The sequence below is a fragment of the Oncorhynchus mykiss genome, chromosome 5, assembly GCF_057628025.1.
Source record: "Oncorhynchus mykiss isolate SJ-2025 chromosome 5, ASM5762802v1, whole genome shotgun sequence".
Classification (NCBI taxonomy): domain Eukaryota; kingdom Metazoa; phylum Chordata; class Actinopteri; order Salmoniformes; family Salmonidae; genus Oncorhynchus; species Oncorhynchus mykiss.
This window is the reverse complement of record NC_143026.1, coordinates 45,446,890-45,591,068: the sequence shown is the minus strand read 5'-3', so window position 1 is coordinate 45,591,068 and position 144,179 is coordinate 45,446,890. Positions and strand designations below refer to the sequence as shown.

The 144,179-nt window shown below is 43.4% G+C and overlaps 3 protein-coding genes across 19 annotated transcripts in view; 1 reads left to right on the top strand and 2 right to left on the bottom strand.

Moving 5' to 3' along the window:
- Positions 1–48,386, bottom strand: part of LOC110523933 (rab GTPase-activating protein 1) — a 136,649-nt gene extending 88,263 nt beyond the window's left edge. For 2 of the 11 annotated variants that reach the window (XR_016496079.1, XM_090234998.1), the window contains exons 1-12: positions 21,640–21,747; positions 20,480–20,688; positions 18,297–18,326; positions 17,003–17,279; positions 16,551–16,764; positions 15,366–15,540; positions 8,991–9,148; positions 6,811–6,921; positions 6,083–6,252; positions 5,434–5,603; positions 2,684–2,843; positions 1,631–1,724 (exon numbers count right to left, since the gene is read on the bottom strand). Coding sequence is in view for 8 of the 11 variants with exons in the window: in XM_090234998.1 (XP_090091124.1) it covers positions 1,631–1,724; positions 2,684–2,843; positions 5,434–5,603; positions 6,083–6,252; positions 6,811–6,921; positions 8,991–9,148; positions 15,366–15,540; positions 16,551–16,764; positions 17,003–17,279; positions 18,297–18,326; positions 20,480–20,635 (1,715 nt within the window). In the remaining 3 variants the exon portion in view is untranslated. Of the gene's footprint in view, positions 1–1,630; positions 1,725–2,683; positions 2,844–5,433; positions 5,604–6,082; positions 6,253–6,810; positions 6,922–8,990; positions 9,149–15,365; positions 15,541–16,550; positions 16,765–17,002; positions 17,280–18,296; positions 18,327–20,479; positions 20,689–21,377; positions 21,748–48,228 lie in introns of those variants that run through there. The other 9 variants (XR_016496080.1, XM_090235002.1, XR_016496078.1 and 6 more) reach the window with 8 other exon arrangements.
- A 5,320-nt stretch (positions 48,387–53,706) lies between these two features.
- Positions 53,707–135,694, bottom strand: rc3h2 (ring finger and CCCH-type domains 2). Of its 6 annotated transcripts, none has more exons than XM_090234994.1 (19): positions 135,358–135,694; positions 69,916–70,238; positions 69,623–69,740; positions 68,202–68,435; positions 67,558–67,733; positions 65,687–65,887; positions 65,206–65,338; positions 64,747–64,865; positions 64,465–64,577; positions 63,872–64,156; positions 62,984–63,204; positions 62,265–62,671; positions 61,719–61,856; positions 61,061–61,219; positions 59,959–60,175; positions 59,243–59,327; positions 57,896–58,094; positions 57,516–57,640; positions 53,707–57,179 (listed from the first exon to the last, which is right to left on the bottom strand). In XM_090234994.1, the coding sequence occupies exons 2-19, from the start codon at positions 70,144–70,146 to the stop codon at positions 57,041–57,043; spliced, it is 3,300 nt and encodes a 1,099-aa protein (XP_090091120.1). In that variant the 5' UTR covers positions 70,147–70,238; positions 135,358–135,694; the 3' UTR covers positions 53,707–57,040. The 6 variants fall into 6 exon arrangements, with proteins under 6 accessions (XP_090091120.1, XP_090091122.1, XP_036833550.2 ...); XM_090234996.1 differs by having other exon boundaries at positions 63,872–64,150; XM_036977655.2 differs by lacking the exon at positions 135,358–135,694 and adding an exon at positions 75,423–75,888.
- LOC110523931 (keratin, type I cytoskeletal 18) lies at positions 102,924–113,610 on the top strand. 2 transcript variants are annotated; one of them, XR_016496077.1, is made up of 12 exons: positions 102,924–103,032; positions 104,804–105,077; positions 105,297–105,422; positions 105,903–105,985; positions 106,455–106,611; positions 107,959–108,126; positions 108,417–108,542; positions 109,034–109,156; positions 109,268–109,362; positions 109,452–109,981; positions 110,162–110,187; positions 113,005–113,610. XR_016496077.1 is itself a non-coding variant. In XM_021603086.3 (11 exons), the coding sequence occupies exons 2-11, from the start codon at positions 104,811–104,813 to the stop codon at positions 113,124–113,126; spliced, it is 1,293 nt and encodes a 430-aa protein (XP_021458761.3). In that variant the 5' UTR covers positions 102,924–103,032; positions 104,804–104,810; the 3' UTR covers positions 113,127–113,610. The 2 variants fall into 2 exon arrangements, 1 of the variants encoding a protein (XP_021458761.3); XM_021603086.3 differs by lacking the exon at positions 109,452–109,981.
- Positions 135,695–144,179: the final 8,485 nt, after the last annotated feature.

Below are 144,179 nucleotides of genomic sequence, written 5' to 3'. Positions count from 1 at the left end.
CATATATTCAGCATGACAGTCAGGCAAGCATTCTAATATATCTACAACCGAAAAGTAATGTGGAATCCACTCATAACTTATGATAAGCAATATATTTAGACTAAGCTTTGTCTGGGCTTGATAGCCAGCTAGCTAAGATAACTGTAGGCTAACTAGGCAGAGTATTGCATTATGGGAGACAAAATGTACTCTGGGAATCATAGTATGCTGTAGACGAGGGCAATACAGCATCTTTAAAATGGAATTGTGCAGCATGATTAACAAACCTATAAAACATCAGAATGTGTATAAAATCTTACATTGCTGCATATATACTAACAGCATAATAATTGGTTATAAAGTGGCGCAATTGTCCTTTAACGGCAAAGCATTAAAGGATTTGTGAGGCAAAAAAAAACACCTTGTTTGTGCTGTATTAGACATAGAAGAAAGCTAAATGTGCTCCCTCTCTCTTCCCTCCCTCCGGTCTGAAGTCTGGGTTGAAGGGAACAGAGCGAATGGGGAACTACAGATGTGACCGTCACAGCAGAAGACAGAGGATACTGAGCGTCTCTAATTCAATTTCTGGACTTGTTAATTCAATTCATCACAAGGTTTTGATTGAGAACAATAAAGAGTAAAGGGAACGGGAAATAATCTTAATTAGCTGGTTATCTGGATGTGACAACACACACATACACCTCTTTCTTTTCCTTGCCACTTCCAGAGATTAAAATATCAACATAATTTCCCACCACCCATGAATGCGTTTTCAAATTAGGAGTGTGTGTGTGTGTGTGAGGATATGAGTGTGTGTGGATTTGAGTGTGTGTATGTGGGTGTGCATGTGTCCATTCTTAGTATAAACTATAGCAACTCCGTATGTATGAAGGATAAGTCTATATTTTACAAGCACTAGGTGTTAGTTTGCTTTTCTTATCATCATGATTACCAGAGATAAATGTGAATTTCCCACACAAAAAAATTCTGTCAAAGAAAGATTATGAAGAATCAGACCACGGTATATTATAAAAGACTCCTGACCTACAAGGAACATTGTAAAGAAGGCCGTAATTTGGGTTGTAACTCAGCTAGAGGGCCACTCTATCACTGTGCCAGCAGTAAGTCCCCTCATCTCTCTCCCTGACATGCCTCCCTCCATGCCTACGCTGACTGGTCAACGGGAAAATCAAAAGCCCACCACCACATCAATCTTTCTCCTGGCAGCCTGGCCAGCCAGGCAGGGAGCTCAGCTCTGAAGGCTCACCGGCATCTTCAGGCACACTAACTAAACGGCAGCTCAGTGGTAGCTGCTTTCTCAGCACAGATCGTCCACTGAGCAAAGAGCCTGCTGCCTGGTGATGCCAGACTGGTACAGCTGGTGGTAAGGTCTTGTAAGGTAAAATAAAGTTCAAAATCACCTCATCTTTTACCTTCGTTTGTTTATGGTTTCAATTTTCTATAACACCACTGAATGTTGAGCTAAATTAAGATGAGAAGTACAAAATACATTGGATGATCTACACAAAGGCAAGGTATGATATTCCTGATACAAACTGATCAACCTGCAGTAAAGTGGGTATGTAAGGTTGAGGGGGAGCAGAGTAATGTAAAGTATGATCTGTGAGATGAGATCTCCTCCCTGACTCACCATTTGGACAGCAGGTCTCCCCAGGTCTCCAGGATCTTCTCAGCACACTCCTTTGACACGTCTCCCGAGCCACTCAGCAACGGCTCGTCATTGTCTGACAGAAGAGAATTTAAAACCACTTTATTGTCCACCTTGCAAAAATAAACATGAGCTCTGCGACAGAGGGCGTGTCCCAAATGGCACCCTGTTCCCAGGACAGTGCACTACTTCTGATCAGGGCTGTGGTCAAACGTAGTGCACTTTATAGGGAATAGGGTGGCATTTGGGATCCATTCAGAGACTTGAAGGGTTGACATATCAAAGTAGTTGACCTGGGCTAAAGTACATAAACATAATGTATGTATAGCGACTTACTAGACTGGTAAACACACAATCAGCCATGCCGAGAGACTAAACTATGGCACATAACAGGCTGGCTAGACAGCAGACAAACACAGCGGAGGGGGGGGGGCATTGAGACAGACAAATAGACCTAGCTGTCACACATCAAGAATGGCATAATACATACTGTACAGGGAGAGGAATAAGGAACAAACAGACAGGGAGAGACTACGACCCAATCCCAAACCGACCATTTCCTGTTCACTAGGGCACATTGTAGCAAAACTATTTTGTAACCAAAAAATGGTGCTGTTTTTGTTTTTGTTTGGGGGGGGTTCAGTTGTGTGGATATGAGAGGATTGGATACACCTGTCTAATCCTCTCAGAACTCGACAAGTGTCTAGAGGGTAGAGGAATTGAACAGTACATAGGTCGGGGGTAGAGGCTAGGGGTTCATTTAGGATGGAACTATAGAGACAGGAAGGCAACAACAAACTATCCTTTATTCTTACTACCACAGATTTAGCAGATTTAGCAGCTTTTTTTAAGGACACACTTGCAATGATGTGTGGTTGTTTTACCTACTTTAGTAAGTCACTCTCGTGAATAAGAGCGTCTACTAAATGACTCAAATGTAAATGTAGGGGAAGAGAGCTCTTCTGACCTCAATCGGACTTCCTGGTTAAATTACGGTTGAATACAATGTAAAATTTGGGTTTCTCAGACAGTCACCTTCCTCCTCATCATCCTCGGGAGGCGATGGCACCATGGAGCCGTGGGAGGAAGACTGCAGGATGTTGGGGCTGGCTGTGGTTTTCTTCCTCTCCCTCTCTGACTCACTCTCCAGGCTCAGCACCTCGTACAGGGTATCGTTGTTACTCTTACGCTCCATCTGGAGGAAGTAGGGTATAGAGTCACATACACACTTCCTGTCATGGATCAAAAAGCATTGGATTTGTGTCATTGATACTGTTACGCTACATCTGGGAAGGGAGGAAAGGAATGGTGTTACATACAGGGTCAAGACAATAGGTGACCACATTGACTAGCAGTTACATTGTTCAAGAAACTAAAAAAGAGCCCTCTCACAATTCATGTTGGGTTAACACAAATTAAGTCTAGACTAAAAAGTATGTTCAGTGTTGGTTCTCCATTGAGATTTTCAGGGAAACCGGGAGATGCCCATAATGTTTAAGTGTTTGGTCTTCCATGGTGTCTGTCTCACCTGTCTGAGTTTCAGCTAGAAGGTCTCACCTGTCTGAGTTCAGGTAGAATGTCTGTCTCACCTGTCTGAGATTCAGCTAGACGCTCTCACATGTGCTCTCACACATTCTACTTGAGTGTCAAGTAGAATGTCTGTCTCACATGTCTGAGTTGCAGCTAGAAGGTCTGTCTCACCTGTCTGAGTTGCAGCTAGAAGGTCTGTCTCACCTGTCTGAGTTGCAGCTAGAAGGTCTGTCTCACCTGTCTGAGTTGCAGCTAGAAGGTCTGTCTCACCTGTCTGAGTTGCAGCTAGACGCTCTCACATGTCTGAGTTTCAGCTACAATGTCTGTCTCACATGTCTGAGTTTCAGCTAGAATGTCTGTCTCACATGTCTGAGTTTCAAGTAGAATGTCTGTCTCACATGTCTGAGTTTCAAGTAGAAGGTATGTCTCACCTGTCTGGGTTGCAGCTAGAAACTCTCACCTGTCTGAGTTTCAGCTAGAAACTCTCACCTGTCTGAGTTGCAGCTAGAAGGTCTGTCTCACCTGTCTGAGTTGCAGCTAGAAGGTCTGTCTCACCTGTCTGAGTTGCAGCTAGACGCTCTCACATGTCTGAGTTTCAGCTAGAATGTCTGTCTCACATGTCTGAGTTTCAAGTAGAATGTCTGTCTCACATGTCTGTGTTTCAAGTAGAAGGTATGTCTCACCTGTCTGAGTTGCAGCTAGAAGGTCTGTCTCACCTGTCTGAGAATCAGCTAGACACTCACCTGTCTGAGTTTCAGCTAGAAGGTCTCACCTGTCTGAGTATCAGCTAGAAGGTCTGTCTCACCTGTCGGAGTTTCAGCTAGAAACTCTCACCTGTCTGAGTTTCAGCTAGAAGGTCTGTCTCACATGTCTGAGTTTCAAGTAGAATGTCTGTCTCACCTGTCTGAGTTTCAGCTAGAAGGTCTCACCTGTCTGAGTATCAGCTAGAAGGTCTGTCTCACCTGTCGGAGTTTCAGCTAGAAACTCTCACCTGTCTGAGTTTCAGCTAGAAGGTCTGTCTCACATGTCTGAGTTTCAAGTAGAATGTCTGTCTCACCTGTCTGAGTTTCAGCTAGAAACTCTCACCTGTCTGAGTTGCAGCTAGAAGGTCTGTTTCACCTGTCTGAGTTGCAGCTAGAAGGTCTGTCTCACCTGTCTGAGTTGCAGCTAGATGCTCTCACATGTCTGAGTTTCAGCTAGAATGTCTGTCTCATATGTCTGAGTTTCAAGTAGAATGTCTGTCTCACCTGTCTGAGTTTCAGCTAGAAGGTCTGTCTCACCTGTCTGAGTTTCAGCTAGACACTCTCACCTGTCTGAGTTTCAGCTAGAAGGTCTCATCTGTCTGAGTATCAGCTAGAAGGTCTCACCTGTCTGAGTATCAGCTAGAAGGTCTCACCTGTCTGAGTATCAGCTAGAAGGTCTGTCTCACCTGTCGGAGTTTCAGCTAGAAGGTCTGTCTCACCTGTCGGAGTTTCAGCTAGAAGGTCTCACCTGTCTGAGTTTCAGCTAGAAGGTCTGTCTCACCTGTCGGAGTTTCAGCTAGAATGTCTGTCTCACCTGTCGGAGTTTCAGCTAGACACTCTCACCTGTCTGAGTTGCAGCTATAAGGTCTGTCTCACCTGTCTGAGTTGCAGCTAGACGCTCTCACATGTCTGAGTTTCAGCTAGAATGTCTGTCTCATATGTCTGAGTTTCAAGTAGAATGTCTGTCTCACCTGTCTGAGTTTCAGCTAGAAGGTCTGTCTCACCTGTCTGAGTGTCAGCTAGACACTCTCACCTGTCTGAGTTTCAGCTAGAAGGTCTGTCTCACCTGTCTGAGTTTCAGCTAGAAGGTCTGTCTCACCTGTCAGAGTTTCAGCTAGAAGGTCTGTCTCACCTGTCGGAGTTTCAGCTAGAAACTCTCACCTGTCTGAGTTTCAGCTAGAAGGTCTGTCTCACCTGTCGGAGTTTCAGCTAGACACTCTCACCTGTCTGAGTTTCAGCTAGAAGGTCTGTCTCACCTGTCTGAGTTTCAGCTAGAAGGTCTGTCTCACCTGTCTGAATATCAGCTAGAAGGTCTGTCTCACCTGTCAGAGTTTCAGCTAGAAGGTCTGTCTCACCTGTCGGAGTTTCAGCTAGAAACTCTCACCTGTCTGAGTTTCAGCTAGAAGGTCTGTCTCACCTGTCGGAGTTTCAGCTAGACACTCTCACCTGTCTGAGTTTCAGCTAGAAGGTCTGTCTCACCTGTCTGAGTTTCAGCTAGAAGGTCTGTCTCACCTGTCTGAGTTTCAGGTAGTAGGTCTCGGTGTAGTTGCGTTTGCTGAAGGGCCAGAATAGCCTCTCGTTGGGAGAGCAGACTCTGACCCTGGTCTCCAGAAGGAAACGAACCGGCTCCTCCACCTCAGTGATCACCAGGTCCACCGCCGTCGTCATGTACATGAACTTATCTGTTGGACATGACCCATAACCGCCATTACTATATCTGTGGACGTGTACATTTACAGGAAAAATATAAGCACCCACCTAATTAGTGTTATACATTAACTTATATGTTGAACAATAACCCATAACTGCCATTAATAGAAGCCTTACCAGAAACCTTACAGCTGTGGTCATGTAAATTGACACAACACTCATCGATTTAACCGTTAAAGTCGTGGACCTGTACAATAACTTAACCTGGAACACAACCATCCTCAATATAACCCATATACAGTTGCTGTGGTCATAGATATGAATTTGTAACAGGAACAGTGGTTAGCTATGTAAATGACATCAGCCAGACAGCCACGGTCGGCTATGAACCATCTGGGGGGCATCATCCTTAGAGTCCTGATCATACACAGACAGGAAGAATACCATGTTAACGTGGCACCACATAACCTGTGGACATATCATTGCGTGTTGGCCGTCTGGCCTGCTGTACCTTTGGGTGTCTCCTCGTTAACAGCCTGGAACTGAGGTGTGTTGGGATTCCAGCTCCCTGTGATGATGTAGGACTTCCCATCAGAGGACTTCCCCATCGACTCCAGGTCAAGCAGGTGCATGTCACTGTTCTTCACGTTCTTTCCTGGACTCAGCAGGAGGCCGAAGCACCTGGAACACACACACACAGAAAACACATACACCGAGCAGGCGTTCACAGCCACACAAAGACACAAGTCATAAGAGTGGAACCAGGTGGAAGGCATCAGACAAGTCACCCCCCCCCAAAGTATCAGGCTAGATATATCCTTGACATACCAGAGCATGGAATAACAGAGGATAACAGAGCTCTCCAATCCGGGCCCAGTATAGGAACAGTGAAATAACAAAAAGCAATGGAACTGAGGTTCAAGTGAAGGTGACGGCAAGTCAAAACAACATTATTAACCGTAGAGAAATAGCAGGCTCAGAACAGAAACATCCATCTCGTTCTCATGGCCCGACTGGGACACTTAAGCTCGGAAACAGACGGACATTAAACAGTGGTTGTTTATCAATTAGAACTGAATTACAGCTTGTTATGAATAGCTGAGAGACGTCCTGACTGAGAAGTCTCTCGTGGTGGTGGGACTAAGACTCCCAGTCCGATACAGTCTGTGCACCGTACACTGTGTCACGTCTGCGCAGCCTCTCTACCCGTGTGTGTGTGTTTGCGTGCGTGCACGTTACCTCTCTATGGCCAGCTCCTTATTAGACGTCTGTTGAACGTAGATGACGATCTTCTTGTCCATTCCCGGACGCAGCTTGAAGCTGTTCTTGTCTTTGTCTTTCGCCACAGCACTGGAAAAATAGAAACATAGAAAAAGCTCTTACTCTAAAAAATTTTTGGCTGGGATTTCAGTCAATGTGAAAGTGTGGCTCGGGAGACCGCTTGCCCTGAGAACTTATACAGTAATGCCATATCGATGGAGATAATAAACCACTCTTTGCATTTGTTTACGCAGTTCATTGATCTAATGGGATTATGCAAGCACTGAGAATGTTTCTGTTCTGAATAGTGAAATAGCAGTCAACCTGATCAAAGCATACTCTTTTTTCCCCCCAAACACAAATCCTCCTCCCAAAAATATTTCACAAATTACAAATAATTTATACATAGCATGCACTCAAGGCACTTCGAGCATGCTGTTAGAGCTACCACACTGGAATTATGAGCTACTGAGATCATAAATAAATGCAGAATAAAAACTGTGGCATGCGGCTAGAGCATGGCACTTGCAATGCCAGGGTTGTGGGTTCAATTCCCACGGGGGACCAGTACGGAGAAAGAAAAAAAAGTATGAAATGTATGCTTTAGGCGCTCTGGATAAAAACATGTACAAAATGAAAACAATTATAATAAATTATAATATAAGGGAAATACACGCCTAACGAAAACCGAAATGAGGTAATAAACACCATATAAGGGGAGGGAGACTTAACTTAACAGTACGACGGTCCAAGTTTCAATTTTTTTTTAATTAAAAATTAAATAAAAGTTTCTAAAGTCATTTTCAAGACTTCGCAACCACGACACTACTCTGATCTTTACAATATTTGCTGTGTACTGTAGATTACACCAGTCTGTTCTGGAATTCCTGGAGAAAACATCCTAAGGACTTGCCTATTTGGCCCTGCTAGCGTGTGAATGCTGCGCTTAGATCTCAACATTCCATAAATAAGCAGCCCATGGCTTAATGAGGAGGAAATATGCCCATCTAAAAATAAGCAATGGCTTTTAATGTTTTTTTAAACAACGAGTGTAGTATCTGGCCATTTAGGAGCTACGGGAAGTTACTTGTTTGGTGGGAATTGGAAACCATCCCTATTAAAGTCTGAGGATCTGTTCTTTCCTTGCCTCCTCTCCTTAAATCACCCGGATCAGAAAGAACTGATGAGCTTCCACCGGTTACGTCTTTTCCAATAATTGCACATGAAGGGGAGGACACAAGAACAGGACAGATGTTTATGCAGTTGAGACTAAGCCTTAGGGGAACAGCCACGAGTGAGACGCTAAAGTTCTCTCTCTCATCTAAAATGAAACGCAACACAGAGCTGATGATAACGGGTCCTCTCTGCCTCTGCTGAAGCGCATGATCGCTCGCTTGGTTTCCATGCGGACATGTCCAGAGTCACCGACTAATCTGAGGACCCCAACGTCCTCTCTGTGAGCAGAAAAGGGCTGTCTAATCTCCGACACTGTGACGGATTCCTAGGAGGACGTGTCTGCCTGTCGGCGTCGGCCCGGGCCAGTGGCAGTCCGCTTGTGAATAAGCTTCTGTGGAGGAGGAGAACAGGCTGTTCTGCAGCTCTGGATGATAAATTAGAGGAAGCATGTGTCGACAATTCAAATAAATGCTCAAAAATAAAAAGACACCTGTAGCTATTTCTGCTCTTCCCTTCTGCACTGAAGGGGCATCGTTCTTTCTGAGAGTGAGATTGAATGCCATAGATTGAAGTGGAGCGAATTCAGTTCATGTGTGTTTCGAGACGGGGAAAAGAGGCCTTTCAAATAGGCAACAAATAGACTTGAGGATGAGGCCGGGTGATGTTCGAACATGTACCATACCGTGAGAGCGGTAAAGAGATCATCTGCATATATAACACATTCAGAGAGAGGACATTAATAAACACACAGTAGAGAAAGCATGTCCGAACAAGGCTGCAATGAACTATGTATAAACGTGCAACAAATAGACAATGCAGATGATAGCGCCGGTGTAGTTGGATAACACTGATGTTCTAACATGGTTATAACATACCATGCCGTTCATGACGGACCCCTGACCCCTACCACACCTAGAGATGGAGGAAGGTGGCTGTGGTGTACAGATCGGCAACGTGAATCGCGCGTTTGCAACGCACCGTACCTAAAGGTCCCTTTGCCATCATCCTCCTTGATCTCCAGGCTGACGGTGAAGGTGAAGACGTCGCTGTCTGGAGTCAGGGGCGGAGCCAAGCCCGAGAGGAGCGTCTTCTTGGTGGACCGCCTAAAGGCCGTGGCGAAGCTGTACAGTATCCTGCTGACCTGTGGCGTTTAAACACACACACACACACACCAGAGCATAAACAAGAGCATGCACACACAGAGAGAGACAGACACACACACACCAAGGGATTGAAAATCAGTGACATACACATACAGCTTTAGAGTCCTAGAAAGCTTTTCAGTTATTGGGCGACATGAAACAGTATAATTCTAGATATGGCTCTGTTTACAGCGTGTGAGCTGAGCCGAATTCTCTCTCTCGTTAGGTGATCCCCTAGGCCTTAGCCCATCACTGCACTGTAGATAAAATGAATGACTGATAAAACAAATGACTGTTACACTGGTTGAGTCATCTGCATCCACACAGTTTGGCTTCTCTTCTTACAATACGCATCATCTCCAAACTCAGCTCATAGTCGAGCGGTGAAAACACTTCTAGGAGATCGCAGTGTCACACACACACACGTACGTACGTACACACACACACTTCTAGGAGGCCGATGTGTGTCACACACAAACCCCTGTGTCCCTTACGGAGAGCCACGTCACAGTGGGGTGTGTGTGGAGGGCTATAAAGCGTGAATAAATAATTTATATTACAGTTTGGCCAGTTATATTTTGAGAGCAGAGTGCACATGGGAAATAAATCTCCCAGATCATGTGTACACACACACACACACGCGCACAGTCAAAAGTTCTAGAACACCTACTCATTCAATGTTTTTTCTTTAAAAAAATTCTACATTGCAGAATAATGTAGAATAACAATCAAAACATTGAAATAACACATATGAAATCATGTAACCAAAAAAGTGTTTGAGATTCATATTTGAGATTCTTCAAAATAATCACCCTTTGCCTTGATGACAGCTTTGCACACCATTGGCCTTCTCTCAACCAGCTTCATGAGGTAGTCACCTGGAATGCTTTTCAATTAACAGGTGCGCCATGTTAACCTGTTAGAGCTCTAGGGGCGCTATTTCATTTTTGGATAAAAAACGTTCCCGTTTTAAGCGCGATATTTTGTCACGAAAAGATGCTCGACTATGCATATTCTTGACAGTTTTGGAAAGAAAACACTCTGAAGTTTCAGAATCTGCAAAGATTTTGTCTGTAAGTGCCCCAGAACTCATTCTACAGGCGAAACCAAGATGATGCATCACCCAGGAATTAGCAGAATTTCTGAAGCTCTGTTTTCCATTCTCTCCTTATATGGCTGTGATTGCGCAACGAATGAGCCTACACTTTCTGTCGTTCGCCCAAGGTCTTAGCAGCATTGTGACGTATTTGTAGGCATATCATTGGAAGATTGACCATAAGAGACTACATTTTCCAAGTGTCCGCCTGGTGTCCTGCGTCGAATTCGGTGCGCAATTGCCAGCTGCTTCTACTTTACCATTTGATTCAGGGGAGAAAGCATGTGTCCAAGAACGATGTATCAATGAAGAGATATGTGAAAAACACCTTGATGATTGATTCTAAACAACGTTTGCCATGTTTTCAGTCGATATTATGGGAGTTAATTTGGAAAAAAGTTCGCGTTTTGAGGACTGAATTTTCGGATTTTTTTTGGTAGCCAAATGTGATGTATAAAACGGAGCTATTTCTAATACACAAGGAATCTTTTTGGAAAAACTGAGCATCTGCTATCTAACTGAGAGTATCCTCATTGAAAACATCAGAAGTTCTTCAAAGGTAAATGATTTTATTTGAAGGCTTTTATGTTTTTGTTAATGTTGCGTGCTGGATGCTAACGCTAATGCTAACGCTAAATGCTAACGCGAAATGCTAACGCTAGCTAGCTACTTTTACACAAATGATTGTTTTCCTATGGTTGAGAAGCATATTTTGAAAATCTGAGATGACAGTGTTGTTTACAAAATGCTAAGCTTGAGAGATGGCATATTTATTTCATTTCATTTGCGATTTTCATAAATAGTTAACGTTGTGTTATGCTAATGAGCTTGCTGATAGATTTACACAATCCTGGATACAGGGGTTTTTTCATAGCTAAACGTGACGCAGAAAACGGAGCGATTTGTCCTAAACAAATAATCTTTCAGGAAAAACTGAACATTTGCTATCTGAGAGTCTCCTCAATGAAAACATCTGAAGTTCTTCAAAGGTAAATGATTTTATTTGAATGCTTTTCTGTTTTTTTGTGTAAATGTTGCCAGCTGAATGCTAATGCTAAATGCTACGTTAGCCATCAATACTGTTACACAAATGCTTGTTTTGCAATGGTTGAGAAGCATATTTTGAAAATCTGAGATGACAGTGTTGTTAACAAAAGGCTAAGCTTGAGAGCTAGCATATTTATTTCATTTCATTTGCGATTTTCATGAATAGTTAACGTTGCGTTATGGTAATGAGCTTGAGTCTGTATTCACGATCCCGGATCCGGGATGGGGAGATCAGAAAGGTTAAAAGTTCATTTGTGGAATTTCTTTCCTCCTTAATGAGTTTGAGTTGTGACTTGTCACAATTTGACCTGGCCTCCATAATCACCAGTCTTCAACCCAATTGAGATGGTTTGGGATAATTTAGACCACAGAGTGAAAGAAAAGCAGCCAACAAGTGCTCAGCATGTGTGGGAACTCCTTCAAGACTGTTGGAAAAGCATTCCAGGTGAAGCTGGTTGAGAGAATGCCAAGAGTGTGCAAAGCTGTCATCAAGGCAAAGGGTGGCTACTTTGAAGAATCTAAAATATATTTTGATTTGTTTAACAATTTTTTTGGTTACTACATGATTCCATTTGAGTTATTTCCTAATTTTGATGTCTTCACTATTATTCTACAATGTAGAAAAGATTGGTACTGTATGTTTTTTCCCTTCATTATTTCCCCCAAACTCTACCTCTCCTCCTCATTGGAGTAAAATAATGAACAATAATACCTATACATACTACATTTTACATTAGTTCTCTTTTTCTTTTACCCTTCAGCTATACTCAACCTCTCCCATCCATCTCTAAAAACCATCCAGTCTTGACTTCTACTTGCCATATATTTTTCAACTGTGCGGTATCACAGATTCTAAATGAAAGATGAACCTTTACTTAAGACCTTTACTAAAAATACTACTATATTATTGATCGACTGACCATGGTTTTTCAAGTCACCCAGCAGTGCTATTTGCAAAGATAGCTTTAAGTACATTTCTGAACCTGTGACCAAAAACAAGCTACATACAAGTGAGCTAATGGTTCGGTCTGTTCGCAGCAAAATCTGCAGAGCTGGGATGGTTGAATCCCCCATATACCTAACATTCTATTGGTTGCAAGAATTTTGTATAATAATTTAAATTAAAAAGCTCTACGTTTTCAATCCAGTGTTTTGTGTATCAGTTCATAAACCCTGTGCCATGGAATCGGCACATCAAAAATCTCAACTATTTTGCAAACTGTCCATTTTTTGGTCCTTAAATGCAACTGATATACTTTTTTTTATTTATCACATATTTATCTTTTACCAATTATGGTCTTTAATACAGGGCCGACAAACAAGTTCCTTACCATCTCCCCATTCTCCCCATAGAGCAAATATTTCTATATATTTTTGTTACCTGCATGTGTGGCATAACTTCCTCAGTTCTGTTTATGATATCATTAACAAAGATTATACCGTTCTGTTTTTTTTTTATCAATTAGTAGTATATTTGAGATTAAACATAATATTTGTTGTAATATTTGTTCTGTCTTTTCTTGTGGAATAAAACTGACATTTTTTGAATGATATTTTGGAGATAATTTCATTTTCAAATAACCGAAAGTGAGTGGTCGTAATCTGAAAAAATGGAAAAGCGCAATTGTTTAACATAGTCATTCTTATTAATCTGTTGGAGAACCCGTTTGGATATACAGTGCATTCGGAAAGTTTTCAGATAGCTTAACATTTTGTTACGTTACAGCCTAATTCTACAATTTATAAAATCTTTTTTTTCCCTCATCAATCTACACACAATACCCCACAATGACAAAGCAAAAACAGATTTTTAGAAACGTTTTTACATAAGTATTCAGACCCTTTACTCAGTACTTTGTTCAAGCATCTTAGGCAGTGATTACAGCCTTGAGTCATCTTGAGACTTGAGAGTCCCGAAGCCACTCCTGGAGTTGTCTTGGCCCTTGTGCTTATGGTCGTTGTCCTGTTGGAAGGTGAACCTTCACCCCAGTCTGAGGTCCTGAGTACTCCGGAGCTGGTTTTCTAGGATCTCTCTTGTACTTTGCTCTGTTCATCTTTCCCTCGATCCTGACTAGTCTCTTCAGTCCCTGCTGCTGAAAAACATCCCCACAGCATGATGCTGCCATCACCATGCTTCACCGTAGGGATGGTGCCAGGTTTCCTCCAGACGTGACGCTTGGCATTCAGGCCAAAGAGTTCAATCTTGGTTTCATCAGACCAGAGAATCTTGTTTCTCATGGTCTGAGAGTCGTTTAGGTGCCTTTTCGCAAACTCCAAGCGGGCTGTCATGTGCCTTTTACTGAGGAGTGGCTTCCATCTGGCCACTCTACCATAAAGTCCTGATTGGTGGAGTGCTGCAGAGATGGTTGTCCTAGAAAGTTCTCCCATGGCCACAGAAGAACTCTGGAGCTCTGTCAGAGTGACCATATGGTTCTAGGTCACCTCCCTGACCAAGGCCCTTCTCCCCCGATTGCTCAGTTTGGCCAGCTCTATCTAGGAAGAGGCCACTGTGTTCTTGGGGACATGCAATGCTGCAGAAACGTTTTTGGTACCCTTCGCCAGAACTGTGCCTCAACACAATCCTGTCTCTTCCTATAGCGCCTCAAATTCAGCTCTGGACCGTGAAGTCAAGTTTCATTGCATTGTTTCATTGTTCGCCTTCTAATCGGGGACTGATTTAGACCTGGGACACGAGGTGGGTGCAATGAATTATCAGGTAGAACAGAAAACCAGCAGGCTCCAGGCTTGGAGGGTAAGAGACCCCTGCTATGTCGGACCGCCGGGAATGCATTTTACATCCATAAACCACGGCGTGGGCCGTTCTACTTGCGCATCCTTAACCATTTGTTTACACTTTGTTCAGTCATGTTACCTCATTGCCTAGCTGGCCAACAACCTGGTAACTTTACCTGTATATCCAAATATTTGGGAGGCCCAGAAAAAAAATGGATAGCCTCTTCAGGAGACCAATGATCATAGCAATGAATGAATGACGGACCTCGTGCATGTCATCATCACAAACCTGCCGTTTTTAAAGAGAAAATAGTGCCTTTACACAATGCAGAAACCTACTCCACAAATGACTTAGTAATTCCAATGATAGGTATTCATATGACCGCTAACCTTTTAAATAAACTAATGGTCTTTAAATCGTTACATATTCGTTTCTAGTCACAGAACATGAGCCTCAAAAGTAGTCAATACAGGCTGTAACTCAAACAATAAAAACAATTGTGCTTTCTAAATTTCATGGGGCGCTCCTAACGTTGGGAGCACCAGTGGTAGCAATGAAAAATGTTCCTGTAGAGCCGTGTGCACGCGCGTTTGTGTGTGTGTGTGTCATGGGAGGGAGGAGGTCCAGCCACCAGGCAGACATGGGGTGGTCTGTGTTCTGGGCTGTCTGGAAGATAGCAAGAGACATCTTTCTCCAAAGAAGGAAAAGGGGAAAATCAGGTCACTGCACACTGAGGAAGACTAAGGAGAGTAAGGAAGACCAGCTCTCTGTCTGGTTGTGTCCCAAACAGCACCCTATTCCATATAGTGCCCTACTTTTAATAGGCTGCCATTTGGAATGCAAACTCTGTTATACACTATTATATAGGCCGAGGCCCGTTCAGGCAGAGCAGAGTACAGCAGAACAGCAGGCTAAGGCTGACTGACTAACTGCAGGCTAGACATGAGATATAAACACATGGGCATTGAGTACATCAGTGTCTGTACAGAGAGTGCAGCCCAGAGGGCCTGGATAGCGGGGTAAACAGCTCACACAGAGAGAGATATTTCACCTCAACATGAATGTTTGGGCATTGTGTGTGGGCAGCACGGAAGAGTTCTGCTGTACTGTCAGAGTATAAGGGAGGCTCTGGTACTGTGTGATAAATGGAAGGAGCGCTGGCTCTCACCATCTGCACTGCTGTCAAATGTGGATGGAACTGTAGTGCGGTGATTGAAGACCCAGGCAGCAGGGAGCTAAACAAAAGTCACAGGAATTGAAGGAGTGTGTGTGTGTGTGTGTGTGTGTGTGTGTGTGTGTGTGTGTGTGTGTGTGTGTGTGTGTGTGCCCGCGTCCTCACCGCCTCTTGGATCTCACAACGGAAGACATGGATGCGGAAGATCTCTGCGTTGTAATGGCTCTCCGTGAAGGCGAAGCAGTCACTCTCTGGCGTGCTGTCGTGACCACGCACACAGAACAGGATCTTGTAGATGGGGTAGCTGGCTATCTCTGTGCTTGTCTGGGGGTCCAGCAACCTGCAGAAAAAGAGTCAGGTCATATTATGGTTAAAGGGTAGCAAAGAAAACAATAACAAGATAGAGACATAATGGAGGTATTCAAAAGCACTAATGGAGGTATTCAAAAGGGGGGGTGGGGAAGGGTCGTTTAAAACTCTGACAAGTTTGATGATAAAGTTACTGGTCCCCTAACCCATGCCAAACACGTGGATTCAGGAGGCGGGATTATTAAGGGGATAGGGTGACATCCCCATCTCATTTTAATACACCAATGGTAACACTCTTACCTAATTGAAATAGGTGCCGCCTGGTAACCAACATCGGAGAAAGTGTGTTTGCAGAGGGGAATGTTTTACATAGCTGACCTACTAGCGCCAACATTTTACTGTAGGGTGTCAGCGAGTTTACACTCTGTCTCTATGGAAAAGGTACTTCTATGTCTCCCCTTTCATCGGTGTCTGGTGTTAGCTAGTTACCGGCTAGCCAGGTCTTTCGGCCAGCATGGAACAAAAGGGGGGGGGGGGGGGGGGGTCGTTTAAAACTCTGACGCAGATGTCATGTCAACAAATCCGTCGGTGCTGCTGTGAACTGCATCACAACAGACATGGCAGATGGGAGATTTTTTGTGCATTTTTTGTGCATCAGTGTTGTTGGAGTTGCTTTGTGCATCACCAAATGAGCTTGATCTGATTTTACTGCAACACTGCTTACTAAATACATTCAGGTTTTTTGACATGGGCGTTTCAAAGAGCTGTCAGTCAAGGTGAGCTCATGAATTGTAAGCTCCCCGCCCACACAGCCTGTACTCTCAAACTTCCTGGTTGCGAGCGAAAAATGACTTTTTCATTTAACATTTCTACCCCCCCCCCCCCCCCCCCCCCCCATATATATTATGGGTGACATTTTAGTCACTCAAAATACTATTTTACATGGGAGTCAGAATAACTACTCGGGAGCTTTATGAGCCACAAACACGCACACAAATCTCTTTGGTTGGTTTGTCAGTTTGTTTGTTAAGCAGTCCTGACCTGACGGTGCCCTCTGAGACTCCAGGCACAGACAGGGTGACGTCCAGGGGTAGCTGGCACTGCCCTCTGAGGATGGTCATCATACGGAGCGCTTCCACCTCACTGCGGGGAGCGTTGACCGAGGCACAGCCCAGGTAGGTCAGCTTATTAAAGACCACACTGTCCTCGTCTGGGATGGGCGTACTGGGGCTGCACTCCGATGACGACTCATCCCCTGTGGATGTCAAAGGTCATACAGAGAGGGTCTAGTGAGGGGGAGAGACAGCAGATCAAAGCGTAGCCCCTACCCCATAGGACATTGGATATACGGAAGTGACATTTCTGCTCAGCCAATCAGAAGACAAGATTAAGCTATAACCATAGTTCTTACATCTGCTAACCCTTTCAGATCTAGAGAAGTTCCTAAGGTGTAGGGTCCCAGAAGTTGATTTGGTATTCTTGCTTTGACTCACCACGGTAAGATCGTTCATTCAGCTCACTCTCCTGCGCTGCAGATTGGACGGGTAGCACCATCTCAACTTTGGGCGGGGTGCCGAGGGGGTCAGGGCACGGTTGGGGCTCGGGTGGTGCTGCCATGGCGGGGGACAAAACATGGTCTACCCCGCCTGCCTGGTCCACGCCGCCACCACTGGGGACGCCACCACCCAGCGCCTGCTCAGCTACAGAGGGGTCCATCAGAACATCCTCCAGCTCCTTCTGCAACTGCTGCTCACTGCCGTTCCCCACAATCTGTTGTCACACACACACACACACACAGACGGACGGACGGATAGGCACACACACAGACGGACGGATAGGCACACACACAGACGGACGGACGGATAGGCACCCACACACACGCACACACACACGAACGTATGGATAGGCACATACACACAAACCGACGGTCGGACAAGCACATCAACACACACACAGTCGGACACACAGGCATTCACACACAGACACAAGGAATCCCAAAGCCCACACACACACACACACAGACGAGCATACGGTCAAAATACAAGGTTCATTATTCAGGCTACCTAAGAAACAGTTCATCAGTCAATCTCAGTAACTTTTTCCTCGCCAACTTCAGGAATGGCTAGGTTGAAAATGTTATACTGATCTTAAGATTCTCTCCAAGTGATTAACAAGGGAATTGAGAGTGAAAAGCGACGTCTTCAACAGAGATAGCACTTGAAGTACGAAGTGATTAGATTAGTATGTGAATTTACGATTGGGAATGAATTAGATCACCACAGGAGGGTTTACAAGTTTCTAGAAACCAAACACTGGTCTGTTTGCTTACAAATTGTAGCCTATCTTTCTAAGAGAAAGCACATTCGCCAAGTTCATTGAGCTGACAGATGCTAAGCAAAGGCGGACCATACAGGGGGAGGCAATATACTGCAAAGCAAACTAGTGAAGACTGCAAAGCACTGTTCCTCAGCCTCCAGCAGTAGCCTAACACTACACCACAACATACAGTGGCAAACAAGGGGCGTATTGAGCTGAGGAGGGGTGGCAGACTGGGAGTCTGGCCGTAAAGCCTCAAAAAACAGAACTAGGACAAGAACTTGCACCAAAACAACTGAGCTAGCTACCTCATCACAAGACAAGCTAGGTGGGCATCAAATCATTCAACAGCCAACCCGAAAACACTTAATAAGAGCACCACAGAACAGATAGTGTCACCACAGAATCACAGCACAGAGGGGGAGAGGACGAGAGAGAGAGAGAGAGAGAGAGAGTGAGAGAGAAACTGACCTTAAAGCTGACCCCTTCCTCAGAAATCACCTGCGTAATAAACAACACATTTAGACAGCCTGCGCTACTCCCCTCTTCAACTACCTTGTGTGGGCTTGGGGGAGAAGTACGTGTAAGAATAGCCAAGGGAGTTATTTCATTTTTCTAATCAATTCTAATTACGGTTGTTAATGTACATGGGAGTGAGGTGTACAGTTTCCGTGAGGCTAGTCTAAATATTGTCTTGTACCTCAACTGAAGGCAATTGAGTGGCTTAACTTGTTGGGTAAAGTCATTTCAGCAGTCCACTATCACCACCTGCTGGTGTCTTTTGAGCACTACCTCATCAGGAGGAAGTACAGTGTGGGGGTGTCCAAAAGCACCAAATAAAGTACAACATGGACGGGTAAACTAACATGTTATTTATATATCTTGTTTTTTTTGTTGTTAATGTTTCATTTTCACATTAGCGGGAACAAATACACAGAAGGGTGACAGAATGACTTGAGACTGAAGGAACATACAATCGACAGTCTAATAACCTGTACAGCGAGAGTGTTTGTTAGCATGGAGAGAGAGGGAGATCAAAAGAGGGGGAGAGAAAAAAAAATGGGGGAAAAGAGAGAGGGGGGGGTGAAATACTTAAATGGACAATAATTCACCCAGCCAGCCAGCCAGCCCACAGGCAGCTGAGCACCACAGGGTGAATGGTACAGATGGGAATGTGCCAGGGAACTCACTATACGATATTATCACAATAATTTAGGTGTCGATACAATATGTATTGCGATTCCCACAATTCTATACGTATTGCGATTCCCACAATTCTATATGTATTGCAATTCCCACAATTCTATATGTATTGCGATTCCCACAATTATATACGTATTGCAATTCCCACAATTCTATATGTATTGCGATTCCCACAATTCTATACGTATTGCGATTCCCACAATTCTATATGTATTGCGATTCCCACAATTCTATACGTATTGCGATTCCCACAATTCTATATGTATTGCGATTCCCACAATTCTATATGTATTGCGATTCCCACAATTCTATATGTATTGCGATTCCCACAATTCTATATATATTGCGATTCCCACAATTCTATATGTATTGCGATTCCCACAATTCTATATGTATTGCGATTCCCACAATTCTATATGTATTGCGATTCCCACAATTCTATATGTATTGCGATTCGATAGTATGATTTTATTGCGATTCAATGTTCCAAACATGTTGCTCACCAATATGTACAGCAGAGGGACAAGAGAGAGCCATGAGAAAACGAGTCCTGATCAGTCATGGAAATAAAATAAAAAGTGCTGAAAACAAATCGTCTCCCTAGTTATTAAAAAGAAGACGGAGACAACAAGCTATGAAGTCAAAAAAATAACTGCCGTTTTGGTGCAGGTACAGCCAACTAGTGCAAAAATAATACTGCGATATTGTCAAAACGATACATCGTCAAAAGTAATACCCTGATATGTAACCGGATCGATCGATCGATCACAACCCCCCCATTACTAGTGAATGGCCCAGATAGAGGAGAGTGAGAGCCTGACTGTCTTGCCCGTGTAACCTGACCCCATACAAGAGACACAGCTCAATCCTCCTGACAGCATATTCGTGATTATTTACAGTAACAAATTGAAAAAGAGCATGGAATGGGTTTCTTAATCAGATGATTCGTTGCAGTATGTGAGTGATTGCCTTGGAAGGGGGATGACACGAGATGGACTCCCTGGTCACTTAACATCAGTGGTGGGAGAAGGCAGGCGTGTCTGCTGCTAGTATGAGGATTCTCCACTGATGTGGTTACCTTCCAATGACCCACCGACTGAGGCCGTGGTATTCAGGTGAGTTGACTACGAAGAAATCAAGCCGATCGAGAGTTTCACACACCTGTCCCGATTCGCTCCCTATTCCTTCCCCTTGGCTTGAACCCTCTCTTTGTTTGCACTTTGCCGATCTGCAAGGGGCAGGACTAGCCTAAGCAATATGGTGGAAGGAACCACCATCACAACATTGCTTACAATCTTAAACCTACCCAAGCACTTTAGATCTGCCATGCAAACATCATATGGTTAGGGGCTTAGGGCCCAGGTGAAGGGGAAGGGAGAGAGTGAATTGGGGAACTCAACCAGATGTCAGAGTTCTGTTTACTCTGCCAGGCACTCTTTATTTCGTCTTACCTTCAGTCCGGTCTTTTCGTCATCGCTACCGTTATTAGTGGAGGAGCCAGGGGTGTCGTCCCCCAGCCGCGACACCAGCACAAAGTCCTCACTGTTCAGGGTGGACACGGAGTCGGACGACACGCTAATTTTCCCCACCGAGGCCTTGTCATCCATGACAGCTAAACCAAGCCAGGCTCATGAATGGAGTTGGAAATGAGTAAAATCACCTAGAAAAGGAAAAACAAAAATAAAAAAGGTCATGATGAAATGAGGCCGTGCTTTTTTTAATTTAACGCGTAGTCGTCTCAAAAAGAAATGATAGGGGCATTATCTGGGAAAGTATCAAGGACTCCTACAGGGAGGCTAGGTTGAGCGTCTGCAGTTACAACTAACCACCAGAGGGAGGAAACACTGAGCTAGTTCTGTTGACAGAGAAAAGGGGAAAGAGTTTTTTGAGAGAGAGCAGAGTGAGAATAGAATGGAATGAGAATAGAAGAGAGTGAGAATGGGAATAGAATTGAGTGAGAATAGAATAGAGTGAAAATAGAATAGAGTGACAATGGGAATAGAATAGAATGAGAATAGAGAAGAGAGATGTAAAATAATCCCATCCATATTTTGCATTGTAAATTGTGTCTTATTCATTTCAGTAAACAGAGAATCTAAAACGTATCATCAGCAAAGTAAGAGAATGCAAGGTAAAGCCACAGTGATGCCAAAATCAAATGTCATACAATACAAAGTCCTTTAGATGTGTGGATGGATATGAGGGAGCTGAGCAGTCAGAAACATCCCCACCATCACTCTAGTGTATTTCATGGAGAATACACCTCCAGTAGGTAGCCTCCATCATCTCCATGGCAATATGCAAACAAGAAACTAAAATCACGCCTATTATTAGGCCTACAGTACACACACTGACTGTTGTTCGCCTCCATCTCAACGCAGCTCTGCTCCACATCCTTGTCATATGCATCCCCTGAAGCAGTTCACATGATCCCACAAGATTCCGCTGACTCCCATCACAACTGGGCTGCACGACTAGGCTAAGTGACTGTAATGTAGTTTAACCAATACAAATCTTCACTTTGCTGAGCAGTAGGAAATGATTTACCCAAATCATGTTCAAAACCCGGGCTCATTTACAGTCTAATTTTCGAAGAAGAAAAAAAAAGAACCTGGCAGTTTCTCTTCCCAGCTCCCCAGTGAACTGAACCACCATTTTGATTCCTCGGAGTCAAGGAGCTAACAACATTTACAGGAAGAGAACAGAGGGAAACAGAGCAGAGAAAGAGAAGGGAGGTGACAATGTGTGTAACAGGAAGAAAAGTGCAACACAAGGTTTTGGCAGAGGATCAAGAAGCGTACAGGAGGCTATTTTTGGATCCTTCCCCTTCCCAACAACGGAGTACTAAGAGGAACAGAAATGGGAGCAGTTCACACAATGGCAATGGCTCGGTGCTTTACAGTATGTCAATAACACACACTTCAAGAGTGATTACTCACGAAACCAGGACGAAAAAATACCATGATTTGGGCGATTTTTACATAATTTAATCCATAGAATAGTATTTTGGAGGAAGGATTGTTGACATATATTTGACATTTGTATCAAAGTATAAGAAATAAGAAATCATCAATAAAAGTTAGCATATTTATTACATTGAGGCCATACACAGGCCTCCTTAAAGACTTAAAGACTACATTATGTTTAATCTGTAGGTGCTACAAAGCAAAAATGGGTGTTATTTGAAGCTTTACTGCTTGCTCTGTTGATTTCAATTTAATAAAAAAATACATTCATTAAATGAATATTGGCAAAAATACACACTAATATTGAAAATACACCATTTTTAATTTGGCTACTTTTTCAATATATTGTTGAACATAATATACTCTTAGGGGCATATCAAAGATCCATAGTGGGATCTCAGCTTGTTTTAAAATTATGGCAATTTTTCCCAGAGAAATTGGTATATATTAGGCAACGTAACCAATCACAGCCCTACTTTACTTGCATCATTGCACATCCTGAAAATCACCAGCAGAGGTCGACCATTTTGAATCCATTTTCACATTCACACTGTTGGTAGTGCTTACAAATTGGATCATAACGCTAAAAGTAGCAGATACCACTCTGGAACTTTGATATGCCCATATAGTAAATGGTGGTCCTATAAAATCCGCACTGCGGAGAACGCAAACGGAATCCTGGAATCCAGACATCAAAACAGAGTTCAACAATATTTTTTTATTGAACTTATTAGAACATTCATTAATTTGCCGAAGATTATTATGAGACATGAACAAAATCAGTGATTAGTATTTTCCTTTAACTTCTCTGTCGAGGCAACAGCACATGAACGTTAGAACTTTGTGTAGCCGTTAGCAATGAAGCTAATGTAATGACAACCGCCTTCTGGGAAAAGGGATCCCCCCCCCCCCCCAAAAAAACCTGCCTATGACTGCCTGGCAGAATGATATCATGATATTATTCACATCAATCCAGTGGCCATTTGTTTTGAAAACTGCAATCACATGAGCGCTACAGAAACATTAATAGCCAATGGTCAATTGCTGGTGCACACTTGAATTAAAGGGTACCTACACCCAAAAAAAATCCAAGACCTCAAAAGTGGTTTCCTGATGTGGTTGAAGCTCTGTGGACTTACAACATAAAAAAAAAAAATCTATTTAGAAAAATTGGGATTTTGAGAGTGAAAGACCTAAAAAATAAAAACTGGGAAAAGCAGAAACCTGGAAAAACATAAGAGGAACATTTATTTGAGAAAAAAACTGAATCAGGCAAAAAAATAAAACATTTTATAAAACAGATATAAATGTTCAACAATATATTTAAACATTAGCCAAATAAAAAAATATATACATTATCAGTCAAACGTTTGGACACACCTACTCATTCAAGGGTTTATCTTTATTTTTACTATTTTCTACATTGTAGAATAATAGTGAAGACATCAAAACTTTGAAATAACACAAAAAAGTGTTAAACAAAACAAAATAGATTTGAGATTTGAGATTCTTCTAAGTAGCCACCCTTTGCCTTGATGACAGCTTTGCACATTCTTGGCATTCTCTCAACCAGCTTCATGAGGTAGTCACCTGGAATGCAATTCAATTAACAGGTTAAAAGTTGTTAAAAGTTCATTTGTGGAATTTCTTTCCTTCTTAAAGTGTTTGAGCCAATCAGTTGTGTTGTGACATGGTAGGGGTGGTATACAGAAGATAGCCCTATTTCGTAAAAGACCAAGCCCATATTATGGCAAGAACAGCTCATATAAGCAAAGAGAAACGACAGTTCATAATTACATTAAGACACAAAGGTCAGTCAATGCGGGTAAATAAGAACTTTAAAAATGTCTTCAAGTGCAGTCACAAAATCCATCAAGCGCAATGATGAAACTGGCTCCGTCAAAGGAAAGGTAGACAGAGTTACCTCTGCTGCAGAGGCTAAGTTCATCAGAGTTACCAGCCTCAGAAATTGCAGCCCAAATAAATACTTCAGAGTTCAAGTAACAGACACATTTCAACATCAACTGTTCATAGGAGACTGCGTGAATCAGGCCTTCAAGATAAAATTGCTGTAAATAAACAAAGAAACACAAGCAATGAACATTACACCGGTGGAAATCTGTCCTTTGTTCTGATGAGTTCCAACGAACTGTCTTTGTGAGACCCAGAGTAGGTGAACAGATGATCTCCGCATGTGTGGTTCCCACCGTGAGGCATGGAGGAGGAGGTGTGATGGTGCTTTACTGGGAACACAGTCTGATTTATTTAGAATTCAAGGCCCACTTAGCCAGCATGGCTACCACAGCATTCTGCAGCGATATGCCATGCCATCTGGTTTGCGCTTAGTGGGACTGTCATTTGTTTTTCAACAGGGCAATGACCCAACGCACAGCCAGCCTGTGTAAGGGCTATTTGACCAAGAAGGAGAGTGATGAGTGCTGCATCAGGTGACCTGGCCTCCACAATCACCTGACCTCAACCTAAATGAGACGGTTTGCAATGAAAAGCAGCCAACAAGTGTTCAGGAACTCCTTCAAGACTGTTGGAAAAGCATTCCAGGAGAAGCTGGTTGTGAGAATGTCAAGAGTGTGCAAAATTGTCATCAAGACAAAGGGTGGCTACTTAGAAAAATCTCAAACATATATTTTTTGGGGGGTTACTACATGATTCCATGTGTGTTATTTCATAGTTTTGATGTCTTCACTATACATTTTTATATTTTAAATAGTTATGTTAAAAACATTATTCTTTTAAATATATTATAGAAAAAGCAGTAAAGCTTCAAATGACCATTTTTTTGTAGCACCTACAAATAAATAAAACATGTGTCTTAGAGAGTCTTAAAGGGAGGCCTGGATGAGGCCAAAATGTCATAAAAATGCAAATTTTGATGAATTATTTCTCAATTACGATTTTAGATACAAATGTCAAATATATGTCAACAATCATTCCTCTAAATGACCATTCTATAGATCAAATGTCATGAAAATCCTCAAAATCATTACATTTTTCCCCCCCGGGTTTTGTGGGGCATCTCAATTCAATTCCAATTCAATTTAAGGGGCTTTATTGAAATGGGAAACATATGTTTACATTGCCAAAGCAAGTGAAATAGATAATGAACAACAGTGGGCCACCACTGTTTCCACCTCATTTTGTGGGCACATAGCCTTTGGCAGCCTTTCTCAATAGCATGGCTATGCTCACTGAGTCTGTACATAGTGCAAGATTACATTTTGGGTCAGTCACAGTGGTCAGGTTTTCTGCCACTGTGTACTCTCTGTTTAGGGCCAAATAGCATTCTAGTTTGCTCTGTTTTTTTGTAAATTCTTTGCAATGTGTCAAGAAATTACCTTTTGTTTTCTCATGATTTGGTTGGGTCCAATTGTGTTGCTGTACTGGGGCTCTGTGGGGTCTGTTTGTGTACAGAGCCCCAGGACCAGCTTGCTTAGGGGGCTCTTCTCCAGGTTCATCTCTCTGTAGGTCATGGCTTTGTTATTTATGGAAGGTTTGGGAATCGCTTCCTTTTAGGTGGTTGTAGAATTTAACAGCTCCTTTCTGGATTTTGATCATTAGCAGGTATCGGCCTAATTCTTCTCTGCATGCATTATTAGGTGTTTTAGGTTGTACAAGGAGGATATGTTTGCAGAATTCTGCATGCAGAGTCTCAATTTGGTGTTTGTCCCATTTTGTGAATTCTTGGTTGGTGAGCGAACCCCGAACCTCACAACCAAGAAGGGCAATGGGTTCTATAACTGATTTAAGTACAATTCAGGCCATTCACCCTGCAAACTGCAGACTCACACATTCAAAATCAACACAAAATGTGAACATTGGGTTAAAGAAAATGGACCTATTTAGTCTCAGACATTTCAATACACTTCTCAATTTCCGTGGGCTTCTGGGCTATGAGAAACAGAAAAGCAGTGATGATGCCATCCTCCATGGTGTCATTTTTCAGCTTTTGTTGCAGAAACAGCTGAGTAGAGTGAGACAGGTTTTGTGTCTGTGAAGGATGACACTGATCAAAGAGCTTTTTTACCCATAAGAGAAATGCAGTAATCGTGTGGGTCTAATTACTATCTGACCTGGGGGCGGGTGGTTGGATATGGCGGCTAGGGAGCTGTGTTGCCTGCCATATACTGCTGTTAAACTGCTGTTATGCAGACTCTAACTAAAAACCTTGGTCTAAATTCCAGGGAAGGACATGATTGAACTCATTGGATTCAGCGGGTGACTACTAATAAAATGCATGTAAGGGCATTTTAAAATACATTTACCTTTTTGCCTACTTCCGTTTATTTTTTTTCCCAAATCCCATTTTCTCCGTTTTGTTTTTCCACGTTTCAGACTTTTCTTCTGTTTTTTTTAGGCTCTCTCAAAATCACACTTTTTTTTTTTATAGAAAAATACAACAAAATTGGAGGGTCTTAAATTCCCAACAATGCTTAAACCACATCAGGAGACTACTTTTGAGGTCTGGGAAAAATGTTAGAAATACCCTTTATGTTTTAGGGAAAGCCTTTCCATCTCCCATAATGTATACACTGGATTCTTGACAGCTTACTCTAAAACATATACTGCTAGACGTATCATTCTTAGATGATCTTGTGGAAACTCTCCCAGTGTACATACTGTTTGTACAGATTACATTTGATTAATGCAACAGTACTATTTGGATTGTTAATCAGATCCAATGTTCTTGATTTCATGTATTTTTGGTCCCCCCCCCCCCCTTATATTTGAAATAGTTTGACATTTGAATGCATTGTTAGGAGCTAGTATCATAATCATTTTGCTGCACCTGCTATAAGGAAAATACTTATGCATTTTGTTACTGTCTTATCATACTCTTGAGCAAATAATACATTTTTGATTATTGTTGAATTCTGTTTTAATGTCTGGATTCCTTGATTCTGTCCATATCGCGGATTCTATAGGGCTCTACATGAGAGCAGAGCAGGGTTCTCCCCAAAGAATGTGGACTGGCTGCGCCACTATGTAATGAAAGTAAAAAAGTACTTTTTCACTTAAGTTTTCATGAACTGAATAAAAATGTAAAGTTCAATGCGTTTCCATCGCATTTTCAACTCGATAGTTAGGTCAAAAAAATGTTTGCGTTAAATAGCAAATGTTCCTACTCTGATTTTAGCAGGTGTGCTCTAGCCAATAACAGCTCAAAGATAGAGTGTGGGATTTTTAAAGGATTTACTCGCCAAATAGCAGTCAAGCATCGACCATCAAGTCACCAGAATAAGATCATCAATATTTTTTGGAAGTGAGCATCAAGTTCATCACTGAGCACTTTCAAAACCCTGTGAAATTCATCATAACTTATTTCATCTGGAGTCTAATAAACTGCATGGTTTCCCGAGCTGTAGGGTGAGGACCACACAACATATCGTGCGATTCCAGGTTTACACTGGATCTTACCCTTTCAACACGATTTGATGCAGATACAGTGCCTTCAGAAATAATTTACACCCCTCAACTTTTTCCACATTTTGTTGTGTTACAAAGTCGTATTAAAATGGATTTAATCGTCTTTTTGTTTGTCAACAATCTACACAAAATACTCTGTCAAAAAATAAATGAAAAATAAAACAAATAAATCTTGATTAGATAAGTATTCAAACTCAATACGTTAGAATTGCCTTAGGCTGCGATTACAGCTGTGAGTCTTTCTGGGTAAGTCTCTAAGAGTTGTCTACACCTGGATTGTGCAACATTTGCCCATTATTCTTTTCAAAATCTGGTCTTTCAGGTCTTGCATAGATTTTCAAGCAGATTTAAGTTAAAACTGTAACTCCGCCACTCAGGAACACAATCATCTTGGTAAGCAACTCCAGTGTAGATTGGACCATGATTTAAGTTATTGACCTGCTGAAAGGTGAATTCATCTCCCCGTGTCTGGTGGAAAGCAGACTGAACCAGGTTTTCCTCTACGATTGTACCTGTGCTTAGCTCCATTCCATTTATTTTTTTATCCTGAAAATCTTCCTAGTCCTTAAAGACTACAAGCATACCCATAACATGATGCAGCCACTACTATGCTTAAAAATATGGTGTGGTACTCAGTAATGTGCTGTATTGAATTTGCCCCAAACATAACACTTTGTCTTCAGGAGAAAAAGTGAATTGCTTTGCCACAATTTTTGCAGTATTACTTTAGTGGCTTGTTGCAAACAGGGTCCATGTTTTGGAATATTTGTATTCTATACAGGCTTCCTTCTTTTCACTCTGTCAATAAGGTTAGTATTGTGGAATAACTACAATGTTGTTGATCCATCCTCAGTTGTCTCCTACTCACAGCCATTAAACTATGTAACTGTTTTAAAGTCACCATTGGCCTCATGATGAATTCTCTGAGCAGTTTCCTTCTCCAGCTACTGAGTTAGGAAGGACGCCCGTTTCTTCGTAGTGACTGGTTGTATTGATACACCATCCAAAGTGTAATTAATAACTTCACCATGCTCAAAGGGATTTCGATGTCCCCCCCCGCCCTCCTCTTAGCGAGGCATTGGAAATTCTCCCTGGTCTTTGTGGTTGAATCTGTGTTTGAAATTCCCTGCTTGACTGAGGGACTTGCATGGACCACATACAATGTGCAATAATTGAGTTTAACATATAATTGTATGTGTGGGGTATAGAGATGAGGTAGTCATTAAAAAATAATGTTAAACACTATTATAGCACACAGAGTGAGTCCATGCAACTGATTGTGACTTGTTACGCACATTTTTACTCATTAACTTATTTAGGCTTGCCATAACAAAGAGGTTAATATACTTATTGACTCAAGACATTCAGCTTTTCATTTTTTATTCATTTGTAAACATTATTCCACTTTGACATAATGGGAGGGTTTCAATTTGATCCATTATAAAGTCAGGCTCTAACACAACAAAATGTGGGAAAAGTCAAGGGGTGTGAATACTTCCTGAAGGCACTGGGCTCCAATACGATACCGGAAAGATACATTTAGTTTGAAACTATTGCGATTCAGTTTGATTGAGAAATCTACCGGATCCATATGCATTGGGTGCATATAACCCATTAGGGTGTCCTCCCCACTGGGCTCAGAATGACAGAAATAAGACTTCGATTATGGTAATGCGTCTTAGCAGAACATGCAACTCATGCAATGAAGCAGCCAATAAAACGTTGTTTTGAAACATTTGCTAAAAAATGCAATTAGAGAGGAAAACACCATTCTAAACAGCGCACCTGATAGCGGTTCCATTAAAATCTCTGTTAGAAACACAGAAATAGGGGGAATCTAAAGATCCAAAAACTAGGATGGGGTTGATAATTTGACTAGGATTGTGCCTTTGGCTTCTGGACAACAAAATAAAGTTGATATGAAAACCAATAGAACAGGCGAGAAATGGGTCCAATCGGGAAGTAAATGGAAAATACATTTACATAAATTGTCCAAATTTCTCCTGTCGATACAGAACTAAATGGAATCGCTCAAAACACTTCACCAGAAAGCATGACTTAAACCACAGAGGAATCGAGGATCATTATCTCCTTGAAAGACAAGAAGCCAGCAATTTGGGCAGCGCGGGTGGCAATGGGCCTAGTTGATTATTGTGTTGCGGCTGTCAACGAAAGCATCTCAATTACGTGCGAAGATAATGTGCCTTGAGTATAGTTTAAAGTGTTGAGACAAGAAGAAGGGGAGGGGTGTGTGGTGAAGATATAGGCGAGCCTCTCTCCAGAAAGGCTCAACTGTCTCCCGCAAAATGCTTGCACATGCATTGTCTCATTGTGTGAATTGTTTTGTCATTTTTATTTTTGTTCCCCATTACATATGTCGGTCAGGTTTTCATCAAGGAACCCTCTGTACTTTGCTACGTTCATCTTACCCTCAATCTTGACTAGGGATGCACAATATATTGGTGAACATATCGGAATGTCTAGTTTATCGCCCCGATGTTTCCAAACAGATGTCAAAGCGGACGTGAATACCTATATAATTAGGTACATGACGTAATGACGCCGCGTAAAATGTAGCGCGACACGTGAAACACAGCATTCCTAACCTAGCACACAACGTCTGCTGTGTGGATCGAGCAGTCAACAAGTCGAGCAGTCATTTGAAAGAGTAAGAAAATTTCAGAGACAACTCGAAGGCGAAATCTATTAAAGCCAAGATAATGGAATTCATTGCCCATGACAATCAACCGTTCTCTGTCGTGGGTGATGTTGACTTTTGCCGACTGGTCGAGCACCGGTACACACTACCAAGTGCGCTATTTTTCAGATGTTGCCCTAACGGAGTTACACAGTAATATCGTCACTGCTATTAGCTTCACGGCTGACATTTGGACCAGCGATATCATACAGAGTCTGACAGCACAGCGGTTCTTTAAGGATTTTGTACTGAGGAAAGTTGTTTTGCATGCTCATGAATGTGCTGGTTCTCATACCGCTGCTGCCATTTCAATGGCATTTGAGAACATGTTTGAAACATGGAAACATGAACACACTAGCAAGCTCAATTCAAACAACTGACTCAAGAAAAAAGCTCATCAACTGTGCCTGCAGCAGACGTGATACCCTCTGTCATGGAATTGAAACGCCTGCTCAACAAAACTGCCGACACAAACGAGTCGTGGCATTACTTTACTGTGTCGACACCGTGCTCGATGCTAGGTTCAAGGAACCACTACTTCGATGCAGACAAGAAACAGGGTTTACATGAAATGTTACATACACAGCTGGACAAGGTGGAAACGGACACAGTGACAGTGTGCACCGAGGAAGAGAGGCCACGGACAGACAGAGGTGAAACTTCACTACTTGACATGTATGATGAAATCCTGGTTGAGAATGAAACGACTGAACAAATAAACATAGAAACAGCACAGCAAGTAAGTGAAAGAAATAGGTTTCAATTATGTTTTACTGGTAATGGGAACATACGTAAAGGTCAAAAAAATAACTGTTTGGTTAGTGTGGTGTGTGTGTGTGTAACCTTAATTTAAGTAGGCAAGTCAGTTAAGAACAAATTCTTATTTACAATGACGGCCAACCCCGGCAATACCCGGACGACGCTGGGCCAATTGTGCACCAGACTATGGGACTCCCAGACTCATAGCCTGGATTCGAACCAGGGACTGTAGTGACGCCTCTTGCACTGAGATGCAGTGCAGTGCAGTGTGTGAGTTAACTATTTAACTGTACTCAAATGCTTAAATATTGGATATCAGTATCGGCCAAAAATGTCATATTGGTGCATCACTATTTACTACACTCAAATCAAAATCAAATTTGTCACATGCACCGAATACAACAGGTGTTGTTCACCTTACGGTGAAATGCTTATTTACAAGCCCTTAACCAACAATGCAGTTAAGAAAAATACCTACAAATAAATCAAATTAATTAAAGTAACAAATAATTCAAGAGCAGAAAAATAACAATAGCGAGGATATATACAGGGGGTACCGGTACAGAGTCAATGTGCGGGGGCACCGGTTATTCGAAGTAAGTGGTAATATGTACATATGTCGGTAGAGTTACTAAAGTGACTATGCATAGATAATAAACAGAGAGTAGCTGCAGTGTAAGGGGGAGGGGCAATGCAAATAGTCTGGGTAGCCATTTGATTAGATGTTCAGGAGTCTTATGGCTTGGGCGCCCCAGTACTGCTTGCCGTGTGGTAGCAGAGAGAACAGTCTATGACTAGGGTGGCTGGAGTCTTTGACCATTTTTAGGGTCTTCCTCTGACACTGCCTAGTATAGAGGTCCTGGATGGCAGGAAGCTTGGACCCAGTGATGTACTGGGCGGTGCACACTACCCTCTGTAGTGCCTTGCGGTCGGAGGCCGAGCAGTTGCCATACCAGGCAGTGATGCAACCAGCAACCATGCTCTCGACGGTGCAGCTGAAGAACCTTTTGAGGATCTGAGGACCCATTGCCAAATCTTTTCAGTCTCCTGAGGGGGTAAGGTTTTGTCGTGCCCACTAACGACTGTCTTGGTGTGCTTGGACCATGTTAGTTTGTTGGTGATGTGGACACCAATAACTCTCAACCTACAGCCCCGTCGATGAGAATGGGGGCGTGCTCGGTCCTCCATTTCCTGTAGTCCACAATCATCTCCTTTGTATTGATCATGTTGAGGGAGAGGTTGTTGTCCTGGCACCACACGGCCAGGTCTCTGACCTCCTCCCTATAGACTGTCTCGTCGATGTTGGTGATCAGGCCTACCACTATTGTGTCATCAGCAAACTTAATGATGGTGTTGGAGTTGTGCCTGGCCATGCAGACATGAGTGAACAGGGAGTACAGGAGAGGACTGAGCACGCACCCCTGATGGCCCCCTGTGTTGAGGATCAGCGTGGCGGATGTGTTGTTACCTACCCTTACCACCTGGGGGCGGCCCGTCAGGAAGTCCAGGATCCAGTTGCAGAGGGAGGTGTTTAGTTCCAGGGTCTTTAGCTTATTGATGAGCTTTGAGGGCACTATGGCGTTGAACGCTGAGCTGTAGTCAATGAATAGCATTCTCACATAGGTGTTCCTTTTGTCCAAGTGGGAAAGGGCAATGTGGAGTGCAATAGAGATTGCATCATCTGTGGATCTGTTGGGGCGGTATGCAGATTAGAGTGGGTCTAGGGTTTCTGGGATAATGGTACTTATGTGAACCATGACCAGCCTTTCAAAGCACTTCAGGGCTACAGACGTGAGTGCTACGGGTTGGTAGTGATTTAGGCAGTTTACCTTAGTGTTCTTGGGCACAGGGACTATGGTGCTCTGCTTGAAACATGTTGGTATTAGAGACTCAGACAGGTTGAAAAGGGCAGTGAAGACACTTGCTAGTTGGTCAGCACATGCTTGGGGGAAAACGTCCTGGTAATCAGTCTGGCCCTGCGGCCTTGTGAAAGTTGACCTGTTTAAAGGTTTTGCTCACATCGGCTACGGAGAGCGTGATCACGGTCTTCTGGAACAGCTGGTGCTCTCATGCATGTTTCAGTGTTACTCGCCTTGAAGCAAGCATAGAAGAAATGTAGCTCTTCTGGTAGGCTTGTGTCACTGGGAAGCTTGCAGCTGTGCTTCCTTTGTAGTCCGTCTGTAATGGTTTGCAAGCCCTGCCACATCCGACGAACGTTGGAGCCGGTGTAGTACGATTTGATCTTAGTCCTGTATTGACACTGCCTTTTTGATGGTTCGTCAGACGGCATAGCGGGATTTCTTCAGGGTTAGAGTCCCGCTCCTTGAAGGAGGAAACTCTACCCTTTAGCTCAGTGTGGACGTTGCCTGTAATTAATGGCTTCTGGTTGGGGTATGTACATACAGTCACGTCATTGATGCACTTATTGATGAAGCCAGTGACTGATGTGGTGTACTCCTCAATGCCATCGGAAGAATCACGGAACATGTTCCAGTCTGTGATAGCAAAACAGTCCTGTAGCTTAGCATCTGCTTCATCTGACCACTTTTTTATTGACTGAGTCACTGGTGCTTCCTGCTTTAGTTTTTGCTTGTAAGCAGCAATCAAGAGGATAGAATTATGGTCAGATTTGCCAAATGGTGGGCGAGGGAGAGCTTTGTATGCATCTCTGTGTGTGGAGTAAAGGTGGTCTGGAGTTTTTTTTCCCTCTGGTTGTACATTTAACATGCTGGTAGAAATTAGGTCAAACGGATTTACGTTTCCCTGCATTAAAGTCCCCGGCCAATAGGAGTGCAGCCTCTGGATGTGCGTTTTCCTGTTAGCTTATGGCCGTATACAGCTCATTGAGTGCGGTCTTAGTGCCAGCATCGGTTTGTGGTGGTAAAGACAGCTACGAAGAAGATAGATGAAAACTCTCTTGGTAGATAGCGTGATCTACAGCTTATCATGAGATCCTCTACCTCAGGCGAGCAAAACCTTGAGACGTCCTTAGATATCGTGCACCAGCTGCTGTTTACAAATATACATTGACACCCACCCCTTGTCTTACCAGAGGCTGCTGTTCTATCCTGCCGATACAGTGTATAACCCGCCAGCTGTATGTTATTCATGTCGTCGTTCAGCCACGACTCTGTGAAACATAAGATATTAGTTTCTAATGTCCCGTTGGTGGGATATACGTGATTGTAGTTCGTCCACTTTATTATTCAGCGATTGAACGTTGGCCAATAGTACCGATGGCAAAGGCAGATTAGCCATTAACGTCAAATGCTGTGTATTATATACCCTTTTGTAGCTCTGAGTCTTTACTTTTATCCAATGTAAAAAATTAAATAAAAAAAATATATCATATTTTGCTACATAAGACAGATTTGAGCCGGTCGGTCACATATCCTCACTGGCATTTTCATTAATTGTCATGTCAAACACTGTATTCAAAGTGCCCACTTGGAAAACTAATGATTATTCTAATTCTAACAGTTCACCCAAGTGTTTTGATTACATGAGGACAAAGATCGTACTTTTTGGAGAAATGTCCTCTGGTCTGATGAAACCAAAATAGAACTGTTTGGCCATAATGACCATCGTTAAGTTTGGATGAAAAGGGGGAGGCTTGCAAGCCGAAGAACACCATCACAACCATGAAGCACAGGGGTGGCAGCATCATGTTGTGGGGGTGCTTTGCTGCAGGAGGGACTGGTGCACTTCACAAAATAGATGGCGACATGAGGGAGGAAAATTATGTGGATATATTGAAGCAACATCAAGACATAAGTCAGGAAGTTAAAGCTTGGTCTCAAATGGGTCTTCCAAATGGACAATGACCCCAAGCATACTTCCAAAGTTGTGGCAAAATGGTTTAACCTCTTAGAGCTCTAGGGGCGCTATTTCATTTTTGGATAAAAAACGTTCCCGTTTTAAGCGCGATATTTTGTCACGAAAAGATGCTCGACTATGCATATTCTTGACAGTTTTGGAAAGAAAACACTCTGAAGTTTCAGAATCTGCAAAGATTTTGTCTGTAAGTGCCCCAGAACTCATTCTACAGGCGAAACCAAGATGATGCATCACCCAGGAATTAGCAGAATTTCTGAAGCTCTGTTTTCCATTCTCTCCTTATATGGCTGTGATTGCGCAAGGAATGAGCCTACACTTTCTGTCGTTCGCCCAAGGTCTTAGCAGCATTGTGACGTATTTGTAGGCATATCATTGGAAGATTGGCCATAAGAGACTACATTTTCCAGAGGTCCGCCCGGTGTCCTTTGTCTAAATTTGTGCGTAATCTTCAGGTGCAGGCATTTTCTCCTGGGATTCAGGAGAGAAAGCATGTTTCCAAGAACGATGTATCAATGAAGAGATGTGAAAAACACCTTGAGGATTGATTCTAAACAACGTTTGCCATGTTTTCAGTCGATATTATGGAGTTAATTTGGAAAAAAGTTTGCGTTTTGAGGACTGAATTTATGGATTTTTTTTGGTAGCCAAATGTGATGTATAAAACGGAGCTATTTCTAATACACAAGGAATCTTTTTGGAAAAACTGAGCATCTGCTATCTAACTGAGAGTATCCTCATTGAAAACATCAGAAGTTCTTCAAAGGTAAATGATTTTATTTGAAGGCTTTTATGTTTTTGTTAATGTTGCGTGCTGGATGCTAACGCTAATGCTAACGCTAAATGCTAACGCGAAATGCTAACTCTAGCTAGCTACTTTTACACAAATGATTGTTTTCCTATGGTTGAGAAGCATATTTTGAAAATCTGAGATGACAGTGTTGTTTACAAAAGGCTAAGCTTGAGAGATGGCATATTTATTTCATTTCATTTGCGATTTTCATAAATAGTTAACGTTGTGTTATGCTAATGAGCTTGCTGATAGATTTACACAATCCTGGATACAGGGGTTTTTTCATAGCTAAACGTGACGCAGAAAACGGAGCGATTTGTCCTAAACAAATAATCTTTCAGGAAAAACTGAACATTTGCTATCTGAGAGTCTCCTCAATGAAAACATCTGAAGTTCTTCGAAGGTAAATGATTTTTTTGAATGCTTTTCTGTTTTTTTGTGTAAATGTTGCCAGCTGAATGCTAATGCTAAATGCTACGTTAGCCATCAATACTGTTACACAAATGATTGTTTTGCAATGGTTGAGAAGCATATTTTGAAAATCTGAGATGACAGTGTTGTTAACAAAAGGCTAAGCTTGAGAGCTAGCATATTTATTTCATTTCATTTGCGATTTTCATGAATAGTTAACGTTGCGTTATGGTAATGAGCTTGAGTCTGTATTCACGAACCCGGATCCGGGATGGGGAGATCAGAAAGGTTAAGGACAACAAAGTCAAGGTATTGGAGAAGCCAACACAAAGCCCTGACCTGATTCCTATAGAAAATGTGGGCCGAACTAAAAAAAAATGTGTGCGAGCAAGGAGGCCTACAAACCTGACTCAGTTACACCAGCTCTGTCAGGAGGAATGGGCCAAAATTCCTCCAACTTATTGTGGGAAGCTTGTGAAAGGCTACCCAGAACGTTTGACCCAAGTTAAACCAATGCTACCAAATGCTAATTGAGTGTATGTAAACTTCTGACCCACTGGGAATGTGATGAAATAAAAGCTGAAATAAATCAATCATTCTCTCTACTATTATTCTGACATTTCACATTCTTAAAATAAAGTGGTGATCCTAACTGACCTAAGAGAGGGAATTTTTACTAGGACTAAATGTCAGGAATTGTGAGAAACTGAGTTTAAATGTATTTGGCTAAGGTGTATGTACACTTCTGACTTCAACTGTAGCTGTTGCCACCCTACAGAAATAAAGCAAATGTATCATTCAAAAACATAAATCAATTTGAAAAATACATAAATCGGCCAGCTCTACTATAGACCGATAAGCATGACGATCAAATGTAGTTAAATTGGGGTGGCAGGGTAGCCTAGTGGTTAGAGCGTTGGACTAGTAACCGGAAGGTTGCAAGTTCAAATCCCCGAGCTGTCGTTCTGCCCCTGAACAGGCAGTTAACCCTAGGCCATCATTGAAAATAAGAATTTGTTCTTAACTGACTTGCCTAGTTAAATAAAACAATATCTAAAGCCCCATTCCTATAGCCAGATGACAGTCGTGTTTCCGGTAGCTTACTTTAATTCTGGTAAAACACCATTTTCAACAGTGCATAGATAACAATAACAGGTAGATCAGCGCGCGCAGTTTGACTAGGCTACTGATATTTCCTGGGGACAGCATGCTAAATGACTATTAACACAGCTACATGCTTAGTTCCACACTGGAGATGATGCACCAGATGTCACTAAAAGATGAGGTATTTTCAGAAGTGAATATAATCAACAAAGTAATATGATATGATCAACAAACATTTTCAGCGATACATTTTCTGATGGATTTCAATCGGTTTTGGGTTCGCTGACTGATGGAGTCCTCTCTTAAACAGTTTAATCGAAATGTCCCACTTCTATCACGGCTGTCTCGATTTTATTTTAATACGGTATGACTTTACTCACATAAAATCTGTGGATGGCCATTTTCTGCTATAGACTGCAGGAAATGGCAGTTACAGGTGTTCAAAATTGCACCTTGTTAAAAAAAAATAGACACTGAGCGGCATTGCCTTCACGTGCACAATGAACAGACTCAGTGAGATGTGTGCATCATTATTTTCAAGTCACACAGACACACACACACACACAACACAGATGCACACAGGCAGAACTTCAAAACATACACATGGGATGGTTAGACAGTCACATGCATGAACGTACAACCAGACAAAAACACACAGAATACACTGACTGAAACTGAAAACAACGTGCACTGACTCACTCATACAAGATGCTATTTCCAGTGGCGACACGTCATTCAGGGCAGGTGGTGCAGAGCCCTACCTGTTTTGAGATCCACATTTCTTTTTTTACATATTATTTTGGCATTAATACGTGTCACATATCAGTTTGCAAACAACGTAAAGATTATTATTATTTTTTTATCATTGCGTTAATAAACTCATGTCTCCCTCACTAGCTTTAAGCACCAGCTCACAGATCACCGCACCTGTACATAGGCCATCAGTAAATAGCCCATCCAACTACCTCATCACCATATTGTTATTTATTTTGCTCCTTTGCACCCCAGTACCGCTACTTGCACACTCATCTTCTGCACATCTGTCAACCCAGTGTTTAATTTGCCATACTGTAATAATTTTGCCACTATGGCCTATTTATTGCCTCACCCCCCTTATCCTACCTCATTTGCACTACATAGGCTTTCTCTATTGTGTATTTGACTGTATGTTTGTTTATTCCATGTGTAACTCTGTGTTGTTGTTTGTGTCGCACTGCTTTGCTTTATCTTAGCCAGGTCGCAGTTGTAAATGAGAACTTGTTCTCAACTGGCCTACCTGGTAAAATAAAGGTGAAATATATATATATATTTTTTAATAAAACCGCATACAAACATGGTCTCTTTTTTACTTTCTTGACTAAGGCAGCTCCAAAATGTCAGAAAGTCGGGGGCGTGCTGGTCTCCATTTAGCTGTAATGTCCTGAGGCAGTGAGTGAGAGAGGGGTAAGGAGAGAGAGAGAGAGAGATCGGCTTTGGGATTTTGTTTTGTTTTTCCAATGTTGTAAATATGAGTCCTTTGATTGGTTCATGATTTTGTTTATTGGAATTCTTTCTTTTGAAGCAATGCTGGTGTCAGCTTGGTTGGTTCGGTCCAACGCCAGCTGACAGAGGGCTCGTTTCTGGGCTCAGCTCTTGGGTTTGAAGTGCTTTAAATTGCAGACTTGAATTTGGACATGAATTTAGATTTAGCCGAAAATGTCATGATCTTTTCTGTATTTTCATTACCGCTGGAAAGCGGACCAATTCTGCCCTACATGCATTAGTTGGTGTATTCCTCTGGCATGTAGGGTGTCCCACATTTTAAAGTCCAGTTTATTGAGTGGCTCCCAAACCTCACGTCCGTAAAGAGCTATTGGTAGGATTACACTATCAAATATTTTGGTCCAAATTCTAATTTCATTTTTTATTGCATACAATACAGGCTTCTGCAGGCTTTTTCTTTGAGTGCATTCACTGCCATTTTAAAGTTCCCCGACGCAGATATGGTCAGACCAAGGTAGGTGTCATTTCAGTGTGTTCAATTATGTTGTTGTTCAGGGTGAATTTATATTTATGTTTCTGACATCTGCTTTTTTTGTTATTATTTACTGCCAGGGTCCAATTATGGCAATATTGCTCTAGAATACTAATGTTCTGTTGAAGACCTTCTTTGGTTGGTGATAGAAGTACCGAATCATCAGCATAGAGCAGGTATTTTACCTCTGTGTCAAATAGTGTGAGTCCTGGGGCTGGAGAATGGTCCAACATGTCTGCTAATTCATTGACATAAATGTTGAAAAGATTTGGACTCAAACTGCAGCCTTGTCTCACACCTCAACGTTGTGAAAATAATTATTTTCTTTGGATTTTGATTTGTATTGCACACTTATTTTTAGTGTACATACATTTTATTAAGTCATACACCTGACCACCAAGCCAACTTTGTAGAATAGCCCTTCGTGCCAAAAAGCATTAAATGCTTTTTTTAAAGTCAATAAAGCAAGCAAAGATTCCTCTTTCTTTTAGTGGACGTGTTTATTAATTAGTGTGTGTAAGGTGTGTATATATGGTCTCTCTCTCTCTCTGTGGCTCTCTCCCTCCCTCTTTGGTGCACTCGCTCTCTCGCTCTGGGGCACTCGCTCTCTCTCCCTATCTGGCTCTCCCTCCCCCTATCTGGGGCTCTCTCTCAGGAGCACTCTGGAGCTCGCTCTCTCTCTGGAGCACACTGGATATCGCTCTCTCCTGCGCTCACTCTCTCTCTGGAGCACTCTGGAGCTCGCTCTCTCCTGCTCTCTCGAGCGCTCACTCTCTCGAGCACTCACTCTCTCGAGCGTTCACTCTCTGGAGGACGCTCTCTCTCTCTCTGGAGGACGCACTCTCTCTCTCTGGAGGACGCTCTCTCTGGAGCACTCTGGAGCTCTCTCCCTCTCTGGAGCACTCTGGAGCTCTCTCCCTATCTGGCTCTCTGGAGCCCTCTCCCTATCTGGAGCTCTGAAACCCTCTCTCAGGAGCACTCTGGAGCTCGCGCTCTCTCTGGAGCACACTGGATCTCGCTCTCTCCTGCTCTCTGGAGCGCTCACTCTCTCTCTCTGGAGCTCGCGCTCACTCTCTGGAGGACGCTCTCTCTCTCTCTGGAGGATGCTCCCTCTCTCTCTGGAGCACTCTGGAGCTCGCGCTCTCTCTGGAGCACACTGGATCTCGCTCTCTCCTGCTCTCTGGAGCGCTCGCTCACTCTCTGGAGGATGCTCTCTCTCTCTCTGGAAGACGCTCTCTCTCTCTCTGGAGGATGCTCCCTCTCTCTCTGGAGCACTCTGGAGGACGCTCCCTCTCTCTGGAGCACTCTGGAGGACGCTCCCCCTCTCTGGAGCACTCTGGAGGACGCTCCCTCTCTCTGGAGCACTCTGGAGGACGCTCCCTCTCTCTGGAGCACTCTGGAGGACGCTCCCTCTCTCTGGAGCACTCTGGAGCTCTCTCCCTCTCTGGCTCCCTCTCCCTATCTGGAGCTCTGGAACCCTCTCTCAGGAGCACTCTGGAGCTCGCTCTCTCTCTGGAGCACACTGGATATCGCTCTCTCCTGCTCTCTGGAGCGCTCACTCTCTCTCTCTGGAGCTCTCGCTCTTTCTCTCTCTGGAGCACGCTCTCTCCTGCTCTCTGGAGTGCTCACTCTCTCTCTCTGGAGCTCGCTCTCTCTCTCTCTGGAGCACGCTCTCTCCCTCTCTATGGAGCGCTCTTTCCCGCGCTCTCTCTCTCTCTCTGGAGCGCACTCTCTAGCGCTCTCTGGAGCTCTCGCTCTTTCTCTCTCTGGAGCAAGCTCTCTCCTGCTCTCTGGAGCGCTCACTCTCTCTCTCTCTCTCTCTGGAGCTCGCTCTCTCTCTGGAGCTCTCGCTCTTTTTCTCTCTGGAGCACGCTCTCTCCCTCTCTATGGAGCGCTCTCTCCCGCGCTCTCTCTCTCTCTCTCTCTCTCTCTCTCTGGAGCGCACTCTCTAGCGCTCTCTGGAGCTCTCTCTAAAACTTTCTCTCTCTGGAGCACTCTCTAAAACTTTCTCTCTCTGGAGCGCACTCTCTAAAACTCTCTCCCTCTGCAGCTCTCTCTCTCTCCCTCCCTCCCTCCCTCCCTCCCCTGCTCTCCCTCCCTCCCTCCCTCCGCTGCTGCTCTCCCTCCCTCACTCTGCTGCTCTCCCTCCCTCCGTAGCTCTGTCTCTGTAGATCTCCCCCTCTTTGTGCAGCTCCCTCTCTCGCTCTGTAGCTCCCTCTCTCTCTCTCTGTAGATCTCCCCCTCTTTGTGCAGCTCCCTCTCTCTTTCTCTCTGTAGATCTCTCTCTCTGTAGCTCTCTGTCTGTAACTCCCTCTCTCTCCCTCTCGTTACCCCTCTCTCGCACCCCTCTCTCGCTCTCTCTCGTTACCCCTCTCTCTCTCTCGTTACCCCTCTCTCTCTCTCTCTCTCTCTCGTTACCCCTCTCTCTCTCTCGTTACCCCTCTCTCTCTCTCTCGTTACCCCTCTTTCTCTCGCTACCCCTCTCTCTCTCTCGTTACCCCTCTCTCGTTACCCCTCTCTCTCTCTCGCTACCCCTCTCTCACTACCCCTCTCTCACTCTCTCGTTACCCCTCTCTCACTCTCTCGCTACCCCTCTCTCGCTACCCCTCTCTCACTCTCTCGTTACCCCTCTCTCACTCTCTCGTTACCACTCTCTCACTCTCTCGTTACCCCTCTCTCACTCTCTCGTTACCCCTCTCTCACTCTCTCGTTACCCCTCTCTCACTCTCTCGTTACCCCCCTCTCACTCTCTCGTTACCCCCCTCTCACTCTCTCGTTACCCCCCTCTCACTCTCTCGTTAGCCCCCTCTCACTCTCTCGTTAGCCCCCTCTCTCGCTACCCCCCTCTCTCGCTAGCCCCCTCTCTCGCTAGCCCCCTCTCTCGCTAGCCCCCTCTCTCGCTAGCCCCCTCTCTCGCTAGCCCCCTCTCGCTCCCTCTTTCTGTCTGTGTAGCTCCCCCTCTCCCTGTGTAGCTCCCTCTGTCTGTGTAGCTCCCTCTGTCTGTGTAGCTCCCTCTCTCGTTACCCCTCTCTCTCTGTCTGTGTAGCTCCCTCTCTCGTTACCTCTCTCTCTCTCTCTCCTTACCCCTCTCTCACTCACTGCCTCAGGACATTACAGCTAAATGGAGACCAGAACAACAAACTGGACAAACAAGAAAGACTGAAATACAAGCTGCTGATGTTTCCCCCCTCCCTCCCTCCCCTCCATCTCTCTCTAACGCATGTATAGGAAGAAAGCAAATGGGGGTGATGCTAAGTCTGACTGCTGAGCTAACGCTATGACTGCTGAGCTAACGCTATGACTGCTGAGCTAACGCTATGACTGCTGAGCTAACGCTATGACCCCAGCTTCTGTCCTGCCTAGCTAGCTGTCATGTCAGCTAGGTGTCGCCATGACAACACCACCTATTTATCCCTTCAGAGAGACCATCTTGACATTTCGAGATGTTCCACATCTTGACAAAAATGTGGTACGGTTAATGTAGCCGATTTTCTACAGTTGGCTGGGCTGTTAATAAAGCCTCTCATACAAATGGTCATCAGTCAGACTACTAGAGGAGTTAGGCTAGGGTTTACTCGATACAACTGCCAGACGAGGTTGGTTACTTGGGTCCGGCTCGTTACTCAGCTGCCACAGCCTTTCAGTGGCGGTCAGCTATGTCTTCTGTCCTGGCACTGCAGGGGGACTCTTAAAGCCTTCGATCACACCGATAGTGTCATTACGCAAAATAGTACGCAGCATGATCTGGATGTTTGTGCAACAAAAGTTCAACATGCTACCATTTCTGTCAAGCCGTCTACACACACAGTCTGATGCATACATTCGATAAATCCAACGTATACGCCACGCAGAACGCACTGCAACTGTCTCTGCAACGCAATGCTGCAAGGCAAACGCAGCGCTCCATCGGAAATTAATGTACTTCTTTCGGGTGTACCAAAATGCAATGTCGGTGTGATCGAGGAGTTGACTCTCTTCCCTCTTTCACTCTCACTCCCTCTCCAGCTGAACTGGCTGCTTTAAAGGCCTGCCAGGCCAAGCCAGGCCAGCTGAGCTCTCCCTCTTCTCTCAGTGCATCTCATTTCAGGGAGAGGAAGACCGACCGTGAGAGTGAATACTCAGGCTTGCAACACATAGGCTAGCTTCAACCAAATTCGCTGCAGTGATTTATAAAAGGCAGAGACGGGGTGGGGGTGTTACAGAGTTGAGCTTGGGACAGTCGAATCACGAGTGGCGATGCACAAAAGAGGAGAGAGAGAGAGAGAGAGAGAGACAGAGAGAGAGACGGGAAAGGAAAGCGAGAAACGGTGACAGTCACTGAATCACATTGTACGGTTGATGATAACCATCTTATTCAGAAGAAGGCACTCCGTCACAAGCTTACAGTGGCTCGGGGTGGTTAACAGATATTCACGAAGAGATCTTACACAGTTTCCTATCATAACCTACTAAAACAGTATTATGTGGAAGATAAACGGTATCCTGCCCTTTTACTACGCTGAACAAAATTATAAAAACGCAACATGTAGTGTTTGTCCCATGTTTCATTTGCTGAAATAAAAAGACCCCAGAATTTTTCCATGGGCACAAAAAACGTATTACTCTCAAATTTTGATGGAGCACGCAATAGGCATGCTGAGTGCAGGAATGTCCACACGAGCTGTTGCTAGAGAATTGATTGTTCATTTTCTACCATAAACCACTTCCAACGTCGTGCACTTGCCCAGTCATGTGAAATCCATAAGGGCCTAATTTATTTATTTAAATTGACCAATTTCCTTATATGAACTGTAACTGCATGTTGCGTTCATATTTTTGTTCAGTGCATTCGGAAAGTATTCAGACCCCTTGACCTTTTCCACATTTACAGCCTTATTCTAAAATGTACACAATTATTTTTGTTCCTCAATCTACACACAATACCCCATAATGTCAAAACACAAACAGGTTCCTATATTTTTACGAATGTATTAAAAATGAAAAAAATTCTATATCATATTTACTTTGTTGAAGCACCTTTGGCAGTGATTATAACCTTGGGTATTACGCTACAAGTTTGGCACACCTGTATTTGGGGACTTTCTCCCATTCTTCTCTGCAGATCCTCTCAAGCTCTGGCAGGTTGGATGGGGAGCGTGGCTGCACATCTATTTTCAGGTCTCTCCAAATATGTTCAATCAGGTTCAAGTCCGGGCTCTGGCTGGGCCACTCAAGGACATTCAGAGACTTGTCCTGAAGCCACTCCTGGGCTGTCTTGGCTGTGTGCTTAGGGTCGTTGTCCGGTTGGAAGGTGAACCTTCACCCCAGTCTCAGGTCCTGACCGATCTGGAGCAAGTTTCAATAAGGATTTGTCTGTACTTTGCTCCATTCATCTTTCCCTCGATCCTGACTAGTCTCCCAGTCCCTGCTGCTGAAAAACATCCCCACAGCATGATGCTGCCACCACCATGCTTCACTGTAGGGATGGTGCCAGGTTTCCTCCAGAAGTGACACTTGGCATTCAGGCCAAAGAGTTCAATCTTGGTTTCATCAGACCAGAGAAACTTGATTCTCTGAGAGTCTTCAGGTGCCTTTTGGCAAACTCCAAGGGGGCTGTCATGTGCCTTTTACTGAGGAGAGGCTTCCATCTGGCCACACTACCATAAAGTCCTGATTGGTGGAGTGCTGCAGAGATGATTGTCCGTCAGGAAGTTTCTCCCATCTCCACAGAGAAACTCTGGAGCTCTGTCAGAGTAACCGTCGGGTTCTTGATCTCCTCCCTGACCAAGGCCCCTCTCCCCTGATTGCTCAATTTGGCGAGGCGGCCAGCTTCTGAAGAGTCTTGGTAGTTCCAAATGTTCCATTTAAGAATGATGAAGGCCACTGTGTTCTTGGGGACCTTGGGGGTCCACTGGGAAACACTGACCAACACTTTGGTTCTTACTCTGTCACAATAACCCCTTCCTGGCTTTTTTGGAAGGTACCCTTCCCCAGATCTGTGCATTGACACAATCCTGTCTCGGAGCTCAAAGGACAATTCCTTCAACCTCATGGCTTGGTTTTTGTTCTGACATGCACTGTCAACTGCGGGACCTTATAAAGACAGGTGTGTGCCTTTCCAAATCATGTCCAATCAATTTAATTTACCACAGGTGGACTCCAATCAAGTTGTAGAAACATCTAAAGGTTGATCAGCGGTAACAGGATGCATCTGAGCTCAATTTCGAGTCTCATAGCAAAGGGTCTGAATACTCAAGGGGTGGTACCTAGTCAGTTATACAACTGAATGACTTCAAATTAAATGTGCCTTCCGCATTTAACCCAACAACTCTGAAACAGAGAGGTAGGGGGGGCTGCCTTAATCGACATCCACGTCTTCAGCGCCCGGGGAGTGAAAGGGTCTGAATACTTTCTGCATGCAACGTATGTATATGTGACCGACTACCTCGATTCGGTTTTATGTAGCAAAAAAAATACACTTTATCTAATCCTTGGCCTATATTCCAATCGGACTTTGGTGCAGGTCATGTTGTTCTTCACATTACCATCTCTGGTAAACACACACTATATCAAATTAAATCAAAGTGTATTTGTCACATGCACAGGATACAGAAGGTGTAAACGGTACAGTGAAATGGTTACTTGCATGTGCATAGTAGCAATATCAAAAATAGAAAGTACACAGAAAAATATTTTATAAATATTTTATCATTATTAGATGATGCTTACCCAGACACACTTGTCTAAATTGATGGGTCATGTGAAAGAAATGCTAAAAGCACCTCCCAGTCACATCTAGCTAAGTGGATGGGTCACTATGGTCTAGACATCATACATTCATGAAATACAATAGATAGTCGTAATCACCCCCAGACACACTGGCTAAATTGATGGGTCATGTAATCATCTAGCGAAGTGGAATATTTTGTTTAGACATGTAGCTAGTTAGTTAGTTAGTTATCTAAACAATGAATCACAACCCCAACCCATACTACTAGCAATAAAAATGGATTGTCATAGCTAGCCACCGTGTATGAAATTCTGTAGTATGAGTCAGCAGGGAGCTAAAGCTAACCAACTAGGTTCAATGTTAGCTAGCTAGCTAGCAGTAGGCTATAACTAGCAATGCAAATGGCTTTCTGACATACAAGAAAATATTAATGCACAGACCACACAACATTCGCTAGGGTGTCGTGGCAGTTGCAGGAACAGCGGCAGCTGGTAAAGAATGCAAGCGACTTCAATGGCGAATTTCTCTGAACATGGGAAAATATATATCACCAGATTCTCAGGGAAAACATTAAAGGTTGAAGAAGCAATACTCCAATCAGCAGCTCCATACTACTTGTCAGACATAGAGAACTGATACTGTATACTGGTTGTTGGGGTGGGATTGCCGTGAGTGGCTATTGATAATTTTAATGTATTTCTTATGTCTTACTCATTATTAGGAAGAATGACGGACCAAATTGAATGTTAGGTACGAAATGTATTGAAGATTATATGAATCATATCCATTAAAAAGGGACAATTTGGGTGCAGAGGCTTAATTTCATAGAGATCTAATTATATTTTAACAAAATCATGCTTCAGGAAGGCTAATCTTAACTGTTTCTTACTACAGAAACAATTTCAGAACAATCTGAGATGGTGAGTAACAAAATCCTCTTTAATGTGCTTTTTGAGGTGGAATGACTCATAGGAGACATCCTCCAGAACAACTGACTATTTTGTTTAGTAATAGGTTCGCCGCGAACACCACTTGTGAAAGTTCTCATGGGGCAAGTGCAAGCCTTATCCTGTCTGACTCCTGTCCTGGACATGGCTGTCAATAGTACACATCCTAGATGCTACTGCCAGGCTGACATAATGCAACAACAGCAGGGCCTATACCTGGAGTTGCACACCATTCAAGGCTACGTGGGGTGAGCTATCTGCACAATGGAAAATTGCAGAAATTCTGCAGCCTGGCACAGAATTCAGAACTGCACACAGTCAACAACAACTCCAACAAACACTGATCATAGATAACTGTAGGCCAGGGAACTTTCCCTTACTGTGAGCACCTGTAGGTTTTTATGCAAATATTTGAATATGGCTCAGGAGGAGGGTGTGACAAATACAGTTGTTTTTGTCGACTGCTGCCTGTATTTCAGGTGAGGGAACAAACTTCAACTGGCCTGGGCTCCGTTACCATGACTACCGCTACTCATAATCACCAAGGGAGAAAGGGCTTCTCTATGGAACGCCAATTGGGTATTTTCTTTACGTGTCAAAGAAAGATACACGTTCACACGGCGTTCCATACTTCTTTCAAACTACAGGCACCAGAGAAATGCGGCACGTGTTAATGCTGAGGACTAATTCATATCCATTTGGCTAAATTCCACAGTCGTCGTTAGTCAGTCTTACCATAGCTAACTGACGTCAAGGCTGTCAGGGTCAACTAGTTGTCCCTAATGTCATCTAACGTTACGGGTAACGTTAAAACAGTAACATATATGCTATCCGTGGTCATTTACCCTGACGTCATGTGTCCTGTATATCATCAGGGGGCCACTAACTAGCCATCTGCCAATACAGATGATAGAATATTACAACTACCGAACCCAGCAACTACTGTTAGCTAGCTAGCGAATTTAGCAGTCCCTGTCATTTGCAAATAACGCCAACGTAAGGTTACGATAGAGCGGTAGTTGTTTCTGCAAACAAATGCATTTCCAGTTGACACACGGTTGAGTACAAGAAACGGTAGCTGGCGGGGACCGGGTAGAGCTAGCTCGCTAATGTTATATTGCTACTGTAGTTAGATACCGAGAAAAGCAAGCAGCGAAAGCACTACCTCGTTACGTTACACCCGCTAGCCTAGCTAGCTACATAACTCTGCTTTCTCCAGCCAACTTCGTGATGCCCCGAGTTTATGCAGAAATGTTCATTTGCCATAACACTAGTTGGAGGAACACTAGCTAACGTTACTGTCTAGTTCGGACATAAAACCGTCAGCGAAACCGCTCGGCCTTCAAAGTGATGCACAAACCTTGAACGTTCGGCAGCCCACTGAGCTAATGTTGGCTTAGTTACAGTAGCCAGCTATTTAACAGCACTTCAAAATATCTCCAGGCTAAAAGTGTCCTGTTCAGAGGAGACACTCAGCTTATTAATTTAAACACAGACATGCATATACGTGTCGAATATCTTACCTGTTTCGACAATTGTGTGTTATTCCAAAGACGGTTACCATAACATTGCGCTAGCTAGGAAGCTAGCTACATCTGCAACAGCATTTAGGGCTGTAAACACAACGCAAAAAACCTACTGCGTTGGCGCATGCGCAGTACAACACACCTCCTTCGAGTGTATCAGGAAAAGCACTCCCTGAGACCGATCTGGTTATTGTCATCCAGACCAGTATTACATTTCAAAGTGTATATTTGCAAAATAATAAAACAAGGCTATATGAGAAAATTGAGAGACAATGTCGGATAAAAATCGAATGAAGTGTCAAATAAGTGACAGATAAACATATTCTGCATATGATTCAGTCATCAAGTTTCAAGTTTTTATTAGTTGTATGAACGGGATACACATGGTGTATACAGTGCCTTGCGAAAGTATTCGGCCCCCTTGAACTTTGCGACCTTTTGCCACATTTCAGGCTTCAAACATAAAGATATAAAACTGAATTTTTTTGTGAAGAATCAACAACAAGTGGGACACAATCATGAAGTGGAACGACATTTATTGGATATTTCAAACTTTTTTAACAAATCAAAAACTAATGTCTCCGACATTATTTACAAACAAAGCGTGTGTGTTTAGTGAGTCCGCCAGATCAGAGGCAGTAGGGATGACCAGGGATGTTCTCTTGATAAGTTTGTGAATTGAACCATTTTCCTGTCCTGGAGGGATGACCAGGGTTGTTCTCTTGATAAGTTTGTGAATTGAACCATTTTCCTGTCCTGCTAAGCATTCAAAATGTCACGATCACTTTTGGGTTTCAGGGAAAATGTATGGAGTAAAAAGTACATTTTAAAAGTAAAAGTTGTCAAAAATATAAATATTAATTTACAGATACCCCAAAAAACTGAGTAGTACTTTAAATTATTTTTACTTAAGTACTTTAAACCACTGCATCGTCATCGGTGATCAGGCCTACCACCGCCATGTTGGCAGCAAACCGAATGATGGTGTTGGAGTCATGGGCGGCCAAGAAGTTGTGGGTGAACAGGGAGTACAAGAGGGGACTTAGCACGCACCCCTGAGGGGCCCCGTGTTGAGGGTCAGCATGGAAACTCACAGCCAGACCCCATGGAAACAATGGCATCTGCTAAAAAGAAAATAGAGCATCTGGAAGAGAAAACAGAAGACCTGGCAAATAGGGGGCGAAGGAATAACAGTGCTCTATTAAACCAGGCCGAAAAAGAAGAGAGAAACATGCCAATGATCCGCTACCTGCAAGACAAACTCCCAGAGTGGCTCCACCTGTCCACCGACAGGCCCATAGAACTTTAGAGAGCTCATCGAGCACTGAGGCCCCCACCAGCAGCCAGACAACCACCTCGTCAAATCACCATACGTTTCCTGAGATTCACCGACAAGGGAACGAGTCCTACAGGCGGCGAAAATCAACACCATTACAGTGGGAAACGCCAAACTCACTTTACACCAGGACTTGTCAGCTGGAATATGCCGAAAGTGCAGAGAGTTTGACGAGGTGAAGAAACACTTAACTGACCGCGGCATCATCAGGGGATTCAACTATCCAAACGAGCCCAGGATTCTTCACCAAGGAGCCCTACAACACTTCAAAACTCCTGAAGAGACAAAACGTTTTTTTGAAGGACAATCCTGGTCACTGAGGAATGGACCAATGACTAAAAGCGATTGCTGTTATTACTAATGGAGGTAAGACAACATACGGCGCCATCCAATGACCCACCAGCCCTGCTAAATGTCATTATAGCCATCTATTTGTTATTTACTTTATTTTAGCTGAGAGAAGCCTAGCCTAGACCTACTAGGCCTACTTTCATTTCCCCTTTTATGTCAAGTGAGACAATTAACCATACATATAGGCCTGTTATCTTGTATGTAGAACATATAGGCTAATTGGCAGACAAAGTGATCGGATACTGTCAATTTATATTGTGCCTATAATTTTCACATAGGCCTTCACCATTGATAGCCTGTCGATTATGACACATCTACAGACCTAACGAGAGGCTCAGTGTGTCCATTTTATGCCTATGGTTATGACCGCCTTATCCTGTTGATATTTAGTTTTAATAATAACAAACAACTTATCCTATAGATCCGTCTTAGGGATTTGCTGCCTCATTCCTGTTTTATTTAGTCCAAACGATTAGGCCTATGTCCTTTGGGGGATGTATTTGTAGGCTGGGCTATTGATTTTATTTACTTAATTTCTCCCTCTCTTTTATTACTGTGGTCTGGAAGGGGGCTACATTGTCACTTAATGCGGGCGGAGAGGATGAGGAGAGGATCATTTTGTTTCTCTCTCTCTTGGGAGAGAACTGTTCCCATTTTTCGGGAACACAGAATTGTGACTGAGCGTGGGGTTAACAAATTCAACAGGATACGTCGAGTTGTTTGGGAACTCGGCTGGGATGTTTAGAGATTGTTATTTTACATACACCGTTTCTTTTTCTTTTATGTGATCGCAGTTGTAACTATTATCCACCTTTACCCAGAGATGACTTGCACTAGATTTCCATTACTGTTTGATGACGTTGACGAGTACATTAAATCTACTGACATGGAACTGCCATGGGCTAGGTCATGCAAAACAATGGAAAAAGATTCTATGTGCTCTCAAAAAGGAAAAAGCAGACATTGCTCTATTACAAGAGACACATCTCTGTGATGCCGAACATGATATACTCTGCAGAGCTTGGGTGGGACAGGTCTATTTCTCATCTTTCAAATCAAACAGTAGAGGCACAGCCATAGTTATCTATAAGCATGTTCCATTCATAATTGACAAAAATATATCTGATCCGGAGGGGAGATTTATTCTGATAACTGGGTCACTTTCATTAATCAGATGACTGTTATTTATTTAACCCACTATGTTTAATTGTTACTCGATTAAATTAACAATGTAACAATTAACTCATTAGGATTTGGGGCACCATGGAAGTAGTTGTTTAACGAGTTACCATCTCCTGAATTAAACTCTAGAAGATATATAAGTTATATATCAATAACAGTCACTTATTAATCATTACCTCGTATCAGTCTCGTAGTCTGAACGGTCGCAACCTTCTTGGATCCGCAAAAAACCCAGCCTTGAGCATTATTCAGAAGTACTCAAATTGGTTTCATTATTTATTCACTAGCTAACTAAATAATGACACAGAATACACAAACACTTACAAATACCTGGGCAGAAGGTGTGCTGACCTCTGTCTCTTGCTCTGGGAAGCAGAACAGGGAAGGGTGTCATGAGCATATTCGACCCACACAAGTTGCTGGCTCCAGGTGGTGGGATTAGTGAAGACGAGGCATTGAAAAGTCGTCTCCAGGTCCTGATTGGCTTGCTCCAACTGGCCGTTGGACTGGGAATGAAAACTAGAGGACATGCTGGCCAATGACCCAATAAGGGTGCAGAACACCTTCCAGAACCGGGATGAGAACTGGGGACCGCAATCAGAGACCATGTCGACCATGGATCCGGAAGACGTGCTGCACCATGAGCATGGCCGTCTCCTTAGATGAGGGCAACTTAGGAAGGGGAATAAAATGGGCGGCTTTGGAAAACCGGTCCACCACCGTAAGGATAGTGGTGTTGCCATCAGATGGTGGGAGGCCCGTGACGAAGTCAAAGATAGATGGGACCAGGAGCGGTGAGGGACAGGAAGTGGTTGAAGGAGGCCAGCCGGAGTTGCCACGGAGTCTTCTTCTGAACACACACAGTACAGGCGGCAATGAATACAGAGACATCAGGAACCGTGGTGGGCCACCAAAAATGCTGTCGGATGAAATCCAAGGTTCGACGGGAGCCAGGGTGACAGGTGAGTTTCGAGGAATGTACCAACACTCTCAGGTTAATGGGAAACGTAGTGTAGGTGACTCTGCCAATAGAGCGCCCATCCAATGCTCTAACGTCCATGGGAATGGATTCCCAGCTCCAATACCAGGGTAGCGTCCATAAAGCTTTCGTTGGCCCCAGAGTCAATGAGCATCCAGAGAGATTTGGACCGGTCACCCCACAACAGGGTAGTATGGAGAGGGGTATGAGCAATGGAGGATGGGAAACTTCAAGTACGGCTCACCAGCGTACTCGTACCTACTTGATGAGCTTGGCTTTTTAATGGGCAGGTAGCTAAGAAAGGTCCCGTAGCTCCACAATATAGACTGCTCTGGGTGTTAAGTCGGATACAATAGCCGTGCCCAGTTGCATGGGCTCCAAAGGAGGCGAGTCGGCAACCCTCTGTGATTTCCGAAAGAACTCGGGTTCCCTCAGACATGTAGACTTCGGGGGTCTCCGTGATTCCTCGGAGGTGAGGTGGGAATCGAGGGCGAGCTAGGGCAACAGGGCATAAATTCCCTCTCCCTCCTACGTTGTCGTAGCCAGCCATCGAGCCGTCAAGGTTATGAGTGAGTCAAGGTCCATGGGCAGCTCCTGGGCTGTGAGCTCATCTTTGATCACCTCCGATAATCTGTGAAGGAACATGTAGAACAATGCCTCCGGGTTCCAGGCACTCTCAGCCACCAACGTGCGAAAATCCACTGTGTAGTCTGTGTAGTCTGCCACACTACGGGAGTCTTGACATAGCTGGAGCAGTTTAAGCAGCCTCTCCCCCGTACAACGGAGAATTAAACACCTTCCGTACTTCCGCCACCAACTCCTCCAGACCGAGGCAGATGGCGGACTGTAGCCCCCACACCGCCATAGCCCAGACGAGTGTGCTGGGTCCGGCATGGCCAGTTCGTACTATCACGACACAGGATGAGACCCAAATGCAGATACAGGAGGCAGATGGCTCAAGTCTCTGATATTTAATCATAGACAAGGGGCAGGCAAGAGGCAAGTCGAGAACTGGCAGAAGTTCGTAAACCAGGTCAGAGTCTAGATGGGTACAGGACGACAGGCAGGCTCGAGGTTAGGGCAGGCAGAATGGTATGGCAGGCGGGCTCAGGGTCAGGGCAGTCAGAAAAGGTCGGAACTGGGAGGACTAGACAAACAGGGACGCGAAAAACAAGAGTAAGGAAAAACAAGCTGGTCGGCTTGACGAGACAAGACGAACTGGCAACAGATAAATACTTGGGAAGATGGGCGACACCTGGAGGGGGGTGGAGACAAGCACAAAGACAGGCGAAACAGATCAGGGTGTGGCAGGTTGGGCAACACCAAAACGTCAAGGCTCGTTTCATCATGTTCCTGGACTAAAGAGTGTGAAATGTTATGTCAGAAAAGTTTATATCTACCTCTGACATATTCTGTTTAACTAGGGCTGGAGGGAAAGTGAGTTGGATAGGTGTTAGGTAACTGCAGCACATGAAACTGAGTAGTCACAGCCCACTATATTTAGACATGGTGTATATCACCATATGGCTCTGGTCAAAGCCCACCAAAGACCGCAAGATGGAGACACGGTGTCATTCACACTTGCACTTGATGTTGATCCCAAATCATTTGAAACAGGACACAGTCACATTATTCGTTTGTTTTTTTCATTTATTTTAGCATGCAATGTTTCAGGTACTGAAATCTCCCTCTGATTTCACAGGTAATACTGATTCATCCAAATAGTATCAGAGGATTCTGCTTGGCCACGCTGTCAGTGAAAGAGCAAACAGGAAACAAAGAGAATCAACAAGTCAGGCAGTTGGCTGGTCACATCTGAACACATACTGTATGTACAGCAGATCAAACTAAACCCTGCCTTGCAATGCCATTAGATAAGCGAAAGAAAACCTTTCACAAAGTGATATTTCAAATGAAATAAATGGAATACATATTATTCATGTACGTGGACATTTTTAGGTTGTCTGAAGAGTTCCCTCTTTCTGAACATTTATTTGTCCCTCTAAAACAATATTTATTGAAATCTGATTACATATTGTTGTAAATGAGCAGTAAGTCCATCTCACGATGGTGCCACCTGTATAAAATAACGATGGATGTGTGTACCATCTTGACTTTCAATTTCAATTGAACAATAGATTTGCAAAGAAAATGTCTAATACAGACATAGATATTCAAACATCAGTTCCATCATAGTTGCACAATTAACAAATAGGCAAATTGTTTCCCGGCTTACATTAAACCATTCTCTGCTAACGTTGTTAACTATTCAGCAAATTTTCTAAATTCTACTGAAGCAAAAAAAATACTACATCCCAGAGAAAAATACTACAACACAACCAATGATGGTAGTAAGTAAGTAATAATAATAATCAATTGATCATAATCAATAATAAAGCATTTCAAAAGCGGTAAACAGTAAAATGCTGCAGGCAGACTACAATACTTGGCGTGGCCACACAGTGGGCATGTGAAGAACACTTACAGCGCTGGGTGTGTTGTATCACAACTACAGAATCATTCCTCCTTCGCCATAACAACAAGAGGGACTAGCATGCATGGCCTGGGGGTGTAGGGTTACACTGGCTGAATAGTGGGTAGTAAGAACATCTGGCAGTGATGGGGTGGGAAGTGTGGTGCGATCAGATCCTTACACCAGTGCTTCATTAGACAGGCACTGGAACACACGGGGGATTCATTCTATCTACATAACTCCCAATAATGTTCTTATTGTACCCAACCCCTTCCCACCAGGGTTATAATACAAATATTGGAATTGAATAAAAAACAAAGAAAATAAACATCATAGCAAAAATGATAAATCACTCCTTGAACACATTTATGTGGTGAAAAGTTACATTAAACAAGATTATTCATGTAAATACTTGCGCTCATCACCCATAATATTCAGTGCTGAAGATGCGATCAGATCAGTAGCTTAGCTATAGAACTCCTCCCTGAGGGCTGCAGAGACTGGGCTCTAGTACTCCCTGCTGGAACAAACCTGAACTACAGGAGGCAGAGCAGCCTGTCATCACAACACCATACTGACCGTCAGCTTGACCAGTTCTAGACCTTAAGAGACGCCGCTACCACGTCTCCTTTAGGGCCAGACCTCCTGTGTGTGCCTACCAAAGGGCCCCGTTGAGACGATTAGGAACTCAAGTGATTGATTGTACATAATAATGGCACTAAGAAGACGTCTTGAGTCAAAGTCTTAACACGGGAAAAGGGAACAAACAAGAGAGATATATTAGGCGAGGAGGCTTACAAAGGTATTGACCGTCGACAGTCCTTGTGAGAGAGGGAATATGCTGTATGTCTGTAGGGCAGTCCTTAAGGGTCAGGAAGCACTGGTCAAGTTGTGTCTCACTCACTAGGCCTGTCTGCCTCCTTTCAGACCGTAAAAAAATAAACCCTATTATAAATAGGAGAGTTTTCCTAAGTGCTGTAACACTTAGCGTCACCCGAATCTCTTCACCCCTACAGGCAGGAGAAGACAGCAAACAGAACGTTCAGTGCACAGAACTGCAGTAAAATAACACTGACCCTTTTAGGCCAATGCATGACCAATTATAGCGATCACAAAACAAGGACGGGGCTGTATCGGTTTGCCCGACGGCCAGCAGGAAAAACCCTGATCGAAACACGAGCATAGAGACAGACTGATGAATTGGTTTCATTTCTTTCAACAACAAAAAACGACAACCAAAAACAAAACAAAACAGAGATCCTGATACAAAATAGTTCGACAAACAACTTCACGGAAGTTAGCAATGCTTCAAAGAAAACAACAACGAAACACATTTTGTAAAAAGTTAGAACAGAGACTAAACAAAAGCAGCATGAAGGAACACTAGATTCACCTGGTGATTTGCTGATCCTCTGTTATAGTAAACTCAGGTTATGAGTTTGATGCACAGAACTAAAAAAGAGCTGATATGTCATGAGATTCCAGGGCACAGATAAATGTCAGTATGATGTATTATTTCATATACAGTACAGTAGATAAGTACGATTCAATCACTGGATGCAGCTGCTCAGACTATAGCCATACATGATGGTGGCATCTGTCGATCATATTTTGGATTGCTGATGCATGTTGGACTTCTTGGCGTTTCCCACGAATTCACCCGCTGGCTAGGCCTAAATATAAGGGGATATTTTACAAACGGCTAGGAAAAAAAGAAAGGCCACAATTGTGCGCACACGTGACTGCGGTGACACCGGTGAGATATCTGACTGATCGTCATCATCTTGAATCTCGCCTATGAAATGCTCGAGACCAACAAATGACACCGCACACAGGGTAACACAGTCTTCAAGTTCCTTTCTTTTTTGTAAGTTCCTTTCTTTTTTTTTTTTTTTACATCTTTCATGACCTATAAACTCTGTTCAATTAGCACTCTCCTTTTGAAAGTAAAGACTTGGAATTTTCGACATGCAAATATCGTTCCTATGACGACAGATACATAGTATTGTATTGTTATTGTTATCACCCGATATCAACAGATACCGATAGCCTTCACACCCGATAGTGCCGAGCACCTTCGTCACTGTGTAATATTGGATGCCATATGAAGTATTTTAAACACCATCATCACCATCCCTGAAGGCAGTGGAGAGCGAGCAGGTCATACAAGCATATGATCAAAACCAAGGACAAAAGAAAAAAAAAAAAACAATTGATTGAAAAGCTTGCCGGGTGAGAAAAGAGGAAATACGATGAAGCCTACTGGTGTTTGTGTCTCAACCAGAAGTCTCTCTTTGTCAAGCTCGAAAACGACACTCGCTGTCGTCTAAAGGAGCATACTGTACAGCATGTACCCTTTTTACTAGTGATATTAGGGGGGGGGGGGGGCGACCTGATCGGTGTCTGGTGATACAGGCCTATACGACCCTAAGATGTTACTGTGACAGCAGCTCTAGGAGCTTTGTAGCGGTGGGGTGTCTCTGCCCTCTCAACTGCCGTTGAGCAGCATCTCAGGGCCTGTGTTGGGGCGAGGGCCCATGTCCCCAAGCCTTGGAGGGCCGGTTCTCATCATCAGCTTCCCCACACTGAGGCCTCCCGAGCCCAGACCTGCAGGGGAAAGAGACTTCCTGGAACACAGAGGTACAGAAGGGGCTCCGATCAGTGAACAAGGAATAGAAGAGATCTATTTTATATTCCTTGACAGTAACAGAGAAGCTGCAGTACAGGGAGCACATGTTTATTCTAGGTCAGGTTTTCTCACCCAAGTGTACTTGATGTGTGTATGACCATGTTATGACCATGCATGCCAAAAATAAATGAAGTTTATTGAATTGTATTGATTGTCCTAGACGAGGTAAGGACCACATCAATATTCATCCTTTGCTACTGGTGTGTTTTAGTGTTTACTAGCCTCGTGTTGCCAGACACTGGTTGAGGCGAGGATAGTAGTTGACCCAGCTCACCTGAAGGCCATCTTCTTCAGCAGGTGAGCCTCCATCTTGTCAGCGGACAGCTTGTCCGTCTGGCTCCTCTGGGGTTCACTGCTGGGAGTGGTGAGGAGGTGGGGGTCCCTTAGCTCAAGGGACTCCTAGGACATCCGGATAAGAAGTCAGTCAGTGATGTAGTAGAAAAACAGTCACACAGAAATGACATCACTCAAGCCCATGCTGTACCATTGCACCACATTATAGTTCCCACACAGATCCTCCTTTAGGAGGACATAGACAAATTATGAATCAACCAATCAATCAACCAACCAACCAATCAATAAATCAATCAATTAAAAAAAAAATATCAGAATTGGAATGCCTGTGTAAACGCAGCCATAACGACTTCCCTGCACCTCAGAGTGTTGACTGTTGTCCTGCAGGTCAATGTCCTCCATGTCTAGTGCAGACAGCTCCAGCTCAATGTCTCTGTCCGGTTCGCTCTCTGTCGTGTCCTTACAGTAGTCAGTCTGCAGCAGGCCTCCTGCACCAGCCTTCTCTCCACTGCCGAAGGACCGCTCACGGGCAGAAAGCTCACACATTCCCAGCTGGTCACTGTGGACACACAGGAAATCATTTACAATATCTTCACTGTATGTGCTGCTTCAGATATTCAAAGTGACGGTGAAACAGTGCCTTCATACTGTAATGATATTTCATGTGCATTCTGAGTGAAATGATGCAAATAGCTGATGTACTGACAGTAAAAGAGAGAGACTTGTGGAGTACAGAGGACTAGATTCCCCACTCCAATCACAAATACAGAGACGGTAAGTCAGAGTCAGAACGTGAACAGGCAGCAAACAAGCAGAGGGCTTAGAGAACCGCTCTATTTATAGTCTAAGGAAAGAGAAAAGGAACCGACTGCAGCACAATGAGAGGAGAGGAGAGGAGAGGAGAGGAGAGGAGAGGAGAGGAGAGGAGAAGAGAGGAGAGGAGAGGAGAGGAGAGGAGAGGAGAGGAGAGGAGAGGAGAGGAGAGGAGAGGAAATCAGAGGAGAGGAAATCAGAGGAGAGGAGAGGAGAGGAGAGGAGAGGAGAGGAGAGGAGAGGAGAGGAGAGGAGAGGAGAGGAGAGGAGAGGAGAGGGTTGAAAACAACACCTCCCACACAGTCACGGCGAGCAAGCGAACGCTCCACTGCAAACATACAGGAGGACATCGAAGTAAAACGACCCCCCCCCCAAAAAAAATACAGAAATGAAAGAAAACAGGACAATGCGTTTGTTTAGGGGAAAGAGAGAAACGGGGGTGATGAGATATGGTATGTAGTATAGTACAGTAAAGTATAGTATGGTACAGAGTCTATAATGTAGTACAGTAAAGTATAGTATGGTACAGAGTCTATACTGTAGTACAGTAAAGTATAGTATGGTACAGAGTCTATAATGTAGTACAGTAAAGTATAGTATGGTACAGAGTCTATACTGTAGTACAGTAAAGTATAGTATGGTGCAGAGTCTATACTGTAGTACAGTAAAGTATAGTATGGTACAGAGTCTATACTGTAGTACAGTAAAGTATAGTATGGTACAGAGTCTATAATGTAGTACAGTAAAGTATAGTATGGTACAGAGTCTATACTGTAGTACAGTAAAGTATAGTATGGTACAGAGTCTATACTGTAGTACAGTAAAGTATAGTATGGTACAGAGTCTATACTGTAGTACAGTAAAGTATAGTATGGTACAGAGTCTATACTGTACCTCTCTAGGAAACTAGAGTGGCTGGACGAGTCAGACCCACAGGAGCTCCACCTGTAGTCACCGTGACCGGTGTGTGGGCCATAATCTGGAATATAAACAAAGCATAGATTTAGAATAGTAACAGTGAACAACCGATAGCAATGCATTTCCCCACCCTTCACACTATGCTGAAGTGAACACAGGGGAGCGCTGACTGCAGTGAACCCGGGCTCCACTGAGCCTGCAGAGAGCCGGGGTGCATCCAGGACCTGGAGATGAGAGACAACTTTCATTTATATTCACACTGTAATCCCTCCACACGTTAAGACGTTTCTGCTCGGTGCCAGCACAGCAGCCGGCCCGAGAGCGAGCTCTGCACCTCTCTGAGGTTGAAGAGATTTGTTTCGAAACAGAATGTTCCACATTCATTACCTGAAATGACAAATGAATAATCATTCAAAATGACTGACGGTTTTAACACGGAGTAGCTTTCTTAATCCATAACGGCTGCTGTCATTTCAGTGCGGCTGTCGGTTCCACCCGGTACACACCACCAGAGGGACTACGAGTCAAATTGTATAGCAGAATTGACAAGAAGTCAAAATGAGGGGCAACATTTGACTTCTACATGTCAGAAACCCCCCCACTGTAACCGAAAGGTTTGAACCCAGGTTTCCTGTGAATACAGCGTGTTAACCCGCTAAGCTAAAGCCTCGCCACCACTATCCCCTCCTCACCTCTGAAGTCGACAGGGGTGGTGCTGTTGCTTCCCTGGCAGGCTGTGGCCTGGACGGGGTCCGTGGTGTGGTACCCTGTACGGGAGGCGCGGGAGATAGCCCCCCATTTCGAGATGATGGGTCCCTCTCCAAATGGGATGATGGGATCCTCGTCTTTCAGACGACGGTACGGCTCAAATGTGTGGAGCCACCGTTTCCTTTCACCATTATCTACTTCCTGGAAGATACAGCGTTTTACATAGGGAAGTCATTGGAGGTTGCACTCGTGACATTACATAAGAACCTGCAGATTCATTATTTCTCTCAACTTTGAGGTTGAGATTTCTATTTGATTACTTATCCAAGCCATACTTCAATGTAGAGACAATGAGTCATCATGATGTACAGTACCCACTCAAATGTGTTTGCCGTGTTATGTTCCTTAGGGCATATTAATATGAGTCGGAGTTGATATATAGCATTGTTTCTAAGAGGGTGTGTGGTTGATATATGAGTTGATATATAGCATTGTTTCTAAGAGGGTGTGTGGTTGATATATGAGTTGATATATAGCATTGTTTCTAAGAGGGTGTGTGGTTGATATATGAGTTGATATATAGCATTGTTTCTAAGAGGGTGTGTGGTTGATATATGAGTTGATATACAGTTGTGTTTCTAAGAGGGTGTGTGGTTGATATATGAGTTGATATATAGCATTGTTTCTAAGAGGGTGTGTGGTTGATATATGAGTTGATATATAGCATTGTTTCTAAGAGGGTGTGTGGTTGATATATGAGTTGATATATAGCATTGTTTCTAAGAGGGTGTGTGGTTGATATATGAGTTGATATATAGCATTGTTTCTAAGAGGGTGTGTGGTTGATATATGAGTTGATATATAGCATTGTTTCTAAGAGGGTGTGTGGTTGATATATGAGTTGATATACAGTTGTGTTTCTAAGAGGGTGTGTGGTTGATATATGAGTTGATATACAGTTGTGTTTCTAAGAGGGTGTGTGGTTGATATATGAGTTGACATATAGTTGTGTTTCCCAAGAGGGTGTGTGGTTGATATATGAGTTGATATATGTTTGTCTTTTACAAGCGTGTGTGTGTGACTCACTGAGTGTTCGGAGCAGGAGTGAGCTGAGGCGTTGTGATGCTCTGGTTCAAAGGGGCTGATGCAGGTACTGATGGTTCCACAGGACCAGGGAGAGTAGTGGGCCAGACGCTCCTCACCACGGTACTTACAGTTCATACACTGATCACCTCCACTGTCATGCTGATAGAGGGAGAGGTGGGGAGGGAGGGGGGGAGCGAGCGAGAGAGAGAGAGATAGAGAGAGAGAATAAGGAGGGATGGAGATGAGGAGAGAAAGTCACAAGATGAAGTGAAAGGTTGATACTGTATTTGATTAATATCCTTGCTTTTGTCTCCCTCAGAGGACTCCCACAAACATAATGTGACTATCTATGCTTCAGCTACCAGTTGCCCAGCAACAGTCACACTCTAAAATAGCTTTGTATTCAACACATATTTTGGGCCAGAATCAAACCCACACAAACAACACATTCAGGACTGTATATGTGAGCATTTCTAGACTTTAATTTCATGGGGCATAGGAGTGGATAAAACTGATTACAGTAGGCCATTTACACTTGTTCTATGAACAAACTGCCATGCTATGCCTCTACCTCTCTCTCTCTCTCTCTCTCTCTCTCTCTCTCTCTCTCGTGCTCATAATGCACGCACTTTGCGTGCGTGCATGCAGGCCTACGTACCTCTGCACCAAAGTCTACGGTGAAGACGGGGGAGGACTGGGAGGGCCTGTTCATGTTGCCGTGGTGATGGTGTGTCCATTGCTCCTGTTTCCGCTTGAACAGATCCTCATATCCAAGAGGAACACGCCCATAAGAGTCCTGGAGACAGAGAGAAAGAGAGAGAGAAAGAGAAAGAGAGAGAGAGAGAGAGAGAGAGAGAGAAAAAGAGAGAAAAAGAGAGAAGAAAAAGAGAGAAAAAGAGAGAGGTGGAGAGAAAGAAAGAGGTAAAGAGAGAGGGTTAGGATTGGGTGAGAGTTCCCCCGTGTACAACAAGCATCTACAACAACATTAATCATAGCCTTCAAAAGTCGATCGAACAGGAGGAAGAGGGGAGGAGGAGGAGGAGGGCAACGAGGAGGGGAAGCGGAGGAGGCGGAAGAGAAGATGTGGGTGAGAATGAGTTTGCTGAGCTGAGTGGGAGGAGAGGCAGGAGGACAGGGGAAGGACTTGACAAAGTCAGTCGTGTTAAGGAGCGCGCATGCGGAGGCGGCTATACTGCACCCGTACCCTGTGCAGCGCTGCTCTGTGCTCCCCCGCCGAGCAGTAGGGACTGTCCAGGGAGGCGTATCTCTCTCGGAGGGGGGGCTGGTACACAGAGGAGTGCAGCACCTCTGGAGGCAGGGAGTTACTCCTGGCGTCCTCGCGGTGGTACAGCTGGGGTCTCCACATACGCCGACTGTCATACAGGGGAGCGTAGCCACCATGGGCCGGGGCCAGGGGCCCGTACTGGGAGGCCGGCGGGGGGCCGTAGGAAGAAGGACCCGCACGCTCCCGTGGTGGGGGAAAGGATGGGTGCTGCTCGGAGTACGGAGGGGCCATGGAAGGCGGCAGAGAGGACTCGAGGACGTGGCTGGAACGCAGGAAGCGGGCCATGCAGGGTTTGTGGTGGTGCATTGTAGAGGTGTAGTAGTTACCTAGAGGAGCAGGGAGGGGGAGAGGACATCAGTGAGTCTAGAAAACGCTGTTTTAAACAGCATTTCAATGATGAAAGAGTATACAAAAAGGCCCAGGAACAAATAAAGGATTGAATCACTTCTATGTTGCGTTCCTTAAAAAGCAATAATAAAACGTTTGATAGAGTGATCAGAGTGAACAGAATGGCAATGCAAATGAGCAGTTTAGCTAAATCCGGCACTATTACCAAGCAGTAACAGAGTTACCTCTGCTCTGGCCTCTGTTAATGAAATTATATAAACACTGTCTCTGAAATGTGGGGCTCTACTCACTGGCTGGCTGGTAGGGTTGTGTGTCGTAGGGAGGTCGGGGGTCCTGGTAGTACAGTTCCGAGGACTGAGGCTGGTGGGGAGGAGGCTGGTGAGGGGGTCCTCTCATTAGGAAGTGCCCTTGTTTGGGATGACCAGAGCCACACTCTACCCTAGACCCCGGACCATGGGGAGAAGGAGCTGAGGGGTGGTTGACAGGCGTCTTTGGAGGAGAAACAGTCTTTCTGATAGAGAGAGAGAGAGAGAGAGAGAGAGAGAGAGAGAGAGAGGATGTCAAGACTAGAAATACAACAGGTCTTGCTAAATCCAGATGACACATTAAAGCCAGCTGACAGATTCCATTTTCAGCTAGAACGTTTAATTCTCATTCAGTGATGAGTCATCGTCATGAATAACAATACACAGTAGGTGAAAGTAGGTGAAACCACAGTCAGTAGGTGAAACCACAGTCAGTAGGTGAAACCACAGTCAGTAGGTGAAACCACAGTCAGTAGGTGAAACCACAGTCAGTAGGTGAAACCACAGTCAGTAGGTGAAACCACAGTCAGTAGGTGAAACCACAGTCAGTAGATGAAGCCACAGTCAGTAGATGAAGCCACAGTCAGTAGATGAAACCACAGTCAGTAGATGAAGCCACAGTCAGTAAGTGAAACCAGTCAGTAGATGAAGCCACAGTCAGTAGATGAAACCACAGTCAGTAGATGAAGCCACAGTCAGTAGATGAAACCACAGTCAGTAAGTGAAACCAGTCAGTAGATGAAGCCACAGTCAGTAGATGAAACCACAGTCAGTAGATGAAGCCACAGTCAGTAAGTGAAACCAGTCAGTAGATGAAGCCACAGTCAGTAGATGAAACCACAGTCAGTAAGTGAAAGTATTAAAGTGTCTTACTGTTCCAAGGAGCCAGATGAGGAGCGGCTGGAGCCTGTGAGTCCGTTGGATCCGTTAACAACAGACCTCTCCCTCTTCATCTCCTCCATCATGTTGCCTCCCCTGGGGATGAGCTGGGGGTGTGTGGACCCCTCTGTTAGGGACCCCGATCCCACCTTGTCTGAGCCCTTCAGTCCCCCAGCGCAGGCCTCCTCTCCTGAGTCGCCCCCCTCACTACCCATACTCCCCTGGGCTAGGGGGAAGGGCCGGCCCACGCCACTGATCTTCTTGTTTCTCATTCTGTATCTTGGAGTTGGGGGTGAGCGAAAAAGAGAGAGAGTGAGAGCAAGAGAGAGAGGGAGAGAGAAAGTGGGAGAGAGAAAGAGAGAGTGAGAGAGAAAGAGGGAGAGAGAAAGAGGCAGAGAGAAAGAGAGAGAGGGAGAGAGAGAGAGAGAGAGAGAGAGGGAGGGAGTGAGAGAGAGAGAGAGGGGGAGAGAGAGAAAAAAAAGAGTGTAGTTCGTTTAAACGCTTGTTCACAGGGAAAGCCTTGACAGGAACAGAGAGGTCTATGTCTCATCGTATGCAAATGAGCGTGGCGGTGTTCTCCCGCTCACTTCTCTAGCTCGTCCTGTGTGTGTGCGAAGGTGCAGTTGGATCCTCGGGGACAGCCACCCTGCTGCCGGAGGTCTCGACACATACTGGTCTTGTACTTGCTGTTGGGCTGCGGCTGCACGGGGAAGGGACAGACACAAAAAACAGACAGCACGTCACTCACAGTAAACCAGAGAGTTAGTCAAATGCACCGCTGTATTGTTCAACGGGTGTATTTTGTTGCCGTATTCCACAGGTGTTATTAGATGAAAGGGAGGAGCGCACGCGCTTGTCAGCTCCCGTACCTGTGGTGTCTCGTGGCTCTTCTTACTGAAGTTCTGTGTGAACTCCACCAGGCCGTCGACCATCACCTTCACCGCCAGCACCACGCCCTCCAGCTCGTCCCACGACGGAGACGCCGCGTCTACACACAACACCCAGGTCAGACATCGACCCCCTCGCCTAGTTGTTTACCGAAACAATACTGGGTGGCCATAGTGTCTGTGGCGTCTAAAGAAACCCACTAAACACACGGGCAGCAGGCGTACAGCACACACCTGTCGCACAGCCCCGTGTCCAGGCACATCAACAAAAGTCCAGGGAGTCACAGCACGGCGCATCAATCATGTATTACCATATTACCTCTTGTGGTCCAGTACTGTCATTTGTGACGGTCTAAACCTGAAGTCAGCTGCCTGGGGGAACCTGCTGGGTTCCCTAGGGGCCCTGACCTTAGGGTTGTGGCTTGATCGCACTGTATCTACCTGGGTTGTGGTCGATGTTGGCCAGTAGTTCCAGGTGTGGTCTGAGGCTGTTCAGGTTGGCAGGGTCTCCTGTTCTCTGTAGAACTATCGTCAGCTCCTGGACACTCTTTGCAAAGGACTCTGGGGACTGGAGCTGGGGGAGTGACCGCCAACCCGAAAGAGAGAGAGACAAAGGGATGCACAGGGATGTATACAGCACACGCACGGCCATTTAGAGTAGCTTGCAGTGAGAAAGCAAGTGCAGTATGTCATAGCAATGCGGCATACGGCGGTGAAATGTTGGGATGACAGAGATGGTTGCCTTGTCAACCGCTGACTGAATGAGGTATTAGTTAGCACGCGAGTCAGGAGGCTGTCCAGTGCCTCTCATCAACTATTGATCTGGAATCTCGTAAGTGGCGAACGGAGGGCTGTGTAGCGGTGATTGACCGATTAGTACGATGAGCGAAGTGGCACAGTGATGGGGACGCAGGGAGCATACCTTGTCAATGATAGACTGCATGTGTGACTTGTGGATGAGGTCTCCGTAGAGCAGGGAGGACCACTGCTCAGGTGAGATACGGAGCCCTGCCTCCATGGCGATGTGCACGATCTGGGCGTCGTGCTCGCGGCGCAGGGCCTCGTAGGTACGGAACTCCTCCTTTAGCTGCATCAGCGACGAGTCCTCGTCACGCTTGGTCACCTGGGAGGGGGAGGGACGGGGAGGGGGCGGGGTGGGGATGGAGGAGACGAGGGGAGAGGAGTGGAGAGGGGGAGGTCATACAGTTAAGAGACTGTGATATTGCTCAGAGAAAAACATCGAGCCAGCCTAGATGTCATTGCGCCCCTCTCATTTGACTGGCAGACATTTGCGTGGTGTCCTCAGACTTGAAACTCAAAACTCAGATCAGGTGTGAGAAACAGAGTTCCCCCCACTCAGAATCTGCCCTATGAGTAATCATCATAAGACACCAGAAATCAAAAAGTGTGTGAGGATGTTAATAAATGTGTGTATCTCTATCTTAGGACTTTTGCCGCTAAAACAGACCTGTGTCTGTCTATTTGACTGTCTGTGTCTGTCTGACTGTCTGTTTCTGCATATCTGTGTCTGTCTGTCTGTCTGTCTGTCTGTCTGTCTGTCTGTCTGTCTGTCTGTATGACTGACTGTCTAGGTCTGTCTGTGTCTGTCTGACTGTCTGTGTCTGTCTGCCTGCCTGCCTGCCTGCGTCTGTCTGTCTGTCTGTATGACTGTCTGAGTCTGTCTGACTGTCTGTCTGTCCTTGTCTGTCTGACTGTCTGTTTGCCTGACTGCCTGTCTGCCTGTCTGTGTCTGCCTGTGTCTTTCTGACTTTCTGTCTCTGTCTGTCTGACTGAATCTGTCTGTGCCTGTCTGACTGTCTGTGTCTGTATGACTGTCTGTGTCTGCCTGTCTGTCTGCCTGTCTGTGTCTGTCTGTATGACTTTCTGTCTGTGTAACTGTCTGTGTCTTTCTGTATGACTATCTGTGTCTGTCTGTATGACTGTCTGTGTCTGCCTGTATGACTGTCTGTGTCTGTCTGTATGACTGTCTGTGTGAATGTCTGTGTGAATGTCTGTGTGAATGTCTGTGTGAATGTCTGTGTGACTGTCTGTGTCGTTCTGTATGACTGTCTGTGACTGTCTGTATGACTGTCTGTGTCTGTCTGTATGACTGTCTGTGTCTGTCTGTATGACTGTCTGTGTCTGTCTGTCTGTCGCACACACGCACTTACGCGCGCGTGCGCGCGCACACACACACACACACACACACACACACACACACACACACACACACACACGCACACACACTTCCTTGTCACCAGCAGACTATTTCGTTCCATCACTTGGAGTTTTCAGACATCTATTGAGTATGTAGAGGACCATTTTGAGTTGTATGTGTTTCCATTCAGCTAATTTGCCACAATTGGCTATAGACATCTAAACCAAAGATCAGATTTTTAAATCTCCCGGAGAGATTCAGCAACACCATCTGTGCACATGGTAAGTGACATTTAGAAGCTTTTTCCACTGCTGGGCATCATAAGTGCCAGGGGCAGAAGATGGCAGACAGAGTCGCTCTTCTGTAAGAGTGGTTCAAATGTGATTGGTGGTACAGCATAGTGTGTATTGATATCTACAGCAGTGTTGTAAGTAAGATAAGGTGATAATTTTAGAGCTATTCTATTACCCCTATATTGTGTGTGCGTGGGTGTGTATCTGTGTGTGTGTGTGTGTGTGTGTGTGTGTCTATGTGTGTGTGTGTGTGTGTGTGTGTGTGCGCATGCGTGCGCGTGAGAGCAAACATTGCCCACAATGTACAACATAATATACAATACAACACAAAATATGTCTTACCTTAAAGCAGGAGGCTCTGTAGAGCAGCTGGACCACGTGTCCGACGGAGGTCTTGGAGGCCTGAGGGAACCTAGCCTCCAGTTTCTGGACCACAAACAGCACCAGTACCTTCCTGGACAAAGCTGAGCCGTCCTCTAGGGCCAGCAACACCAGCTTTAGAGCGTCCTCCTGCATCGCTGGAGGACGGTACAGACAGCTTTCATTATACACACAAACACACACGACGTAGTACTGTAGTGGTCGAAACGCAAGAGATCTGCTAGTACACACTAGTACATAACGCCTGATACATCGCGATAATGTCACTACAGTAAAACGGGATGGGGAGATTAGGATCCTGAAGGGCACTGGGTGGGAGTTCTACTGGTGTCCTATTAGCAATTCCATTGGTGTCTTCAGACTTGAAACTCAAAAACTCAGATCAGGTGTAAGAAACAGAGCCCCCCCGCCACACACACTCAGAATCTGCCCTATGAGTAATCTTCATAAGACGCCAGTCTCTATGAGGTTCAACAGCCCGTAGCAAACCGTACGGCTATCACTTATTCACAAAACACATCAGTTCATCATGTGATTGACAGGTGTATTATCCTATCATCATCAGTTGGTATGATTGACAGGTGTGTTATCCAGTCACCACCCACCAGGCCCAAGGAACTGGCATCCCCGTGCCCTGACGGCGGCCCACAGGTTGGCAGAGAGCTGCTGTGGGTTCTGGTGCTGCAGGATGAGCTCTGTGACGGTACGTTCCCCTAGCGACCGGCCCGCCCGCACCGCACGTACCCGCCCCTCCTCTTCCACCAGCTGGCAGTTGACCAGTGTCACCAGCTTCCTCTGCATGGGTCGACTGAGCGCGCTCGGACTGAGTGTCACCACACCTGCATGGTGGAGAGAGTGGAGGTCAAAGGTTAGAAGACAGGTCCTGCACACACTGAAATACCAGCCTGGTCCTTGATCTGTTTGTGTTGCCTTGCCAATCAATCAATCAGCCGATGTCACAAAGTGCTATACAGAAACCCAAACAGATCTGGGACCAGGCTAATTAAATACTACCACAGAGACAGCTCACTGCCACACTCAGTTATTGTTTACCAGAGCGACAGGTTAATTATAGTCTAAAACGAGTCTGTATGGGGACGGAGAAACGGTTTCGTTGCTATATTTCTGTAGCAAATGTCTCATAGCAGGCCAGAGTGATGAAAACAGTGTCTTAAAACACTTTATTACAGACGACCTCAGTCACCTCTCTATTTCTGTGATCATCACAAAAACAGTTGACAGAGCCGCTAAGCAGTTTAACTGCACCTCTCAGCTCGCAAGCAGAGAGCTTTCCAGGTGAATTACACCCAATAAACAGACCACTTCGGCACGACAATTGGCTTTTAAAAGCACTCAAGGGTTCCTGCCCGTCTCACACATCGCTTTATGGGTCCTAGGAGAGGGATTTCCCATCCTCCGTCCTGCAATAATTGCTACAGATAATCTAGTCTACAATACGCTGTATATCTGTGAATGAGACGTAATCAAGTCTATGCTGAATATGAATTGACCTGCAGGGGAGCCAAGGGACAAAGTGGTGGAAGATAAAGTGATATTATTAGTTAAACTTAAAAAATAAAAATATTTTTTTTTACATTTTGCCAATTAACTTTTTTCTTGTCTAATCTAATCTTGTCATCTAATTCAATGATTCCTATGAAACGACTGTAACTGAAACTACTTTCGACATGGCTCATTACATTTCCTTTTGATATAATGTGCGGCATCTGGCTTTGTGCTGGTGTGGGGGGCCCAGGTTCCGCATCGCCTTACAGAGTGGATAGGTTTCCGGGTTGAAGCCTGAGTGTCGCTGCTTTTGACATGCTCTGACGCAAACGTTCCCACCACATTAAACTCAGACCCTGAGAATAACAGGAAATGCTGTGTTCCTCCACACACACACACACACACACACACGCACCCAGGCACACACGCACGCACACACACACACACACATACACACGCACACACATGCACACACACACACACGCACACACACACACAACACAGCTCTATGCTCTGGTACCTTTTCCTCCACTGATGGGTTTGAGATAGAGAGCCAGCTCCTCCACACACACCCGGCACACCTCATAGTGCTCTAACTCCACAGCACTGCTCAGAGTCACAGGCTGGGACTCCAGGACCTGGGAACATACCACAAACGCAACAACAAGTCATCATCATTATCACCATTGTCATCAACCTTGTCATTGTTATCATCATGATCATTGTCATCATTGTTGTTATCGTCATCATTGTCGTCATCATCATCATCATCAGAAGAAGAACAGCAGCAACAACAACACGTGCTGCACCCACCTGAGCTCCCACCAGCTGTAGCAGGGCACAGTTGACAGGCAGGAGGTCAATGTCAGTGCTGATGGCTGTCTGGTCGAAGGGGCAGGCCTTGCGGTGCAGCTTGTGCAGACAGGTCTTACACACGGTGTGCGAGCAGCCCAGACTGATGGGCTTGTGGCCATTGCTGTCAAACTCATTGTAGCAGATGGGACAGGAGAGGAACTCTGTCCATTGGGCTGCCTGCACTGGCATCCTGCTGCCTGTCCTTCCTGCTGTCACCTCTGGAGGGTGGTGTCTCACTCAGGGGGATCGCATGCCACCACGCCCCGACAGCTCAATGACAACTGGTAGAGAAGAAGAAAGAAAGTAGGTCAGAGTGCAGGTCAGCAGCAGACCGGTCATCGCCAGAGAGACCATGCGCTCCTTGTATTCTCCATAGAGCAAGATTTTTAGTCCTGCACTAGGCTTTTAATCTGTGTCTTGGGAACTGGCCTGTCATGTTTTCATTTTTTGTTGTTGTTGTCTTTTATTGCCTTCCAAAAACCACAGGTGCAAACTGCTCGGGTGAAATGCGCGATAAACCTGGCACCCAGTGGCTTAAGACGCCTTAGCCGTTTCACAATCAGAATCTTGTAAGAGAAAGGAGAGTGGTGGGCAGCAATCTCTCCACACTTTCTTTCTCCCCCCTCTATTTCCCTCCCTTCTATCCCCCCTGCCTGTGAACAAACACCCCTCTCCTCCACTACCATTAGTAAGGGAGGTGGTTTACTGAACCACGCTCACACGATAAGTTACCTTGTCCCGAGACCTGAAGACTGCGTTAACTCCCTGGTCTAATGCATAGGTTTTTAGCTCAGTGGGCTAACACAGTCTTGAGGAAAACAGGAGACCCAAGATTTGAACCCCAGTTGGTAAAACACCCTTAACCCAACCCTTTTCTTTTTGTTGGCCCAGCCCCACCCTCTCTCTGATACCATCCTTGCCAGTCCATCATGCCTCCTCCTAGGTTCGTGTGGAGAGGCCTTTTTTGGCTGGCTACTGACCCTGGATGTGACCTGCCCCGGCATTGTCCTATCAGTCTGATTTATACACCGACTGAGTACAAGGTCAGATTTACACACCCTCTCTCTCTCTCTCAGAGCACAGGATTATAAATACTTTTGAGTGAAATTCAAGACAGCAACAGGATGGTCACAGAGGGCGACACAGAGATAGAGAGAACATGCTCACACTGCCAGTTGGTTCAGCATAATCACTACAGGTGATGATTTGCATTTGGATTCGGATCCCTATTAGCCGTTGAAGAAGCAGCAGCTATTCTTCCTGGGGTCCACACAGCGAACAACAAATAACACCACGAACAAAGAACAACATGACCGCAAGAAGAAGGAAGAGAAAAGAAAGAAAAATAAAGAAATGAATCATTCTGATTCTGAGTGTGAGTGTGTGTCTCTTCACAGTCCACTTTGTTCCTTGAGGTGTTGTTTTATCTTTTTTTTGGGGGGGGGGGGGGGGGGGGGGGGGGGGGGGTCAACTGATTTTATTGCTTGCCTGAGTTACCTGAGGTGGAAGAGAATTCCCATGAATAAAGTCAGTGCTCTTTACCGTACTGGGCATCACCAAGCCTCTGTTCTCGACTTGGGGACAGTACAGAGACCCCTGATTGTGTGTCTTGTAGGGTTTGTATGGATCGTTGTTGTTGTTGTTTAGATGTAAGTACTTTCAGCACGTCAATACTTCTTTCAAAGACCAGCAATGATGCAGTCAATCTCTCCTGGTGATCTGGCCAATAAGCAAGTCTGCAAGCCTTTAGATCAGGGGTCTGCAAATCTTACCCTGGCTTTCTGTTCTACCTGATCATTCATTCCACCCACCTGATTTCCCAGGTCTAAATCAGTCCCAGATTAGAGGGAAATAATTAAACTGTACCATATCCAAGCAGCAACAGCACAGGGAGCCATGACTTAGCTTCCCTGCATGCAACAGCTGCATAGACAGACAGACAGACAGACAGGCAGCTGCTAGTTGGAACCAACTGCACCACCATACCCACCCCTCACCCCATTCATGGCATGAAGAAGTTGCATCAGGCTGGCTTAGAGCTGGCTCTACCAGGGGTAACCTGTATAGTCTTCTTGCTGTCTTGCAAAAACACTGCACAGGTTATGCAACAGAAGAACGCACTGCTGTTCACAATCAATCATTGTGCAGAGACAGAGGGAGTCGCCATGCATATTGACCCTGAAGGACAGGTTCTGCGAGGAAACTTTTCAATACAAAAATGAAACGTTGCATAAATGACACGCTTGCCTACAATTCTATCTGGGCTAGTAAAATATCAAGCATCTAAATCGGATAAACACTTGGGACAGTTTTGCATTGATATACTCTGCAGAACAAAACGCAAGTAACTTTTTCAAGTAAATAAAACCACTTGGTTTAAGTGTGCAAGTTATGATTGCGCATTCAACTACTTTCCCCGCAAAATTACGCACCATCCAAGCGTCCAAGGGAGCGATGTGTCCACATTGCCTCTGCCGCGTGGACAGCTCCGTGCTGATCTTGCGTGTCATGTTTCCTCGAGGGCGCTGATCCTGAATATTAACGCCACGAGCTTCACGCAGCAGTTGAGCTCGGCCACTGGCTCACGGACCAAAGTGAAAATGCATGTGACAACAAAACGTGTAAAGGCTACAGGGGGAAGTTTTTCGCGCTTAAGTTAGATGCGGTGAAGTCACTGGGCGGGAAACCATAAATATCATTTGAACCACAGTGAGTGAGTCAGTGTCACGTTGAAACCACCTGTTCCTGACTGTAAACTACAGAGGACATCCTGTTTTTCGTGGTGCCCCGATCATGTTAACCGTCTCCTTGTGATATACAGTCTCATATAATCGGTAATCCCCCCCCCCCCCCCCCCCCCCCTCTACACATTTGGCCCCTCACATTTGGCTCTCCTCACACATATGCCCCAGTCAGTCCTCGCATGCCGCCTGTAGAGTTCTATGTTGGCTCTTGAAATGTACCCAACATGCCTCAAGAGAACAGCATGTCTTCTATAATCTAAAAGACTGCCTGTTATTCTAAACGGACATCATGCTGATGGACAGGCCCTTATGTTAGCCAGCCGGTTGGTCCCCACCCCTACTCCTCTACTGCCCTCCAAGAACCTGAACCCTTGGAATGCTAGGAGCAGCGAAGACTGAAGGTTGATCCTGACGGACTGGTGCGTAACGTTACCGCATCGTGACCCCAGAGTTAGAACAACGTGTTCTAGACCTTCTCAACCTTTTTCTGGTTACTGTACCACCAACTGAATTCTGCTCTGCCCGGAGTACCCCTGAAGTAACCCCTCATGCATTTGACCAATAAGCCTATGTTCTGAGTCTTCTGGAGTACCCCCAGTGGACAGGCCAGGTAACCCCTGTGGACAGGTCAGGTACCCAAAGGTGTCCAGGTACACCTGGTTTGGAACAACTGTTCTAGACAGTGGTGGAAAAAGTACCCAACTGTCATACTTGAGTAAAGGTAAAGAGATGCCTTAATAGAAAATGACTCAAGTAAAAATAAGTCACCTAGTAAAATGCTACTTGAGTAAGTCTAAAAGTATTTGGTTAAAAAAATTATAAATCATTTCAAATTTCAAATAATTTACAAACAAAGCATATGTGTTTAGTGAGTCCGCCAGATCAGAGGCAGTAGGGATGACCAGGGATGTTTGGTTGATAAGTGCGTGAATTTGACTATTTTCCTGTCCTGCTAAGAATTCAAAATGTAACAAGTACTTTTGTGTGTGTGTTCAAGTAAGAGAGAGATAGAGAGTGTGTGTGTGTGTGTGTGTGTGTGCCTGTGTGTGTGTGCATGTGTGCATTCGTGTGTGTGTGTGTGTGTGTGTGTGTGTGCGCTCGCGTGTGTTTTGAAGGGGGCTATTCTCTTGTAAAGAGGACAGCTGGGCCTTGTCCTGCACAAGTCAACCCTGCTGTTCCAGACATGGCCTTAGGACACCAGTCTCCCCATCACTCTACCAACAAGGCCCTCGGAGTACAGTACAATACAGTACATTACAACCGGTGACAGGGCTGAGAACACAAACATCTCTGTGGCGGGGCAAATGAAATACAGAATACGGAACATGGAATACGGAACACTGAGAGTGTGCTTCAATAAAATGAGTCACAGTCCTTTAACGTCTGTTTGAGCCATGAAACAAGACAGCCACAAGCCTAATCCCTATTCACTCACTACCCCCTTAATGAGTTCAACACTATATTCCCCTGGGTGACATAGCTTGGTCCTTGCTCTGAACCCGTCAACAACACAACAACAAGCACGTCTATGATCTATCCTGTTGCCTTGTCACTTTATCCCAACCTGCCTATATGTACACATCTACCTCAATTACTCGTACCGCTGCACATTGACTTAGTACTGGTGCTCCCTGTATATAGCCAGGATATTTTTACTCTTCGCTGTTATTTGTTATTCACTGTGTATTTACTCCTCATGTCACTATTTCCATTTCTTTTTCATTTTCTAATCTTTAACTCTGCGTTGTTGAAAAAGGACCCGCATGTCAGCATTTCACTGTTAGTCTACAACCTGTTGTTTACAAAGCAAGTGACAAATAGCGGTGGATGTTATTTGACTTTGTTTCCTCCTTCCTGTGTTGAAGAATAACAACACTGTTTATTTCCTCTGGCTGTTTATCAGTTTGGATTTCTATTCAAGTCATTGTTTCACAACTTCATTGGGAGAGGGACTTTCAAACATATTCCATATCCCAGGGTTAATATAAGAGCATTATATTCCATTCAATTAACCATTTGAAATGACCATCTTAAAAATAAACACAACCAGCAGTGCAACTTTACAATTGTCGGGCCTAGTGATATTAGGCCTGGGGAACATTATAGGACATCAGGATGTATTTACCTTGATTTCGAAATGCCTTTTGTGTATTCATTCTGGCATAGATAGGCTAGGCTACGTTGGCTGTAGGTGGCACTGGCACATGTCACTCCTGAGAGATCTAACTGTACACGGAAGCAGGTGCCACAGTCATTCTTGGAGTGTGCATTTTGTTTTGCAACTTCACTGAACAGCCTCTTTGTGTAACACTGTCTAACATTACCTGTTACACTGATGCCTCTGTGCAAAGGAGCCTAATGTAATGATAGGCTAGGCCTAATGGCAATTTTGACCATTTTGACAATGCTAATTTTGAAGACAATTGTTCTTAGTAGGTTTCCATTCCTGACTGTATATAGGCCTATATGCAAACAAAAAATACTTTTGAAATAGATCTATCATGATGAAATCGTGCATGGCTCCTAAATGTAGTAATGATACCCCATAATAAATGATCTGTCTGCAGATATTAAGTAGGAATGTGAACAGTTGCCAACTACTATAACTGTGTATGGACTCGACCATCATCGGGTGCCACAAACGGTTTGGCAGCATGCAACACCTCTAAAAATCATAATTGGGACAACGAGCTGAAAGTCGCGCCTCTCTCTGTCACTCACCTTAGGCACTGTAACGGAGTACTATAATAATCATATTTTTATCCTCCAAGAGAGCAAACGGAAAAGATCTTCATCAGTTGCAATGGAACCGCAGCAATCAAACCAATAATATAGACCCCGTATTTAAAATATCCTTTCAGCACATCAATTTACTGCTATTTGCTCCAATTTCTGTATTCATTCCCAGCCTATGCGACATGTTCGCTCAAAGGTACGCTCCCTCGGTTTGACAACTGGGTAGAACGATCGTGTAGCCTACTGTATCACTCCGCTTCCAGTTTTTGAACTGCGTGCCTTGGGCAGGCGCGTCTTGATCAACAGGAGAGTGTTTTGTGGTAAAACGAGCAGTACAAAATAATATATAATACAATTTCACCTCGAAACCTTGTTTATAATGGTTGTGCGTATGTGGTACTATTTTCATGTTATGGGCAAGGATAAAGACGTAAAGGGGCAAAGCCGGAACAAGCCGCTTTTCGAGGCGTGGGCTGCATCGTTTTTAAAGAGACAGAGGATGCGATAAGACCGCTAGACGCAATGCTCCAAGCATGTTTTTGGCCCTATAATGGCAACCCCCTATCGAATTGACTGTCTCCACTTGCTTAATTAAGTTTTAATCTCATTTGTCTAATAGTATAATCTAATGCAAGATAAGCCACTTAACTCGAAGAGAAAGAAAAACTGCAGTGTATCCAGAATGTTCTAGCATTCTGTAATACATCTGCTATTAAGCTACTGTGTAATAACATAATAGAATAATGAATCCACCTGTAACAACCCTAATGAGCATCTTGAGTGATTTACTGGGATCTCGGCTTTGGCACCGATTGTAGTAGTGCTGTAGAAATGGCAGAAACGTGGTTCAGAGGATGGAGAACCAAAGGCCCGATGCTCCCCTCTCCCCTCTCCCCTCTCTCCTCTCCCCTCTCTTCTCTCCCCTCTCCCCTCTCTCCTCTCTCTTCTCCCCTCTCCCCTCTCTCCTCCGTTCCTCATTCATAATGAAAGAGTCTTAAACAGCACTTTACACATACACACACGTGCGCACACACACGCACACACGCTACTCCCTTTTCACAGTCACTCTGTGTCCCTCACTGAGGGGACCCTGAGGATTAGAGAAGTGTTGGGTTGCACTGAGCTGAGTGTGTTGGACATTTCTGGAGCAAAGGGATAAAACAGAAAGAGAAGAGAGTGACCGAGAGAGAGAAAGAAGGGAGGGGAGAGGGAGAGAAAGAGCAAGAAACCCTCTCAGACATGCTGGAGAATCCACTCATATAGTATTGATGCTCAGTGAGGCACACAGATGCAGTCGGATCATGTACTGTAACTGAGGCATACAATGACTTTCTCCCTCCCTCTCTATATCTTACTCATGCAGAACACATAGCCTACATACCACACAAAGACACCAACATATTATAGAGCGGCCACTTACGCATATATAAATATTGATTCATACATTCCATTCCTACGCTCACAAACATTAATCCGGGATTATGTGTCTTGGAGGTTCCCTTTGTCTACATGTAAGCACTTCATTCCAAGTGAAATGTCAGAAAAAGGAAATTCCCATCATCCAAATACTGCAGGTGCCACCTTGTGGCCATCTATAAAAGTCAAAACCACTACGGACCACAAAAGAACTGCTGATTTAAACAGACACACATTTAATCAATGAGACATTACGCAATATTCATATAGGCAGGTAACGGCATATTGGTAAACTGCCCTAACGCGTACAAAGTCTGATTTGTCAACCAGCATAAGAATATATCATTATGTGGTTCGCAAGTCAAGTAGTAAAATGAAAACCACATCCAAAACAGAGTAGGCAACAACATCTCTACCACACTGACCCTCAACACGCCCCCCCCCCCTTTGTGTGGTGCCATGACAACAACCTCTCCCTCAGCGTCAGTTCGACAAAGGAGGTGAACGTGGGCTGCAAGAGAAAGAGGGGAGTGCACGCCCCCATCCACATCATTGGGGCTGTGGTTGAGCGGGTCGAGAGCTTCAAGTTCCTTGGCATCCACATCCCTAAGGACGTAACATGGTCTACATACACCCGCACGGTCGTGAAGAGGGCACGACAGCATCTCTCCCCCGTCGGAGGTTGAAAAGATTTGGCATGGGCCCTCGTATCCTCAAACAGTTATACAGCTTCACCATCAAGAGCATCTTGACTGGCTGCATCACCGCTTGGTATGGCAAATGCACCACCCTCGACCGAAAAGCGCTACGGACAGCCTAGTACATCACTGGGCCATCCAGGACTTCTATATCAGGCGGTGTCGAGGAAGTGCTGGAAAATTGCCAAAGACTCCAGCGACTCAATTCATAGACTCTTCACTCTGCTACCGTCCAGCAAACAGGTCCAGAACACTGGCTGTTGGACCAACAGGCTCTGAGACAGCTTCTAACCCCAAGCCATTAGACAGTTAAATAGTTCATTAATGGTTACCCGGACTATCTGCACTGACTCTATGCACATTCACAATACTATACACTGAGTGTATAAACATTAGGAACACCTTCATAATATTGAGTTGCACCCCCCTTCTTGCCACGCGAACAGCCTCAAATCTCCGGGGCACGGGCTCCACAAGGTGTCGAAAGCGTTCCACTGGGATGCTGGCCCATGTTGACTCCAATGCTTCCCACATTTGTGTCAAGTTGGCTGAATTCTTTGGGTGTTGGACCAGTCTTGATACACACGGAAAACGGTTGAGCGTGAAAAAACCCAGCAGCGTTGCGGTTCTTGACACAAACCGGTGCACCTGGCACATACCACCATACCCCGTTAAAAGGCACGTAAATATTTTGTCTTGCCCATTCACCTTCTGAATGGCGCACATACACAATCCAAGTCTCAATTTTCTCAAGTCTTAAACATCCTTATTTGACCTGTATCTTCCTCTTCATCTACACTGACATCAATAAGGGATCGCAGCCTTCACCTGGATTCACCTGGTCAGTCTATGTCATGGAAAGAGCAGGTGTTCCTAATGTTTTGTACACTCAGTGTATATAGGCCTACTGTATATTACAGGCTACAGTAGGCTACTAAATACACTTTCAAGTGGCACACGGACTCCCTGAATGATGAAGATGAAGCCATAGGCTACTCACAGGTGATGGCGGCAATAGCCTACCCGGGGCGGAAGGTAGCCTAGTCTTTGGAGTGTTGGACTAGTAACCAGAAGTGTTGCTAGATTGAATCCCCGAGCTGACAAGGTACAAATCAGTTGTTCTGCCCCTGAACAAGGCAGTTAACCCACTGTTCCTAGGCTGTTGTTGTTGTCAATAAGAATTTGTTCTTAACTGACTTGCCTAGTTAAATCAAGTTTTTTTTTAAAAATTGCCTATCTCAAGATAAGCTACTTTGAAAAACAATGCTACTTTTCACTCAAGATTGGGAGTTGCTGAGAAAAAAATGGTTTCTATCGCTTCTACAGACAGATTAGCAATCTCTTTTCATCATTAGGCATTTGCTTTCCAAACTGTTTTATTTACATTGAAAAACGGCGTGCTAATTTGAGAGGATTAACCGCCGTCCTCTTGCGTGGTCATGCCGGAATGGCACGTGGTTTTTGTCTAAGAGTGTACGCTTTCATTAAACACATTACTTCCTCTTGCTTCCAGCTAGCATTTCGTTTGCAACAGCGCAGGTTCGTCTGAACCTTGCCGTTTGCAACTCAGACCTCGCCAACAAATTAGGAATTTGATCTCCCCCTGCCATAGAGAGCTAACAGACGTCAGCTAGCCATTTTCATGACTGAGCAAAATCAAGCAGCCGCATCATTGATATGGACATAAATATCAATGCAAAAAAAGCCACACCAAATTCAAATGAAAATGTTAGCTGTCATTTCAGAGTTTGATGTGACTAAGTTAGCTTTTGTTAGCTGTTGTTTTCTAAAATACCCATTACACTGAAATCGTGATGGAACCCTCAAGGTTCTTTGTCTTCACTGGGTACATACACTGAACCAAAATATAAATTCAACATGCAACAATTTCAAAGATTTGACTGAATTACAGTTCATATAAGGAAATCGGTCAATTGAAATAAATTCATTAGGTCCTAATCTATGGATTTCACATGACTGGGAATTCAGATGTGCATCTGTTGGTCACAGATACCTTGAGAAAAAAGGGAGGGGCGTGGATCAGAAAACCAGTCAGTATCTGGTAATTTCACCCTTTACCTAAAGCAGTGTGACAAATATCCTTCGCATAGAGGTGATCAGGCTGTTGATTGTGGCCTGTGGAATGTTGTCCCACTCCTCTTCAATGTGGCGGGAACTAGGACATGCTGTCTTACACGTCGATCGAGAGCATCCCAAACATGCTGGTGATGGTGATGGTGGCGGATGAATGGCACAACAATGGGCCTCAGGATCTCGTCACGGTATCTCAGTGCATTCAAATTGCAATTGAGAAAATGCAATTGTGTTTGTTGTATGTAGCTTATGCCTGCTCATACCATAACCACACCGCCACCATGGGGCACTCTGTTCACAACCTTTCACAACTCAGCAAACCGCTCACCCACATGACACAATACATGCTGTCTGCCATCTGCCTGGTACAGTTGAAACTGGGATTAATCCGCGAAGTGCACACTACTCCAGTGTACCAGTGGCCTTCAAAGGTGAGCATTTTCCCACTGAAGTCAGACTGCAGTCAGGTCAAGACCCCGGTGAGGACAACGAGTACGGAGATGAGCTTCCCTGAGATGGTTTCTGACAGTTTGTGCAGAAATTCTTTGGTTATGCGAACCCACACTTTCATCAGCTGTCCAGGTGGCTGGTCTCAGACGATCCAGCAGGAGAAAAAGCCAGATGTGGAGGTCCTGGGCTGGCGTGGTTACACGTGGTCTGCAGTTGTGAGGCCGGTTGGACGTACTGCCAATTTCTCTAAAACGATGTTGGAGCTTATGGTAGAGAAATTAAAAATGATATTCTCTGGCAACAGCTCTGGTGGACATTCCTGCAGAGGGCATGCCAATTTCAAGCTCCCCCAAAACTAGAGACATCTGTGGCATTATGTTGTGTGACAAAACTGCGCATTTCAGAGTGGCCTTTTATTGTCCCCAGCACAAGGTGCACCTGTGTAATGATCATGCTGTTTAATCAGCTTCTTGATTTCCCACACCTGTCCGGTGGATAGATTATCTTGGCAAAGGATAAATGCTCACTAACATGGATGTAAACAAATTTGTGCACACAATTTGAGAGAAATAACATGTTTGTGAATATGGACAATTCTGGGATCTTTTATTGCAGCTCATGAAACATGGGACCAACACTTTACATGTTGAGATCATATTTTTGTAAAAGGTTTTTTAACCCGTACCAGTTGGATAAATATCGTCCCATGCAACATACATAACTACTCATTATTATTTGTAGATCAGTCAGTCGGTCACAATTTACCCATGATACATCACGGTTTTGATGCTATCCACCACGGGCAATGTCTACCATCACAAGAAGAGAGAGAGAGAGAGAGAAAGAGAGTGAGAGAGAGAGAGAGAGAGAGACACATATTTCCCTCAGATTACACAGATCCACAAAGACTTCGAAAACAAACCCAATTTTGATAAACTCCCATATCTACTGGGTGAAATTCCACAGTGTGTCATCACAGCAGCAAGATTTGTGACCTGTTGCCACACAAAAAGGGCAACCAGTGAAGAACAAACACCATTGTAAATACAACCCATATTAATGCTTATTTATTTTCCCTTGTGTACCCTTAACCATTTGTACATTGTTGCAACACTGTATATATACGTAATATGACAGGTGTAATGTCTTTATTGTTTTGAAACTTCTGTATGTGTAATGTTTACTGTTCATTTTTATTGTTTATTTCACTTTTGTATATTATCTACCTCACTTGCTTTGGCAATGTTAACACATGTTTCCCATGCCAATAAAGCCCCTTAAATTGAAATCGAATTGAGAGAGACACACACCGACCCAGCTAACAATTCTAAGGAGAGAGAATGTTTTTGTAATGTTGCCCCTGTTTGAGTGTCCAGTTTACCATTAGTTAGGGGAACATTCTATCTATCTATGTTAGCAAAAAGTTTCTGAGAACCTTTTAGCATGTTCGAACATTCCCTTAATGTAAAACAGAACATACCCAGATCATGGTGGCCATGTTCTCAGAATATACAATATTCATTTTCTAGACACGTTCTAGAAATGCTCCCCCCAAAAATTATGGATTCATTACACATCACAACTTGTTACTGTTACCAAGCCAATCAAGGCCCTGACTGGTGAACCACTGATCCACTCATAGCTCTTTGTCTGCTGGCAAGGTTAGGGATACTCACACACTGCTTTTAACCTAGCGTACAGTGTGTTCAACATACATATTTGATATAGATGATGACATTACGCATGTTCATTTATACAGTATTTATTTTTCAAAAGTCTACACTTGGGATTTGAACTCACAACCTCTTGGTTCACGGTACACCGATCTGCCTAATACGCCACCATGTCTGTGTCAAGTATCGGTTAATGAACATCAATATCCCAGTCCTTTCACTCCTTGCATGACCAAGAAGTGTGACGTCTAATTCAGTGCTGTTTCACCAAATGTGGGTGAATTAACTATCAGTCATCAACTTAGCCCTCCTCAACAGCTTCAACTACAGCCCCCAAACCTCTTTAGGTAATAACTGGACGGTCTTTTTCACCATCTAGATATCACCAAGATATTTGATTTAAGAAATAAATGTCCAACTTTGTCATAAGGCACATCTACAATGCAACTTTTGTGATTCTGAATCAACACCACATTCTGAATAAACACCACATTCCAAATTAACTCCACATTCTGAATCAGCACCACATTCTGAATCAACACCACATTCTGAATCAACACCACATTCTGAATCAACACCACATTCTGAATCAACGCCACATTCTGAATCAACGCCACATTCTGAATCAACACCACATTCTGAATCAACGCCACATTCTGAATCAACGCCACATTCTGAATCAACGCCACATTCTGAATCAACTCCACATTTTGCTGCTTTTCTCTCAGACTCATTTGCCTGTAAAATTTTAAGACCAGACTTGGGGCCAGCCTCTTTATAAAATAAAGAGTTATAATAAGAGCACGGGACAACCATTGTAATAACAAGGTCAATGATGCTACTCCAGTTACATCCTTCAACAATAAAACATTATTTAAAACACCTCTGCGTCATTTACAATAGCAGCACTGTATATGATACAACACCACCAGGTAATAGATATACAACACATAATTAAGTGATAATGCCCGAGAAGCTGGTATTTGAAGGGTATATTGGCACGGGTGTTGTTAGGCCCGAGACGAAGTCGAGAGCCGGCAAACCGTGCCAATATATCCTCCAAACCCCGGCTTCGAGAGCATAATCACTTTTATACAACGGGTTACCAACATATTAAAATAATGATTGACATATTTTCATTAAAAACTTTATTTTTATGAATTTATTCATACTATTCCATCCTTCCACAAGATATAGTCCCGACCAGTGACGCCAATTTAGCAATTTTGTTGCTAGATTTAGCAACTTTTCAGAGTACCCTAGCAACTTTATTTTCAAACAGCACCTAGCTGTAGCACCTAACAAATTTAGCTACTTTTAAAAATTAATTTGGAACTTTTAGCAACTTTTGAAAAGTGACTGAAACGCTAAAATGCATTTTCCTCTAAATGACACAACCAATTTTCTCTGTCACACACTCAGTCACAACACACGTGCCTGGCTGCAAAAGTGCATTGTGAGTGAAGTCAGCAGCAGGCTCTCAGCTCGTGCACAGCCAGCAGCAGGCCAGCAGAAATTTCAGCAAATTGCAAATCATTGTTGGCTGACTGCAGCATCAGTAGTATGCGTTCAACGAGACAAACCCAATGAATATAGTTGGTCACAAATGTTTGATCTTGAACAGAACTTACAACATCAATCAACATGTCTCAATCAAAATTGTACAGCCAGAAGTACAGAAAAGAGTGGGAGTCTGTACCTGAATTTAAAGGGTGGCTGAAGCCAGTATTTGGGGATGATTGTTGGGCATACTGTGAGTACTGCAGATCAGATATGCTTGCAACAATGTATGACATCAAAAAAACATTGTGCTACAGCAAAGCATAAAAATAAATCAAAACCGTACAACCCCACAACGCATTCTACATGACCACAGTTGGTTAAGAAAGTGGGTAACTGCAAAAGTGCAGAAGCTACTATGGCAATGGCCATTGCAGAGCATTGTTCGCTGCTAGCATGCGACCACTTAGGTATGGCTTGCAAAACTGCCTTTTCAGATTCTGTGGCAGCAGCAAACTTCCAAATGCACCGCACCAAGTGCACAGAAATGATTAGGGGAGTACTGGCTCCTTGTTGTCTCAAAAGGGTAACATCAGATGTGGGGGATGAGTAGTTCAGTCTTCTTTTGGATGAGTCCACAGATGTCAGTGTCTCGAAATACCTGGGTGTGATGATTCGGTATTTCAGTGCTGAAAAAAGAACTGGTGTGTCCACATTTCTCGGGCTGGTTGAATTGGAGGGGGGAAAGGCGGTAGTTGAGTTTCTTGAGAAGTGTAACCTTAAAAAATAGAATCTTCAGGATATTGTCACTGATAATGCGTCCGTGATGACTAGGGTGCACAAGATTTAAGGAAGAATGTGCATTGCCCAATTTGGTACTCGTCTGCTGTGTGTGCCATTCTTTACAATTGTCTGTCAGTGCAGCATCCTAAGAAACCATGCCTAGGAGTGTTGAGTACTTAATCAGGGAAACCTACAACTGGTTTTCGATTTCCCCAAAACGGTGCGAGGCGTACAAAGCAATGTATGCCACCATTAATTGTGGACAGAAACCCCTGCAGTGTGTGCTATTTGGCTATTGATTGAGCCTGCGGTAACTCATATATTTAGCCTGCGGGAAGAACTGAAACTCCACTTTGAGGTGACCAAGGCCAGTGAGCATTGCTACATGGCGGATGTGCTCCACGCCTCGTACATGGACAAGACCATCTATGTCTACCTGACATTCTTCATTCTTGAAATCAATCCTGTCCGACGTACAAGTTGCAGTCAAGTCATTTGAGGGAGAGCAGGCAGATCCTGCCAAGCTTTTGGACAATCTGGTACACCTCTTAACATTGGTTTGCAGCAGAGTAGTCAACCCTATGGCAACAATGTATGTCCTGAAGGATGCCATTGAGGGACATCTCAGTCCATCACCATACCTTTTAGGGAGCACGGTGTACCAACTCAGTCTTGCGCCAGAGGACAAAAAGGTCATTCGGAGACAATGCATCAACCACATTGTTGCTTTTAAGCAAGGAGCTGCAAGCAAGGCTCCCAGACAACCTTGAAGCCTTGTGAAACATGGGCTTGTTCAGTGTTAAGGAAACGCTAAAGCACAATAAAGGCACCACTGAAATGATTAAAGTAGCTGAGCTACTGGGATACCAGCCCCAAACAATTTATACAATTGTTTCCCAATGGAGAAACATCCATCTGTTTAGGTGGGACTCAACTGAAAATACAGTCGAGTTTTGGAGTGAAGTCAATATCTTCCGGGTCAAATCCATTTTTACGAACTGTGCAAAGCTGCACTCGCTGCCCTCTCCTTGCCACACTCAAATGCGGAGGTTGAACGGCTGTTCAGCTAAATGAGTGTGGTCAAGTCAAAGTTAAGAAATAGAATGTCACTGCACACTCTCAACTCCATACTCCTGGTGCTGTATGGACTGAAGCTGGCTGGTGATACCTGTTACCAGCATAAACTACCAGGTGAAATCCTGCAGCAGATTGGCACCACAGCAGCGTACAGCTTTAAGGCCACTCAGTCCTCTTCTGCTGGTTCCAGCTCCGTGGCAATGCAGTTGGACAGTGAAGATGAAGAGGATTTCCTTGCCAATCTATGATTCATCATATTTACAGTACGTATGCAAGGAGTGGACTTTCTGGAACTGGCGGAGACACACAGCTGATGGTGGCAGTGTGTACTGCAGTGTGTGCGAGAACAGTGGCAATATCTGGAGGAAACCATTGGGCAGCTAGCCAGCTTAGCAGCACAACAACCTGGAGAGAGATGCCTAGCGCACACATCAATATTTGAGAGATGTTGCTTGTTCAATAAGATAGCATAAATACCTTGTTATTAGCTTGTACCTATAATTATTGATCAGTTAGGTAGCATGCTAACTATGGTTGCTTCTCAAGCCGGCTGGTCATTTGTTCTATTGGTTCGGTTGCCAGAGATGCGATCCAGTCATGCAGTCTTTTTGTTCTGTATCTATGGACGAAACCCAGTCGTTCGCCCAAAATGTCCCATAGCCATACTGTCTGGCAACGTTCTTATCCCTTGCTTGCTAGCCAGCCAACTACGGTTAACATAGTCACGTCAAATAGTGCAGCCAGAATAACAACAGTAGCTGCATTTGCATTTGTTTAAGCAGTTTTGTTGTGACATTTTCAGATACATCCATAACAATGAGCTAATGACGTGTGATTTTCGCCTGGCATAGAAAATGTGCTCCCTCGTCAGGACACTGTTGTTCAGAGGAGCTAGCCAACAACACAGCTAAAACAATCACTTCAAACTGAAGCAGGAACTAGCTGCACTTCATTTGACATTTCTTTGTATATATCCATAAAAATAATGGCAGCTGATTCATGATTTTGACTGGCTGAGAAACGCTGCCACGCCCGTCTGTCTCGTCCCGCCTCCTGACACATGAATTACTATGGGAAGGCTGGAGATCGAATTTGAATATTGAAACAATGTTGCAAATGTCGGAGAGACAGACAGACAAGGTTTATACAAATCTCCGCTGTTGAAAATAAAATGTTAGTCTAAACAAAATGTGAGATCATGTCCACATGCTGTTTATAGTGGAGATCAAGTTTATAAATTGCCTGGCTGGGCTGATGAGACAGTTGATTCTGCTGCCAGATGGAATAGAGTAAATAGGCATTTTAACGTCATAGATTTAGCCAGTGGTAACTTGTGGAATAGACACTGGTTGGAATGCGGTTTTGACCAAACAGCATTCAGGATTAGACCCACCAGTAGTATAATTCTTGATATTGTTATTTTAGAGTGGTACAACAAGGGATCACACACAGCAACATAGAGGTCACTATATATCAAGACCAAATTGCCCAGAGATTAAGAAAGAATTACATAACCGATGTAGACAAAATATTCACAGGAATATTTCCCAAAAACCCAGGATGATTCCATTATTGCTACTGTCGCTACTGGTATCACAATCAGCCCCACCAGGAGATATTCCACAGCCAGAGAGAGGATGAGCAGGTTGGTGGAGTGATGAGCTGCTTGAAGTGAGAGATGGAGATGATCACCAGTACGTTCAAAAATACTGTAACTGATTAAATCAATAAGAAGATGTACAGTGTTGGGTAAATAGATGTCGATAGCGACACCTTTCAGCAAGAAGAGTGTACGTCTTGAAAACAGTATTGAGTATCTTTGTGTTCGTCCATTTGTAATAAAGGGTCAAAATGCTGCGGTCCTTCTCCTGATTGGTCCTGTGCGTGACCCTGTCAGGTCAGCCTGAGAAACTCTGAGCTCTGCCTCTCTATTCATCCCTGAGTGATTAACAGACACTCCCTTCCTCAGACTCTCTCTGCACAGACGCAAGCAAACCATTGAACAAAAACACATAATTTGTGAAACCATGATGTTAAGTATGATAGGATTGGATGTTGCTGTGCCCACCTAGCCTGTCCTTCAGCCTTACTGATAGTTAGTGTAAGGACCGACTCCGGAGATGAGAAGCAGGTATGTGGAGTATGATAGGATTGGATGTTGCTGTGCCCACCTAGCCTGTCCTTCAGCCTTACTGATAGTTAGTGTAAGGACCGACGCCGGAGATGAGAAGCAGGTATGTGGAGTATGATAGGATTGGATGTTGCTGTGCCCACCTAGCCTGTCCTTCAGCCTTACTGATAGTTAGTGTAAGGACCGACGCCGGAGATGAGAAGCAGGTATGTGGAGTATGATAGGATTGGATGTTGCTGTGCCCACCTAGCCTGTCCTTCAGCCTTACTGATAGTTAGTGTAAGGACCGACTCCGGAGATGAGAAGCAGATACGTGGACTCAACATTTATTCAGGAACAGACAGGTAACAAAACAAGAACAGCGTCAGCACACGGGTACAATTAATGCAGAAGCAGGGAACAAAGTGGGGAATCAGACAGATATAGGGAATGTAAATGACAGAGGTGATTGAGTCCAGGTGAGTCCAGTAATCGCTGATGCGCGTGACGGGGGGAAGGCTGGCGTGCGTAATGATGATGGTGGAAGTGTGTAATGCGGGGGAGCCTGCGCCAGGAGGGAAGAACGGGAGCAGAGTGACAGTTAGAGATGAGAAAAAAGGTACATTTTTCTCCAAGTCTGATCATTTGAATAGGGGGAAAATTGTATGGATGATGTTTTGGTCACTCAAATGCAATTTTTTGGGGTGATGTTAGTGCTCAGTTTGGACCATAATCCATAACCTCAAGAGACGTGACGGCATTGGCACATGGCAGTTGGCCAGTGTAGGAAAGTTGACAGTAGGCAAGATGATAATATGGCATCGCTTTATGGTGTATACACTTCATATAATTTCTTTATGGTGTATACACTTCATATAATTTATTTATGGTGTATACACTTCATATAATTTCTTTATGGTGTATACACTTCATATAATTTATTTATGGTGTATACACTTCATATAATTTCTTTATGGTGTATACACTTCATAAAATTTCTTTATGGTGTATACACTTCATATAATTTCTTTATGGTGTATACACTTCATATAATTTCTTTATGGTGTATACACTTCATATAATTTCTTTATGGTGTATACACTTCATATAATTTCTTTATGGTATATACACTTCATATCATTTCTTTATGGTGTATATACTTCATATCATTTTTTTATAAAGTAACATTTCACACACAAAAAAAACGATTTAAAATAATTCACTATTAGGGTATTGGGTAACACTTTATAATAACGTTCAGTAATGAACCATTTATAAGGCATTTCCAAACAGTTCGCTCATCATGTATGTATCACTACTCCCATATTTGTAAATGTTAGTAAGCTAGCTATTCACACATGTATAAATAACTTTTAATTCATGTATGAATGATTCATAAGATCATTCGATGTTTAATATTTAAATAAACCATTTACTAATAATTTTCAAAGTATTTTTGCAGTTCCTAATCTAAATTGGAGCAATATTTCTACTTGAGATACTTGATAAATATTCTTAATGACCAGTGTAATTTCTTACAAACTGATTGACATGCCATTGGTAGACATTAAAGTCTCGAAATGGCTTTGAACATATCGATAGTAATAAACACGTAAACAATCTTTAAACAACTGTTGCACGGATGTTAGGAAGTGTTGTATTGCAAATATTTTGCGAAATGTTTTCAATCTTGCAAACTAATCATAAAACGGGGAGTAAGTAGCCTACACACAACAGCTGGCCGGACAAGTCAGTTTTCCTCTAGTGTAGAGGCTCTTCAACTTTTTTAGCCTGGGACCCAAATTAGAAATTCTGTGTTTTCCTGGGACCCAAGCTTAGGAAAATAAATATCGGTACATTGCATTGCCCTTATGCCTAAAATAAATGCAATATAGACAAAAACAAATAACAATGACATTAAATATCCACATAAATATCTATTCATGTTTATTTTCCATCATTAAAAACACTCTTACATATCTGGCTAGGTTGGAACTGTTGCTATTAAAATAGAATACATCATTTTCATTCTGAATTGGAATAAACTGATTGATCACATCACACAGATGTGGCTCAGTTTGACAGTGCAACCCTAAGTAAACAGTACAGATGAACAATTATCAGGCCTACTGTACATTTTACTGTATACATTATTGTTGAAAGGAAGTCTAGTTTGGAACTGTTGCTGTTAAAATACAATACATATTTTTTATTCTGAACTGGAAAAAAAGGATTGATCAAATCACACAGATGTAGACCAGAAAACACACACACAGTCCTAATGAGAGGTGTGTGTGTGGCTGGTAGAAGTTTTCAACAACCATGTATATTCTGCGCAGTTTATTCCAGTTAAGAATTAAAAATATTATTGTATTTTAAAAGCAACAGTTTCAACCTAGACTAGTTTTAAACATTACTTACTATGGTTGCACTATCTATAGATAGCTTGCTTTGGCGAATGTTAGCTATTAGCTGTGTACAAGGCCAGAGGATTGTTTGAAAGAGAAACTCACATCTACTACGATGAGAGTTAGTTAGTACACCCTTATTTCTGCTTAGCATCACCTGTTATAAACGACAACAATGCCTTGCTATCTGACTGACTTTTCCACTGTCGAAGCACTGTTTCCTGAAGCATTCCGCCCTGTTCTCAAATAACTCCCTGGGTTTACCATCATGCTGTGAATGTTTGGTCAGGACACGTCGTTTTATTAATTCGTTCGTTTGGAGAGACTCACTACTAAGCACTTCCACACACAAAACACATTGTGGTCGCTCCTCGTTATAAGTTCGTATGAAAGAGAGACTCATCGCTGTATATGGGTTTCATGACAATTGAGTTCAGTCAGAAGTTGTTGCTAGCGTGAGTCCATTTGATGACAGTTGCTAGCGTGAGTCCATTTGATGACAGCGGTGATTGCGAGTGGGAATGACAAGTCAGCCACAGACAGCGCATCATCTGCTGCTGAACGACAGCGCTGCATCGTGTGTGTCGCGGAGTGATCTTCAAGAAAACGACAGAAAAAAGATCCGGTACACCGCGAAGCACACGGGCATCTCCCTCTCACACTCGCGCTGTTGCCAAACTGAGCAGACACCTGCTATGGGGGGTGATAAGGGACACATATAAACCTAGGCAACCGTACCACTTGACATGACTTGATTACCATGACATGATACCAACGCCTTACTAACGTCTGCTTGACTCCTGCGTTATGTGTCTGACTGTCATGACATGATACCAACGCATTACTGACTTCTGAAAGTCATAATGAAAGTCATAATGTGCATAGAGTTTATTTATATCAATTAAATCTCAACCATAAATGTTAGAAATGGAAACATTTTATGTGCAAGCAGACCTTTCGACATAGCCACCTTGAACTATAGTGTAGCATAAGGCTTGTGTATTTCCTGTTATCGCTAATGGCCTAGAAAAGATGATACCCAGCCTATAGATAATCTGTCTTTCCCTCAACACCTCATGGAATGGTATGTTATCTTATCTCTCTGTATACAGATCTAAATGTTGTTAATCACAGACTGTGTTGTTACCAGTTCAGTTCCACACTTTTTAGGATCCTTGGGATGTCCCTTCAGCCCAATAGAGCAGTTCATTAACTTTCCCAGAGGATCCGTGCTATTCGGTATCCTTGGGATGTTCCTATCTCTATCAAGTATAAATGTGTAAAAGGGTAAAGTTTAGTGTTAGTTTAGGGTTCAGGGTAAGAACATCCCAAGGAATCCAGATAGCAGTGACCATTCATAGAGTGAGAGACTGGCACCGTATTTGAGAGCTCGGCGGCGACACAGACATTCATTAATTTGTTTTTGTTTTTTTACAAGTGGCAGAAGCAATTTTGGAGTGTCTGCCCCAGATAGTTTCATTAGAGACGATGAAAAACAATTACCAAGATGTCTTTGTCCAATTGAGGTGTAAGTAGGCTATATTTAAGTTGTGATATCGTTATGACATATTTAGGCCTACTGTGTTAAGACAAATTCGGTTTATTTGAAAATAATAATTTTTTGTTGATAACGTATTGTCGAAAGAACGTAGGCAATATTTTTTACTGTGTCTATAGTGGTATAGGCTAGTGTACAATAACGTAATTTGATGTGCTAGTATTATTTATTTAATGTATTAATTAAATTGTAAATTAAATGACTGCTTTTCACTGAAGAAGGGAAACGAGGTACAACATGCAACTTCGATCGAAGACCTAAAATCATGCCTGGCCATATCACAAAGGTATCCTAATATAGTGTGGATACAGTAGTAGCCTATTCTACAACAATGTAACTGTATGCGCTAGTATTATTTATCTAATTGATCAATTAAATGTGGATGGGTACGCTATTTCATTCAATGATTATGTTATTGTAGAAGGTAATATTGTAATTGTATGTGCTATAGTATAATTTATTTAATTGATGAATACAATTGTAAATGGGGATGGGTAGGCTACTTCATTCCGTGAATTCTGAATATATTGCTATCTCTGGGAGTATGTTAATGACGGCTTTTCAGCTGTTGAACTATGGCAGTGTCGAACTAATTTCGAAATCTCTTTCTTTGAATCAAGATGTGATGAGCCAGAGCAACCAATCAGCTTCACTGAAGGTGTTCAACCCACTGTTCTCCCTCCACAAGTAACCACATCCTCTTCTCCTGTTCAACTACTTTGCCACGACACAAAAAAAAAAACTTGTGCCCATCTCAGTGTAACATGATCCATCTGAGCTGACAAGGTAAAAAGCTGTCGTTCTGCCCCTGAACAAGGTAATTAACCCACTGTTCCTAGGCCGTCATTGTAAATAAGAATTTGTTCTTAACTGACTTGCCTAGCTAAATAAAGGTTACATTTTTTTTTTGAAAATAATATTGCAGTCGTGGTTCCGTGGATGTCTGTGATAAATATAATTAATTGGTGGTGAGTTAAGATAATCAGAAATACTATTCTAACTTGCACCGTTATACATTTATTAGGAGACTAGATACACTGCTGCTACTGCTGCTACATTGACCCCCCCCCCCCCCATTTGTTTTGTACATTGCTGCTACTTGCTGTTTATTATCTATGCATAATCACTTCACCCCTACCTACATGTACAAATTACCTCAACTAACCTGTACCCCCGCACAGTGACTCGGTTCCAGTAACCCCTGTATATAACCTTGTTATTGTTGTTATTGTGTTACTTTTAATAATTAATTTTATTTTTTACTTTAGTTTATTTTGTAAATATTTTCTTAAACTCTCTGTTGGTTAAGGGTTTGTAAGTAAGCATTTCATGGTAAGGTCTACACTTGTATTTGGCGCATGTGACAAATAAAGTTTGATTTGAAATAGCTAATCCTTGCTACCAATGTTCAAGTATTAATTTATTGAGGCAAGCAGATCAGAGATGTCAAGGTGGTACTCAAGCATATGCCATGTGTACAGTCGTGAGAATGACACAAATATTAATTTTCACAAAGTCTGCTGCCTCAGTTTACATGATGGCAATTTGCATATACTCCAAAATGTTATGAAGAGTGATCAGATGAATTGCAATTAATTGCAAAGTCCCTCTTTGCCATGCAAATTAACTAAATCCCCCAAAAACATTTTCACTGCATTTCAGCCCTGCCACAAAAGGACCAGCTGACATCATGTCAGTGATTCTCTCGTTAACACAGGTGTGAGTGTTGACGAGGACAAGGCTGGAGATCACTCTGTCATGCTGATTGAGTTTGAATAACAGTCTGGAAGCTTCAAAAGGAGGGTGGTGCTTGGAATCATTGTTCTTCCTCTGTGAACCACGGTTACCTGCAAGGAAACACGTGCCGTCATCATTGCTTTGCACAAAAAGGGCCTCACAGGCAAGGCAGGTGTGAGTGCATCTGCACGCACAGCGAGGCGAAGACTTTTGGAGGATGGCATGGTGTCAAGAAGGGCAGCAAAGAAGCCACTTCTCTCCAGGAAAACATCAGGGACAGACTGATATTCTGCAAAAGATACAGGGATTGACACTTATGAAATGATTGTAATTATAATTCACTATTCCATAGTAACATCTGACAAAAATATCTAAAGACACTGAAGCAGCAAACTTTGTGGAAATTAATATTTGTTTCATTCTCAAAACTTTTGGCTACGACTGTATATTTTTGATGTTTTATTTTGCCTTCCAGGTATTTGCATTTAATGTATGTATATAATTACTGCCGCTAAGGGAGCTGTGACGTCAATGAAGTGAGTTAGTGAGATCTTTAACATTTCCTCTTCATTATGGAGGATGACTAGTTCTGAAAACAAACATTTCTCCGTCTCATCATTTTAGTGTAGGGGGCAGTATTTTGATGTTTGGATGAAAAACGTACCCAAATGAAACTGCCTATTTCTCAGGCTCAGAAGCTAGCATATGCATATAATTGTCAGATTAGGATAGAAAACACTCTAAAGTTTCCAAAACGGTCAAAATATTGTCTGTGAGTATAACAGAACTGATATTGCAGGCGAAAACCTGAGGAAAATCCAACTAGGAAGTGCCTATTATTTTGAAAGCTGTTCCATTGCATGCCTTCCCTCCAGTTAAAGGGATATCAACCAGATTCCCTTCCCTATGGCTTCCACATGGTGTGAACAGTCTTTAGACATAGTTTCAGCCTTTTATTCTGAAAAATGAGCGAGAACGATCACATCGCGTCAGTGGATGGCTGGGTGCCAGCAGAGTTTTGCATGCGCAACAGCTTGGAGCAGACATTTTCTCTCTCTCTCTCCTATTGAACAAGAAAAAAAAGAAAAAAAGTTTGGTTGAAATATTAGCGATTATTTATTGTAAAAACAACCTGAGGTTGATTATAAAAACGTTTGACATGTTTCTACGAACTTTACGGATACTATTTGGAATTTTCGTCTGCCCCATCATGACCGCTCGAGCCTGTGGATTACTGAACATAACGCGCCAGGTATTTTGGATATAAAAATAATCTATAATAATCTAAATATAAAAATAATCTTTATGGAACAAAAGGAACATTTATTGTGTAACTGGGAGTCTCATGAGTGCAAACATCCGAAGATCATCATAGATTTGTGACCAATCTACTTTGCTGCTAGCTGTTTGTAATGTTTTGTCTGCTGAGAGAGATGTCCTAACATAAACACTTGGATAGCTTTCGCTGTAAAGCTTTTTTTAAATCTGAGACGCCAGGTGGATTAACAACAAGCTAAGCTGTGTTTTGCTATATTGCACTTGTGATTTCATGAAAATTAAATATTTTTAGTAATTTAATTTAAATTTGCACTAAGCAATTCAGCGGATGTTGACGAAAATGATCCCGCTAACTGGATGGGTGCCCCAAGAAGTTTAATTATTTGTACGATAATGGCGTTTAACATTTCGCTAGCTTGATGCTTACCAAATTTAGCTTGTAGTAGTTAGCCCTAGCCTAGTTGGTTTTAGTCAATGTCAGCTAAATGTAATGGTTGTAGTATTGTTTCACATAGGTGTCCAGTAATTTAGAGTTTTTTTTCGAAATTGACACTGATAGTACAATCAGTTATATACAATGGTGACTATCCGTTTGGATGAACGGACCAACGGGACTGCCATGGGCAAGTCCCTTGACGGGTACCAAGAATGGTGGAAGGACAATCTGAAGGTAATTATCTTTTCAACACAAGTGGTGTCCAGGCCTCCAGAGTACTCACTCTATCATCTGCTATATGGAGGGGAGCCGCAGCAGTTAACTGACGTAAACAACCCAATTGTATATAACATTATTGCACATACTGTAGTATAATTTTTTTTTTTATTGACTTAGTGTTTTTCTTTTGCTATTTTGTATAACGTACTTTGAGGTCACTGATTCTCCACCTGATGTGGTGGAAGTTGTCGAACCAGATCAGAATGCCTTCGAAGACCGCCTTCAGACACGGACTGAGATGGATGTGAAGGTTTTTGACCTGGTAAAAACTATTGTCTGCTGTTAATTTATTTTCTGGCCTTCCAAGAGATATACAAGATATGTATTTGTAATAATATAAAATATAATTGCATTTATTTCTGTTATCAATCAAGGTGAGACTGAACATGGGCAGGGCGCATGAGAAAAAGGAGAGCCACCTGAGAATAATCAAGGGGACCAAGTGCTTCGACATCTGGGCAAATGGCTTGGCTTGGAAGAAGGACGAAGGGAAGGCGAAACCCGGGAAAGCTTGGTGCTCTTTCGCTCCTTGCTGGGGTCAACATCCGTTAAAGTGAACATAAAAATCTCAGATGATAACTATTTGCATTTGCTGCCTCATGGTGGGTGGCATCACCATGCTGTCAGCAGTACCAACACTGGCCCAGGGGTTTCTCCAAATAGATCATCTCAAGGTTAACCACTGGGTAACGTTAAGTAACCGCCACTTCCAGGTAGGTACTATTAAGGTGTATGACTCCAGTGGTCATGACACCACCCTGGAATTTCTCAAAAATGAGATAGGTATCCTTTCATTTCTGTCTGCCATTAACATTATTGCATATCTAATCAAATATTTAAATGAAATTATTCGGTTCACTGCATTTTTACAAACCTGATAATCATTTAACCTGAGTGTTCGCTTGTTTACTTCTGTCTACTACTCTGTTCCTTTTACTCTGCTCCTGTTCTCCAGGACCTAGGGGTTCTGCCTGACACCCAGACCTGATTACCTGACCTGATTACATCATCTACTGTTATTGTCAAGTTGTCATTATCTGCTAAGAAACAGCAAGAAAACGATTATACTGGGCACGTAATATGAGCTGCACAGATAAGCTAAAAACACTAGCACTGCAAACACTCAGAACAAAGAAGGCAGCAGCGCCTGGACATTGCAGCTTTCCTCTTCGAGTCCACCTTCCAAGACCGACTGACTACCTGTTGAAAAACAAGTGACAGGCAGAACCTCCCTTCCACACAATACTCACCCCCTCTCTATTCCACACACCAGAATGATGTATTTCAGTCTATGATTGCCATGTGAGTGTACAACAAATCTGAAAGTAAATTGACACACATGTACCAACAAAATATCAACTGTTATGTATTTAAATCTAAAATATTGCTAGATTGGTTTTCACAGCTGTTTCATAAGGTGTTTGTTATTGTAAATTGTAACGTATGCCTTGATGGTATTTGTTAGTTCAACATTATTAATTGTATCGAAATACATACATTAGAGATATTTTCAACCACAAGGGTGTACTGATGAGCTATGATTTTTTTTAAACCATAATTGAGGACTAAAATTATTTGTGTAGATAAGGGAATTCCTGTTTAAAATGAAAACATGACAGCCAGGCAAGCCAGTGTATGAATCAAATGTTTTTGCATATGAACGGAGTGGAAATTAGCTCACTTTGTGATCTGTAAGTTAAGTAACATTAATGTGTGTGTGGGAGGCATTGAAACAATATTATGTTTACCCTGATGCCTGTTTATTCATAAAAAGCAGAAGATGGTAAATAACATTAATCGCAAAGGTTAGCCTACGCAAATTAATAGGAATACAGTTAGCTTAATTGGTAATAAATATGACGTGGGGGAAAGTAGAAATCCTAGTCAGGCTTTTGTTTGTCAATTCCAGATTAAATATAGGTCTTCATGTGTATCAAATCTGTAGGCAATTGTGGGCTAAATCAATGACAAACTGGCTTAAATGTTCAGACTTCATCATGATCTGTCATCAAAACAGGCTGGAGTGTTTTCAGTTCCGTTTAGTCTAAGCATATGTGTAAAAACCCAACTGCACTGAAATGAATAGTCTGATTTAATGGGATTCTCCTGAATAATAAATGTTTTATCTGTTAAAGTGTTTGGTCGATGCATAGACAGACCCATACCGATTATAATAATTTGGCATTCTGCATTAGACATAGCTTTACATTGCAGAGCATTTAATAATCCTGGGATATTTACGCTATGCAAGACCTTCGACAGGCTAGTAGACTGAGGAAATAATCATGTAGTTTATCATTGTTATAGCCTAGATGGCTTTATAAAATCTGGATCGTTGCTTTTCCCATGGCTAAGCAAACAAGTGGTAGCATATGATTTTTGCACGTCTCTATAACAAAGCCTATATCCTCACACACCCCCTCAATTTGAACCCTGCTTTTAACCATAAGAAATCTCCCAGAAATGTATAGATGAAAGATTGCATGGTGACAGTGATTGTGTCTGTTAATCATGTAAACTGGGAAGTGGGGGGAAAACGAGGTGAAATCATGAGTGATTTTCAGGTCAGAGAAAGATGCCAGAGATTCCAAGTTGGATGACTGTTCAAAAGAAAACAAAAATCCCAGCCTGATCTCATTTATACCGACTTCCGAGTTGTTTTGAATGCGCCACTAGAGACCTAGACTACCTCCAACAAAGAAAAGGAAAGGGGGATACCTAGTCAGTTGTTCAACTGAATGTATCAACTGAAATGTGTCGTCCGCATTTAACCCAACCCCTCTGAATCAGAGATGTGTGGGGGGGCTGCCTTAATCAAAATCCACGTATTCATCGCCTGGGAAACAATAGGTTAAATGGAAGCAAACAAAACAGGGATAAAAATACCTGAATTTGTCCAATAGAAACTCTCGTTTGCAACTGTTAGACTATTGATTACACCCTAGATAAGCTAAATTCAGGGAAGAGTGTTCAAAGCAGTATTGAATGTGTCAGTGTCTGTCCATATGTCACTGTCTGTCATCCCAAATTTTTCTCTCGACCTGTGTGCACCTACGTTGTAGACTTTCATTCAAAGGCTAGGTTGTAGCAAGCTCATTATGGGTATAAGGGAAATTTGAGTATCATGTAGTTACCTAAACCTATCGAGGTTACATTGAACTGGGTGAAGGGAAAATGAATGACAGTCATCCAACATGCTGTAATAGAAATAAGATCATGCTCATGAACAAAAAAATAATCCTCCCTCAACATAAACGGCACTGACCGCCACTGACTCAGTAGTGATGAAAGAATAAAATCAACTAGAGCAGCCTTTCCAAAAGTATGGTTCGCGACAGACCTGTTAATAGTGGGTCGCAATGTGTCAGAGAAAATGTATAACTATTTCATTAATTACTGAAATTGATTTGGCCAAGTGCATCTGCGCTCTCAGTTCAGTGCGCTCTCTTCTTAGCAGCTATGGGGGGTGATTCATGCAAGAATTAAGCCTTGTGAAGCTACTGATACAGTGCCTTGCGAAAGTATTCGGCCCCCTTGAACTTTGCGACCTTTTGCCACATTTCAGGCTTCAAACATAAAGATATAAAACTGTATTTTTTTGTGAAGAATCAACAACAAGTGGGACACAATCATGAAGTGGAACGACATTTATTGGATATTTCAAACTTTTTTAACAAATCAAAAACTAAAAAATTGGGCGTGCAAAATTATTCAGCCCCCTTAAGTTAATACTTTGTAGCGCCACCTTTTGCTGCGATTACAGCTGTAAGTCGCTTGGGGTATGTCTCTATCAGTTTTGCACATCGAGAGACTGAATTTTTTTCCCATTCCTCCTTGCAAAACAGCTCGAGCTCAGTGAGGTTGGATGGAGAGCATTTGTGAACAGCAGTTTTCAGTTCTTTCCACAGATTCTCGATTGGATTCAGGTCTGGACTTTGACTTGGCCATTCTAACACCTGGATATGTTTATTTTTGAACCATTCCATTGTAGATTTTGCTTTATGTTTTGGATCATTGTCTTGTTGGAAGACAAATCTCCGTCCCAGTCTCAGGTCTTTTGCAGACTCCATCAGGTTTTCTTCCAGAATGGTCCTGTATTTGGCTCCATCCATCTTCCAATCAATTTTAACCATCTTCCCTGTCCCTGCTGAAGAAAAGCAGGCCCAAACCATGATGCTGCCACCACCATGTTTGACAGTGGGGATGGTGTGTTCAGCTGTGTTGCTTTTACGCCAAACATAACGTTTTGCATTGTTGCCAAAAAGTTCAATTTTGGTTTCATCTGACCAGAGCACCTTCTTCCACATGTTTGGTGTGTCTCCCAGGTGGCTTGTGGTAAACTTTCAACAACACTTTTTATGGATATCTTTAAGAAATGGCTTTCTTCTTGCCACTCTTCCATAAAGGCCAGATTTGTGCAATATACAACTGATTGTTGTCCTATGGACAGAGTCTCCCACCTCAACTGTAGATCTCTGCAGTTCATCCAGAGTGATCATGGGCCTCTTGGCTGCATCTCTGATCAGTCTTCTCCTTGTATGAGATGAAAGTTTAGAGGGATGGCCAGGTCTTGGTAGATTTGCAGTGGTCTGATACTCCTTCCATTTCAATATTATCACTTGCACAGTGCTCCTTGGGATGTTTAAAGCTTGGGAAATCTTTTTGTATCCAAATCCGGCTTTAAACTTCTTCACAACAGTATCTCAGACCTGCCTGGTGTGTTCCTTGTTCTTCATGATGCTCTCTGCGCTTTTAACGGACCTCTGAGACTATCACAGTGCAGGTGCATTTATACGGAGACTTGATTACACACAGGTGGATTGTATTTATCATCATTAGTCATTTAGGTCAACATTGGATCATTCAGAGATCCTCACTGAACTTCTGGAGAGAGTTTGCTGCACTGAAAGTAAAGGGGCTGAATAATTTTGCACGCCCAATTTTTCAGTTTTTGATTTGTTCAAAAAGTTTGAAATATCCAATAAATGTCGTTCCACTTCATGATTGTGTCCCACTTGTTGTTGATTCTTCACAAAAAAATACAGTTTTATATCTTTATGTTTGAAGCCTGAAATGTTGCAAAAGGTCGCAAAGTTCAAGGGGGCTGAATACTTTCGCAAGGCACTGTACCTCTCGCCAAGTCACCTAACGTCTTCCTAGTGCCATAAAATAACCCCATGAATTAACATGGACTGTCAATGGAGACAAGTTTGTTTCTAAGGCATCAAACTGCCGACGTGTTCACGTCACGTGACACGTACACATCATATAGACGTAGTGTTCACGTGGTGTTCACATTGCGTAACGTGTCACTGACACGTTACGTGTCAGTTTGCGTGTAAGTTTATTATGAATGATCTTACCATGAACGCCTTAATAACCTTTCTGGCGCAGCCGTTCCACTCGTGACTCACCTCGACAACATCCGGTGAAATTGCAGAGAGCGAAATTCAAATTACAGAAATACTCATTTTTAACATTCATGAAAATACAAGTGTCATACATCAAAATAAAGCTTAACCCAGCCGCTGTGTCAGATGTCAAAAAGGCTTTATGGCGAAAGCACACCATGTGATTATCTGAGGACAGCGCCCCGCACACAAAAGCATTAAAAACATTTTTCAACCAGGCAGGTGCGCCACAAAAGTCAGAAATAGCGATAATATAAATGCCTTACCTTTGAAGATCTTCTTCTGTTGGCACTCCAAAAGGTCCCAGCCACATCACAAATGGTCCTTTTGTTCGACAAAGTCCGACTTTATATCCCCAAAAACTCAGTTTAGCTGGCACGCTTCATTCAGTAATCCAACGGTTTCCCTCCTTCAAAATGCATACAAAATTAATCGCATGACATGGTGGTGCACGTGTAGCCTATAACTTGTTTTAGAGAAATGTAATCATTGAATATTGTAAGAGCTTTCATTGTCTGCTTACATGCCTCCTTTATTTATCCGACAGTTCTGACTTGGTGTACAGGGAGTACACTGTAAGAATGGCCCATGTCCTGAATTCTGTCAGTGTACATTTCAAAAGTGCTAAACAAATAGTTATATTGACTACATCCGTCCTAGCTCGCTCATTAATGTCTTAATCAAAATTACGGATTGCCTCTTACCTTCTTGTCGTCCTCTTATGCCATAGCTTGTACATCACAATTGTTATTAGAAACCAGATTTGTTTAAGCAAGTCAGCCATACAAGCTATGTTTTTTTTAAAGGCAGTAAATGAGGCTGAATGAACTGTTTCACTGCCAGACAAGGCTCTGCTGACAGCCAGGTGTAGCAGTGATAAGATGTTGGGACTGCTGTTGGGACAGCTTTATGTAGGCCCTAACAGTTTGTTGGCACCGTTTGTCACCGGTATAGTGCAGTTATTGTATTGTTTAGTGTTCTGTCATGTAGTGGCTTTGCTGCCCCCCCACAGCACAGGCATATTGGGCTTTTGTGTATCATTGGAGTCATTAGACCTGCCAAACCTGCCAAAAAGCACAAAAGATCAGTCTTTATCTCAAAAGAGTTACTGTCATATGTGGGGACAAAAGACAAGCCTTTACTTAAGGCAGACACCTGATATGTGGTAAGTACCTAGATTTACAGCATCCTCGCTGTAATCAAGGTTGATTACAGTATCCTCGCCTGTTGGCAGGTGAGGGACATGATTCCGGGAGTGTGGTTTCCTCTTGCCCCTGCTCGTCTTCCTGTGCCCCGTCTGCCATTTTTTGATCGCTGTTGTCCACGGTCTTGGCGACAATAGCCGCTCTGATTGGAGTCTGAGTCACCTGGGAAGTCACTGTCATTCTGCAAAGTGTGATTGGAGTTGTGGATGGCCACCCTCTCTTGGGCTATGTTGTTTCATGGTGTCCTCATATGTCCACATGTAGACGTGGTTAAGCTGGTAATCGTTTGTGTCCCTCTTGTACTTCCTGAACTTTTGAGCCATTAGTCCTTCTTCAAATGTTTTAAGTGTCTATTTAATGGAATTGTGGATTACAGGGATATCACCTTCTGTTGCTTCAGAGTCTTCTGGTTTGAAATGCCTTTGACGTCCGCTTTCTGGCGTGAGACCTCCTCAATAATGTGGATGATGAGATCTGTCGCACCACTTTTTGTTGAAATCTTTGTTGTACTTCCCCAAGGCTTGGAGCTTTTTGAAGGCGGATTCCCCATGGAATGTGTTTACTACGCCAATAGAAAAATGTGCAACCTCACAGTGTGAACTGCCTGTACTAGCTATTGTGGAGCCTCAGGCTGCGGCTGAGGCATGCCAGAGATGCTGTGGCAGCAGCAACTCATCACGTCGGGATGGACCTTACTGGAGAGCAGGTGTGTTAGCTGTTATCAACCTGTTGTGTTGGGTGTTATCAACCTGATTAAACATCACAGAGAGACTGGGTGAGACAGGGGAAGGACACAGTTTTACAGCGGGAAGACAGACCAACACGGAGACCAGGAAACCCACACTCTCTCTCTGACTCTCTCTCTCTCTGACTCTCTCTCTCTCTCTCTCTCTCTCTCTCTCTCTCTCTCTCTCTCTCTCTCTCTCATTGTTGTATGTTAACAATTTTTGCATTGGTAGACAACATTTTTTTATTTTATTAAATGGATCAGTATATTTAGATGCTCATGGGAGTGTGACTTTGGGTGAGTACGTTGATAAGAAGTGAGGGAAGGCCTAGCCACCAAATAATGACGGCTAACCAATCAGCCAATCACACGCCTCAATAACTCCTCAGAATCAACAGCCAAACACCTTCTGTACGCTTAAGAATTGACGTAACACACATTAGAACTCCTTAGAATGTACATAGCCTTCTGTTGTTTGATTAGACCAATTCCCTTTCCTTCTTTCAACACATTGTTCAATATTTGATGTTACTCTCCTGAGTGAAGTTCCGGTTACCTACCGACCCACGGGAGAGAAGGACTCCGATGTCTTATAGAGGCTCCACCTACATTACATGTTACGTGGCCCCTCCCCCTTTCTCATCTCCATATAAATTCAGCTGTAGCATCAGTCTCAAGGTAGACAGCATTATCCAGGATCCATTCTCCAGGATCCCTCTCTCCCTCTTTCTCTCACTGAAGAGAACATAATCCAGGTAAGTGTTTGAATTGAATTGCTTCTTAGTGAACACACTAATCAAATATCAAAAAGATGAAGGATACATACGTTTGTGTGACTAACTCATTATATTTCATTTTGAAAACTGTAAATGTGTAGTGTCTCAAAACTTCTTCTTTTTTTTAAAACTAAGTTATAATATTTCAATGATCCATCTTGGGTTTTTTTTTGCCCCTCTAGATATATTTTATATACTGTTATCACTTTGTTTCTATACTTTTCTCTACTCATCACAACAAAGGAATGTTTTACTTTTCTAATGTTTAGTCCTGGTGATGGTGGGAGAAACTCAGAGTATTATGTGACAGAGATGACTAATCCCTATTGAACAGCCCAGTGGCTGTGTAGAATGTCTGTTTGGCACTAAACAATACTAGGCAACTACTCAGTTACTTGGTTGGGCTCTGTTTTAGACAGAGCCTCCACATAACTCTGCCCTCGTGTTAGTTCTTGTTTTTGTGATTTCTCTTATTGGTTGTTGACAAAGACCTACAAATATAGGAATATAGTATGAACAAGAACAATCAAAATAGTCATGTAAGATATGAGGGTTTTCTTCGCAGTTCTTGGGAAGCTCTTCTGATAGAGGATTAGCCATTTACATGTTGATGATTGTACACTGAACTTGGATAAAGTAATGCTTGAGTGGAGCTCAGACAGTGTAGCAGTCATAACGGCCAGCCCGTCACCTTGAACCTCAATGGGCAGCTGGGTAACCAGTCAACCATTGACATTTTTTTTTTTATCAGTCTGTGGTTGACTTTTAGTTTGAATAGACAGCAATGGTGGGCTCATTCAAAATGGCCTACAGGCTGCGTGTTCTTTTGGTTCCTGCATGGGTGAAAACAGCCAACGGTTTGTGTGCCTAAAATAATTATTTGCATGCTGTAAGAATAAATAATTGACTCAAAGCTTTCACTAGATGCCGCCCAGGGCGGCACGGGGCGCACGCACAAAAAATAAATAAATAAATGGGGGAAATAAAATATTCAGAATGGTGACATTTGCACCAACGGTTTTCTATCACTCATTTGCACGTCAGGTGCAATGATATCATGTCCCTGTGTGGGACTGTGGGTCAATTAACCTTGTGGGAGTGGGCGCCCTGATTCTAGTTTGTGAGCTAGGCAGGCTACTGCCTGGGAAGGTCTCCCACTCAGGAGTACGAGATGGGGAGGGGGGCGGGGGTAGGTTGACCTCAGGTCTCCCCACTGGAAGCCCGAGGTAGGGGGAGCGAGGGAATCTATCAAATAGCGCACCTCTAACGTTGTACAGTACTAATGAAATTAGTAATGCAATTAAGTGTGTTATTCTATTTGTGTATTTGTGTGATATAGGATTTGTGCAATTTAGTTTTATTTGTGTGTTTTTTTTGTTAGCAATAGAGTAATAGAGTAATAATGTGATTCTCTTTTTATTTATGATATTTATGAGTCTTATTTTTGAATATATTTGTATATTTCTATAGTTTTAAATTACAGTTAGTGCAGAATGGTGCTTTTTTTGTTGTTGGGGGAGGCGCTGAAGGGGGGGTTCGCCCACGGAGCCATACAAGCTAGAACCGCCACTGGCCACATCTGTCATGTTTTGTAAGTCTAGCCTACATCTCAGAATGTAGGCTATAGAATGATATAGTGAAAGACCAAATCCTCTTCAGTTTAATACCAAGTTCACGTTTTATAATGTTATTAGCATGTACTGTATGTGTTTCAACAAGGTCTTCTTCCTCTTTGTCATCTCTCACACAGAGCCGTCATGTCTTCCAGTTTCTCTTTGCGGAGCTTCTCTGTGGGCCGCCAACCCTCCTTCTCTAGTCTATCTCTGAGAGACAGTGGCCGTGCCCACTCCAGAGCCGCTGTGTCCTTTGCCTCCGCCAGCCCCCTGACCCGCTCTGCATCCGTCAGCCGCGACATGAGTGGCCAGCCCGTCACCTTGAACCTCAATGGGCAGCTGGGTAACCATACCAACGAGAAAGAGGCAATGCAAGGCCTCAACAACCGCTTGGCCACTTACCTGGACAAGGTAGGCGGAAGGTAGCCTAGAGGTTAGAAAAGCTGGTCAGCAACCGAAGGGTTGTTGGTTCAAATCCCAGATCCGCTGGAAATCTGGTGGGAAGTGAGCTGGCAACCAGAGAGTTACTGGTATCAGTATACTAGATGCCATTTCCTGACGTGGTGCCCTTGAACAAGGCACTTGCAGGTACTAAAATATGATGGACAATAAACTTCTTGTTGTTCTAAGGTGCGCTCACTGGAGAAGTCCAATTCAGATCTGGAGTTGCGGATCAAGCAGATAATGATTGAGCGCATCCCTGAAGGTCACGACTTCAAAACCATGATGGCCCAGGCCCACCAGGTGGAACAGGAGGTGGGTTCCCAACGTCCCTACTTTGCCATGATCCCTTTCGCTCACCCCATGTAACTTCCCATGCCCTTATCTCACCTCTTGCAGCACGTACAACAAGGACACATGTATGAGCCATGATATGGATTTACGCATTGTAAACATATCCTGGATTAGTCACATGATACATACACGTGTGGCCATACACGTACGTGTTTTCAACACTCTCTTTAACATTAGCGGGAAATGTTACCTTTTAGTTAACCTGCACTAGACCGACACTGCAGGCTGTGGGTTAAAGATTAGTCAAACTAAGGCCACGTATGGAGTGTGTTACCCAAATTCTCTAGGAGGTTTCTGGAGCCAGGGTTTCTGTCAGCGAGGGGAAATGCACCTTAGAGGTGACAGTGAAAGTATGAGCGACGATAGAAACGTTCAACTGTAAGATCGCACTAGTACGTAGTAGATATGTAAAAGTTGAATGCTGACCACGTCTTTTCTCAGGTGAGGAGGAAGACACTGGAGAACGCTCGCCTCATGCTGGAGATTGACAATGCTAAACTTGCAGCTGACGACTTCCGGATTAAGTGAGTGTCGAGGCTGGGGCCGTGCCCCTCTCTGTTTTGTCGTGTCTTTGCATCTTTGCTTCTGTTGTTCAGGACGCCTGTAGCTCTGTTTAATTTCAGGCGAAGCCTGCAATGGGGAAAGCGCTTGAAGCAGGCTTGCAGGTGTATGTTTAGGCAAAGGCCAGTGTGTCCTGTATGTGTCTTTTGTAGTCTACATGTCAACTGGCACCACGCAAACACCACTTAGGAGACAAACATTTGGGAACTTACATGCGCGACTGCGCGTGTGCCAGCGTGTGCGTATGCAACTGCGATTAGTCCTGTGACTGCACTCCCTTCCTCCCTCCTTCCCGCCCTCCTTCACCCCACCCCTTCTTTCAGGTTTACATTTTATCTTCCTATGTGTAATGAATTCTTTCAAGTCTTAGTCACCCAAGCTCTCACATTCTCTCATTTCGCAATCTCTCACAATCTCTTCCCTCCCTCCCAGGTGGGAGACAGAGATATGCATGTCCCAGTCTGTGGAGAGGGACTGCTTGGCCCTGAAGAAGGCCAAGGTGGACCATGAGCAGATCATCATGTCCCACAGAGGAGACCTGGACAGCCTGAAGGAAGATCTCTACTTTCTGAAGAAGAACCATGAGGAGGTGAGAGGAGATGGCGCCGTAGATCAAGACTTTATTTATCCACAAGCATGAAAGTAACAAAGTAAGAGGACAACTCCCCTAAGGATGATGATATCCCAGCAGACAAAACTAGTTGAAGTTATGTCGTCCCTATGTCCTTTTAACTCGTTTTGCACATTGAGATAGTGGGGCCAGGTGTTCATCCTTAGGCCAGGTCATAACGCTATCACTCGAACCCAGAGTTTTCCCTGGTCTCCTGGTATCAGGAGGTATTTCTGACTGGAGAGAGACAAGGATGTCTTCTGTCACCATTCCTCTTCTAGTTGGCCATTAGCTGGATAATCACGAAGACCACAGAATAGAATAAGTGGTCTGAGAGGGGAAGCAATGAAGGAGGAGAACAGAGTGGTCCTCTGTTCCTTTCTGCACCGGTGGTGGTGTAACTCTGCATCCCCTGGGAAGCTGGGATGCCCTGGGAAGCTTGGAACCTGCTCGAAGTCTGAAACCCAACACCGGAGGCCCCTTTGTGTTAAGCAACTTGAAGCTAGAGAGTAACTCAGGTCTTAGATTTTTTACTCAAGTCTCCATAGAGGCCCCTCTGATAACATCTTTGCTCACTGGTTGCTCTGCTCTGAATAGGCACACTTCAGACCTGTGTGAAGACATAAGTCACCTTGTACTACTTGTCTGTGGGGAGGGGTAGAATGATGTGTGTGTGTGTGTGTGTTTGTGTGTGTGTGTGTGTGTGTGTGTGTGTGTGTGTGGGTGTGTGTGTGTGTGTGTGTGTGTGCGCGCGTGTGCAGTGCAGCGCATGTAAGTGTGTGTAGGCTCAACCCTTCCTGTTTTCCTATGGTGTGTGGTGCTTTAAGTCGATGACTGGCACCAGAAGTGCTGGGTGTGTTTGGAAAGAAGGGTGTGGTGTGTGTGGTGCCAATGCAGTAGTAACATATGTTCTATCTATTAGGCTGTATGTGACACGCAGAGAAAGGGCATAGTGGGAGGGAACAGTGATCAAGGCACACACTAGGAGTAACATGAGTTCAACTCCATCAAGTATTTATGGAGAGGATGTTAATAAATCAGAGGGTCTCGCCTTCTCTCTTATGGGCTGTAGAATTCACTGGAGAACACACGCTTTGGAGGACTAATAAACAAACAGAGAATATTCCTAAAAAAATCATGCAAACGATGACATAGAGAAAAACACAGGGGGACAAATATGTTAGAAACTGAAACACACACTAAAAAAACACGGATGCCTGAGAGTTTCTATTTCCTGTCTTGCTTGCTCTTTGGGGGAGTCCTAGGCCAGGTCACTGTGAAGTACTTTGTGACAACTGATGTAATTGATTGATTGTCTCTCTGAAGGAGGTGGAGTCTATGAAGGGCCACATCGCTGCTCAGACTGTTAACGTGGAGGTGGACTCAGGCCGTGGTGGACCTGACCTGGGGACAGTTATGTCAGAGCTCAGGACTCGGTACGAGGGCATCGTCAAGAAGAACAAGGACCAGGCTGAGCTGTGGTACCTCAAGAAGGTCAGCGGGGGGACTGGCTTGTTGGGTGCATCACCATGCCAGAAACCAGCCACTAGTGTCTCTCAGGGCTGATTATTTGTAACTTGAGATGTGTGCGTGTGACTCGAATTTTCATGCAAATCTCCCATTGACATTGCATGTGTCTCTCAAGTTACGATTCAGGCGTATCATAGATATTATATCCAGGTGAACCCAGGTATTTGAACGCAGGTCTGGTATCTAGTAACACGGCCTACAGCGTTCAGGAACGGAGATGTGGTGCGTTCAGGGACGTGTGTGGTGTGTTACAGCTGGACACGGTGCAGAACGAGGTGAAGGAGTCTAACGAGGCTCTGAGGGGAGCTCAGAGTGAGCTGGTAGAGAGGCGACGCTTCCTACAGACCCTGGAGGTAGAGCTGGAGAGTCTGTACAAACAGGTAGGAACTAGGGACCTTTCACCTGGGAGTTGTGTTGTACTGGGGAACTTAGAATACGGTGTCACCTTAAGATACAGCTGGAAAGTCTGCACAAACAGGTAGAAACCTTTCAGCTGGGGGGGTTGTGTTTCATTGGGGAACTTAAATATACCATGCCACTCCAATCTACAGTTTGAGAGCCTGTATAAGTAGGTGACACATAGCAAGAAGGAACCTTGCCTCTATGGGTTATGTTCCACTGGGGAACTTAAACATTACAATGGCACTCAAAGACACAGTATCACTAAGATATCACCCTTTGTTCGCAACCATGTCAACCTTAACGTTGACAGCAAATACCACTCACTTCCCCTGACCTTGGGTGGGAGAAGAATTTGTGTTACGATAAAGATCCCCGAAATGCAGTAGCTCTCTAACAGTCACGTTCGGGGGGTCAACAAAGACCTCAGTTGAACAATGTGCACGTGGGTGTTGACAACATCTCCCCTCAGGTGGCAGCTCTGGAGGGTAACCTCAGCGAGACAGGTCAGAAGTACAGCCTGGAGATGGAGCGCCTGCAGGCCACGCTGTCCCAGCTGGAGGAGGACCTGTCTCAGCTGCGTCTGGACATGCAGGTACTTACTGGTAGCCCAGCGGCTAAGGAGGTGGACCTGTATATATTTATGTGGTTTACTGTAACAAAAGGACCAATCTTTTGTATCGTATGGTATTGTGTTATGTTGCAGCGCAACAAGACAGACTACGAACAGCTGCTCCGCATCAAGCAGAACCTGGAGATGGAGATTGCAACCTACAGAAGACTACTGGAGGGAGAGGAGACGTGAGTAACCATGATAATATATGCCATTTAGCAGACGCTTGTATCCATAGCGACTTGCAGTTAAGGGTGGATAAATGTTTTACATATAGGTGGTCCTGGGAATCGAACCCACTATCCTGGAGTTGCAAGAGACCCATGCTCTACCAATTGAGCGACAGAACGTGATTATGCTACAGTAGGAAGTCATTAAGGGATGCTTAGTGAGTACTGTGTATCCAGGCTGTAACGTGTGCGCTGGGAGTCGGGAAGCAAGTTCAGGGAGTGCATCATTTAATAAACAAAACAACGCAACAGACATGAAACAGATACAGAAACAAGGACACCTGGGGAAGGAACCAAAGGGAGTGACATATATAGGGCAGGTAATCAAGGAGGTGATGGAGTCCAGGTGAGTCTGATGACGCGCAGGTGCTCGTCACGATGGTGACAGGTGTGTCGCAGGACGCCAACCAAAGGGACAATCCCGGGGATCAGCCTGACGAACCGGCTGAGGCGCAAGAGCCGGATGAGCCAGCTGAGACCTCCCCGGTTGCGCCTGTCGAGGCACGGGAACCTGTTCACCAGCTGAGGCGTGGGAGTCTATCGAGCCAGCTGAGGGAGGGAGCACACGTGAACACAGGCTAGTTCTCCTCTCAAAGGACTACATTATCTGCTTTGTTGAGTTGAGTCTAACAGAGAATTGCTCTTTCCTGGTAAACCAGCCAATTGATGACCATACATGGTAACATCTTCTGCCTGTTTCAGCCCAAGTAATCGTTCACTTTTTAACTCTGACCTTCTTTTTCCTTTATTCATTCAGGATTAAAGAAATTCCCCCACCAAAAAGTGAGTATCATCAGTATATTAACTTCACATTGCTACACTCTCACTTCTTAATTGACACAGGCTAACCTAAGCAAACATCAAAGCTTGGCATTACTCACTCAGCACACAGCAACACATTGATTGGTTGATTTCAGCTGTGACCGTTCACCTGGATGGAGATACTTTCTTTATCAGTGTGACAGGAGGGAATTCCATCCATGGCATGTGATAAGAATACTATTAATTCATGAATACATCATTTCATTCTCACACAGAGAGACTTCAATTCACCTTAACCTCTCAAATGGACTGCATGGACCCACCCTGGGCACCCACTCAATCTTTTGTTTTTCTTCCCTCTGCCCTTTATTTAACTAGGCAAGTCAGTTAAGAACAAATTCTTAGGGTTAAGAATTTGTCCATCTCCAATTTGTCCTTCTCCATCTCTCTCTCTCTCTCTCTCTCTCTCTCTCTCTCTCTCTCTCTCTCTCTCTCTCTCTCTCTCTCTCTCTCTCTCTCTCTCTCTCTCTCTCTCTCTCTCTCTCTCTCTCTCTCTCTCTCTCTCTCTCTCTCTCTCTCTCTCTCTCTCTCTCTCTCTCTCTCTCTCTCTCTCTCTCTCTCTCTCTCTCTCTCTCTCTCTCTCTCTCTCTCTCTCTCTCTCTCTCTCTCTCTCTCTCTCTCTCTATATATATATATATATATATATATATATATATATATATATATATATATATATATATATATATATATATATATATATATATATATACATATATACATATATATATATATTACTTGTGTTTTACATGGGCATATACAGTGCATTCGGACGAAAAGTATTAGGACCCCTTGACTTTTTCCATATTTTGTTACGTTAAAGCCTTTTTCTAAAATGTATTAAATAGTTTTTTTCCTCATCAATCTACACACAATATCCCATAATGACAAAGCAAAAACAGGTTTTTAGAAATTTTTGCTAATGTATGAAAAATAAAAACAGAAACACCTCATTTACATAAGTATTCAGAACCTTTGCTCTGAGACTTGAAATTGAGCTCAGATGCATCGTGTTTCCATTGATCATCCTTCTGATGTTTCTACACTCTTGATTGGAGTCCATCTGTGGTCAATTTAATTGGTTGGACATGATTTGGAAAGCCACACACCTGTCTATATAAGGTCCCACAGTTGACAGTGCATATCAGAGCAAAAACCAGGCATGAGGTCAAAGGAATTGTCCGTAGAGCTCTGTGACAGGATTGTGCAGAGGCACAGTTCTGGGGAAGGTTACCAAAATACTTCTGCAGCATTGAACACAGTGGCTTCCATCATTCTTAAATGGAAGAAGTTTGGAACCACTAAGACTCTTCCTAGAGATGCCCGCCCGACAATACTGAGCAATCGTGGGAGAAGGGTCAATCTCAGGAAGGTGACCAACAACTCGATGGTCACTCTGACAGAGCTCCAGATTACCTCTGTGGCGATGGGAGAACCTTCCTGAAGGACAACCATGTTTGTAGCACTCCCCCAATCGGGAACTATACTCCCAATACGGTCTTGCAGTGCTTGAGGTGTCACTACACACCCTGGTTCGGTCCCAGGCTGTGTCACAACCGACCGTGATCGGGAGTCCCATAGGGCGGCCCACAATTGGCCCAGTATTGTCCGGGTTAGGGGAGGGTTTGGCCAGGGGGGTAGGCCGTCATTGTAAATAAGAATTTGTTCTTACCTGACTTGCTTAGTTAAGTAAATAAAATAAAATAAAAATTGGGCAATTATGGTAGAGTGGCCAGACGGAAGCCACTCCTCAGTAAAAGGCTTACCCTGAAAGTAGTCCAAGTGCCAAGAGAAACTGTAACTAAAAAACAAATAAGTAATACACATACACTATATATACAACAGTATGTGGACACTGCTTCAAATTAGTGGATTTTGCTATTTCAGCCACACCTGTTGCTGACAGGTGTATAAAAGTGAGCAGACAGTCATGCAATCTCCATAGACTAACATTGCCGTTATGGCCTTAATGCGCCAGCCCACCCGCCCGCCCTCACTAATGGTCTTGTGGCTGAATTGAAGCAAGTCCCCGCAGCAATGTTCCAACAGTTAGTGGAAAGCCTTGTTATAGCAAAAGGGAGACAAACTCCATATTAATGCCCATGATTTGGGAATGAGATGTTTGAAATTGAATGTATGGGACTGCTAAACTAACCCAAGATCAGCGTCTACGGGCAACTTTACCATACTCTGAGCTGTTACTCAAGGAACTGTGCCTAGGCTAGCGTGTGTAGATACTGTTGGTGACTTGTATAGAGTGAAGGTAATTTACTCCAGGCCAAGTTGCTCGCTGACAAAAGCAAACTGCTAATTACACTACACGTTCAAAGCAGGGTCAGCGGCGTTCCCTTATGTCAGAATCAAAATGTACAGCTTTTGATTCTGTGCTGCTTCCACCAACCTGGCATCAAGTCAAGAGCCGTGGCTACAGACTAACGACAGTTTGTTTCATAAACCTGCAAACAAAGCAAACGCCCAAAACACATCTGTCCCTAGCAACCACAGTGGGTACAAATATACTGTAAGCCGCAATGTTGTAACTACGTCTTAATGTAAGCCTGTGACTCACTCAATCCCTTCGGTAACACTTGATTTGATAGACTATGGACTCCGTAACTCATTCGCAAGCGGTAGGTAAGTCAACAACGGCAAGTGAGCAAGTGCATAGGCTGTGTTACAAACCAGAGCCTGTGTCACAGTATTAGTGTGACCCTGTGACATTCGGTAACCCATCCCCTTCTTCTTCTTCTTCTTCATCCGCTACCTCTCGTTGCGTTGCAGAAGAGCCAGAGGTGTGGACCAGGAAGATAGTGAAGGTGGTGACACAGACCATGATCAACGGCAAGGTGGTGGATGAATCCAGCGAGGTGGAACAGATAGAGGATGAAGTGAAGAAGAAGTGAGACGGGCATAATCGTCTTCATCCTCCTCATCACTCCTAACACCTGACACGCCTCCGCCAGACACACAGGGCCAGCCAACCCACTGGCCGTAAAGGGCTCCCACTAACACGGACGTCTGTTTAATTCCCATCAGAGTCTTAGTCTTCTCTGTTTCTCTCTGGAGTATCCTGCATTACCTCCTTCACTGGAGATAATGAGATGTGCTGTAGGTGAATGGGATGTCTGCTACGGCATCCATTTTAAGAAGTCCCTCGGTTGTCAAATGAAGCTCTCTCTCAGTTGTGTCCCCTCCTCTATCGTGGTTGTTGTTGAATAAAAGGTTTTGCTTTGCGTATGAAACTATGTATTTCTAGATTTAGGGAACAAGTTGTCCATACGGTAGATCTCTTTCATTTGAATTGCATTTCCTTTGTTTTGTTTTCCGACATGCGTCTGTTTGTATTCTATAAACTTCTGTAAGGACTGAAATAAAGGTTAGTCATCATTTTCTCTTTTTTGTTGTACCTCAAATGCAGCGCACACATTCAGTAACTATCTAACGCACTCCAAGAGTAAAACACAAATAAATAGTCACAACATACTTAAAACACATTCTTTGTAAAAACCCATGAAGCTGCCCTGTCTACTACACAGCACGAGCATGAGCATAATGGCATGTCAGTGCAGATCATTACGCCTGCTCATGTGCGTGTGTGATGACTGCTACGTAGGTAGGCATGTAGTCTCCAACGATGCTAGGTTAGCTAGGTTACCTTTGTGTCTGACAACTCAGACACATCAGACACGTAGGGTGTTATTTATGGGTTTGGACTGTCTCTTTCACAAATCTGAGATGTTTTACAAAAGGATTGACTGACAGACAGGCAGACAGATAACTTTTACTAAGTTCACAACCTCCACCAACTGAAAGTCAACTGAGTCAACAACAAAAAACTGTCTAAAGCTGAAATACATTGTACAGAATGTAAATCATTATGGTCTCCGGCGTCACTTGCTGTTGCTACACAGACATAATGACATAACCATTACCTGCAAAACCCATTATGCTGTCACCTTGGCATCGGTTACTGATGGTTAGTTAATCTGTGAAAAGCAAACAGTGGAAATGTGTGTAAATATGTGGTGGGAGAATGCAATGTGCTACGTAAGTGTGTGTATTTGTATAAGTGTTTGGATTGTGTTACTGTTTCTGTCCGGGTCTGTGTGGTTCTGTTGTTTGCGTCGCGGTATGTGGGTTGGGTCTGTGTGTCCCTCCCTGCCTGTCTGCACATATGCTTGTATGGTCATGTATGTGTTTCTTCAAAGGCATACATCATGTCGGAGGAGGAGGGTTCCCAGTCAGACATTAAGCCCTTCTTGGGGGGTGACTGACTCTACAGACACTAATCACTGTCACAATGAACAGTTACTGGAAATATGAGTGTGTCTGCTAGGTCTCTTTCCTGCACTGTACCATTCTGAACCAGCCACATCCCCACAAGCTGAGGAGACCAGGGTGTGTATGTGTGTGTGTGGGGGGGGGGGGGCTTTTCCTCCAACATACCCTCTAAGCTCCCTGAAGACACACAGGAGAAGACGGGGCTGACAGTTGAGGGTGGATGCCACACTATGGGCCCAGCCCAAAGTCTCTCCTGCTGTCCTTAGTAACGGACACGTTCAGAGATCTGTCAAACTCTTTTATTGGCATGGCTCGAGCTGAGTTAGACCGGAAGACGGAGACTTAGTGTGTCATGTCAGCTAGACATACTGTCGTACAGTATAGATTCCGTCCCACTCTCATCCATAAGTCTGTGAAACCATCTCACACAGACAGACGGACAGGTGTGTTCCCGGGAATGCATTATAAACATGTACATGCTACCTGGCTGTGTTACTCACACCTGTCCTGGAAAGACGCCTGATGTATCAAGACAAAAGCCGGTGGGACCTTATTGATGAAACAGATGAAGCCCTGTGTAATGACCGTGTGCTAATGTTTGGTGATGCCTCTAATTATCGTTATGGTGAGTTTGAACAACACTTGAGTTAAGTTGCTCTGTCTGGCCGTCCGTCCATCCGTCCGTCCGTCTGTCTGTCTGCCACAGTGGCATTTCACCATGGGTCAGAACAACTATCGTTGTTTTATCAGGAGCTCCAGTCAATAAATTATAGTTATGACAAATATCATTAAGATTCTTAATCTACAAGTCCCATCTCCCATGTGAAAGGGAAATAATTACTGTTGCTGTGACCATATTACCGCCAGACCGGAGGTCACGAGTCATGATGGCAGTCAAATTCCACATGACCGTTTAGTCATGGTAATAAGGCTTCTCCAAGCTCTGATGCTGCTGATGGTCATTAGTAGCCTACCAAACTGGCTAACTGCCTGGTACTCAGCACTCCATTGTTCTCTAATCACTCTGACATCGATGCAAATGAGATTGAAAATTGAATCAAACACCTCATGAGAGCCCATGAGCTCATGTTGCACAACATTTCTATAGGCTATGCAATTGAGTGAGAAAACAGAGTTTCGATGGCCTCTACTACAAAAGAGGGGGGGATCCCATCAGTTTCTATAGGCTAGGCCTACTATATATTTATTTCTCAACTTTCCTAATATTAAGCACATTGCTTCTCTTTACAACAGGAGTATAGCCTACCTGGGTGGCATGAACAAACACCACGTGAAAAGCGTCCTCCTTTTGCTATTTCATTGTATAGATGACATGTATGTTTCAAGACAGATGCATGATAATGGTCCAATCTAAATCAAAACAAATTTCACATATTGCTTAGTATATGGAAAGACAAGATTAAATCAAGAATAGTCGGATGGGTGACAATATTAGCCTGTCACGTATGAATGATATATTATCACTTCACCCAGTTAGTGTGCAGTAAGGCAAGAAACAGCACTTTTTTGTGACTTTTTCAAATCATAGTCGCACACCTCATGTAGCCTCGCCCATAGGCATGTATGTTTTGATAAGGTTTGTATCACATCTAAAGTGGCCAAATAACCTCTTAAAATTAAGCACATAAATTTGCTATACAATGGCATACATATACAGTTTCAAGTTTGGGGAAGATCATTTGCACCATAAAAATGCACCCCTGAGAATGGTGTTTTCCCACTAATTGAAAGCATTTGTCATGTTAAGAGATAGGGTAATAAGATAAACTTTCTGATCTGTTGCATAAACCTCATTGCTTAAAACAGTTTTTAGTAAAACAGTTGCTAGTGGTTGTATTAGTTTGGGATCTATCCCATCCCACAACTGTCCCAGACTATGTTTGAAATATGTATTTCTTGCACAGAATAGAATAGGTCAATTGTTGTACTATGGGGGATAGTAGATTGACATAGGCTAGTTATTTTTGCTGTTTGTTAGGCCTACTCATCGTGTTTGCTGATGAAAAGTAATTGTGGGCAGTTCTTCCAACATCTTCAATATGCGCCTCGGAATTGGATAAGGATGTGTGCAGTTGCATCCCTGATGTCTGTCTTCACTTGAAGCTCATGAGAAGGACCCGATCATGTGACGGGGATTGGCTAATATAAATGTAGCTATATGAGAGAGCAGTGTGAGTGAGATGTGCACTGGCCACAAAAGGCATGGATTATTTTAGGGGGCATTATGGCCACACAAAGGCGATGCCGCTGGGAAATTTGAGGCATTATCTAGTGCTTGTCAAATTGTGAATGAGAGACTGATGAAGTGTGTACAGCCTGCGCAAAAAAAAACAAAGCAGAGCTCATGCCTTTCATGAGACTTTTAGAGTAATCGAAAACAGAAACCCAGCCTAAAACCCCAAACAGCAAGCAATGCAGGTGTTGAAGCACATTGGCTAGGAAAAACTCCCTAGAAAGGCCAAAACCTAGGAAGAAACCTAGAGAGGAACCAGGCTATGAGGGGTGGCCAGTCCTCTTCTGGCTGTGACGGGTGGAGATTATAACAGAACATGGCCAAGATGTTCAAATGTTCATAAATGACCAGCATGGTCAAATAATAGGTCTAGGACAGGTAGCACGTCCGGTGAACAGGTTAGGATTCCATAGCTGCAGGCAGAACAGTTGAAACTGGAGCAGCAGCACGGCCAGGTGGACTGGGGACAGCAAGGAGTCATCATGACAGGTAGTCCTGAGGCATGGTCCAAGGGCTCAGGTCCTCCGAGAGAGAGAAAGAAAGAGAGAAAGAGAGAATTAGAGAGAGCATACTTAAATTCACACAGGACACTGGATAAGACAGGAGAAGTACTCCAGATGTAACAAACTGACCCTAGCCCCCCGACACATAAACTACTGCAGCATAAATACTGGAGGCTGAGACAGGAGGGGTCAGGAGACACTGTGGCCCCATCCGATGATACCCCCGGACAGGTCCAAACAGGAAGGATATAACCCCACCCACTTTGCCAAAGCACAGCCCCCACACCACTAGAGGGATATCTTCAGCCACCAACTTACCATCCTGAGACAAGGCTGAGTATAGCCCACAAAGTAGTTGATCCCCTTGCTCTGCAAGGGCAGTGGCATTTGTGGCGCGATGGGTAACAATGCTTTGAGGGTGGCTGGTTCAAGCCCAGGTAAGGGCGAGGAGAGAGACGGAAGCTAAACTGTTACATTGATGTTGTTGACCCGGATCACTGGTTGCTGCGACAAAGGAGGAGGTCAAAAGGGGGGTGAGTGTAACCAATATGAAATGGCTAGCTGGTGCGTGCTAATTCTAGCTGGTGCGTTTCAATTGGTGACGTCACTCGCTCTGAGACCTTGAAGTAGTTGTTCCCCTTGCTCTGCAAGGGCTGTGGCGCGATGGGTAACAATGCTTCGAGGGTGACTGTTGTCTGTGTGCAGAGGGTCCCTGGTTCGAGCCCAGGTAGGAGAGGGATGGAAGCTATACTGTTACACTTACAATGTAATGTTACTCCATGATAGCGGATTTACTAACATATTAGCTATGTTGACTAGGATGTTACTTTCGCTAATATGGGGGAGACCAGTTATGATATGGTTTGGCTTGGGAAAGGTTTTTTCACCTGGTCACATACAGCTTATGTGTTGTTCATTGAAGTCCACAAATGAAGGGGAAAAGGTGAGAGGATTCTGTTGAAAAACGTTTCCCACTTTGGGCTAGGGGGCAGTACTAGGGGGCAGTATTTTGACGTCTGGATGAAAAGCGTGCCCAAAGTAAACTGCCTGTTACTCAGGCCCAAAAGCTAGGATATGCATATAGTTGGTATATTTGGATAGAAAACATCTAAAGTTTCTAAAACTGTTACAATAATGTCTGTGGGTATAACTGAACTGATATAGCAGGCGAAAACCCGAGGACAATCCATCCAAAGAATAATGATTTTCAGCCTACCACTGTTTCCAATGACTGTCATGTTTAATATGAGGCGAAAACCTCCCAGATTGCAATTCCTAGGGCTTCCACTAGATGTCAACAGTCTTTAGAAAGAGTTTCAGGCTTGTTTTTGGAAAAATGAGCTATAATTTGTAGTTTTTCTAAGTGGCTCCCATTTTGGCTGTAGTGTTTTCATGCGCGTAGATGAGAGCGCATCCTTTGTTGTTTATCTCCAGTAAAGACAATAACGATTCCCCCGTCTTAAATTGTATCATTTATTTACTTATTAGGGTACCTGAGGTTGGGTTATAAATGTTGGTTGACATAAACTTAGTATTACTTTCTTAGCTACAGTATACATATCTCCCTGGCATATTACATCATTTATGCAGCAGCAAACAATACATTTTTGGACTCACCTTGCTGTGTTGTGCTCACTTGAACAGGAAGGTGGTGTGGTGGTCCTTTGTGGGCAAATTTTGTCATCAAAGTCTGGCATTCTCTGGATTTATGGTGCTTTAAAAACAACTGGGAACATGAAAAAACAAGTTTGAATCATGATGACGCCATGGATCTTCATGTCATAGCTCTAGAAAGAGGCCGGATTTACAAATCTGAGTTGGATGACCGTTCAAAATGCATTTTCCCAGTCGTAGCTAATTTATTCTCGACTTCCCAGTTGAACTCACTGAAGTCAAGTTTCCACAGTTCCGAGTTAACAATTGTTTTGAGCGTGGCACAAATCATGCTTCATTGACAGCATGGCCAATGTTGAATGTTTATAATTTTAAATTTGGAAAAGAGCCCTTCAATCCCAGATTTGGGACAACACAGCCACTCCACTGAATAGCAGGCTAGTGATTGCTTTGCAATGCTTGCAGTTAGCCACTGTCCCTGATTCCTTCCAAACCACTCATTGTTGAATTTGCAATTTCCAGCTTGTGTAATGTATATGTCCAATGGCCGACGACCACCAATAAGTTTTATCTACAACTTCTCTTCATTATTTCTCTTCATGTGGCAAGGATTAAAAAATATTTGCCAGTATATTGTCGATTTGATGCATGATGATGACTGCTAGCTAAGATTTTGAAAGTATGATGTTGACATGATCAGTCCAATCAAAGCTACATATAACGTGATTTGATGTAATTTTATCTGTGGCCGATGACATTGAGCCTTCTTGGATGGGCACTTCTAATGCACCCAAGGGGCTAACATTTTCTAGCTCTACCCTTAGAATTGGCGGTGTCCCCATGAGTGACAGAACACTGGGTGAATCACGCCGCAATGCTCCGTATTTTCTGCTGGCTTTGCCCCACCACCACAGAAAGCACTGAGCTAGGCTGAAACACCTGCATTTTGGAGCTGCCTTACTCAAGAAAACATAAAAAAGACCATGATTGTAAGCGGCTTTATTAACTCAAATATATATATATATTCTTTATATTGTTTCCAAAGTAACATTCAAAACAGGAAAGTCCCACCCCCCCCCCCCCCCCAAAAAAAAAAAATTTGATTACTTTTTTTTGCTAAAAATGTGGGTCTCAAAGCCCCACCTGCCCTGAATGATGGGTCGCGACTGGTTCAAACCCAAGAGTATACATTGCATTCGGAAAGTATTCAGACCCCTTTACTTTTTCCACATTTTGTTACTTTACAGACTTATTCTAAAATTGATTAAATTGTTTTGTTTCCCCTCATCAATCTACACACAATACCCCATAATGACAAAGTAAAAACATTTTTTTATACATATATGCAAATGTATACAATTTTTTAAACTGAAATATCACATTTCCACCAGTATACAGACCCTTTACTCAGTACTTTGTTGATGCACCTTTAGCAGCGATTACAGCCTTGTGTCTTCTTGGGTATGACGCTACAAGCTTGGCACACCTTGTGTGCCTTTTGGGGAGTTTCTCCCATTCTTTTTAATTTTAAAAAAGTATTAATTTTTTTTTACCCCCTTTTTCTCCCCAATTTCGTGGTATCCAATTGTTAGTAGTTACTATCTTGTCTCATCGCTACTCCCGCACGGACTCGGGAGAGGCGAAGGTCGAGAGCCATGCGTCCTCCGAAACACAACCCAACCAAGCCCCGCACTGCTTCTTAACACAGCGCGCATCCAGCCCGGAAGCCAGTCGCACCAATGTGTCGAGGAAACACTGTACACCTAGTGACCTGGTCAGCATGCACTGCGCCCAGGCCCACCACAGGAGTCGCTAGTGCGCGATGAGACAAGGATATCACTGCCAGCCAAACTCTCCCTAATCCGGACGACGCTAGGCCAATTGTGCGCCGCCCCATGGGCCTCCCGGCTGCGGCCGGCTGCAACAGAGTCTGGGCTCGAACCAGAGTGTCTGGTGGCACAGCTAGCACTGCGATGCAGTGCCTTAGACCACTGCGTCACCCGGGAGGCCTGTTTTTCCCATTCTTCTCTGCAGATCATCTCAAGCTCTGTCAGGTTGGATGGGCAGTGTCTCTTCACAGCTATTTTCAGGTCTCTCCAGAGCTGTTCGATCGGATTCAAGTTCGGGCTCTGGCTGGGCCACTCAAGGACATTCAGAGACTTGTCCCGAAGCCACTCTTGCATTGTCTTGGCTGTGTGCTTAGTGTTGTTATCCTGTTGGAAAGTGAACCTTCGCCCTAGTCTGAGGTCCTGAGTGCTCTGGAGCAGGTTTTCATCAAGTATCTCTCTGTACTTTGCGCTATTCATCTTTCCCTCGATCCTGACTAGTCTGCCTGTCCCTGCCGCTGAAAACCATCCCTTCAGCATGATGCTGCCACCACCATGTTTCACCTCAGGGATGGTGCCAGGTTTCCTCAAGACGTGACGCTTGGCATTCAGGCCAAAGTTAATTCTTGGTTTCATCAGACCAGAGAATCTTGACCAGACCAGATAATATTGAGTCCTTTAGGTGCCCAGCTTGTGCCTTTTACTGAGGAGAGGCCGCCGTCTGGCCACTCTACCATAAAGGCCTGATTGGGGGAGTGCTGCAGAGATGGTTGTCCTTCTGAAAGATTATCCCATCTCCACAGAGGAACTCCGGATCTCTGTCAGAGTGACCATTGGGTTCTTGGTCACTTTCCTGACCAAGGCCCTTCTCCTGTGATTGCTCAGTTTGGCCGGGTGGCCAGCTCTAGGAAGAGTCTTGTTGGTTACAAACTTCTTCAATTTAAGAATGATGGAGGCCACTGTGTGCCTCGACACAATCATGTCTCGGAGCTCTACGGACAGTTCCTTCGACCTCATTTCTTGGTTTTAGCTCTGACATGCACCGTCAACTGTGGGACCTTATATAGACACGTGTGTGCCTTTCCAAATCATGTCCAATCAATTGAACTTACCACAGGTGGACTCCAATCAAGTTGTAGGAACACCTCAATGATGATCAATGGAAACAGGATACACCTGAGCTCAATTTCGAGTCTCATAGCAAAAAGTCTGAATACTAACAGTACAGTTTTTAATTTTTAATACATTTGCAAAAATGTATAAAAACCTGTTGTCACTTTGTCATTATGGGGTATTGCGTGTAGATTGATGAGAAAAATATATATATTTTATGCATTTTAGAATAAGACTGTAATGTAGCAAAATGTGGAAAATACTGAATACTGAATACTTTACGAATGCATTCACATCTTCTGTAGAATTGTGGAATAGGATGTTTTCAACTTCTATCTGTCCATTCAGCAATTGCTAAAGATACTCAGATTGTCATTAAACCTGCTGATAAGGGAGGAGCTATAGTTGTTCAGACTACTTTATAAGGCAGAGGCCTATCGCCCGCTTGATGATGAACATTTCTATAGGAAACTCAGAACTTACTCTACATCTGACTTCCAGACAAAGATAACCAACTATCTGACATTTGATCTTGATCAGAACTGGATCTCTATGCATGAATGTAACTACCTGTATTGGAAATTCCCTGTCATACCTGTTTTCTATAGACTACCTAAGATCCATAAGAGCATATGCTAACCTAAGGGCAGAACCATCATTGCCAGTATTGACTCTCTTCTAGAGACTCTCCAACTTTGCTGATTCTTTCATTAAGCCTATTGTGCAAAAATGCAAAGCATTCGTCAACGGTTCTACAGATGTGATTAACAAAATATCAGAACTGTCTAATCTCCCTGACAACATCCTATTGGCTACATTTGATCTAGAGAGCCTCTACACCCTTCAAACTCAACTCTGGACCTTGAAGCCAGTTCCACTGCATTTTTTCCGTTGTTCTCAGCTAATCAGGGACTGATTTAGACCTGGGACAAAAGGTGTGTACAATTAATTATCAGGTAGAACAGAAAACCAGCAGGCTTCGAACCTCGTAGGTTAAGAGTTGAGTACCCCTGCTCTGCACAAATATCTCTCATGAAAAAGGCTAGATGCACTGGAATATATTACCTACAGGAAAGTGACAGAGAAATGTCACCACCTAGTGAATTAATCTGTGAACTGGCTTCTCAAGTTCTCAAGATCAACTACTTTGCCTTTGAAAAACGCTTTTTCCTTCAAATCAGTGGAGTTGCTATGGGCTCCACCTTAGCCCCTAATTATGCTATTTTATACATGGGCTATTTTGAGCACAAGTCTATCTGTGAGTTGACCAGGACCCTTACTTCTCCAAGATGCTCAAATGGTTCAGGTCAATTGATGATATTCTTTGTGTGTGGATTGGCACTGAACAAGAACTCCACGAATTCACTTCCTTTTAGAACAGTATGAACCCGGAACTGAAGTGCTCTATTGAGTATGACCATAAGCGGGTCAATTTATTGGACATGTGAATAGAGGCTGCTAATGGGGAACTTATCACCACTCTAAACCTCGACCAGCATATACAAAAAACAAGTGTCAAAACTTGTAAGGAATTCTCTGTTACTTGCATTACTACATTCACCCTCAAAGCCTTTATGATTAAAACGTAGTCTACAAACAGGGTCCCAATATTCACAGTAGACTAGTCCAAGGCAGTCTCAACACGGTTGCTAAACAAACCCTCCTTACTCCCCTGAGAGATGGAAACTACCCTGTGGCAATTGTGCTCAGTGCAGCAACATAGACACCCAAGGTCTGGAAAAATGTACAGTGTTAAAAGTGTGATCACATGCAACACAAAAAATGGGATTTAGATCCTACTCTGTGTTTGTGGGTGAGACATCCAGATGCTCGAAACAGAGAATAAGCGAACATAAGACGCAAGGAGGAAAATTACCCTGTTGCTTGTCACTTTGTCCAGTGCTCTCACAGTGTGTCTTCTCTACAATTCCATGGCATTGAGAAGGTGGAAGTGTCACCAAGAGGAGGCGGCAACGGCCGTAAACTCTGTCAGAGAGAACTCTTCTATATTCATCCTTTAGGCGCCCTATAGCCGTTAGGACTTTTTTTTATATGAGGGTCATGTTGTAATTCCTCATTTTAGCTTCACAAACACACCCTGGTATTAGGATGTCCTGTATTCACCTCTATCTAGTTGTTTTCTAGATTTCTCCTGGCTCTATAGTATATAGTGTTGTATATATTTTCCTTTTTTTTTTCTCCATTTTTTAAACTTTATTTCTCTCTCTTTGAGACTATAGGTTCCTTCTACTAACACCACATTCCCTGTGTACATGTGTTTTGTTCTAGTAGAAATACATCTATAACATGTTATTTTCTATCCTGTATTTCTATCTGATATTATGATATCTAGTGGCCCTTTTTGGTACTTGAGATCACCACAAGTATCTGCAATTACCTCTAGCTCACTAGGTGGCATTACCTGCCCCCTATTGTTTGTGGAGATATGCTCTGATGAAGGTCAATTGACCAAAAACTCAGCTATAATTAATTTTAATTTGCATCTGACTGGAAGTGTGACTTTTTCCTGTTTCTCCAGTTTAGCCTTTTGCCTCCAGCACCAAATCAGCTTTGGGTGTGCGATAGACTCTTGTCTATTGTCTGCCCCATTGTAAAATGTGTAGAATTGCAGGAAATTAGCTTTAAATCAGCATATTTTTGATCAGCCTCATGGCAATATGTGTAAAATAGCATGAAATGAGCTATAAAACTGAACATGTTCATCTCTGCACCATGACAAAAAATTTAGAACTGCAGGAAGTTAGCCGTTTTCCCAACAAACAAACAAAATCCCTGGGTGGGGCCTGTCATGCCAAATAGTGTCCCCCTCTACGTCACAATTGGATTCGACGAGCTCTAATTTATGTTGCTAGGGCTGTTGCTAGAATTTGAAATTTTTTTTTTATTTTTTTTTTTATTTGCAATATTCTGACCGAATTACAAATGAGCCAAAGCGTCCGTTGATATGCTAGTTGCTTGGTTACCTCGTAGCGTCTCGCAGGACCCCGGACCCCGGCAGTTTTAGTTAAATTTAACCTCAGAAGCGCTCACTCAGCCCGCGCAAGATTATTACCTCAGTATTGCCCTCCAAGAACTGTGTTTTTGACGGTGACAACCTGCTGACGACCTGCAGCTTCAGAGGACCGAAAAGACTGGAAAGAGAACACTCTTTCTTTACCATATATTTGTCTTCATATAAGAACATATTGTTAATCAGGAAGAAATAATTGAAGCTGTTTTTAGATATATATTGACATTGCTAACGTTTGTTACTTATTTAACTCATCCAGTTTTATTTAGCTAACGTTATCTAACTGTTAACTGTTATTGTATGTGCTTTATGTTTATCTATCAAGCTAACTGTTATTGTACTAAAGTAGCTGCTTTCTGTTTGTATGTACTAGAGTTTGCACTTCAATGGCATCTCTTGTTGAACCCATGACAGAGATTTTATTGTATCTTTCCGTTACAGTACTATGGAGGCACCACTGATCTCGACAAGAGGCGCAACATTCGTAGGGGGGCAGAGAAATTCACAATTCAGGGTAACGTTAAGCAGTTCATTTCTATTACTGTTAGATAACTGGAAGGATTTATGTATGATCATTTAACAACCATTTTTCATTTAACAACCATTTTTCATCTAGCTAACGTTAGTCTACATGTCGCAACGCTAGCTGACGTTATACAGTTAGTTATTTCTGACACATTGAGGTACCTAGCTATAAGTTAACCCAGATCAATCAAATGGATAGGTGTAAACAATTATGGTAACTCCAACTGCCCTTAACTAGGTGTCACTAGGTGACAGAGAGACCCATACAGAAAGAGAGAGAGGAAGAAAGTGACAGAGGGAGAGAGAGAGGTGAGAAGAGAGTGAAAGCCCTGACGCCCTACATTTCGGTGAAGCCCGTGAGACAAAGTATGTTAAGCTTTGGTTGATATCGATCTACCATTCGATCTACCATTCGATCTACCATTCCAGTGTTTAATTGCTATATTGTAATTACTTCGCCACCATGGCCTATTTATTTCCTTAACTTACCTCATTTGCACTCACTGTATATAGACTTTTTGTTTTCTTTTGTTCTACTGTATTATTGACTGTATGTTTTGTTTATTCCATGTGTAACTCTGTGTTGTTGTATGTGTCGAATTGCTACGCTTTATCTTGGCCAGGTCGCAGTTGCAAATGAGAACTTGTTCTCAACTAGCCTACCTGGTTAAATAAAGGTGAAATAAATAAATCAAAATATTTGAGAAATCAAGAAATGGTAGTTATGCTGAGCTCATAAAAAATGTACCTCTTCAATTTCTCTCTCCAAATGACTTTAGGACCCTCAACTGTCCGAGCCACCCAGGAGGTATCCCATCCACCAGAGCCAGTGAGTTCAGATCAGTCTGATTCTCTGTGCTCTGAGTCGGAAGGGGACCAGCTTGAGGTAGGCTATACTTTCAAAAGCTGTTGAAAAGTACATATCTCTTCTTCATAACACTGCACTAATCCATCAAATGTTCTCACATGTGGCTTGTGTTGGACTGGAGGTACAGGGGCAGGTAAGTCCAGTCACTGGCATAGAAGACACTAGTGAGGTTCTCATCACTAGTGTCCAACAGGGACAGTTAAGGCCAGTCACTGGACTAGAAGACACTAGTGAGGTTCTCATCACTAGTGTCCAACGGGGGCAGGTAAGTCCAGTCACTGGACTAGAAGACACTAGTGAGGTTCTCATCACTAGTGTCCAACAGGGGCATGTAAGGCCAGTCACTGGACTAGAAGACACTAGTGAGGTTCTCATCATCATGATGCCAGGTTGGTTTTCACAGCCGTTTCATAAGGTGTTCATTATTGTAAGTTGTAAAGTATCATTTGATGGTATTTATTTGTTCCACATGATTCCTTGTTGTATCCTAGGACCTGCAAGGGTCTACCAATGAGCTATGCAAGATAAAAACATTTTTTATCATAATAAACTCAGCAAAAAAAAGAAACGTCCCTTTTTCAGGACCCTGTCTTTCAAAGATAATACGTAAAAATCCAAATAACTTCAGATCTTCACTGTAAAGGGTTTAAATACTGTTTCCCATGCTTGTTCAATGAACCATAAACAATTAATGAACATACACCTGTGGAACGGTTGAAGACACTAACAGCTTACAGTAGGTAGGCAATTAAGGTCACAGTTATGAAAACTTAGGACACTAAAGAGGCCTTTCTACTGACTCTAAAAAACACCAACAGAAAAATGGCCAGGGTCCCTGCTCATCTGTGTGAACGTGCCTTAGCCATGCTGCAAGGAGGCATGAGGACTGCAGATGTGGCCAGGGCAATACATCTCTATGTCCGTACTGTGAGACGCCTGAGACCGCGCTACAGGGATACAGGACGGACAGCTGATTGTCCTCGCAGTGGCAGACCACATGTAACAACACCTGCACAGGATCGGTACATCCCAACATCACACCTGCGGGACAGGTATAGGATGGCAACAACTGCCCGAGTTACACCAGGAATGCACAATCCCTTCATTAGTGCTCAGACTGTCCGCAATAGGCTGAGAGAGGTTGCAAGTTCAAATCCCCGAGCTGACAAGGTACAAATCTGTCGTTCTGCCCCTGAACAGGCAGTTAACCCACTGTTCCTAGGCCGTCATTGAAAATAAGAATTTGTTCTTAACTGACTTGCCTAGTTAAATAAAGGTAAAATAAAAAATAAATAAAAAAGAGAGGCTGGACTGAGGGCCTGTAGGCTTGTTGTAAGGCAGGTCCTCACCAGACATCACTCGCAACAACGTTGCCTATGAACACAAATCCACCGTCGCTGGACCAGACAGGATTGGCAAAAAGTGCTCTTCACTGACGAGTCGCGGTTTTGTCTCACCAGGGGTGATGGTCGGATATGCGTTTATCGCCGAAGGAATGAGCATTACACTGAGGCCTGTGCTCTGGAGCGGGATTGATTTGGAGGTGGAGGGTCCATCATGGTCTGGGGAGGTGTGTCACAGCATCATCAGACTGAGCTTGTTGTCATTGCAGGCATTCTCAACGCTGTGCATTACAGGGAAGACATCCTCCTCCCTCATGTGGTACTCTTCCTGCAGGCTCATTCTGACATGACCCTCCAGCATGACAATGCCACCAGCCATACTGCTCGTTCTGTGGGTGATTTCCTGCAAGACAGGAATGTCAGTGTTCTGCCATGCCCAGCGAAGAGCCCGGATCTCTATCCCATTGAGCACGTCTGGGACCTGTTGGATCGGAGGGTGAGGGCTAGGGCTAATTCCCCCCAGAATTGTCCGGGAACTTGCAGGTACCTTGGTGGAAGAGTGGGGTAATATCGCACAGCAACAACTGGCAAATCTGGTGCAGTCCATGAGGTGGAGATGCACTGCAGTACTTAATGCAGCTGATGGCCTCACCAGATACTGACTGTTCCTTTTGATTTTGACCCCCCCCCCACCCCCTTTGTTCAGGGACACATTATTCCATTTCTGTTAGTCACATGTCTGTGGAAATTGTTCAGTTTATGTCTCAGTTGTTGAATCTTGTTATGTTCATACAAATATTTACACATGTTACGTTTACTGAAAATAAACGCAGTTGACAGTGAGAGGACGTTTCTTTTTTTGCTGAGTTTAGAGGACTACTGAAATGATATTATTTCAGTGTAGACAAGGGAAGGGCAGGTTAAATTAAAAACATGACAGCCAGACAAGCCAGTGTATGAGTCAAATGGATTTGCATATGAATGGAGTGGAAATTAGCTGACTTCCTGATCTGTAAGGTAAGTAACTCTAATGTGTCAAGCAGATTACAGGTTTTCTTTGCCATTTCCGACATGGGTTTCATGTAACGTTAACAAAGTACCAAAAAGTTGTTAGAATTCATGTTTACATTTTCTTAGCTAAACAAAACTTGTTTAAAACAGCGACATTTTGGCGGAAATCAGCCTTGCTTGCATATTGATGATGAAAATAACGTAATTTAGGCTGTAGCGATCTCCAAAATTCTAATCATTAGGTCATCACACCATTGATAAAGCAACAGACGCTAATAGTTTATCAAATCCCATTGTGACGTAGAGGGGGACCCTATTTGGCCGAGGGACATTATTTGGCATGACAGCCAAAGGTAGATGCCCCGGGGCCCCAGATGTGGTAGTCCGGCCCTGATAGTAGATCAAATCATCTCCTGTCATGAACTTTTCTTTGTCTTTTATACCGAACACTTCCGTGAGGTCATTGGTGAGTGTTTTGCATCCTACTGTAATCATCATTCTACACTGTGCAAAGTGGTGAACCATGCACATGTTGTATTTGGCCTGAGCCTGTATTTAGGTTCAGTGGTAAGATGCATGTGTCAATCATCCTTATAATAATATATGCTAAAGTCTTTGGGAACAGAATTCAGGACAAACAATACACAGCATTTGTTGTACAAGCTTTGAAATGGTAGAAGCCATTTACATCAAATGTTCAAAAATGGCAAAAAATTAGGTTGCCATCATTTTGATGTTGCCACAATTTGAATTGGAGAGATAAGAAATAAACCATCCGTTGAATCTGGCTCATCGTTTATGATTTGACTATCAGTGAATGTACGTGGCTTTTGCTTCGCAACCATCCCAGCACAGTCCAATGGCAGAAGTTCTGAGACTTCTTCATTATCTGTAAGGAATTATTGCCACCCTGTGGCATATGATGGTTAGTACAAGTTCTGTATATCACTGTGTTTATATTGTAAGTCTGATAAAGAGAGAGGAAGAACACAAAATATAAAATAAATATTGAAGTCTTTGTAACGTGGAATACACCTCAATATACCTCAGCCACGCTCAAGGTCCTAAACGATATCTTAACCGCCATCGATAAGGAACAATACTGTGCAGCCGTATTCTATGGCCTGGCCAAGGCTTTTGACTCTTTCAATCACCACAGCAGACTCGATAGCCTTGGTTTCTCAAATGATTGCCTTGCTTGGTTCACCAACTACTTATCTGATAGAGTTCAGTGTGTCAAATCAGAGGGCCTGTTGTCCGGGCCTCTGGCAGTCTCTATGGGGGTGCCACAGGGTTCGATTCTTGGGCCGACTCTCTTCTCTGTATACATCAATGATGTCGCTCGTGCTGCTGGTGAGTCTCTGATCCACCTCTACGCAGACGACACCATTCTGTATACTTCTGGCCCTTCTTTGGACACCGTGTTAACAACCCCCCCAGACGAGCTTCAATGCCATTACGACTCTCCTTCCGTGGCCTCCAACTGCTCTTAAATACAAGTAAAACTAAATGCATGCTTTTCAACCGATTGCTGCCTGCACCTGCACCTGCCCGTCCAGCATCACTACTCTGGACGGTTCTGACTTAGAATATGTGGACAACTACAAATACCTAGGTGTCTGGTTAGACTATAAACTCTCCTTCCAGACTCACATCAAACATCTCCAATCGAAAGTTAAATCTAGAATTGGCTTCCTATTTCGCAACAAAGCATCCTTCACTCATGCTGCCAAACATACCCTCGTAAAACTGACCATCCTACCGATCCTCGACTTCGGCGATGTCATTTATAAAATAGCCTCCAAACCCTACACAATAAATTGGATGCAGTCTATCACAGTGCCATCCGTTTTGTCATCAAAGCCCCATATACTACCCACCTCTGCGACCTGTACGCTCTTGTTGGCTGGCCCTCGCTTCATACTCGTCGCCAAACCCATTGGCTCCAGGTCATCTACAAGACCCTGCTAGGTAAAGTCCCCCCTTATCTCAGCTCGCTGGTCACCATAGCAGCACCCACCTGTAGCACGCGCTCCAGCAGGTATATCTCTCTGGTCACCCCCAAAACCAATTCTTCCTTTGGCCGCCTCTCCTTCAGGTTTTCTGCTGCCAATGACTGGAACGAACTATAAAAATCTCTGAAACTGGAAACACTTATCTCCCTCACTAGCTTTAAGCGCCAGCTGTCAGAGCAGCTCACTAATTACTGCACCTGTACATAGCCCATCTATAATTTAGCCCAAACAACTACCTCTTCCCCTACTGTATTTATTTATTTTGCTCCTTTGCACCCCACTATTTCTATCTCTACTTTGCACATTCTTCCACTGCAAATCTACCATTCCAGTGTTTTACTTGCTATATTGTATTTACTTTGCCACCATGGCCTTTTTTGCCTTTACCTCCCTTATCTCACCTCATTTGCTCACATTGTATATAGACTTATTTTTCTACTGTATTATTGACTGTATGTTTGTTTTACTCCATGTGTAACTTTGTGTTGTTGTATCTGTCGAACTGTTTTGCTTTATCTTGGCCAGGTCGCAATTGTAAATGAGAACTTGTTCTCAACTTGCCTACCTGGTTAAATAAAGGTGAAATCAAATGTAAAATAAAACAAACACTTGCTCTATATGAGAAAGATGATAGTTTCAGGCTAGTGACAAAGACTATGGAATGGTTTGAAGGAGGATATCGCATGAGCCAGATCTTCAAGACTACATCACATCTCCAAAAGAGGGCAGTAGCAAACTTCGTACCAATGTGCTGTTATTGCATTGTTACTACTAATGACTAGCTGCAGAATCTCAGAACTCTTATCTTACCACTAGTATGATGTCTTTCCACCAACTTTTTAAAAAAGCTGAAAATACAAAATAAGGAAAGCTGATTTTGTAACCAGTTACTCCCCCTTCCCCCCAACACACACACACAAACAAACAAACAAACAAACCAGTTTGTGCATGTCCATACTCACCCATGTTAACTGAGAGGAGCCAGTCAACATGGATTCAAGTTGCTGTTAAATCAATAAGTAAATGATTAGGGTTAATGCAATGTCAGGATGCAGCCCCTGACACCACTTGACCCTTCCTCACCCCTGTCATAGTGATTATACCAGCAGAGGGACACCTCCCTAAATAGACCCCTACAGCAAAATATACACTCCCCTCTGTATTTATTTGGACAGTGAAGCAAAAATGTGTACGTATGTCTCTGTACTCCAGCATTTTGGATTTGAGATCAAATGTTTCATACGAAGCAAGGCGACAGTACAGAATGTCACCTTTTATTTGAGGGTATTTTCACACATAGCTGTTTACAGTTTAGAAATAAAAGCACTTTATCTATCTAGTCCCACCATTGGAAAACATGTTTTTTTTCTCCAGTATTTGGACTATATTGTGGATGATACCATGATTATGAATTGTGAATAATGATGAATCAGAAAGTTAAAAGAACAAAGCCCCCTTTTACTAATGCTAACCTCTCACCATTACCAATAACAGGGGAGGTTAGCATTTTTTTAGCAATATGATCTTTGTTCCTCTGTAACTTTCTCACATATCATGATTCATTCACGATAATCACGGTAGCATCCAAATTAATATAGAAGTGTAGAGAAACATCTTCTATTCTTATTTTACAATAAAAGTGACTCCAAAATGATACAATACATTAGTCACCATTCAGTTACTACTGGCCAAAACATAATCTGAAACACACACAACCCAAAAAAACAACTGCAAATAAATCCATTTGTAGAGTCACAAGCGTGATGTAGCCATTGCGTGCTAGGAATATGGGACCAAATACTACACTTTTTACTCCTTAATTACACTAAGTGAATTTGTCCAAAATCTTTAAATAGGGGGACTAGATACATAAAGTGCTTTCATTTCTAAATGGTAAAACAGATATATATGAAAACACCCGAATAAAAAAGGTGACATTATGTGCTGCCACCTTATATGAATCATTTGATCTCAAATCCAGAATGCTGGAGTACAGAGCCAACTGTTCACATTTTAGCGTCACTGCCAAAATAAATAAGGATGGAGTGCACACAGAGGTTTGGGTTACTAAAATGTGGATTTGGTACACCATTTCTAAATGTATCTTAGTTGAGTTTATTTAATTGATAATAAAAAAAATAGGGATTACACTTCTTGAATATGAAAGGGCTATATACATTGTGTAAAAGCAAGGTGTCACTCACAAACCACAGTGCAACAAAAAGGGACAACAAATCAGCTAAACTGGCACTTGAAGAGGCTGTTTTCTTTGTTGTTAAGTGATTGTTTCCTGTTTGCCCATACCAGCTGTACTGGGCTCTATGCCCTGTTGTTGGGACAGATGGGCAGACAGACAGACCGACGACACAGACTTGCCCTTCGGGGTGTTTTCTGTTTGCGTTCCAAAATGCACAGTGACCACTCAACACAATTACTCCCGTGATATCCAGAGAAGATCTAGAACACAAGTGCTCCAAGATGCATGGCCAGGTCTGGTTCAGGGCCAGTGTTCGTACGCTCAGTGCACCCTGTGCACGCACACACACACACACACCTTTCTGGCCTTTGATTGGCTTCCAGTTGGGTTGTTGAGGGTTTGCGGTGGAGGTTCAGAATGGGCTGGCGGGTGGATTTCAGTACACAGACGAATCAATGATAAAGATCTCTGGTGGAGAAATTTCAAGCAGATACAGACAGATGTGAACAACTCAGGAGGTCAGCACCTGCACTCCTTTGCCTCGCTCTTTCTTTTCATTCAGTTTGGGGTTTTCATTGTATCCCCCCCTCCCCCGAGTAGAGGTTGCTTTTGTGTTTGTGGAAAATGTCAGACAGCTTCAAATGTGTGTGGAGATTCTTATCAGTGGAGTTGGTAACATTTCGAGTGTAGTTTGTGACCATATGAGGAAAAGTGAGTGAGTGAGGGTGTTTGTGGTGTGTGCCAAACCCGGACGATGCTGGGCCAATTGTGCGCCGCCCTATGGGACACCCAATCATGGCCGGATGTGATACAGCCTGGATTCGAACCAGGGACACTGCGCCACTCGGGATCCCTACTGTTACTAAGAACTAAGTGGAACTTAACAAGTCTTGTGTCTTATTTTAACACAAGCACCTTTATGCTTTAATATTTGAAGAGGTTATTTCCAAAACCTATACCCACCAATTTTTCCACATTTGTGTTTTCACAAATGATTGCTACATACAGATCTCATATTACTGTATTGATTCATTTAAAAAAAAACATTTGTACAGTTATCATTTGTGTAGTTATTTCTTACAATTGACTGTGTAAATCCTAGCTGTACTACTTATTTATCTGAGTGATGCAGATATACAGTGGTTCCTCCTGTATAGCCTTTTGCAACAACAAAAAACATGATTATTTGTCCCTCTGAAATGAAACCATCAAGTGATAGATTTTGAAACATTGAACATGCCATGATTAGATAGTGGAAAAAAAACACACCAATCTCTTTCACAAGTTATTTAAACAATAAACGCTAATTTTCAAACATTTCTGAAAATGGATATATGGCGATTTGGAAAGAATCTCTTAATTTACAGTGAGAGAAACAGGTAGTAGAATCAGGCAGTAACACAACACTTCCAACAGGTACAAACCAACAATAGCAATGTGGATTAAAGGAGGTATTTGGAAATTACCTTTGACTGTTAATACATCAAATAATGTCTTGTGTACAAAATCTATTGGCATGTTCCAAACAAATAAACAACAACAAATAAAATCAACAACTCTAGATCAACAGTTATAATATCCCTCATGTGGATTACTCAATTCACTAATTACACACTTTTAAACAAAACTGGAATAACATGCATATTCGTTTACTTGTATGCATAATGTATTACTGGCAATAAAGATTGGTATAGGTGTTAGCTAATGTATATTATATTTAACAAGATGTAAAAAAATGACCATGTTCTAATGTGGCCTTGATTATCAACATTACATCACATCAACATGTACAGTTGATTGCTAAGACAAAACACAGCATACATGAGTTCTGCAAGAACAATGAGCAATCATTAGCTAATTATAACAGCAAGCCTTCTAAAAGCGTTCTCACAACAAGTATGATAAAAGTATAGTAGCCTACAAAACATAAAATACAAAGTAGTACAAATTCAACAATAGGACAAAGAACAAAATGATTGTTCCTTCAGGACCCCTTCATTTTACATGTCCATGGTCAAAACGTCTGAGATTCAGCAACATTGAATTCCTTAAAAATGTTCTTTTGAAAAACTCTCAGTAAATCTTGGGTGCGACTGAGAGCTATTGTTTGAGCAGCGAAACACAAGACAATAATCATACACTCATATGATCCAGCGATAATGTGATTGTAATCTGTTTGTTTTGAAAGGCAGGCATAAAACCAGAATTGCTCAGCTTTACTTGATTTGGCAACATTAACTTCTTGAATCTACTTGAGACGCACATGTCCCAAGTAGGCACCTGGAAATGCAAATGCGCTACGCTAAATGCTAAATGTACTCGTTAAAACTCAAACCTTGATCAAAATTCACAAGCAGGGTATTAAATTAAAGCTACACTCGTTGTGAACCTAGCCAGCAAGTCAGATTTTTAAAATGCTTTTCGGCGAAAGCATCAGAAGCTATTATCTGATAGCATGCACCCCCCAAAATGCCAGCTCGACACGTAAACAACAGATTTTGCGATAGACGGCGCTACCCAAAACGCAGAAATAAAATATAAAACATTCATTACCTTAGACGAGCTTCTTTCTTGGCACTCCTATATGCCCCATAAACATCACTATTGGGTCTTTTTTTCGTTTAAATCGGTCCATATATACCCAAAATAGCTTTGTATTGAAGTAGTGTCATTCAGAAAAATTCATCGTTTTTAAACGCTGCGTAATTTTTTAAAATTAAAAAAGTCGACGATAAACTTTCACAAAACACTTCGAAATCCTTTTGTAATCCAACTTTAGGTATTAGTAAACGTTTATAATCTATCAAAACGATTACAGGGCGATGTCTCTTCAATAGGTCCTCACTTCAAAAACAATGCAATCTGATCTCTCCTTGAACTGCATCCGGGTGAAGACTGGAAAACTTGGGGTCAGACAGATGGATTTTCCAACAATTAATTCGATTGAAAATTAGTACAATGGCGCCATCGTGCGGAATTTGTATGAAGTGCAGGCAAATTTCCATTAAATTCTGTTGTCCTTTAACAACTGGTGGAAGTGACTTATGGAAATTATTTTTTGCTTTCAGAGAGCAGTTTTTCTTGCGTTTTTCAATGAAACACACGCTCTGTTATAGTCACAGCCGTGATTTAACCAGTTTTATAAACTTCAGAGTGTTTTCTATCCACACATACTAATCATATGCATATACTATATTCCTGGCATGAGTAGCAGGACGCTGAAAAGTTGCGCGATTTTTAACAGAATTTTCAAAAAAGGGGGGGGTAGATCTAACGCTTTGGCGGATATGCATTTTTCCATTGTTGTTGAATGTAGAATTTTTATATCCATATTACATCTCTTTTTCATGTACTGAATGTACTTGAAGGACTTTGCTTTAGGGAATAATTCTCAGTAGTACGCATAAAAGTTGAATAAAATAGATAATGCAATCATCACTTGAATAGAAAGACTGACTAATATTTGAGTGATCACAGAACAGCTCGGTAAAACAACAAACAATGACAAAGAATGCAAATGTGTGTGTGTGTGTGTGTGTGTGTGTGTGTGTGTGTTGTATGTCAAATGAAAACGATAGACATTCTTTATTTATTTTATTGTGTAATAGAATAGAATAATGAAGTATGATACTATTTTAACAGGACTAGCAGTGAACAGCAGGAGAAAAAGATTCATTAAAACAGAAGCTATTTTTATTAGTAGTAGTAGTGGTATTCTTCTTCCTCTTATAATTATTATTATTATGTAAATATAGAGGGCTATTAGGCCTACTTGGTCAATGGATGACAAAAATGTTATATTTTAGGGGGCCAGGTTATTGGAAAAAGATTGACGTTTATTTGGGAATAAATTATGTGAATGGAATAAAACACCTCCAACAGGCAAGTATTGCTTTTAAAAAAATAGTTTGTTTGACAATATCCTGCACCACAGTGGATAGATAGGCTGTGAGGGGCAAGCGCACGTCAGCCCACACCTTCACCTTCAGACAGAACAGGTAAGATGATTCTCTCTTTTTTTTCCCACTTTTTTCACCATACATTTCAGCACTTTAAAGTTGCTGATCAATATGCAAAACAGCAACGATGAATATGCACGAGCCCGAGGGGTCTGGTAATTGCACGTCAGGGTGGCAGCACCGTAATTTGGCGGCTCCGGAATCCTGCAATCAGCGTTCTATTCATTAACGCGGGAGCCATTTCATACGCGGCCACTCGAGCCTGCCAATCACCCCCGCAGACACATGACATTAAAAAAAGCCAAATGAAAAGTTTCAATTACCAGCCAGGCCCGCGCGTGGTGTAATAACTCTAAACACTATATTTAGGCCCGCTTTATGTTGCTGAATGGTTCTTACCGCATCGTGAAAGGAGAAGGGGAGACAAACTTAATGAAACAACATCATCTCATACATTTACATAGACACCTTTATCTTCATGCTGCGCTGGGGGGGTGCAACGGAGAATGTTATTTGGCCTATGACGTGCATGGCCTACTATTTTTCTTAAACCAATACAACAATTGCCTCATAGCACACAGGAAATATGAAGAAAAAAACGAAAGGATTGAGTGAAAGCTGGCACTCAAGGCTATTGTCTCAGGCGTGAGAGAGGGACATTCTACCCTCTGTTGTTGGGGGGTGCCAGAGGGCAAGGAGGGTGAAGGCCAGCATCTCTCCTTACAATTAGATTGGGTGAAGTAGTCCACTGTACCAACATAATCTCCATAATAAGATTTGGATTTCTATTATATCTTGAACTGTGGTCTATTTAAAAACCGTTGGCTGTGCTTTACAAAGCCTATGTCTTGCTGATCTGCTGGTGGCTGCTCAATGCTCCTGTAGGAGCCTATATATACACATGTAGCATGTGTCCATGTTGACTCTCCCCATGGCAATAAAACAGACCCCTCCTCTTTTCTGGTCTAAATGCCTCTCTCTGACCAAGAGACACTTGAGAGAAAGGGGAGGCCTGTAGTTGACATGCAGTCTGATGAAGGAGAGGAGAGGGCAGCGAACTCCCCTATCCTCTGCCTGCCAATAGCAACCCCAGAGTGGGCTGCGGCTGGGGGCGTGCTCTGCACCACAACCCCATGGACCAGAGCTCTGGTCAAAAGTAGTGCCCTATGTAAGGGAATAGGGTGCCCTTTGGGGACAGGCTCTGCCTCTGATCTGGAGGCTCCACATTGTGGAGGGAGGCTGCTAAAGCTATGTCTCAGAGTCTGATGGCATGCAGGCGTGTGCTGGGTAGCTTGGGCCTCAGCCCTACGTCAGAGGTGAAACACCTTCGCTCCCTCTGCCCACTGAACAGGGGGTTGTACACCGGTCTTTTCTGTTCCTGCCAACACTGCAGCAGGTCAGGAAGGGAGTTCCCTCCCAACGGGCCCGGCGGTAGGAGAGGAAGAGAGGAGTTTTCAGGAGTGTAAGCTACAGACCAGGGGACGCGGGGCGCGCTGTGAATCCTCTATTGTTCCCTCTCCTCTGACACCGGGCCCCACATTTCCTCCCTCATAAATCTGCCCCAGCGAGCGACCCTGGAGGTGTCTCCCCCCCCCCCATTGTCTCTGAAGAGGAAACCTGTATTGAAGGAGGAGGCCTGCCCTGGATGGACTTGTCTTCAGCCCCCGTCAAAGGGCAGGGGAGCAGGGGGGTCGGCCGGAGAGAAAACATAGCACAGGACAGGAGAAGTGACTTATAAGACATATAGGCGGAGGAGGCTTCTCCGAATGAGATAAGATACTGTCAATAGCTGGTGACTTACTGATTTTAAAAAAAGAGTCACTGACTGCAATCACTGCTGAGATGAAGTTGTCGGAGTTTATGCTTGGATGTCAACCCCAATATACTGTATGTTCATGCAGTGGTGGAAAAAGTACCCAATTGTCATGCTTGAGTAAAAGTAAAGATTCCTTAATAGAAAATTACTCATGTAAAAGTGAAAGTCACCAACTAAAATACTACTTGAGTAAAACTCAAAGTATTAGGTTTTAAATATACTTAAGTATCAAAAGTAAAAATAAATGTATGAATAATTTAAAATGAAAAATAAAATTCCTTATATTACAGGTGCATTATGCAGAAATCAGTCCGCCATTTTCTGGAGCGGATGGTCGGGGGCCGGAATACAATTCCAAATCATTTGTAGACTGCAAATTGACCGCAAGAAGCTCAAAAAACTTGACTAAAACATAATAATTTCAAACCTTGCTTACATTTGTATACGATCACAGACTTGGGAACAGATTTCTTAAATTCAAATCACTTGGAGCTGATTTCCTGGTGTTTTTACAGTCTTTTATATTCAACAGTGCAGATTCTACACAAAAAAATATTACTATATATCTTTTTTTTTTGCTCAGAAAACTTGGGGGTCCAAATAAAATCACCATTGGTGCGTGGACCATTTTCCTGCCCTGCCAAGCACTCAAAATGTAACAAGTACTTTTGGGTGTCAGAGAAAGTACATTATTTTCTTCAGGAATGGAGTGAAGTAAAAGTTGTCAAAAATATATATAGTAAGGTACAGATACCCCAATAAACTACTTAAGTAGTCCTTCAAAGTATTTTTATTAAAGTACTTTACAACACTGTGTTCAGGTTAGAAACCAATCAACTGCATTACACTTAAAAACAGCTTCAACTACCACCACCGATTTCAAAATGGCTAGCTGTGCTACCATCTTGAACAAAAGGGAGTTAGCATTTAACAGAGTTTTTTTCTAATCCTGAAAAAGACAATTTCTAATTATTATGCCGCGAAAACAATCAAATATGCTGAACAAAAATATATAAACGACACAATTTCAAAGATTTTACCCTTGTTACAGTTCATATAAGGATATCAGTCAATTTAAATAAATTCATTAGGCCTTAATCTATGGATTTCACATGACCGGGAAAACAGATATATAAAAAAAAAAGTTTAACCTTTATTTAGCTAGGCAAGTCAGATAAGAACACATTTTTATTTACAATGACAGCCTAGGAACAGTGGATTAATTGCCTTGTTCAGGGGCAGATCAACAGATTTCTCCTTTTCAGCTCGGAGATTCGATCTAGCAACCTTTCGGTTACTTTCCCAACGCTCTAACCACTAGGCTACCTGCCTGCCCATACCTTAAATACCTTAAAAAGATACTTAAAAAAAAAGGTAGGGTCAGAAAACGAGTCTATCTCATGTGACCACCATTTGCCTCTTGCAGCTTGACACATCTCCTTTGGAAAATATTTGATCAGATTTGGTTGTGGCTTGTGGTATGTTGTCCCACTTCTCTTTAACGGCTGTGCGAAGTTGTTGGATATTGGCCGGAACAGGAACACGCTGTCGTAAACGTTGATCCAGAGCTCAATGGGGGACATGTCTGGCGAGTATGCAGGCTATGGAAGAACTGGGACATTTTCAGCTTCCGGTAATTGTGTACAGATCCTTCCGTCATGGGGCCGTGCATTATCATGCTGAAACATGAGGTGATGGCGGTGGATGAATGGCACAACAATGGGCCTCAAGATCTCGTCATGGTATCTCAATTTGCATTCAAATTGCCATAGATAAAATGCAATTGTGTTCGTTGTCCTTATGCCTGCCCATACCATAACCCCACCGGTACCACGGAGCACTCTTTTCACAACGATGACATCAGAACACCGCTCACCCACACAACACTATACACGTGGTCTGCAGTTGTGAAGCCAGTTGGACGTACTGCCAAATTCTTTAAAACGACGAAGGAGGCGGCTTATGGTAGAGAAATGAACATTCAATTATCTGGCAACAGCTCTGGTGAACATGCTTGCAGTCAGCATGCTAATTGCACACTCCCTCAAAACTTAAGGCATCTGTGGCATTGTGTTGTGTGACAAAACTGCACATTTTAGAGTGGTATTTTATTGTCCCCGGCACAAGGTGCACCTGTGTAATGATCATGCTGTTTAATCAGCTCGATATGCCACACCTGTCAGGTAGATGGATTATCTTGGCAAAGGAGTAATGCTCACTAACAGGGATGTAATCAAATTTGTACACAAAATATGAGAGAAATAAGCTTTTTTGTGCATATGGAACATTTCTGGGATCTTTTCTTTCAGCTCATGAAACAAGGGAAGAACAGTTTACATGTTGCATTCATATTTTTGTTCAGTGTATATCCAAATCAGATTGTAGTAATCACATTGTGGGCCTGTTAGACTACATAAATCATGACAGATTTTACAAATATCCATTTTGTTAGATCAGATTAATGGCCGTCAATGACGTCATCCTTGCGCTTTCACCCACGCACGGTCTGTGTTCCATTGACCTCTTAACATTGACCTCTTTACCGCATGTATAGATGGATTTCAACAAGCGCATATTGTGCAAATGTATTTATGTTTTCAATAAACATTTGTACACTATAGTAGACTACAGGGGGAGTACCAGGGAGACTATAGACAGGTGTGTTGTTTAGCAACAAAGACGATGCTTGCACATCTTTGGGGCAAAACAGACGGGGATGGCTTCTATATAAGAATCATATCATATTAACAACATGTAAGTCTTCTACCCTGCCCTCCTCCTGTACCACTCGCTCAACATGCCAGGGTACTACAGTCTAAGAGCAGGAGTGCTGATTAAGAATCAGTATTGTTTTTAGAACACAATGAATAAGGATACATGGGCGGGGGGGGGGGGGGGGGGGGGGGTCTGATTCTAGATCAGCACTCCTACTCTGACAAGCCCTCCATGGTAGTCCTGACACAGTCCTCCTGCTGTACTTTTCAGCCTCAACCAGCCTGGCTACAGTTTAATCATGGCTCCCCTCTGGAAACCATCAACGGGAGCCAGGCCCCTCAATCATCCTCTAAATCATGCCCTTGTTCCACGTCACCGTACTGTAGCCACCGGGGCCTCAACCGGTGGCCTCTGAGAAAGAACTCAAAGTAAACAATACAGACATCAACAGAGAGGGAGAATGCTCACGGTAGCGATTGGAGGCCAGCAGGAAAGCAGGCAGTCTGGATGAAAAACTATTAAGATACTAATTAGGTGTATGGACGGAGTTGAGGTATTGAGGTCGTTGCCCACTAAAGTCAGATTTTGTGATGGGAGGGTTTATAAATGTTGTGTCTTTCTGTGGACAGGAAGGACTTGTCTCTCATTATTGGTTGTAGCTGATTAAAGAAGCCACTTAAGTTAGATTATTTTTGATTTATGTGAACGCAAATGTTTATTGTAGAAGGAATTGAGGAGCGGCATGCGTGATATTTACTGAATGGCACACGTGTGGGCCCTACAGTTTACAATACAGTAGTCTGTTGGATGAATTTGTCTGTTGTGAATTATAAGGGCTATTTCAAGAGTAACTTTCACGAAGAAAAAAAAGTTAATAATTCTCCATCAAATCTGATGTTTTAGGCTTAGTTATAGTGAAACACATCAATTCTGGCAATTCTGGCAGTTCATTTTGACAGTTCGTTGCAAAAGTGATTCAGCGGTTCACACTCTACCATTGAAATCGTGACGTTGTGGCACCTTGAGAAGTTTCCTCTAGGTCATCTCAAGGAAGGGGTTCGGTATGAAATACACTCCCTTCTAGATGTGCTGGGTGGTACCACCTCCAGGCTTACTATAAAAGTGAGTGACAGCACACCTTATTTGGTAGTGGTCTTGGTAAGTGGCAAGTGCCAACATATTTTGCATGATGCTTCCTTGACTAGACAACTGACCTTACACAACATTCAAAAGACATATGACCAAAATCTGCGTTTTTACTTACCGTTTCATACACATCTACAGTATGTGCTTTTACGAAGAAAAACACATGTAGGCTATTGGGAGTATATGTTTATATTCATGGCTACATCCATTGTAACAAGAAATAGATCATGGTGGTCATGTCAACAAAAAAAAAAAAAAATGTTTTTCCCCCAACTGCTATGACTGATTATTGGGGCTCCATGGGGGATTCGAATTTAAACCGCAAGTGGCAATAGATATCAGAAACTCGGTGCATTACCACTGTGAGCTAAATGTTCAGAGTCGTATTTGATCGTGATGAGACGTCATTTTATTATCAGAGCGTGCCAGTGGGCTTCCGGTAAAGTATGCTTTAGTGAGAAAATGTTGGGATCAGGTACAACTACGTTCACCCATGCCCAAAATGAATATTTATGAGCAATTCCCCCCCACCAAGAACTTCTCATCTGAAAGCATTTTTAGAAACTTTGAAGGTGTTGGGCAAAGGCTGAAATTGGGCTCGAGTTGTCCTTTAAACGATTGAATACACTGAGTGTGCAAAACATTCCATGACCTAGTCAGACCAGGTGAATCCAGGTGAAAGCTATGATCCCTTATTGATGTTAAATCCACCGCAGTCAGTGTAGATAGATGAAGGGGAGGAGACAGGTTAAAGAAGGATTTTTAAGTCTTGATACAATTGAGACATGGATTGTGTATGTGTGCCCATTGAGAGGGTGAATGGGCAAGACAAAATATTTAAGTGCCTTTCAAAAGTGTATGGTAAGTAGGTGCCAGGCGCATCAGTTTGACTGTGTCAAGAACTGCAACGCTGCAGGGTTTTTCACACTCAACCGTTTCCAGTGTGTATCAAGAGTGGTCCACCACCCAAAGGACATCCAGCCAAATTGACATAACCGTGGGAGGCGTTGGAGTCAACATGGGCCAGCGTCCCTGTGGAACGCTTTCGCCACCTTTTCCATGCCCAACAAATTGAGGCTGTTCTTGGTACAAAAGGGGATGCAACTCAATATTAGGAAAGTGTTCCTAATGTTTTGTACACTCAGTGTATACTTATGAGGGGATTTTGGTTGATTCTGGGTGATTTTGGGTTATTTTGGGTTATTTTGGGTTATTTTGGGTGACCCCCCCCCCCCCCCCCCTTTGTGTGTGTGTGTGTGGTCCCCTTGCCACTGCACACAGATAAAATCAAAAACATCATGACCATCCCCTCCCGTCCACTTCCTCCCGTGTCTGTGTCATTGGGACTAAACCAGACTGGCAGCTGTCAGAACTCCACAATAAGAGGAGGGAAAAGAAGGTGTTTGAAAAGACTCCCTCCAGACGAGAGGAAAGGTGAATTCCAGAAAAAGTGGGAATTTGTGACATTCCTTGTCCGTGAGTAACAAGCAGTACCCGAAATGTGTGTGAACAGCATGCCAGCTGTGTCGCAATACCTGGACGTGAATGAGAGCGCCTGCCGTGTCCACCACTGTACCTGTGGCAACCAGCTAGCCCTAGGCCCCTCCCACTGACACGCCCCGACTACCTACCTGTCATTCTCACCCAGCACAGTGGGTGGCAGTGGAAAATTATTATTTCATTTGACAGCAGCTATTTCACTAACTCAAAACAACAGCTGTAAGGTAGGAATGAGTGTG

Bases quoted from the DNA above. Each gene is read 5' to 3' on its own strand.
- rc3h2 (XM_090234994.1), bottom strand. From the start codon at position 70,146: ATGCCAGTGCAGGCAGCCCAATGGACAGAGTTCCTCTCCTGTCCCATC. The intron at 63,205-63,871 runs GTAAGACACTTT...TCTCTCTATCAG, and splicing joins TCATCTGGCTCCTTGGAACA to AAAGACTGTTTCTCCTCCAA. The intron at 61,857-62,264 runs GTACGGGTGCAG...CTCTGTCTCCAG, and splicing joins ACAGAGCAGCGCTGCACAGG to GACTCTTATGGGCGTGTTCC.
- LOC110523931 (XM_021603086.3), top strand. From the start codon at position 104,811: ATGTCTTCCAGTTTCTCTTTGCGGAGCTTCTCTGTGGGCCGCCAACCC. The intron at 105,423-105,902 runs GTGGGTTCCCAA...GTCTTTTCTCAG, and splicing joins CCCACCAGGTGGAACAGGAG to GTGAGGAGGAAGACACTGGA. The intron at 109,363-110,161 runs GTGAGTAACCAT...TTATTCATTCAG, and splicing joins CTACTGGAGGGAGAGGAGAC to GATTAAAGAAATTCCCCCAC.